At 40.7% G+C, this 144,179-nt stretch overlaps 1 protein-coding gene across 4 annotated transcripts; it reads right to left on the reverse strand.

Moving 5' to 3' along the window:
• Positions 1 to 17,884: 17,884 nt before the first annotated feature.
• On the reverse strand, positions 17,885 to 98,092 carry TMEM161B (transmembrane protein 161B). 4 transcript variants are annotated; one of them, XM_077817171.1, is made up of 13 exons: positions 97,944 to 98,092; positions 86,521 to 86,581; positions 74,628 to 74,731; positions 66,640 to 66,723; positions 56,297 to 56,394; positions 54,655 to 54,811; positions 39,209 to 39,360; positions 38,587 to 38,647; positions 36,507 to 36,647; positions 33,598 to 33,711; positions 32,077 to 32,251; positions 28,429 to 28,525; positions 17,885 to 27,723 (listed from the first exon to the last, which is right to left on the reverse strand). In XM_077817171.1, exons 3-13 carry the CDS (start codon positions 74,699 to 74,701, stop codon positions 27,446 to 27,448), a joined length of 1,431 nt encoding a protein of 476 aa, XP_077673297.1. In that variant the 5' UTR covers positions 74,702 to 74,731; positions 86,521 to 86,581; positions 97,944 to 98,092; the 3' UTR covers positions 17,885 to 27,445. The 4 variants fall into 4 exon arrangements, with proteins under 4 accessions (XP_077673297.1, XP_077673298.1, XP_077673296.1 ...); XM_077817172.1 differs by lacking the exon at positions 86,521 to 86,581 and having other exon boundaries at positions 74,628 to 74,721; XM_077817170.1 differs by lacking the exon at positions 86,521 to 86,581.
• Positions 98,093 to 144,179: the final 46,087 nt, after the last annotated feature.

Below are 144,179 nucleotides of genomic sequence, written 5' to 3' on the forward strand. Positions count from 1 at the left end.
ATGGGGATGTCCTGCAGCTCAGCTGAGGAAATAAAGTTGCCTCATAAAACAGACAGGAGAATAAGCCTGAGAGATTCCATTTGAAAGCTGCATTTGCAGAGTTCAGGAAACAGTTTGAGGATAGGCAAGTGTGGTATTGGGGACTGTGCCCTTAAGGGCTGATCTTCCCAAAACAAGAGAATGGGCAGAGCCCTCTGAAGCTCGTATGCACAATTAATTGTAACCAGACAGAATAAAGTGGATCTCTTGCAAGCTCCGTCAGTAATCACTGAGTAATCACTGTACACTATGCTGTCCAAAACTCTCTCTGCTTCAGTATCTTCCTTTCCAAGGGTCTATCATGTTTTCCCGTACTCCTCTCTAACCTTCTTGGGTTACTTATCAGGCTCAGCACACTCAGATGTGATAAGACCCTCCTTCAGGAACAACAGTACTCCCCTCAAGGAGCTAACTTTCCCCTAACCCCTTGAAATGAGCTGGGTTTGTCTTATGCAGACCCCATGCCCCTCCCACTCCCAGCAGACTCAGAGGATCCTGGTTAATTAGAGCCAGCTGCCCTGCCTACAGTTGGTTAGGGCTTTTTGTTTGTTTGGTTGGTTTTTTGAGGTGCTGGAGGAGGGGAGGAAGGAGTTCCCCAACCCATGTGACAATTCACTGTCACAGGACGTATAACTGCCATTTGTGCCTTTGAAAATCTCCCTCCTAGTCAGGGGTGAAAGTGAGCTGGTACAGCGTACCGATAAGAAGCCTTTACACTGGCCCATACACAGCCCATGTCCCTGCCCCTTTTGCCTCCCCCGTTGGCGGCCCTGCCGGTAGGGTCCGTAGCAGGGCTGCCGACAGGGGAGCAGGGAAGGGGCAGCAACGTTAAAGCTTTGCCGGGGCAGCACTTTGAGGGTCCTTAAAGTGCTGCCATGGCGAAGGACCCTCCTTAAAGTGCTGCCATGGCAAAGGACCCTCCTTAAAGTGCTGCCATGGCAAAGGACCCTCCTTAAAGTGCTGCCATGGCAAAGGACCCTCCTCAAAGTGCTGCAGTGGCTGGAGCCCTGGGTGGCAGGGGCCAGTGTGGATAGGCTGGCTAGGGGAGGATGACCCTCACAGCCCCACCCCTTCCGCCCGAAGCCCCACTCCTTCCGGGGGCCAGAGCCAGCCCCCGTACCAGTAAGAATTTATTATTACTTTCACCCCTACCCCTAGTTAGTCATTAAATGGCTCAGTTTTCAGAAGTACTTATGACTGGCCATTCCTTTTCACTTCAGTGGAAGCTGGAGATTCTCAGCATGTCTGAAAATCAGGCCATAGATGCTTTATTTCCAGTATTTTAAAACTGTATAAAAAGTACAGTATATGAAGTATGTGATAATATATTCACTTATTAAGGCATTCCTGATGAGTGCTCTGAAGAGATGACTGCATTAGACTCATAATTATGTGAAGAGCTGGGTGAATACTGATGCAAAATTTATATGAATATTGGTTCAACATTTAATGAACTTTCTTCAGCCATTTTCATGCCCTTTGGGGGAGATCCTGGCCTCACTGAAATAAATGGAGACAGGATTTCATTCCTTGTTTGCTTTCCTTGAATACCCATGCAAAGTGAATTTTAAATACTCCCGCACAAATATTCACACAAAGTGAGTTTTAATTCCACTTACCACGAAGCTTTATACCAGAAATTTGATTATAGTTTACATACATTAACTCAGACTATCATGTGATTTCAAAAAGCAGAGTAAATGATACTAATGACAAGCTGTTAAATAATTTTGAACAAATAAATCTAAGAAAATTGCAATTTGTTTGCAGAAAATAGAAAATTTAGAATAAAATATTTATTAGGAATATTTGCTCTTCTACTCATGAGTAATATATACATGAGCTGTAGTGTTTATGATATACTGTAGATAGGACATAGCTAACACTTCCTTATGGTTTTGTGGGGAGGCTCTATTTATTTTAGAATAGAAAATGTCACAATATCAGTATCCCCTTTCAACCAGTTCCTCCACATTTGGCTTAGCTTCCACTCCTTTTCTAGATGGGGAGCCATTTGCTGTCACCACCAAGTGGACTGAAGCATTTTGAGAACTATTTTCATGTCACTTACAAAAAGGCAATAGGGATGGATAGCCAGGAAAAGAGCTATACACCAAAACCAAATAACTTATGCCAAAATAACACAAGGACAAGAAAATGATGGAAGAAGGTGGTGAGAGTTTGTAAAGAACATCTAAAATAGAGGATCAGTTTAAATTCAGCAATTTATGCAATGCAGTGGTGATTTTATATAAAATATGCAAGGGCAAGTGAACTCATGCCCATGTGATTTAGCTGCTGTAAAGACTATGGATACTAAGGGGAGATAGACACTTTCAGGTGTCTTGACTCATTTTAAAAAGGCACAAATTTTTTCAACACTATCCAACAAAAGGTCTCAAAAGCCTTTAAAAACATGATAATTAGCTTTTGGAATATCAAAAGCTTTCTCCCTCTCTGAAGGAAGTGATGAATTGTTTTTAACCTGGCTAAACCCAACAACAAAATTAGGTTGACTTTATAAGGATAGAGTTGGTATTTCCCCTCCCCCTCACCCCATGTCAGAATGATACCTGTGTGTCATGTAGGGACCCTGCATAGGTGATGGTCTTGGCAAAGGAATCTTATGGGTAGGAACATTCACAGCCAGCGCATGTAGAGAAGACAAACCTGGGAAGATTATGAGAACGTTTATAGGCAGTGCATATGACTGTACTAAAAGCTCTGCTGAACTGCTACAGTGCTGCTTAAGTCAGTAACAAATTGAAGCACTTTATAAAATTTGTAGCTTTTCAATAATTTTGAATCGCTCTAAAGTGCTCGTGCTCCAACCCATATACTCTTTCTTAACCACTGCAAATATAGAAAAGGCACATCATCAAAATGACAGTAATCAGCCTGTTCACTCTCGGGTGTGAAATTGTTCTGTATTCCCCCCACACACCTTGTTTTTGTTGTTTGCCATGTGCAAAAAATGGTCATAGGGACACAAAGGAAAGAAATCTATTTTCTACATCCCCATGTAACCAAAATTCTAAGATGTTTTTATATAAAACTATTTTATGCCAGGCTGGCTAAGTGATCATCTGATGGCCTTTTAAACAGCCATCCCATGAACAAGAAGAGAAACAGGAATGGGGTTAAGTGAACCTGCAGGTATGTTCCCCTTAATAGTACAAGTGTTTTGTGTTGGTAGTGAGGGCAAGAGAAAAGGTATACACGGAACTGTAAAATGATGTTGTGTGTACTAAGACATACTAGTATATATTAAATTAATCATTTTTCATTATGCACGCCACACAGTAGGGAGCAGTATTGAATTGTCTAGTACAGGTGTTCATAACTGAAGTCCATATACATTTCTGCAGATATATCCACCTTCTTTTGCATGCATAATTACTGCGCACATATATGCAATTCTGTCCTTTGTAAATGTTTGTTTTAAATGATTTGCATGTGCAGATGTGATAATTGTGCATTACACAAAAAAGCTGGTGGACCTCAGGCCTCAGTTTATGAATATCTAATTTTAATACAACTACCTTTCTTACACTGAAAATATATTCCTTTTCAAATTCATCAAAAACACCAGGATATAGGTGGTACAGTAGGTTAACACTAGCACATTAACTTTGACACTGAAATTCAGATTTCTGTCACCAGTTGTAACAATCTATTCTCTGTAGACCTGATCCCAAAACCCATCAGTCTCTCATTGGCACACATTACAAAACCACAGCACAGTTTGGCATACAAGTTTGTCTTTGCCCAGTGGCTCTGAAATAGAGATGATACCGAGCTGCCTTGCCAGAATTGCAGAAGAAACTTCTGACATAGTTAAAGTAATCAGATAAACTAGGTCAGCAAAAATGAGCAAGGTGATCCAGTTGCAAACTAAATGGGCAAAACAGCAATAAGTAAGATAGCTTGGAGGGCATATGCTCAAGAGTTCAAATCTCTGGAGAACAGCGTCATGCAGTTCTAATCAATTTTTAAATGTGCTTACTTTCATTTTTTTGTAACCGAGTTCAAACTACGTATTTCACACTAATTTTGTAACTATTTATTTGCATCAAATGACATGATAAACCTGTCACTAAATTGCCAACACTTCAATTAAGATTTCTCTTCCTTTATTAAAATTAATCAGAATCCTTTCCTTTTGATTCAAATGGGTCTATGCAATCACGCATTGATGGGCATGCCTGAACTGCCTGGTTACATTACTGGGGTTCTGTGCACACGACAGTAAGAGAAAAAATCTCAAGTGCCAGAGAGATAGATGGAGTAAAAACTGGTTTCAGATGGGTGTTCACATTACTATAAATACAAGTTAAAATGAAAAACAGGAGGAAGCAGGACCAGAATAGGTGGTTTGGGGAAGATGCTCTTAAACATGAGGACCGGCAGCCCAATCAAATGACATTCTGCAGGCATCTCCAGACAGTTTAGCAGCATCATGAAAGAGGGGTCTTCATGTGTGCACGCTCAACCCACACTTTCCACAAGATTAAGGAATTGCAGTTCTCTCAAATCTCTATAAAGAAAATCCTAACAGCATAGGAGAGGAAATGGGCAGGAAGGCATTACTATGGTATGGAATAGCCTTGCCCTCCCAATTCCAATAAATTCTTTATCTAACTGGGACAAGTATGTGCATTGGCCCAATGGAATGCATATATATTTGGAGAATATCTGGGTGGGAGGGGGAGTCCAAGTCACTGGGGATGTGGCAAGTGAAAAAGAAAAATTTAGGAGGAAGAGGAATGTTCTCCCTTGCCTAAAATCAGTAGTTTTAATGCATTTGGAGACCGCTGTTTAGAGCGCTTCTTACCAAAGGATGCTTCTTCTGTGTTCAGCTTTAGAACATAGCGTTAATGTAAATAAATCCCACGTTTGTCCCACAGGGACACTTATCTGACTTGAGCTGCTGTTTGTGAGAACTTTTGGGATGGCGGGGGAAACAGATGTCTGGTCTGTCTCCCTCACTTTGAACTCTAACATAAGCACATAAGAACTCTATGAGAGCTGCAACTGATCAGCACCTTTGAAGTTCAGGTTACTTTTATAGATGCCCAAATATGGCTTTAAGAGGCTAACTTCAGATACCAAGGTTTGAAAACTTTGGCCTAAACCTCTCTCCACATGTTTCTCCAGCTATAAAATCAGATACTGATATTTACCCACAAACCTAATACTATTTACATTTCTGATTCAGGGTCAGTGCAATTCTGTCAGTTCAGCAGTGGAAACTTAATTTTAAACATTTTTTTTAAATTGACTGACCTGCTAGAAATACATTGAAGTGATTTCATTATTTTAAAACTTCCTGAAGAAAAATTCATTTGCATAGTGGTAACCTCTCATATACAACAGCATAGTCTATTTTCAAAGTGTTCACCTTCTACCATATTTTTTCTCCCTCATTCTCTTCCAGTTAACATTTTACACCAGGTAACAGCCAGCAATTAGCCAATTATGGCTAGTTATTGTGTGCACTTCATCCTTAAAGGGACACTGTCAACATGAAATCTAGTCAATTTGGTTGAAACAAAGGTAAAAGGTTTCAGATATTACACATGCCCATGAGTTCCACTGCCAGTCTTTGAGTTAAATAACCATTTCCTTTTCCGCCTGACATGATATGAAATAGAGAAGGTAGGTGAGGTAGTATTTTTTATTGGACCAACTCCTTTAGGTGAGAAAGACAAGCTTTTGAGATTATACAGAACTCTTCTTCAAGTCTGGGAAAGGTACTCATAGAAGGAGAAACTGAGGAATCATCTGCATCCCTCATGCTCCAGAAGAGACCACCTCCAACTAGAACTCATCACATACTTCCACACACTGGAAGGAGGGGGAAAAAAAAAAAAAAATCAGGAAACCTACGTGAAGATCATGCAAGAAACCCACAGCAACTATTAAAAACCCTAATCACAGCTATCCAACACAAAAACAAAAAGTGGAACCAACTACAACAACTCCACACCTACAGAACACCTCTGTAGAGAAACCACGACACCAGGACCCACCACATGGACACTACTTGACACCCCAACATCATCACTTTATCACGACTACTCTCCAAGAGACTGAACTTCTGCCCTATCACAGAACCATATAACATACTAACATGTGGAGAACTAGAAGAATTCTTTTGCTTACTCTGCTTCACAGAATTATTTCACAACAATGACACCATTCACAGCTACCACATCCCCACTGACAATCATAAGAAAAAAAGAATCCCCTTACTGGACACCCCAGAGTGGACAAAACCACACATTTGATCATTACATTGATTGATTCAGGAAAAAAAATTGACTGAAATCCTTAAAACACACCCACCACAGTCTCTTCCCTGCTGAGAAGACAGCTATACAGTCCCTGAAATCCAGCTACCAGCTATTGGATAAACGGGTGCCATTGTAGTCTTCAACCATGATGACTATGTCAGTGAGGCCAACCAATGAGATACCTGAGATACAAAGACAATATTTTCATTCTCTGGACATATGACCTAGACTCCCCCATAGATTTCCACAACTTCAACTACCATTCACCCAAATTCTCACTAGAACATTCCCAACTAACATCAACTTCCTGCACTGCACGGTCAGCTTCAGCAAGGGAACCCCACAGACAACTATATGCAAGAAACCCTTAGAACATCACATCTACTTTCACAAATCCAGTAACCACCCCAAACATACCAAGAAATCGGTTATCTCCAGCCAGGCACTCAAATAACACAGAATATGCTCCAAGAAGAAAGTCTGGAATATACACCTTAACACACTTAAAATCACCTTCACCAAACAAGGGCACTCCATCAGAGAAGTAGATTGCATCATGGAAGGGACCACCCCCAAATACCCTGAGAGAACCTGCTTAAATGGAGAAACCTGCCTCCTCCCCCATAGTTGTCACCTACCACTCCACACGGTACCCCTATGGGGTATCATTAAACAATTACAAGCTAGACTCAGTGGGGACTATGTCCTGAAATAATTTTTTCCTGAACCACCTCTTCTGGCCTTCAAACAACCTCCCAGCCTTGCCAAACTCATCAGCAGAAGCAAGCTCCCCACAGATGAGAACAAACCAACTCAAAGCGTCACCAGACCCTGCCCAAACAACAGATGCAAAACCTGTAGACATAGCTCCACTGCTATGATGATCAACAACCCCCCACCCTCAACAACACACCTTTTAAGATCCATGGATCTTACATGTAAACTTATTGGGATTTTTGGGCTGGCCCTTTCCCAATACCAGGAGAAAGGGGAAGGGCTGAAGAGGATCCTGAGACTGAGAGTCCTCAGGGCCTATGGAGAGAGGCCAGCAGTTCAAGTCAGTCAAATTGACAGGGCAGGCAGGCCAATGAGGGAATCAAGAGCCCATCAAGGCCCACCCTCCATGTGAGCGGTGGCTGCCAAGGCAGATTAGAGCAGAGCAAAGGAAAATGCAGCAGGCCAGAGCTAAGCGGGGGCATGGGGGAGAAGAGAACAAAGGGCCAGAACCAGAGGAGCCAAAGAAGCAGCTCCAAGGCTGAGCTGAGCTGGAGACAGAGAAGCTGCCCAGAGCCAGGGAGCTAGAGCAGTAGAGACCAGCAGCATCAATGGTGAGCCAAGACTGAGCTCTGGGGGTACCCGTGGGACCAGAGCTGGACTAGTGGAAGGCTGGCCATGCCGCAATACTGGAGCTGAGTGTGGTGAGCACCTGGGGACCCTGGGCAGAAAGGGCCCAGTACAGGGAGATGTCACCAGACAAGAAAGCCCCGAAGGCTGGACTTGGAGGGGCAGGGGTGCATGAACCTGCTGGGATGGTTGATACTGGGGAGAAGGGTCTTGCCACCTAGAACCTAAGGGTATGTAGCCACTACCAAAGCAGGTGTCTTACCCACAGTATCACTGCAACACAGCCAGGTCCTGGGAAGGAGGCCTAGGATATTTAAGGAATAGACTGTATTTTTCTTAAGTTCCAGAGACTACTATTCATGATGTTTCCCATAACCATAAGGCGGGGTTCATTCTTCTTTTAACCTTTTCCATTTTTCCTTTGTTGTGTTTGGGTTTTTACAGTTGCTGTTTGAATTTAAACTAAATACAATTTATTAATGTAGTGATCACTCGGTCAGGGAAGTGGTCAGTGAGGAATGGGGACACACTAGCCCCTGTCCTATGTAACCCATCACGAAACTAGGAATCCTGTCCCCAGCCTTATTGGGGTTATGAGGACTCTGCCACACAAGAGTGTGTGGAAGAGGAGTCCTTGAGGTGAGCCAAGCATCTGGGTAAAGGGAGTTAGGGTGGGGAGTCAAATCCTTTTGCTATCTGATTACATCAGGGTAATATAGAACTCAAGCAAATTCCCCCACAATAGTGGGACCATTCTCCCACTTACATACACATGCCTATCACAACATGCGGTATACCTCATCCAGTGTACTAAATGCCCCAACAACAACTATGTGGTTGAAACAAGACAATCATTATGCTCTTGAATGAACTCTCACAGAAAAATGATTAAAGACAAAAACACCACATCACCCATGGCTGAACACTTTTCACAAAGTGATCATTCCATATCTGATCTCTCAGTCCTTATCCACAAAGGCAATCTGCACAATACCTTCAAAAGACGAGCCTGGAAGCTTAAATTCATAACTTTCCTAGACTCTAAATATCATGGACCTAATAAAAACACTGGATTTATGGCTTCTTATAGCAATCTGTAACCTACTAACCCCTCTTTTTTGTCCTGCAGAGGTGTTAACAGGCCACCTCACTTTGAATGGTCTCTTACAATACATGTTAACTACTTATGCTAAATAATCTGTTCCACCTTGTATTCAGCTGTGACACTGGTTATCTTTCCCAGAGCTGCAAAAGAGCTCTGTGTAGCTGGAAAGCTTGTCTATTTATAGGACCAGAAGTTGGTCCTACAAAAAGATATTATTTCATCCACCTTGTCTCTCTAATGTCCTGGAACCAGCACAGCTACAAAAACACTGCAAACAACTGTGCGAAATACCCACACCAAAGCAAAAATGAATCTGACCAACTATACAGTATCAACCGACTGTACTGGGGGGAAACAGTGAAATGGACTGTACACAAATTGCTGTCAAATACACACCAAAAAAAAAATCTAACTTTGCAGTTGCAGTAATCTTAAATGTTACTTGTTATAGCAGGTGTTGCACAGAACTAATTCTTTGACTGTGTCCCTTTAAATATAACATTTGGGCTAAGAACATTATACGTCATTGTGATTTAAGGTACATCAGCTCTATATCGCTCTGAAGCTGAGTGAAGCCTAGTTAGTGCTTGGAGGGGAGTAAAAGGCCATGAAAGGCCAAGGTGCCAGAGGGAGTAGAGTGTGGTATTCAGTAGACAGCACTCTTCCCTTTGGGTTACGTTTGATGCTGGGGGAAAAGTGTTGTTGTCAGTGCAGGCTTCTAGAGGAGGTGTAAGACTGAGATCCTGTCAACTTAGTTATTAAAAAGCCTTTGTCACATCCCATAAGAATATGGGCATTCGGCTAGGATGATGGGGCTAATTCTTATTTAGGCATCTGCATTCTGTTCTAATTCTCCCTGCAGCCTTAATTACCTACGTTCTTCTTCTTTACTTCTTGCTCTTCCGGGTTGTGCTACTGTGCATTGTTCCATCCCAAAGATGTATGCATTATCTTGGCGGGGGCATGATTCATATATGCACACTCAGGTAACTGCTCTGAGACTCTTTGCGATGAAAGGCACTTTATAAATCTATACTATCAGACAGACTTATACAAGGGACAAAATACACACAGTTTGGAACCAGTTTTTCAGTGACCCAGTTTATAATAGCAGACTTATGAAGCTGCTATATGTACCCTGATGCTGTTGTATTGACTGTTGAGACTGACACTTAAGTGAAACCTTCTCCATATTATGGGGTTCTTTGTAGAAATAAAAAAAATGTACAGCTTATAGCTGGAGGTAATGTGTAATAGCCAGTTATGCTCCAGGCTCCAATTCTGCAAGATACTTGAGCACATGACTAATTTTAAGCACATCACTAATTTTAAGCATATCCTCCATCTTCTCCCACCCCCCAAATCAGTGTTCAGGTTTTTACTACATTTAGCTTACAACAATATTAGAACAATCTTGCGTGTTGCTGCCTCTCAAATTTTGAGACTGATGCTGTCGCTTGGCATTTTTATTTTTGAGTATAGAATATTAAATAAGTGAATAAGTGTTTTAAATTTCACCATTCACACTTTCATATACAGCAGAACAAGCTTTAAAATAGATAACTGGCAGACAAAATTTCTTCCAATATTTTAACAATTCTATTTTTATTAAGTATATGGTAAACCTTTCAAATACAAATGTTTCATAGTTATTTTCTCAGGATTTGATAACCCCATCACATAGAACACAGAAATAAACCTTCTGCAATTTTTTACACTGTTGATTAGAAGAATCAGAAGAAAGATGAAAATTAGGATTCTTGAAACAAACCATCTTTTGTCAAAATTTAATTCCATGTAAGCAACACACTAGCATGTCGATGTCCTGACCATTTCAATATTTTTATTTCACAACTTCAGAAGCTTGACATGAACTAATTCGGATGTGAAAAGGTAAGAAAAATAAATGAAAATGTTCAATATGAAGGAGAGGGTATGTTTCTGTAACTTTTCCAAAGTACCATTGTTCCCAAGCCACTTTCAATTTACATCTGTTACAGAATCTAGTTACTTGCAAAAAGAAAAGGAGTACTTGTGGCACCTTAGAGACTAACAAGGTGCATAAGTACTCCTTTTCTTTCTGCGAATACAGACTAACACGGCTGTTACTCTGAAACTAGTTACTTGCAGTTTGTAATAAATATTTGATATTTTTAAAGAGATGAGTAATTAAGTGAACACAATAGATTCAGAACATTGCATAAAACAATCCATGCAGGCCAAGGAAACCATCCTTACTAAACTGCAAACTCCACAATCACATTCTAAGTATGAGGGGAACATAGGGGTTGGGGATCTGATTTTGTGCACACACAAAAAAAGTCCACCTCAAGAAGTTGTAGAACATAGTAGGAATTTGGAGATTTCTGCAATAGCAATAATGCTTGATCCTACAGAATTTCATTTTTCTGCCTCCCACTCTATGTACTCATGTGTAATGAATGAAACCATAGAATTACTGCCCAATATCCTTACTCTGCTCAATGTGTAAGTTATAGGAGCAGATGATAATTAGACTGGCACCAGTAGAGGAAGGGCAGCTGGCCAAACCGGTTCGTGCTGTGATCAAATTGTAAATCTAACTTGATACAATGATGACTTCGAAATCTGCAAGATTACAGGTGCTATGTTTGCTGAGCGGCTTACAACAATGTGAATGACCATGCACTTCTACTGAAACTGGCAAGAATTTAGAGAAATAGCAACATGATCTAGGCCACCTCCCTGCTCCAGAATCACTGGGCAGAAAAGTCAATGGCATACCCAGTGGAAAAGATTGCCCCGAGGTTCAGTGCTATCACACTTGTAGTTTAATGTCTACACAAAATGACCTACTATAATTTCCTCAGAAAGATTCATTTATGCAAACGATCTTTGCATTGTCACCTAATTGGAAAGAGTTGGACACAGCTCTCTGAGTTTACCTGAAGAATACTATTGCACATGGTACCTGAATGCCAACCTTAGTAATATACAATATGCATCTTTCACCTGAAACATCAGGCTAAGCAAAAGCTCCAGATATTGTTGGATGGTATAATCCTGGAGCTCTATGAACACTGAGTGTACCATGGAGGTCAGATTCGACTGAACACGGATATTCAAAGAACACATCCAGAAGCTGAAAGAGCAAGTGAACTCCAGGAATTGTGTACTCTAGAAACTGGCCAGCACGAAATGGGGAGATGCCCCAAAACACTCCAAGCAACGAGTCTCACCCTGTGTTACTCAGCTGCAGAGTACTGTGCTCAGACTTGAGCCATGAACACAAAATTGATCCAGGGACCTGGAAACCAAATCCCACACTGTAGCTGTGGTCAGATATTGGCTACATGTGTTCATTCAATGTGCAGTCCCAGCTCTGTGCAGATAGCAGACCGTAATTAAACTGCCCAATATATCCAGACGTGGTTTTTAGTGAAGGCACCCAGCCAGGTTTATTGTTGACGAAGCTTGGCAATAGCACATGGCAGACTCTATGAGAATACTAAGACATATATACTCGTGACAATGGACGCAGCTCAGTCAGTGGCAGGGCTTTCTACCACTGCTCCCTAGGCTGGCCAAAGATACTCCCTCTGAGATATCCCGTGTGACACATAGCCAGAAAGGGATAAGCAGCTTGCAGGCTAATTGACCCAGAGTCAACCTTTGGAAACATGTTAGATAAGCTAGAACTTTGACATGCAAACCTATATTGATGGAAATTAAAGGTGATATTAATTGTATGTATTTACTTGTATCTTGTTTAATGATTAGCCATGTAAACAGACAGTTCCTGTGTCTCACTATAGCTATTAATTAAAAGATCAAAAGGACACCCTAACATTTAAATGAACGATAAACATAGGATATTGCTGTATTCATGTGTCTTTGAAATGTACAGCAAATCATCTGAGAAATGTGGAAAAACAGGCAATTGCCTTACGTTAATCTGTATAATTACCCACAATGCTTAGGAAATGGGTCCACTTCAAAGTCCCCATAAGTGCCTATTGTTCGCCAAAGGACTACAAGCTGTCACAAGAGGGCCTGAAACTGTATAAAAGACCCTTAGGCCCTGATCCTGTCATCTCAGATCTGCTTGAGACTTCATGCAGGGGAAGCCTAAGCCATGAGGACTGAGATCCCAGTCCTGACTGGATCACCCTGAATATAAACTTTGGACTACAACCTATGAACTATTCCTGAAAGAACTCTTTGCAACTACAAAGCTCACCATCTCTGATATGAATCTGAACCTCAAGAATTGTGTTCATGTCTGTTTGTATACTGATCTTTTAAACAATACTCTCTTTTCTTGAATAAATTTTAGTTTAGTTAATAAGAATTGGCTGTAAGCATGTATTTGGGTAAGATCTGAAATACAGGTGAGTTGCATCATACGTGCATTTAACTTACACTAGTTCAACTATACGCGCTTGGCAAAAAAAGAAAAACAACAAGATATCTGTAAATAGCGTGGGCGATTCTGCCCACCATTCCACTCAAAAAGTGTATGCCCTGAAGTGAGTGTGAGATGGGAGACGTGAATCTGCTGTTCCCTCAGTCGGTCTCAATTCCTGCATCTCTCTCATAGTGTGAGCATCTCGCTGTGCTGAGTGTGATTCTAGTGTTTAAAGATACTGTATGTATTTTTTGTACAACATGGCCCCTAAACGCAAGCCAACTACTTCATCTGGTGCTCAACTGAAGAAACAGCAATCTGTTCCAATGCTGGAGGAAAAACTGGCTGTGTTGGACTTATTGAGAGACAGTAAGTCAGTCTCCAACATGGCGCGTAAATATGGCCACAATGAATCTAGCATCCGTGCCATCAAGATTTGAGAGAGAGAAATTCATCAAGGCATTAAACTTATGGCTAGAAGACCTGAACTGTAAACGTGTGCCTATCGATGGCAACATGTTACGAGAAAAGGCTCTTAGCCTCTATGCGCTGTTCAAACCTCCTGCTGAAGAGGGACAGCCTTCTGATGAGAAGGAATTCAAAACCAGCCAAGGTTGGCTTAACAGTTTTAGGAACCGCTTCAACCTCAAAAACGTGCAGACTGCTGGTGAAGCTGCATTTGCCATTGAATAGGCAGCAAAAGCCTACCCCGAACAATTAAAGAAAATCATAGTAGAAAAGGCTATCTTCCAGAACAAGTTTTTAATGCTGAAGAGACTGAGGTCTTCTGGAAAAAAAATGCCCAACCGCACTTATACTTTGAAATCAGAAAGACAAGCCCCTGGCTGCAAAGCAGCTAAAGACCGTGTGACTGTGTTGTTTTGTGGCAATGTGGCTGGGCATTTAATAAATGCCGGGCTTGCTCTACAGGGCTGAAAATCCCCATGCCCTATAAGGCAAGAACAAAAATCTCCTGCCTGTGTTCTGGCAATCAAATAAAAAGGCTTGGGTGACGGCAGCATTATTTCTGGATTGGCTCCACAAGTGTTTCATTCCGGAAGAAAAGCGGTACCTCGAAGAGAAAGGACTTGACTTTAAAGTGTTCCTGATCATAGGCAATGCTCCTCGCCACCCTGCAACACTCTGGTTTGCGCATAACTACGTTGAAGTAGTCTTTCTCCCCCTCAATACCTCCTCCATCCTCTCAACCAAGGTGTGATTCACTGTTTCAAGGCCACGTACATAAGGCTTACTTTCTCACGAATACGTAGCACTATGGATGCTGATCCCAATCTTAATGTGATGGAGTGTTGGAAGTCCTTCAACATTGCCAGTTGCATCACTTATATTAAGCAGGCAATGGATGCAATCAAGCCTGAAACAGTCAATGCATGTTGGCGAAACCTATGGAAAGAATGTGTGAATGATTTTAAGGGTTTCCTGACCATTGACAAAGAAGTGAAACGCATTGTTCAGGTGGCCAGGCAAGTGGGTGGCGATGGCTTCGTCGACATCCTTGAGGAAGAAATTGAAGAATTAATTGAGAGCCATAGAGAAACATTGACTAACGAACAGTTAGAGGAACTGACAAAATAGTCTACAGAAGACGAAGATGACGACAACGAACAGGAAGAGCCAGCAAGCTGGAATCTTCATAAATTTGCAGAAGTGTCCTAAGCAGCAGAACACTTGATTTTATTTCTGAATATTATCCCTCTGTGGAACGAAGCCTCAAAAATCACACATACTAATACGGACGATTTGAGACCGTATCAAGAAATGTTCGAGCAGCTCAAGAGACAACAGTGACAGTTGCCGATCACCATGTTTTTCAAGGAAGCAGCAGATGAACATACTCAATCAACTTCTCAAGCTGAACCAAAGCCAACCACTTCGTCTACAACTTGCTCTTCGTCACCCAAGCTCTCTGTCATCTCCGTCTCCTGGATCGACATCAAGCCCTGACGACTCCCTGTAATTACCCCAGTAATTAAAAATACAGTACTGTAAAATTATATTTTGCATAGGTACTATTATATACTGTACATTACTGTATACATTATACATATTACTGTACAGGGTAGTATACACAAAACCAGGTACAGTATACTGTACTTTATGGGCGATTTAAGAGATTTTCAAGGGTAATTTTGACTATAAGCAATTTTTGCCTTACGCGCTGACTTTAGAACCTAACCCCTGCGTAAGATGAGACTCCACTGTATTCATTAACCTGAGAGGTAATGTATCCAATCCTTTGGAATTGGTAGAACTTTTTTATATGATGAATAGAATTTTCAGCAATCCTCATCACATTTGACTTAGGTGTCTGGGTGGAGACCTAAGGCTGGGTTACTTTAAGTGAGGTGTGTTGTTGGCTTCTGGGTAACCAGTGAGGTATTATAGAAGCTGTTTTGTGCTGGCTTGGTAAATCTAAGTATTGGAATATCAACCAGCTTTGGGGATTGTCTGCCCCATTCTTTGCAGTTCACCCTGAGTGACCTGATCACACCCCAATACAAACAAGTTAGTACTGCCCCTTTCACAGAGTTAGTTACTGCCTCCTAAGATCACTAGTTATCGCCCATCATTTTGTACATGTTGGTTCAATCAAAACATCTCTATCACGTACTGTCATCCTGACCTTAACTTTTAGGAATGATCAGGCTGTTATCCTTGAGGAATGTTTTTGTACCATCCTTAATATTAAAATGTTCTGGTACCACTTGATATCAGGAGGTGTTTGCGTGGACACTCTGAGAGTAGCACTTCTTAAGAATGTGCATTTTTGCAATATCAGCCCTGTTTCTTGCCAGATTCTGTGAGCCTCATATCAGGTCTCTGATACAAGGGTTTATGTCTCAGGCTCTCTTCCTACTACACAGTAGCTATACTGCTTCACAGGGACCGCACCATCAATGAGACAAGATGCCTTTAGTAAAAAGGAAATAAAAACAGGTGCATGATTTAAGATACCCATTGAAAGGACACGTTCCACCATCCAGAAGGCTGAAGCCCAGAAAGAGCTTTGCCTCTGAAAATCCCTTACTTACACTACAGTTGAGCAAAAAGAAAAGGAGTACTTGTGGCACCTTAGAGACTAACCAATTTATTTGAGCATGAGCTTTCGTGAGCTACAGTTGAGGTAAGTTACCAGATCTCTGGTGAGTTTATTAGCATGTATGTAGGCTCTTTTATTGTTTTAATGTTTTCTAACATTTTTTACTTTAACTGTGTAGTAATTTATAACTGTGTGCAACAACACTGTTAACTGATTCAGAAAAAGAAAGAAAGCAGTCCTGGTCAGGCAGACTGCCTATTGCTGGGGATAACACAGCGAAGGCAAGGAAGGAAGAGATGCATGTCTCCACCCACTAGAGTTGATGACCAGAGGAGCTTACACTTTCTTGTCAACTGTCTAAAGGGGCCATCTTGATTCTCACTACAAAAGTTTTTTCTCCTGCTGATAATAGCTCATCTTACTTAATTAGCCTCTTACAGTTTGCATGGCAACTTCCACCTTCTCTGTATCTATATTATATATTTTCTTTCTTACTATATGTTCCATTCTATGCATCCGATGAAGTGGGCTGTAGCCCACGAAAGCTTATGCTTGAATAAATTTGTTAGTCTCTAAGGTGCCACAAGTACTCCTGTTCTTTTATCTTAAAGAGAAAGTTAAGAGTGACTTAATTACAGCCTCTAAGTACCTACACAGTGAACAAATATGTAATAATGGGCTTGTCACTCTAGCAGAGAAAGGCATAAACACAATCCAATGGCTGAAAGTTGAATCTAGACAAATTCAGACTGGAAATAAGGGTGTAAATATTTAACAGTGAGACTAACCAACCAATGGAACAGTTTATCAAGGATTGTGGTTGATTCTCCATCACTGACAATTTTTAAAACAAACTTTGGTGTTTTCCTGAAAGATATATTCTAGTAATTATTTTGCGGGACTTATTGCCTGTGCTATACAGAGGTCAGACTAGATGATCACAATGATCTCCTCCAACCTTAGAATCTATGAAAAAGTCTCTCTGTGAGTCCGATGCTGCAACCGGCTCTCTGTGGGCAGATCTTTGCAATTGCACAGAGCCAGTTGTAGGACTGTTACTCACATGACTAAAGCTCATCTGCACACAAGAGTGGTACTGCTTTAGCTATACCAGCATAAAAGCACTAAAATCCCCCCAGTGTGGATGCACCTATACTGGTATCAGTGTGGTTATCCCAGGATAGCTCATTCCCAAATAGGAAGTGCAACAAGCTATGCAGGTATAAGCACATTTATTCAAGTACAACTGCACCCACACGAGGTGTTGTATCAGTTTAACTATACTGATTTAAAAAAAAATTACCCCGACAATTATACTGGAGCAAAAATTGTGCAGACAAGGCCTATGCTTACCAATCAAGTCACACAGGAGTAATTAACCTCCCTCCCACACACAAATTGAACTAACACATTACATGTCTGCTACATTTCTTCCTTTAAAGTTTCTAAAATATGTTTTCAAAACACTTTCACACAAAAATCAAGGTGTTTGTGGGATTTTTTTTTTAACAAAGCTAAATCAATTAAACATTTTGACTAGCGCTATTCAGTTAATTAGGTTGTCAAATAGTTCCTTGGAAAGTCAGTTTTGCACAAATTTGCAGAACCAGTAACTAGTATAATTTTAAGATGTATAAATATACAAAATCAAATTTAAGAATGAAACATTTATTGACCTTTGGTTTTAAAAGTTGCCTTATTTCTGATTTGGGCAGCACTGTATAAAATAATGGAAATTATACTGCAGCCCAGTATATGTTGTATAAACAAACAGTTTAAAAGGTTACAGTGCATAAAAGCAAGACATATGCTAACTAAAGATTAGAACACTTCTATTACACTTAGCAAATTCTAAACCACCAACATTGCATCAAACATTAAATCCCTCATTTGAATTAAAGCTTTAAAAAGGCAAGCAGATTAAGAACATAAGAATGACCACAGTAGGTCAAAACTAATGGTCCATCTAGCCCATCATCCTGTCTTCTAACAGGGGCCAGTGCCAGATGCTTCACAGGGAATGAACATAACGGTAATTTATTGAATGATACACCCCTCTGACATCCTGTCCCAGTTTCTGGCAGTCACACACCCAGAGCATGGGGTTTGTGTCCCTGACCATCTTGGCCATCAGCTATTGATTGACCTATCCTCTATGAATGTTACCAATTTTTTTTCAAACTCACTTACACTTTTGTCCTTCACAATACCCCTGGCAATGAAGAGCCAAACAAGATTGATTGAAGTGAGTCCACGTACAGCAGTTTATCAACAGCTTTCCCTGCAGTCACTGTGGTAACCCCACTAATACTTTAGGCAATATACGTTCTCTTTTAGCACATAATTTTATTTTATGTTTGTATAATCAACCACAATCATAAATTACAAATTTTTCACCGAATGACAACTGGGGAGCTCAAAAAGCATAATCTTTGTATTTCACAGAATTTTATTAAATTAACATCAAAACTTAGTGAGCTTTATTACTATGTTCATCAACATTAGGAAAATGCTGCCTGACACATGCTAACACTTTTCAAGCAAGATAGAAAATCATCTTAAATTCTCCAGATAAACCATTAGCAGCAATAAGCAACATAATTTCTTACACACAGTGTAAAAAAATCTAATGTATAGTAGCTTACAGGAACAAGTTTTCCCCAAACCATGTGCTATATACATTAAATATACTAATTGCTAAAGCCATTTTTTAGAGCTAAAAGCTCACACTATAACGCTTCCTTTAAGGAGTGCTTCCTTTGGTACAGACTTAATTCAATGCAAACAGTTCAAGTTACAAGCACTTTACAGGTAACATGCAGAATAATTACCTCCAGACTAGGCATCTAAAAATGTTTATTTCATCACTTTTTTTCTGCTGAATCAGACTGATCATGTTTGATAGTTTTTTAATCTTAAAATTTAAAGCATGCAAATTCTTATAAAAGATAGTTAAAAGTCAAGCTGGCAGCCCACTGTCCTAACAAAAGCATTCAACAGTACATAAGGCTGTTATTAAAAATACAAAATTTAAAAAACTGTACAACAGTTAACACTGGTCTCCTGTTTTGGATCCATTATGTTCAGCTCCATACGTCCAAGTAATTCCTGCTCTTTTGTATTCTAGGTTTGATCTCATTAATGCTCATGAATAGTCCCACTGAGATCAAGTTAAATACGTAAGTCCTTGCAGGACTGGAGCTCAAACTACAAACTTGTAGCAAAGCAGGTGTTAAACTTCTTTCAAAGTCAACCATTCCATTGCAGACAGTCCTAACGGTACAGAATTGTAATTTCTTTAATCTCAAGTATGGAAAAAGTGTGAAAGTGTAAGAGGAACTGAGGTTTTCTTACAAATACAGTAAAGGGAAGGCAGAATTCTTGGAATATTTATGCAATAAAAGCAAAAAATAAACTTATTGGAAATAAAAAGGTATATAGAGTTAAAATATTAGCCATGAGAATTTATTTTTCCACATCATCCATCTATACATATACACATACATACATACACATGTATTTCAATGAGTTAAAATTAAATTCCCATGGCAAGTTTTTACAGACTAGCTGATCTCTTTTTAAGAAAATGCAGGCTATCTTCTAGGTATGCATACCTACCAAGAGAAGCACAAAGGCATGTGCACAACTTTAGAAAATGTCTGCTTGAAAATGTCATTCCTAGTATCTGCTCTAGGATGTGCAGGTCCAGGCACTTTAGTAACACCTTGCATGTACAGAAGATGGAGTTTGTTCTTTGTGTAGACGTTGGTAATATTGTACCCTTATCCTCTGGTTTTTTTTTTTTTTTTTTTTTAAATGATGCAACTTTGCCAATACCAGTTAGGTTCCATTATGTTATCAACTTTTGGGAGCCTTCTGCAGTACAGCATAGGTGGTGTGCCTGATTTTAAAGCACCACGTCATGTAACTTTGCTCAGAGCAGCTCTAATCAATATGGTGTTTTAAAACAGTGATAACTGGTAGACAATCAAATGAAGGTGCTTAATCTTGCCAAGATGGTGGAACTCAAAGTGTAAGTGGGAAATTTTTGAAAACCTACCCTAATCTAGAGAGGGGGACTTGGAAGTTTCCCGTAAATTCTGACCTTTTCCATGGGCAAATAAAGATTTTTCATCTCTTGGTCACAGTCTGTTACAGATAATTTGCTTTGTGAGCATCAATATTGTCAATGCCAGCATAGTTCTAGGAACAGGATGTGTTGATCTATGTACCCTTTGCTAACAAAAGCTATTTCAGTAGCAACAGAGCAACAATTGTGAGGTTATACATAAAATATTAATTTTAAAGTTCCCAGTAACTATGATAGATTTAAAAAATATTTACAGTCTGGAGACATGTACAGTTTGCAATAATTTACAGTTTACAACAATTTTAACTTCAGTGAAATTCTGGGCCTAAACAATGTAACAGTATTTTTAAGTACAAATATATCCTTATATTTAAAAGGGAATGATATAGTAGGATAAAAGCGGGTTCCCCTCCCCCACATTTCTGCCACAGATAAATGTTCTCAAAAATGTTTATCTACTCATATTATGACAATGCAAGATAAATCATGCCCATATTCCACTTTAGTTAAGACAGGAAAACCAGAAACAGGAGAAATACAGTTTTTGTTGGCACACCATGTTTACACATGTAAGAATCAGATTTACAAAAAGGAATTTTTGGTATACTTTTCTTTGTTTTACCTTTTATGAAAAATATTGTAAATACCCATCTGCTTTTGAAGTACATAAGACAATAGTACATAAGAGGTAAACAAAGTTACAAAGAATACTGAAAATTAGGGCAAAGCCTGGTTTTATAAGCATAAAACAGGTTTCAAAAATACAGCAAAACTATCACACAAAGTAATTGAAAATGGCCAACCAGTAAGACTTTTCGAAAAGTTGCTTCTTTAAATGCTACAGGAGGTTTACTACTTGTGCTCCTGGAGGGATTCTGTGCCACTGTGCACGTGTACAATTCATATCCCCCGCAAAAATGTTTTGCTTTCCTGCAGAAAAATGACTTTTGACAGGGAAGCAAAGGGAAGCTGCAAGAGCAGTCACTCGCCCCTTGGGCATGTTGGCTTGGGTACCTGGAGCAGCCAGTGGAGATGTAAACCACTGTGAGGGAGTGGGGGCTGGGTGTGCAGGCATGCAAGCAAAAGAGACTTTGTACCTCTCACTCGCTATTGTGGTGCATCCTATGTGGAGGGGTAGGGCTTCTGGGTGTTTGGAGGTATGTGTGAGGTAGACTCTGTCCCCTCAGAGCAGAATGTAGCAGCCTGCCAGCTTAGTTGTTCCCATCATTGTTAGTGAACTGTTCCCATTCTTAGTGAATTCCCCTCAGGAGCATAAAACAGCCTTATCAATGCTTATGGTGCTTTAGTGATTAGAACTGCTCAAAATGTTTGGACTGAAAAATTTTCCTATCAAAATGTGCTCCAAGAACTGTTTACTGTCGGCCTTTCTGGAAATGGTCAGTAGCTAATATAAATTGTGAGTTTGAATTCCCAGCCTTCACGTGCTCTTCAGTTGCCTACAATGTAATACTGAGCATACGGATGCATATATTTGTTGACTAATAACTAGAACTAAAAAGGTCAAACCTAGCGACATATGATTAGACAAAGGGAATTTGGGGATCTCCTCCAACACTCTCTACTTCCTTTCTCCATGCATTGTATTGTAGTTTAAATAAATTACCAAAATAATTGAAACTGACATGGTCATATGGCATTATTTTGACAAAATATGCAATATTTTAAAATATTCTGCACAGAATTTTAAATTTTTTAGCACAGGATTCCCCCACGAATGTTATACCAAAGTCATGAACATACTGTGTTGTTAAGAGATATTACAGATCTCAACTTCTTCCATTTCCTGATTTTGAATAATGGGAATCTAAACCTAAAGAACTGTTTGGCATTTACAGACTGATACCGAGTTGTACTTGTTATAAATTATACTTCTTAATTAAGTATATACTTAATATATATTATTATATAAGTATATACTTATTAAGCTTATACTTGTTATAAATTTATCAATCTGGGCTTCAAGTTTAAACAAGAATCAACGTGTAGAAACAGTTGATCTAATTGGAGGCTCTGACATGAATAAACACGAGGACATGTTCCATGGCATCAGGATTACAAATAAACTTAATTTGCATTAAAAACACTGTTACAACAAAGGTATAAAAATACATATATACTGGTTCTCAAAACAATGGCCAGTACATCATTATTCACCTGACAACCAATAACGGGAGATTTCAAAAAAGACTTGGTTTGTGGTTTACTTTTCTCTGGGCTTCAGCAAATCGCCTCAAAAGTTAGAGACTTTGTGGAAAAGCGAAATTTAAACTTCCTTGTAAAAAATTTGAGCAGACTGCAGCAAGGAAGCCTTAGAGCAAAATCCTGACTGGTGCAATGTGGGCATGCTAGTGAGTAAGAACCACTTCGGGAGGCTTTTCCCATCCATCCCTCCCTACCGCAGCAGGAGGGCATTCCAACCTCACGCTGGGAATGACAACTAGGTGGCAACACTGTGTGGTGCTGTACTACTGGTGGGCATGCTGATGCTTTTCAAAGGGAGAAGCAACCTGCATGTCACTGTACAGCGTGACTGGCTGTCCTAAGCCATCTTGCCCAACAACAGGACAGTGTATCCAATATTTCTGTAACACTTGTACTCTCCGGAGAGTACGCCTTTATCAGAGAGCCCAAGATTTTGCCCTTAATACTTCTTTGGGGGGATTTAAGCTGTAGATTAAAACAACAATTTATTTGTTATTTTACAGTAAATGTTCATCCTAAAATTCAGAACACTAGTAATCTGCTCTCTTCCTTTTATTAAGATCCCACTCTGACTTAGGAACATTTCCTTAAGATAAAACACTTCAGCTCCTTTGGCCTTTGAGTATTTTCATTCATTATTTCTATTTTTACTATGGACATTGTTCTTCAAGCATGAGTAAAATGTTTAGGAGCTTTGTGGGGGGAAAAAAGCAATGGCAATAGACTATGTGCAGTACTAAATTTGGGGGATATTGGTTCACATAACACAAAGTTCCTCTATGGAAAGTGAGCTAATGCTTAAAATGGAAAAGTATAACAATAAGGGTCTTTGAGAATAAAAAGGTGTAAGGGCTTCCATTTTATGGCACCACTAACTTCACAATATTGTTATCTATGAGGACAATTTTCATAGTCATAAGTTTATTTAAAAATATTAAACCTAAGACCTCAATTAGCAATGGTGAATTCTGCGCCCATGGGTGGCTGACGTAAAGAGAGACAGACAGGTGTTTGGATGAGATTAGCTAGGATTTTCTGTATTCAATAACCATACTACATACTCAGAAGTTGAGCGTTGTGGTTTAGACAGCTAACACGTATCTTCATGGCACACTGCTTGCTTCTAGGTAAGTTTGACTTTATAATTAGGGCATAAATGGCTTCCTATTCACAAGTTCTCCATCTCCTTTGAATAAAGGATTGATGTTATGTAACATTGGGTTTAAGCAATGAATCTTCTAAGGCAGCTCTTCTTCCATATAATGCTGTTCATTCTCTCTCACTGATACCAAATGCCCTTTTCCTTTGTTGTACCAATTGATTCTTATGTAAGAAAGAGGTTTAAAAAAAAAAAAAAGAAAAGAAGAGAGGACACAGAATTTGTGGTTGCAAACAACTGCAAACTTTTGGGCAGCTGGGAAATCCCAAAGACCTCTTCAATTACTGAAATATACACATGATGATAGTACAGCCCAAAAGGCACTCCAAGGTACCCTGCAAAGTGAAAAATGCTGGTTTATGACTTTTTCTCCTTTCCTATGATGTATAAAAAACATTTCTAAGCTTAAAAAGAGTTCCTATCAGGAATGTCACAGCTGATCTTCCCTACTTTTTGATGAGAACTCAGAGGTCTCAAGCCTGGTCTAGACACACCCATTTAACTAAAAAGATATTATTTTAACCAATTTAGTTAAACTTGTGCAAGTTTGTGGTTTGCTATTCTTATTTCAGTTTAGTTTAATCTTGTAAAAAATAAACAGATCAAGTTAAACTGAAATAAGCCACAAACTCAATTAAGACACAAACTTCAATTTAGTTAAAATAGTGGGTTTAAAAAAATCACACTCTCTAGTCAAGTCCTTAGGCTCACAAGCCACAACTTCTTAACTGAATGGACAGGGCTGTTGAATCTTTACCAAAGACATCTTATCTCCCAGTTCTTTTTCTCAGAAAGAGGTAATTTGTGAAGAAAGCCACACAACATTTTAAGCAGCCTGACTAAAAACTGCTTTCTCTCAGTCAGGGAATTACTTGCTTTGTATTTCTGAAAGCAATTAGTTTTCTGCAGCTATCCATATAATCCTCCAAGAGAAACGAAGAAAACCTTATTTTTTTTTAATGTAAAGAAGGAGAACTCCTGCCAAAGTCCATACCCCATAAGCCTTCTTTATACATAATAAAGATGCAACAACAACAACAAAGAGCACAAACCTACTTTTTCCTTTACAGGTTACTGTTGAGAATGGCAGACAGATACACAAGGGTAAAAGATAACTAGAAATGACTTAATATGAAGCACAAAACAGGTTATTCATTTGCTCATGAAGATGCCATTCAACTATAGGTCAACAGACCTATTTTATACCATACTCATCACTATAGTAATGTCCTTTTTTACTTTTTTGTCCATTTCCCCCATGTCAGAAAGATTTTCTGATCTAGATAGGTTTTGTAGAAGAAGTCCCATGGATTATGCAAGATTCTAAGTCAATGAAAGTCACTGAAGAGAGAATATCTTCCACCCATAGCCAACCGGAAACCTGCAGGACCACAGGGTTGGATGCAACATTCAAGAAGCAATGGCTAGAAATGGTAATCAGAACAAAGATAGAAAGACAATCAAGCTGTTTCTTGATTTATCAAAGTCAGTTCTCCAGGTATATCAGTTTGATCAGTCAGTAAGACAAACTGACTGATTTTTAAAATCCTATAACCCTGATATTGACCAAAATGCACCATGAATTTGGTAGGGCCCTAAGAATAAGGCTACCTTATTCTTTCATTGCTAATCATATACAACACACACCCAGCAAATGGGCCTGTCCAGTATTGCTGGACCTATCTGTCAATCATCTGAAAGAGCATTTTTCATAGGAATGTTTCAAGTTTTGAATCTATGAAGTCAAATATTCTTTAGGCCATTCAGATAGTGGTTGCCACTATCACCTATTAAAAATTAGGGTATAAGCGAAGTTTACAGCACTGTTAGCTATGAAGTACTATACTCCTACGGTAACTAGCAGGATCTAAGAGGTTTGTCAGGATATTTAAGAGGGCGTGTGCGTGCAGTGGGGGATGCAGGTGAGAAGCAGTGGTATACAAACCTTATTATGGTAACAGAAAATGAGCTAAAATATTTTTGAATGCTTTCAAAACTATTTGATGGAGAGAGAAGAATGGATAATTATCTAAAATCCTTAATTTTCAGTATTCTTTGATGCTTTGTTTTCCCATACCACAGATTTAGAACATTTAAATTAAGCATTTTGTAACAGTCTTTCCATTTGTTTACTATATTCCAAGTTTTACACAAATAATTCAAAGAAACCCAAAACCATTACCCATATTTTCTATGTATGGCTAATATTACTTTCTCATACTAAACACTGAGATATCTTTCTGCAGTGCACTTTTTTTTTTAAAGTAAAATTTTAAAAAAAAGTTACCCCACATTAATTCCCAATCCTGCATTTCTGATTACAGTATACACAAAGCAACTGAAAAAAAAAAGCTGTCCTTCTAATTTGTTCTCAAATACTCCACTTAGGAACTGCTATTCAAACTGAACAAAACTTGTCAAATTAATACTTTACTCCTCCTTACTATAAGTTTTAAAACTTATGTACAGAAAATATATTTGAGACTAAAAGATGTTCAATATTTCTACATCAGCGGGGTAACCTCACATTAGACTAACAAACAAAGATCACACAGAGCAGGAAAGATAAGATTCTGGGTCAATCTCTTTCAATAAAATTCAAAGGTTCTTTATTAAAGTTAAATACCTTTGTAGAGGCACCAAAAAATAGCCCTTCCAGCTGAACTTTCAAAAAAAATTTAATTTTCATTCAAAAAGAGAACTTGAACTTATTAGGTACATATATGTCCCTGTCCCACTGCCCTGTAACATACATTCAGCAAACTTAAAGATTCAATATTTATTTTTATAGACTCCATATATATTATATATTTAATATATAATATATATTTAATATATACTTACAGATACATACACACTCAGCAGGATTATAGTTATTCTTTTTAAACAGTTTGATCAGTGTTGATAATCTATTCCAAATATTTTGTGAATTCAATGGAATTTATCTATTACCTGGAAAAATGAAATTTAAAAGACCCAAATGGAATCTGTGGATCAACAGTAGCACCAATACTGTACTTGCAAGGGTTTATATGGCCATTCATTATTTTAAAATGACTGCAGGGATTGAAACAATATATATATTTTATAATATTCTTCTTACACATCAGCATTCCTGCATTTCTTCAGCAGCAATACTTGCAGAGTCCATGCATTTGTTCCTACCCTAAATTCAAATATTACATAGCTTTCTTCACTGTAATATACAGTATTTCTTTTGTCCTGTTGGATTTTTTTTGCTTTTCAAACAGAAAAGTGATCAATATCGTTCCAACAGAAATTATTTTCTCTCCTCATTGTATGGCTCAGTTTCAAGATTGTTTAACTAGGCAGCCACCATGAGTGTTACCTGTACCTCAATACCACTAAGAGTCATCAGTCAACGACTGAAGCAGTGTACAAAGTTTTGAGGGTGGCTTAGTGTTAATGGAAAGCAAGGTACCCACAGGCGCTACTCTTTTAACTAGCCCTCCAATATCAGCCACTCAAAAAAGTTAGTCACAGTTCCAATATCATAATTCAGCAGTTAGTTACCTACCATTCGGTAACAAAAGTTAAACCCACTTGTGATTTTAAACATAATATTCACCCTGAGAATACAGAGGAAGCATTTAAGAATAAAACTTGATATGTGTTTTTAATTCACGTGTGCATTCTTCCATTTTTTTCTTCAGCCCCTCTGGGGTACATGGGTTTGAACTGAGAAGTTAATTTCATACATTTCCTTTGTGAGCTGATTATTCATGCCACAGTCAGATACTGGTGATAGAAAAGCCCAAAAAGGCTTGTGGAGAAGAGGCAAGCAGCAATCCACCAAGTGAGAAAAGACAGGAGTCCTCGGAATAGGAGAGGAGTGAAAATGTTCTTTAGGCTGCCCAATGCCATTGTTATTTGTACTACAGTTACCTTCATCTTTCCATCAGCAGATGGAGAGTCAGAGTAAACTGAACTGGGAAGTGGTCTGTTCTCCACTGGAAAGTCAGAGCTAGATTCTGGATAGATGCCCCAGGAATAATTACCTGTTAAAAGTAAGATAATAAATGAAGCAACTAGATTCCAACTCCTTTTACTTTAGTCAAATCTATAAATGTAGCAGCAGTATCCTTGACATATTAGAAATAGAAAATTATTTCTAAATAACTTTCTAAATATGAAATTGCAACATGCCTGATATCAACTCCCTAATTTCACTACAGTAGATCTGGTAAGACAGTGAAAGACATATCCTTCATGATGTCTGGTTTTGCTCTAGTCTTTTATTAATACTAGAACAAAACCCATGCCTCATTTACAAATAGTGTTCAAGAAGTCCATGCAGTTTTAAGGATGCTTTAAGACTTAATGAAATCTTCTAAAATGAATGTAACAGATTTCCATAAAATGATATATAAAGCATAATTGTTTATAAAATGTAAAAAGCTAACAAAAAATCCATGTTTCAATATACATAAAACATCTCAATTTGTTATACTAAATAGTTGCCTGTTGGAATATCAATCACAAATAGCAATTAACATCTGGTTAACAGGTGTCTTAAAATCAGAAAGAAGACAGAGTTGTCTTAAAGCTACTGTTTTAAATGACCAGAAAACATCTCTGTATATTATTGGTTACACAAGCTTTCTTTTAATGGACAGATATAAAATGATAAAAGCCTTTCATAATAGGACTAGAAATTTTTTTGTAAACATATGCACTGTTTTCATTTATCAAATTTTGCTTACCTAATGTTTTCAAAAGCAGAGTTGTATGAAGGAGCATTACCAGAGGTGCCACATACTGCAATGCAATTACACAAAGGTAATAAAATACTCGGGCCACCTGAAACCAACAAAATCCTTATGAGTGACTTAGTGTGCAAAAATTCTCAACATAGCTGACATGTTATGAATGATCATAGCAAACATTTAAATACAATGGTCAGTAAAACAGAGCAGCTTAAAGAAATGTGATCTTTATGAGAGAAGCTTCATTCTAAAGATTTTTCCCACCAGATTTTTAGTGTCTAAAGTACTGTCTTCAAAAAGACTTCATGAAGAATTTCAGACTTAATAAAAATTTCATAATATTTAAAGAGCACATTACTAGTTATTTCCTTGCAAAAGGCAAAGTTAAAAAAACCCATTCATCTCACTTTTTCTAAAAAAAATTGCTATAATTCAATTATCTGCATTTCTATACACTAGAAGTTTGTTAAAAAGTAGTCTCAAAACTAATGTACTTTGGATAAAAATTTTCAAAAGTGCTGGAGTGACTCAGAAGCCTACGTCTCATTTTCAAAAGTGACTTAGGCAAATGCTTAAGTCCCACTGTCTTTCAATAAGACTTTGGCTCCTAAGGGTCTAAGTCAGGGTGGGCACACTTTATGGCCCGAGGGCCACATCTGGGTATGGAAATTGTATGGCGGGCCATGAACACATGGTGGAGGAGGGGAACTCTTTGGGGTGTAGCATGGATGGGCTCTATAAAGGATGTTACCAAGGGGGGGAGGGAGGAGGCACTCATGGGGTGTGGCGCGGAGCGGGGGGGCTCTACATGGGTGGTACTGGGGACTCCTAGTGGCTCTGCTGGCAGTGACACCAAGGTGGCCATACCAGGCACCGCCACAGGCAGAAGTACCCTAGCTGGGATGGGTGTGGTCCCTGAGTGGTTTCGAGGCTCTCAAGGGTGGGGCCACAGGAGACTGGGAGGGGATTGGGTGTGCTGCTGCATAGAGGCGGGGTGAAGATGTGCCTGCGCAGTGTGGCTCTGTGTGCCGGAGGATGGTGCTCATCAAGGGAATTTTGAATCAGCGGCTGGAGAGCACCGGGCAGGCGGAGCAGGGCAAGCCCCCGACCCTGCTCCCTTGGAAGGGGCTCGAGAGCCAGATAAAAACGTCTGATGGGCCATAGTTTGCCCACCCCGGTCTAAGTCCCTTTTGGGAAATGGGATTTAGGTGCTTTTGTTTAACAATGTGAGATATTAGTAAATGAAAATGGTCAGAAAAATGAGAAATACGAATAGAAGCTCCGTGGTTAATTTAACTGGTTAACAGAATTCACGTAAAGAATCTTCACTTCAGATTATGTTTTATTGGACTCCACTTTTAAATTTTATTTCTTCACAGGGAGTGGGTCCTCCTCTCTTAATCACTACTGTTACATTACATATAACTGTTGACTTATTTTAGGGGAAAAATAAGAGGACGAAGTCAAAAAAACAAAATCAGCAATGAAAAAGTCAACTATACGTCTTAAGTGAGAACAAAATATTGGCCTTGCCTAGAGGATGAAAAGGCATGGAATTCTTTAAAATAGCACTGAAAAGAGGGAAGGGTTTTGAGATGAAAAAATGTCAAAAAGACAGTATGGGGAAGAGAGTTCCAAAACACTGGATACCAAAGAGGAAGTATGATGACCACGAAACCAAAGCATAATAAGATGACTGCTCCCCCTTTGATAGAATATGATCAAACAGAAAAGTAGCAACCTATAAAGGAAAAGGATTTGAAGGATCATTTCCTGGTCACAGCAACAGAAGACCAAAAAGAGAGGAGGTGATACACAAATAGTCAGATAAAACAAAAACTGATTTTATTCAGTGGCTTTGAACTGACTGAAAAGGAGGATTTTGGAAGACTGAAATAGAGGGCATTGTATGGAATAGGCTTTTGCAATATGAAAATTACAAAACTTATAGTTAACTGAGATATTTAGAAGATGTTGCATTTTCCAGATAACACGAGAAACATGGGTGCAGAAAGATGCTGATTAAAGAGAACATCAAGGTTCCTAACAGCAACAACTGGACTCATTCTGGTATTGACTGTGAGAAGAGCCCTGTGAATAAATCCACCTTAATCCTGAAGCCCCACATTAGTCACCATGTTTCTGACTAAAAAATATGGGCTAGAAATCCCCTTCGAAGCTCCTTAATATTTCACTGGTGACACAGATACTACACTAATGGTCATTGTGATAAGTACTATTACTGAAAAACCTAAAATAGACAAGTGCATTTTTGTGATATATGACACTTTCCATATCACATCTCCCATGAAACTGACTAACATGTTACACTCCGTACTTCTCTGCAAAATGAGCCTGTTAGGGAAAAAGGTTTCCCCTCCCATCTAGGGTTAGGAGGGTAGCCTTCCCTGGACTTCTGTATTAGCCAAACAAAACACAGAGTTTTGGCTCTTTGATAAAGTGAGGCACTTTAATGCTAGCAAGTACGACAGCTGAAGGGCTCACCAATTCCTTTACAGAGGAAAATGGTGAAGCCCCGAACAAAGAACAGAGATGGGCTTTTATAGCCTGGTTCAACATACAGTGTGATATCTCTTCCAGTTCAAGCCGGTTAACCCAGTCTGTTTGAAGTTCTGGGGTAGGTATAAACATGGAGGCTTATCTGTATAAGGAATTCTTTCCCCAAAGTGGGGAGTACAGGTTACACACAGTTCACATTCCTTCTACCCATAACCTTAGAGAGAAGACAGATAAGTATAGAAAAAAGACAGAGGCCTAGCTTTACATGATTATAGGGTTGTTTTCTGGTTCTTTTCTTTATCATATCCCTCCCAAATAGTTACACAGTGGCCTTACACATTTCTATCCACTTATTTGGCCACAGTAATTTGACTGCTAAAAAGAAATAATTATTCAGTTGTATCATAGTAACAAGATGGACAAGTACTTGTACATGCAGGCGAGTACATTTTTTGAGACACTTACAAAACTGCCATATCGTTCAGCTCTTTAAAATGGAAGAGATTTTTTTTTTTTTAATTTATACTATTTTGTATATAGTTCCTTTCACAGTTCAAGGATCTAGCACACATTTAGCACAGTATACAGTCATACAACCTTACCTTTGCCTCTGTGGAAGTGGGACTATAACAGCACCCTTGCTTCTCCTAACAAAGCCACCCATTTCCTCTGTGCCCACCATAAGTCCAAATCACTACTTATTAATACTCTCCACAGACCTTTGCAGAAGTCTGTGTCGCACCATTCATCTTGGAAATACAGTAGCTGATTGCCAGAGATTATGCCGGACAAAGAGGTTGAGATAGGTATAGTACTGTGATTGCCTGTAGGGACTCCTTAGGACATGGAGCAAAGGAAGCACAGTTTAGTTTGTGTGGCTGTGGTGTGTGGAAAATATCAGTTCAACTCTGCATATTCTGAATTTGAGGGTTTTTCCCCTTGCAATGGGAGTCTTCTTGTAAAAGAACATACTAAGGAAACCTCTCAATTTATGATTTTTGGATGTGAATTCTGAGCCTGTGGAAAGGTACAAGGCCTGGGCAATGTGTTGTGCCCAACAAGCTATGTTAAAATTCGTGTGCGAATCACTTCATACATTTACCATTTTTCTTCCATTCTACTTACCATTTTCTGCAGATCAACTGTACTTATTCTGCCAGCCTCCTTTTTCATCTGATCCACACATTTCTGTGCTAAATTAAGGTAGGCTTGCAGGTGTTGGCGCATCATGGCCAACCGTAAAGCGCACAATAGGATAATTATCCACAGTCGTACCGTATCAAATGTTGCTTCTGACATTCTGTGGATCAAAACAGTATAGTAATAGTCTCCAAAAGTCATCTTATACTTAATGCTATATATCTGTTTACATTATATTATCTGTACAAAAAACTTGACATGTCTTGAAGGAAATATTTAATACAATTATTTATAGCGCTCATGTGCAAGCAATATACAATTTTCCTTTCTCCCTTAGTTCCTTACACTTCCTACTCATGCCATAGCATTAGGCCTATATAAACACCCAAGTGGTTGCAACAGGAAAAACTGGGAAGTTCTGTCAATATTGACTATTTCAAGCAATCTAGAATAATAAATAAGAACTATGCATTCCAAATGCTTTAAGATTTGGAATCCTCATTATACAGCTGTAAAATATCAACTGAAGTATAGCCTAATTACATCTTTGGCCCTCTAGCCAGGTTAAATGCCACGTCACCGCAATAATTTATTTCTAAATTTAAAAAAACCACTAAAGATTTAAGTACAAAAACTCAAATTGTAATTAAATTATTGAGTTCACTCCCAATGCAACTTTCTTTGGCATACAAAGTGGTCACAGCTATTAGACAGCTTTTATTTCTAGAAACGAAACAGTAAAAAAAATTCAAACTTATTTTTACCGAGTTAGTTGTTTTTATTATTTATTATTATTATTATTTTTGAAAAAAATTAAAGGAATTACTTAGCTTCAATAAATAAAGTGACTGTGCAGACTCTCTCCAATACACAAATCAGGAAACATGTAGGGTATGTCTACCACAGAGACACAGCATAACCCCATAGCGTACATGCAGCCTACACTGAGGAAGGGGTTTTCCTGTCAGTGTAGGAACACCTCCTCCCCAAAGGAAGTTAGCTACTCTACTGACCACACTGCAAGACAACACCCCAGCTACAGAGAGTTATTTGATTAGCAGCACAGCAATTCTGTTAGAGTGATTGGATTAGTGTTTGATGAATTATGCTAACTCAGCTGCTGCATCACCACTACATTACTAGCTCTCAGGTGTCAGCAGCACTTGACCTTCAACCCATACCCTGTAATAGGCCAGCTTGTTCAAGCTTAAAGCACCACTTATCACTCAAGCTAGACACTTGTGTGTGCACAGAGTTCGGACAACACTAGTTATAGCTTGACAAATACTGCAGTGAAAAACAAGCCCAGCCTATGCCATACCAGCTTCCTAGGGCTATGTTGGAATCTCTGCAGGGCCTAAGCCAAGGATTCCTTCCATGGCCAGAACCAGGGATTTTAAGGCCCCTTTACGCCACTTCAGCCCTTTTACATGGCATAAATGGAACAGAGTGGAGGTGAGAGTCTGATCCTAAGACTTCAGAACAAATGTTAAAAAGGAACCTTACAAAGGCACGCTCTCTTTGCCCAGAGGTGGGTTCATAATGTAGTCCTTGGTGATTGGTTTTACCCACAATAAGACCATAAGTAAAGGTGCCAAGAAGTTTATATGCAGCAATGTTCTGAAAGGAAAGAGAAAAGGAAAAACATATTTAATACATACAATCATTACACTGGTAATCCAGGTTTTCCTACCTCTAAATTGTTGAAAATAATGAGGCTTGGCAGAATTTGTTTTTTTAATATATTTTTGACTGATAATATACTTGTTTAATTTTAAGCATTCTTAATTTTTATAGATTTAAATTTTCACAGTGGCAGGAAATTATTTAATGCCAGTAGACGTTGAGAGTCAAAAAGTTAAAGCTTGACAACTGTAAAATACGAAGTTGTCAACATCACATGTAAAAATATACAAAGTAAATATCCTTAAATAAAACTCAAACTCAGGAAGCACTTTTCTGACTTTGCCTATCTGTAAATTTCAAACAATCATTGATGGAAACATCTTTTTTTCAGTTTGTATGTATGCTGAAATAAATGTTTACTGACATACACCAATAAAAATCAAATCCTTCCAAGCCTAAAAATAATATGGGAGTTTCTCAATAACTATGAGAAAGTAGTGGAAATAGGGATTTTTTTTCTTTTTCTTCAGCATGCTTATGGGATTTTAACAACAAAAGAATTAGCCAGTGCAATTTCATGATAATTATTAGATACTGTGGTGAAAGGTGCACAACTTTGAATAAACTCCTATTTCAGTGTATTCTAATGAACCATAAGGAAACACGTTACACAGCAACATGGTAAGTGACAACTGTTGTAAATATCTACATTGGTATAATGTATGTTTAATCGAGGAACTCAGTATCTCAAACTGATAATTATGGAAAATATTCAATTCCATTAGTGGAAAGTGAAATAAGGAATGTATCTGAATATTTTTGTACTATTGAAAAGATAAGCTTTTGTTATCCACACAAAATCAGGGAAACATTTATCATTCTTGGCAAGTCAAATTTCCCAATTTTGTATAGATTTTCTTAATTGGGAACCTTAACTAACTCAAAGTGAAATTTGGTACTTGCATCCAATTATAGACGCTCGGAGAGAAAACGTTAAAAGAAATATAGTAGATCATTTCTAGAATAGTTACTTTTAAAGGTATTGGATTCACAGCAAATTAAACTGTATGGTTAAAATAAAAACCAAGTTGTGGGAGTGCAAAACAAGAATGAACTTTTTTTTGTTTTTTTAAATGAAGCTGTGTTCTGTGAAGATAAAACCCATTCTCAGTTCCTCTCATAAAGTTAATATCAGTACAACCTCAAAAGGGCTTGATTGTGCACCCACTGAAGTACAATGGAAATATTTCCATCGACTTCAGTGGGTATAGGATTAAGTGTTGGTGCCAGTGCACCAATGCAATATTAGCTGAGCCAGACTGCCCATACTCCCATATCTAAAGGAAGTGCTACAATACTATAGGGGAGACAACCAGGTGAATAAAAACTTATCCTAAAAATATCAGATGTCACTCAGTAAAAACTGCTAATAAGACTCTTAAAACCATCTGTATTTGTATTTTCAGAAGCATCTCATCATGCAGTCTGAGTAAATCACTGGTTCAGAAATAAAAAAGCAGTGCTAGCTATGCAGTGTTGCTAGGGAACACTACAGCATCAAGGAGCAGCTCAAAGCAGTTCAGTAGCTTGTGAAAGGCTTTTACCTGCTCTTCTGCTTATTTAAGTCACATCATTAGGTTAGTGGACTAGAATGTGTAAAGGGGTGGCAAGAATCCATTTTTGTCCATTGGAGTAGTGTGAGAAAGGCTGAAAGCACTCAAAGCAACTCGTGGAAAAGGGGTGGATGGGTAACTACAGAAAATACACACACACACACAAATGGTGCTGCTGAAAGAAAATTAAAAGGACTATCAAAATTAAACATTAAAAATAGCCACACAACAAGATTTTTTATTCTATACGTCACCAAGAACAAGTATAATTAAATATTAGGATATTACAGTCCAGGATTGTCAGTGGGGATTAGGTACTCAGAAAACCTGAAGGGACTTTTAAAGTGTATTAAATAAAATATTTCTGAATTTGGGCCTCTATCTAGGTAAGAAGCTAGATTTGAAAATGTGGCTTTAATCTGGTGTCAACTCCCTCTCCCCAATTAAATACCTGTGAATATATAAATAGCGTCACAAGTAATAGCCACTTACCTATTCAACCTTATTGAAAATGACACTTGGATTTTATTCTTTTATCATTTTAAAAGATGCTTCTCCATGCCTGCTGCAGTTTGAACTTGCTCTTCCTACATGGTTTCCTAATTACAATGTATTTAAGGTGCAACAAATATAAAATGAAATTGCAGTTTCAGTCAGAGGTTTAAAAGAGACTGAAAATTAGGGGTTAGTTTTTTCTGCTTGATTTTGTTTTGCTTTCTTTATTGCCCTCCTGAAAACACTTCTCTCCACACTATTCTCTTTCTGTACTCTGCCCCTAATCTTCCAAGCACTCAGGGAACGGAGCACATCTGAAACTGGCAGCTGTGCCTTTTTTCATCACTATTTCCTAATCTGCCAAAAATGTGACCAAAGTGGAGAAGGAGAGCCAATCAGTGTGAAGCTCCTATACAAGAAGGGGAGAAAAGAACGTTCCTTTATTGGCTCTCCAGTCATCTAGTGACGGACAGTACAGGTTGAGTAGGAAGGTATGGGTGGTGCAAAGGAAGCTGGCAGGCCTATTGGAAGACTAGAGAAAGCAGTTTGGAAATGGGGGGAGGAAGTCCTAGCGAATCACTAGTTTCTCATTGGAAATGAATTGTATTACTTCTTTGTACATAAAAAAAGATATTCAAAAGACTTAACAGCATGTATCTATGTATATATATTTTCTCTTACTGTGTTATTTTTCCTGTTGCTAAATTCAGAGCATCCAGATGCATTTGAGCCAGTCGTAAGCCAGGGAATGTCAAAAAAGCACCAATAAGTGAACAAAGAACAGCCAGGAACAATTTGAAGGTTAGTTTAGACACAGGACCCCTAAAAAAAGGGAAATTATTTTTTTTTTAAATTTTAAAGGTTTTTTCTCAACACTTCATCCCATCCCCCCAACAATTAACTATTTTTTAAAAAAATAACAGCAAAAAGGCATTCATTCAAGATTTTGAAGAAAGCAGTTTAACTCCATCTTGCTAGGATGCCAAGACTGGCTGAGCCTAGAATTACTAGCAATAGATTCAGCAACTTAGAATAAAAACCTAGTAAGCCCATGCAGACTGTACATTTAAAAAAAAGGCCAGAAAAAGCTTCTATGCAGAAAAATACAAACAATCTTCCAAGAAATATATTTTGTAAATTTGGTACTATGCAGAAAATAAACTGTAAAAAAGAGACATCATTAACTGTAAAACACACAAAAAATAATCCTGCATACTGAAGTCTATGTGAAGGTCAAGGAATAAAAACAGTTAGCAGAAATAGTTAACAAACAAACAAACAAACAACGTTGAGAGAGAGAGAGAGAGACCTGTAAGATCAAACTGATCAACAGAGAAAAGCTAAAGTACATTAGCCACTGTTTTAAGTTATGCTATTTTGCTTGCATTCAACCTTTACTCACTAAGTAGCACTCAAATATATTAAACTACTGTTACTCTAGTTACCTATTACCATTAGATAAATGGATAATTTTAATTCACTTATCTCCCAAGAGGACCACTTTTTTTATTACTGAACCATGCAATATTTTCATAAATGTATAATGGACTTAAACAAAATCTAGAATCAAGTATTTGAACTTTTTGCACCCCCGTCTTCAGGATTATGCGAGAATCAAAGATCTAAATGATGCAATACAAATAGAGATTACTATTAATAGGGGGCAACAAATTATAATAGAGTCTAGGGGACCCATACAAGAGAATTTCAGTAGATGCATTCATAATCCATCTCATTCAACTCCCAAGAGATGTCATGACCATGCAATCGCTGCCTGTAAATTGCCAAGACACTGCAGTGCAGTTCAAAAGGGAATGAGGACAGACAGGCACTAACTGGAAAATTAATTAAAAAGTTAGCAAACCACAATCAGAATAATTTACAAGGAGGATAGACCACAGGTTAGGAAATGCAAAACGTTCAGTAGGTTATTTTAAAGGTTGATTTAGTTAAGACCCAGAGTCCTCAGATACCCCTTCCCAAAAATATTATATTAATATGGCAGTTTAGAATTAATACCCAAAAGAAATTCAAAGTCATGTTCCCACAACCATCACAATTCACTTCATATAAGGGTAAGTGTGACTGACATCCTCTAAATATTTTAAAACACAGATTAAAATATTACTTGCAAAAGGGACTATTTATAGTTATTGTGATAGAGTATGTAAGCAACATCACTTTGATTATAGGATATGCCTTTGTCAGTCACATAAAACCTGGGGGTCCTGAGGCAGATGGATCATATTTGCACAAGAGGCAGTATGAAACAACAGCTTGAACTCAGAACTAGGAGCCAAAACTGACTTCTACTGTCAACTTTGCCACAGGCTCCATCTGTAACCTTTGGCAAAGCATTTCACCTCTCAGTCCCCTTATCTATACAGTGAGGACAATACTTATCCTCAGAGGTGTGTCGAAGTTTACATAATATTAAGATGAAGTGGTTGTATAAGAAGTAGTTGGAGAAAAATGCTTGTAATTTTGAACTATATTTAATAGTTTAACCTAAGACTGATTTGAATTTAAAAAAAAAAAAGAAAACTAACAAAAAGCATTAGACCAAGACATGTCAAGTAATTTGAATGTAGAGCTGGATTAGTCGTATTGATCCAGTTCTTTCACATTAATAAACACAGTAGAAGACCAAAGCACACAAGTGAATAATCAAGAGACAAACGCTCGCTACCAAAAAACAAGTGGTATGGTAAAAAAAATTACATTAATGTAAAGCACACAGGTGTACTTTTCAGAAACTTACTGGGATTCCAAACCTTGCTTTTCAAGAAACTGCACAGCACTTTCTGAAAAATTTGAAAACCCTGCAGAGAGAAACAGACATTTTTTTTTTTAAATCATGGTGCAAACATGGAATATCTCCTGAAAGAAAATGCTAGAAAACAGAACATCTTTTAAATAAGTTTTCATAAGTCTGGTTTAGCTCTTTCATGTGCTAATTAGCATGCCACAATGCAATAAAACTTGGTTATTAGCAGGAGTAGTCTTTGAAAACATCCCTTTGATATTTGTGCACTCCATGAACATGAATAAAATTTACATTAATTCTTTAAGAATATAAGTAATTTTTCAGCATCAGAGGAACCTCACTTAACCATGTGAGGTTAAAAGGGGTTCAAAATAAAAAAGGTAAACAAATAGTTAACAAAAACAAATAGCCTACACAGAAAAATACTCTAAAGGAAAGCAAGGCAATTACACAAGATGTACTTTTAATAAAAGATATTTGGGGATGCAGATTCAAAAGTGTATCTAAAATAGAATTTGTTTTAAAACAGATACTCTTAAAAAAAGATATCTGAAGGTATAGTATTGATACATGACATGAAAGTAAACAGAGCTCATAAATATTGTCATAAAATTACCCGATTCAAGTCCAAATTCTAGATAATTTTCAGTTACAATAAGGATTGCCATGGCTTTGACAAAGAAAAAAAAGCCAAAGGTGACACAGAGAGATCTTTCACCACCATCTTCTACTTTGAAGTAGTGAGTAGTCAATGAGAACAGTATTTTGCTACATAAGAAAAGTCAAGGAAAAGGAATTCTGTAGAATAAAAAGAATTATACCTTAAGTTGGCTAAGAAGTTATTACATACACTTTAGGAACCCATACTGTGGCTTTGTTTGAGATGTGCAATTGCAAACAATACAATATTTTTATCAGACCAGATACAACCAGAATTATGCTTCATAATGTTGGAACATTTAGTATGCAACTGACATTTTTTGACAAAATGGGATTTTGGAAAGATGCCATTTGATAATTTTTTTGTTTTGATTTATGGCCATAAATATCCAAAATAATATTCAATCTTTTTACAAAAATTAAAATATTGTTCTATATTAAAGAACTTGTTACAAATTAATACTTCCGGGAAAAATGGAAGCTTACAAGCCAATACACATTTTACAAAAAAATAATTGCAAAATATTTATCAAATGCTATAATTCAAGATTTAATATATGTCATGCTAATATTCAAAATAGCCAAGATTATGTCTATAAAGCAGCAAATGAATACATGCAATTCTAACCCCTAGTGGTAGTTGCACATCCCAGTCTCTGGCTTAAAGTTTAACTAAGAAAATCTTAAATGGCAAAATTCTGACTACTGAAGTCAACGACAAACTCCGATTGACTTCAACAGGGTCAAGATTTAATGATTTGTGGGAAGGAAATGATTTGTGCCCACTTTTTGCTGCTTCTTTATATAGGAAAAAGCTCAAAAGTTTTATTCATCCCTTGCATGTTTTTTACTTCGGAGAAATCAAGATGTCTAGTTTAGTCATGCCTCTTTTCCTGGGGGTCTTTTTTTGGAGGACTCAGAGGTATGGATTGGGAGCTTTCTCTATCCTTAACTGAAAAGAGGAAGTTGAATATTTAGCACAAAAGCTTTTCCGCAGATGTTTGTTAAGCCTTTGAGTTACACAAGTGTTAAAGTTCAAGTAGTCGTAGTGGAAAAAAAAAAAAAAAAATCATGTCCCCTCTCAATCAGGCTTCACTTTCTTAGTACTTATGAGGACAAACCCTACTTATTTCCAATAATTTACTTTACTCACTGAATAAAAATGGAAATTCTATAAAAATGCAGTGACCTATATATAGTTTTCTTGAAAAAAAATCAGGGTAAACAAGACAAATATTCCTTGAGAAAACTTTTTGGTATTTTTAAAAAAAATGCTGACCACCTGGACAGTACAGAACAGCATTCAATTAACAATAAGTTTATACATAAGGAGTAAGCATTTTTATTACTATGCAGTTTATCATGATGTGTTTGGGAGTTATCAACTATAGAAGTTAATTATTAGCAAACTAGAAACAAAGTCAGTAATACCTAGAAGAGAATTTCAAAAGGGAGAGGTAGAGATTCTAGGTACCTTATGCATTCTGGTAAAGTTCTTTCATATAACCAACTCGCCACAAATATGAACATCTGAGAGGTCACCTGACCTTTTATCAAGCGGCTTTTAAACTTTCATTGACTACTACTCCTTTTAAATGCATTTCTAAATATAATTAGATACATAACTGCACAATAGATTAAGATTAATATTTCACGATATACCTCTTATTACTACAAGCTGCAGTCCACTATAATTGAATTTATTTTTAAAGTGCAGGAGATATCAAATCCATATTCAAACAAATACTTGTGTCAATGACTCCACACTATCAATTTAGAACAGAAAAAGGCCACAGACAAAACATGAAATAACTGTAAGCCATAACCCATTTTTCCATTACACAACACCATAACCATTTATATTAGTACAATATTTTTAAGGTTATAAAAGCATTTTTAAGAACAATCTATTTTATTTAATTCATTTTAGTGAAACCTTTTGAATAGCATATGTGCTTCTGGGTGAAGACACACTTTTTCATAACAGAATATGGAGGGTTCAGTGAGGTGTTGCACTTCACTACTTTTATGTCAATGCATGTTTCACTGCATTTCACTAACACGTATATAACTAGAACAATATACCCTTTAACAAGTGGCTTTCTAAGGGATCTTAAAATTTCACCAATAAACAAACGTTTGGTGAAATTTTAAGATCACTTGTATGTGTGTGCGTGTAAATACCTTATATGAGAAAAAAAATTCTCTTGAAATTTTAAATTTAAAAGTCACACTTACTGGATTATTATAACACACTTAATACCAGTACATTGGTATTTACCTACATATTTTGAAGTGCCTTATGTAAACAGGCAAGTGTCATTGACTTTTATAGACTGGAAAACTGAGGCATAGTGTGATGAAGTAGTAAATGGCAGACTCATGAATCAAACCCAGACCTCCTGACTCCCACTTCCATACTCAAGTCACTGAATGACAAATGGTGATATCCCACACTCACTTGACTTGTAACAGTCACTTGTGGTAATTTGTATTTTCTTCATTTTATGCAGTTTTGATAAGATTTTTTTAATTACTTAGTCACATAGGGTATTAAAAACGTGTAAAATCTGTGCAATATACTCTATTAAAGTAGAGCTGAAGGGGCTTAAGTAAATAGCAATTCGGGAATTCCTTCACACTAACTTATTACATTGCTATGATACCAAAGTTAATCAATACCTTACACAGAACACAAAAATACATTTATTTTGCTGAAATGTCTGCACATGTACTCTAAAAAAAGAAAAGTAGAAGAGCAAACTAGTCACTGCATCCTATTTCTATCCGGAAATAGCTTCTTGCTCAGAGTGTAAATTTGATGCCAGTCAACTCTCAGACCTTAATTATGTCTTAACTAAAGTTCACCCATTTCACCACCCAGTCAAGTTAAGGAGACAAGAGAAGAGAAAAAACATGTGAAAAGTAACGAGTCACCTGTCTCGCTCCTGAGTTCTCATAACATGATAGGCTGCCCCCAACAATATACAAAGACATTTTTGGAAGGGAAATGATTTTTCTTAAAGGATTAGGAAACTTAAGTTACTTAAAAGGCCATCTTTTATGGTTGTACAGATGAAGACAAGCTGCTTCCAAAATGCAAAATAGCGATTTTTGACCACACAGTTAACTACCATTGCAACCGTCATGATTACGTGTGGGACCCCATTTAAAAGCATGTTGCCCAGGGAAAAACAAAAAACATGCAAAAGTAAATTGTGTATTGTAAAAAACTTATTTGTCTTAAGATGTCCCAATCAATCAGATTTTTTTAGGGAATTTCCTTAGTAATTTTAAATTGAGACACATTCACTGTCCTAATAGATGCTATTGCTGAAAGATCAGTTCCCCAGTTTTTTCCCCTCTCTTGGGCCACCCCCCGAGCCCACTGCTAGGGATTTAGTTTTAAGTTTGTAGGATCTGTAAGGGTGTTGGCTATAAATTGCTACATCTAAATTGTCATCAAGTGTCTAGCCTTGGGGTGTGGTTTTTTTGTTTGTTTTTTAAAAAAGACAGTATGAACAGCAGTCTTCAGAATCATGAAATACATCACTCTACAAGTAACTGATTATCCTCACCTACAACTAGTGGTATGCCAAGATTTGAAACACAATACAGGAACAATTTGAGCAGGGGATTGGACTAGATGACCTCCTCAGGTCTCTTCCAACCCTAAGATTCTATGAACAAAAACATACTACTCAAAACATATTGAGTTTTGACAAAGATGAAAATGTTACTGCTTACAGTGAATCCCGCATCCTCTCAAAAATATTAAATACTAGTGTGATAAGGGCCAGGTGGTTCAGCAGGCCTTCTGACTGCTGCCTCCGAGGTATAGACTGTCAGTGAATCTTCCTCAGTCTATCTGGCGATTAAAAGCTTCATTTTTCTCTTCGGCTAACAGGCAATAAAAGATCTTCCTGAACTGAAACTCAATCTCGGTTGCCAACTGTGTGATAACTTACTGGGGATGTCTATCATTATACTTTAAACTCTTGAAATTTATTGTTCATTCAAGACTAAGTTTCTGTTGAGAAACCAAAAAGTACACATGGAATGGTTTTCTGTTCAGAAGTTTATGCTATACATCTATTAGAGTGTACAGTATAGATATAGTGTATCTATACTATATGGGGGGAGGGATGGCTCAGTGGTTTGAGCACTGGCCTGCTAAACCCAGGGTTTAGCCTTGAGGAGGCCATTAAGGGAGCTGAGGCAAAAATTGGGGATTGGCCCTGCTTTGAGCAGGGGGTTGGACTAGATGACCTCCTGAGGTCCCTTCCAACCCTGATATTCTAGGATTCTATTACACCACTATATAAAAAGCTACTATTTGCTTGTTGCACTGAATCACAACTCCTATAACAAATAACTGGAAACCTTTCAGATCAGTCATCACATCCAATTTCCATAGGATTCGGCTGGCATCTTTGACTGCCTAATCCTTAGTAAAACCCAACATTCAACATCAAAACAGGAAAAAAAAAGCACCTATCATCAAAACAAAATAAGCTGTTCTGGAATTAACCCCTTATTGGCCATGTTGCCTTCTGTTGATTTTATGTACTTCAGAATATAAATTTTGTGGGCATATTTATAAAACCTGACAATTTAACTCTTTGGGTGAGAGCTGTTGGAGCAATTGATGGTGTGTTCCCTGGTCATAGGGCCATTCTGTGCTTGCACTGGCCCCTCATGTAAACTGGAGTGGAACTATACTATAATCTGGCTGCCAGAGGCCACCATGGGCCCTGCTGGCAAGCAGGGATCACTGCTGCAATCTGGCCATGCACCCTCCAGATACAGGAAGCAGTGGCGGTGCTGATGTGGGAACCTACAGCTCCACCCCACTTCGTGAATACTCCCGATGCATGGGGAACCCTCTAGCTTCAATTAAATCAGATTTAAATTTTCTTTGTGCTACAGCATAGTTAAGGTGGGGTAAAAGATTTTAGGGGGGGGTCTAAGGAACCTTGATTTAACTGCTTGTTTCCTTTGTGCGAAAAACTATACAGTTATTAAATGAAGCACCAACACCCAGTTCTAGGTGCCCAGTATGGTTACTCATTATTTCTTCTTGCCACAAGACATCAGACTACACTCAATAACTCCATTTGTGCGACTTTTAAAAAAATTACTATTCATTTTAACAAAATCAGAATTTAGAATTAATCAAGAACTTGGGCTAACTGTAAAAGTTTAGATATTTGCTATTATTGGGAATTACAGAATTTAACAACTTCAATTTCATTTGTGAAGCGTTAGTCTAACACGAAAGGCCACAGTATCATGGTTTTCAGGTAAAAATTAGAGCTGTTTTTTAGTTCTACACACTATTAATTTCACTAGTCTCATTCTGCAAATTACACTCTAATGAAGAGAATCTTATTAATAGATTTTCATAAACGCAAATACAGAAAAGTTCTGATGCAAACAATCATTTTTTCCTCCTCTAATGGGATTTTCCCCCTTCTCTTAACCTGCAGTAGCAGTCAATGCAGACCTCCTGCCGTAAGTGCTAATTCATTTTGTCTTACAGAGCAAACTTCCTAACTCCTAGAACCAAGAAAATATGAGGTCTTTTAAAAATCCTTTCTGGGGCAGGATTTGTTATTATTCTAATTCACTATTGCTATTTTTGGCAATGAACTCCCACATATAAATCTGCTAATTACAAGAGAAGAAACCTAAAGTCAGATTTTAGTGGGCATTTATCTATATAAGTATTTCTGTAGAAATCTTAGCTATCTATGTGATTAAATCTTTTCACTTGGTCAGTAGTTGGTATTTACATGTAGCAATGTCCATGTCGGGGAGTGGAGGGAGAGGTGGGAGACCAGTGAGCTCTGGAAATTAACCTATACCTGTTGTATACATTATAATATACAGTACTCCAATTTGATTTAATATAGCAGCAGGAAGGTCCAATAGCAGACAATTTTGGGTATGAACAGATGGTTATTAAGTCCATTTGTGGTGAACCTCTGAGAGCTCTAAGGTCTCTCTCACACACTAGTTTATGTAAGGTTGCATGCTGGTATTACAAAGCTTTACTCCCGAGGGAATTCTGCACCACTGCGCATGCACAGAATTTATGTCCACTGCAGATTTCTTATTTTTCTGCAGGGAAGCAGACTGACAGGGAAGCAAAGGGAAGCCACAAAAGCAGTAATGCGACCTTCCCCAGCAGTATGTTTCAGGTGCCCCTGGCAGTCGGCAGAGAGGTATATCACTGTAGGCCAGGTGGCGGGACTCGTGGCTGCTACTCTGCGCCAGGCTCAGATGCTAGTCCCGGCTGGGCTGGGAAGGATGGGACTTCCTCTTCCCCTGCACAGCATCTGGGGCTGGGTCTGACCCACCCCCAGATTCCTCCTTCAGCTGCAGGAAGCTCTGCAAACTCACCCCCCCCCCCCAGCTTCCTGCACCCATCGCTCCTCAGCTGCAGGGGGAGGGATCTATGTACAAGAAGCTGCTTCCCCATCCACCCAACCCCTGTGTATCCAGACCCCCTCATTCCCAGACCCTCCCACAGAGCCTCACCCCCCCCGCACCCAGAACCCTCAATCCCCCTGCACCTGGACCACCTCACCGAGCCCCAACTAGCTGCACCTGGATTGTCCCCTTCCCCCAGCATATGAATCCCCTGCCGAACTCTATCCCCCCACACCCAGACCCCTCCCACTGAGCCTCCCACACCCAGACCCCCCATGCCGAGGTCTATCCTACTCCACACCCAGCCCCAATCACCTTTACCTGGACCCCTCTGAAGCGTCCTATTAGTGTTGCATCCAGAACCCCCTAACAAGCCCCTGTGCATCCAGATCCGTCCCCGCACCTGGATCCCCCAGAGCCACCTGCACCCAGATAGCCCCACACAGAACCCTCTCAACCCACACCTGGATCCCCCCCACACACATTAAGCTCCTTCACACTTGGATCCTGCTGGGCTGAGCCTGCCTGCCCACACCTGGTGCACCTGACATGGAGGGGCAGAGCACTGGGGTGTTTCTGGGGCAGGCCTGGTCCTTGCACTGTGTCAGGGTTGGGTGAAACCTCACCACTAGATCCGTGTCCTGGGAGGGGAGCGGGGGCTGCAGAGTGATCTCCCACCTCTGGGAAGCCAGTGGCCTGTGCTCCCCAATGCCATGCTGGAGCCTCCACTTTTATTTAACAAATAAAATTCACAGAATTTTTATTTTTTGGGCGCGGAATGCCCTCAGGAGTAAAAGCCTGAACACATTCATTTCAAAACTCTGGTAGAAAACAAGAGGATAGATGAGGCAGAATACTGACACAGGTAGTACTCAAGTCCTAAAGCCCTTTATGGGAACATGTTTTTTGGTTTAGGGTCAGAGTTTAAAGCCAGAAAGAATAATCAGATCATCTAGTGTGACCTCCTGTATATCACAAGCCACCAACATCACCCAGCACTTGCACACTAAACCCAACAACTGAACATTACATTAATATTTCACAGCTGTCGAGGCACATACATTCCATCTCAGGAAATCAGTAATATATAGACTATCACAGGAGTCTCTTAATATATAAAAAAATCTCCAAAAGTTATGTGACAGGGTCGGGCCAGATGGCTACAAGAGAGTGATAGAAGGGAGATATATTAGCCCCAAGTTAAGTAGGTCCCTTTTCCATGGGTAAGGTAACAGAGAAGGTTCCAGAACAATTAGGAACTTTCTGGAAACAATTAAGGCAGACAGGCTGATTAGAACACCTGCAGCCAATCAAAGAGCTGCTAGAATCAATTAAGGCAGGCTAATCAGGGCACCTGGGTTTTAAAAAGGAGCTCACTTCAGTTTGTGGTGTGTCTGCGAGGAGCTGGGAGCAAGAAGCCGAGTGTGACAAGGCATACTACTGGAAGACTGAGAAGTACAAGCATTACCAGACATCAGGAGGAAGGTCCTGTGATAAGAATAAACAAGGTGTTGGGAGGAGGCCATGGGGAAGTAGCTGAGGGAGTTGTAGCTGTAGACAGCTGCAATCCACAGGAACCTGGGCTGGAACCTGGAGTAGAGGGCGGGCCTGGATACCCTCATCCCTCCATCCACCCAACTCCCTACTTGATACTGGAGGAGTTGACCTGGACTGTGGGTTCCACCGGATGGGAAAGTCTCTGGCCTGTTCCCTGATCCACTAGGTGGATCAGCAGAGACTGCAGGGATTGTTCTTCTTCCTTTTCCCCATGCTGGCCAGTGATGAGGCTAACTTAGTGAACGGCAGATTTGAGCCACGAAAGTGGCCAAACTGAGGGCTGCCGTGAACCTCTCAGGCGAGCAAAACTGCCAATAAGCGCAGGACCCACCAAGACAGAGGAGGAACTTTGTCACAGTAAGAAAACATCAAGACAAAAAATGCTGTAAACTGAAACTAAGGCTGGAATTACACATCAGGAACTTAAAGAAAAAAATCTTAGAAAAAAAGTTGTGGTTTTTTTCCAGTGATAAAACAGGATTTTTTTAAGATAAGGGATACATTAGACAGACACACAATCTTTGGAAAACAGAAAAATGAAGAGTTAAGACAGCAGTTCTCAACTTGTGAATCGCCTGCGGCCCAATCAGCACATATCTGCTTCCCATGTGACATCCTCATAGCCAACCAGGTAGTATATATATTGTGTGGGTGCAGCCCACAACATACAGGCAACTGCATATGCGACTCACAAACGTAAATAGGTTGAGAAATACAGAGTAAAGGTACAAACTGTTTCTCATCCCACACCATCCATTACTGTCCATCCAAAATTATCAGACAGCCTTACTTTGAACACTACTTCAGCAGTGGCAGTGAGCCCTCACTAAAATGTCTACGCAATATATGTACAATCGTATAAGATATACACACTGCTCTCCCAATTCCTCCTAGTTAGAGGCAAGATGTTGGTGTTTGGTGTGCAAATGAATTCTAAGACAAGAAAGCAACACCTACGCAAAACTCAATCCACCTTCTCAACACAGTTCCCTTATTACTGGTTCTCATACTTAATTTGAATGGGCTCCATTTCTTTGTGTCTGTAGTCATTTACGTCCCTACAAGTACATATGCTGCTACCCAGCTCTGAAGGCAGCGCTGCACAAGCAGCATCACAGAAGTAAGGGTGGCAATGTGAAAAGTGATATTCGTCAATATCACTTTTCACAGCAGACTTAGTGCCCCATTGGCACCCTCACTTCTGCGCTGCTGCTGCCACCCGAGGGCTGACACCCGGAGCACCACCACCTCCAGGTGAGGGACTGGGATGGGGGAGCCTCCCAGTGAGGGAATGGGGGCAAGGGAGGGAAGAGAGCCTAAGTGCGGGCTGCCTCCTGGTGAGGGATTGGGGAGTTCGAGGGAGAAGGAACCTGAGCCGTGGGGCTATGGCTGTCCCCTTTATCCCTGCCGCCCAGGTGTTTATGGTCTGCACGAGCCCTAGCCACCCAGGGCTGAGGGCCGGAGCTCTTAAAAAAACCAAAACACAAAACAAAAAACCCCACACAGCTCACACCTCCCTTGGGAGGCTCACTCTATAGTTTGTGAAGTGTTGCCTTACATCATATAAACCAGTTACCTTTACTATCCCTAGGGGTCAGATTTCCTGTAGCTACAGACATTAATCCTTGTAATACACTTGTGCACTGGATATATACCATGTTACATAAATTGCAGTGGCCATATTTATATGTCTGCAAGCCGCTGCAGATTTCTTAAGGTATATACAAACTTCCAGAATATATGGGATTTAACATGTTTCTACATACAAAAATGTATGGATAAACTGCCAAAAATACTGGCTTAAGAGGGACACTTGTTAATACTTTGCACACATAGGCATGCCATACATGATGGAATACATGTTCATTGGTAGGTCAAAAGTAAAATGCCACCCCAAGTAACCTTAATGCTGTTTCTACCATTTCCAGTATTTCAACTTTTCCCCATCCCATTCAGGATTTGCTTTGGTTTTAAAAAAGTTTTACCTTAACGAAGAAGAAGAAAAAGTCATGAAGTTCTAAGACTACAACATTAAAAAATTTCTAATCTTAAGTGAGATACTATCTGAAACCAAAAAAATCATAAAATCCATGTTATATAAGAAACTGATGAATACGCAAGACCATGCACGAAGTATTGACATGTGCAACTATCCAATGCTGAACAACTATCTGCTCACATTTTGTTAAATCCGAGTATGGCTTTATGTATGTTGAACATCTGCTTCAATGCTATCCTATCTGGTCTTACTCCTTCAGAGTTTGTGGATGTTTACTTTATAGCCAATACACAACCACTGAAGAAGTGGGCAAATGATAATTTAGGACCATCTATACAATTATTACAGAAAGCAATCAGCAATTTTACATTTTTTTCCATCCACTAGTCCAAATAAAAAGCATTTTCCAGATTCTCTTTCTGAAGGCAAACTCTGCAGATAAGCAGAGCCATGCACATGCTAAGATCTTTTAAAAAGGAAGAGAAGCAGAGTACTGTATATAGTCTACTCCTCAACTGTAATGGTTGACTGCAGATGTACAATTTTAACAGTTGACATGAGAGCTCCATTTAATGGACTCCAGTCATATGCTGCTTTCTACATTACATTAGAATGTGTAGAGACTTATTGCATTCAAAAATATTTATTGTACATAATTTTCTTATGTATTAAAACAACAGTTCCTTAAAGTATGTATTGCAGTATGTTAAGATATGATCTATCACATGTTGATGTGTGCTATTAAAAAAACTAGATAAAGGGGGAAAGAATAGCTCAATTAAAAAAAATCTCAATACCATACTCACTACAAACCAAACCCCCTACAGTCAGCAGTTTTGTTTTACAATCTTCCTAAAGCACAGCTTGCTTGCATATAACAATGTGGCTTATAAGCAGAATATTATCAGCTTAGGAATCTGATATAGTAAGACAGCCATATATTAAATATTTTAAAACTTCATTTTTGTCTTGGAGTTTCATGCAACTGTGGTATAATTATTTCCACCAAATATTCTCTTTTGAAAGCTTGTCACAATATTTTAAAACATCTCACATGGTCAGAAAGGGACTAGAATTTGGCTCTCTTGCCTGGTTAGGTTACTTTTAATAGTTCAGCAGCATGGCACTGAGTTATTGCTGGCAATAATGTCTTCCAGAGTGATGGGGGTGCTTTTCACTGGGTCTGGATATCTGTGATCAGGAAAAAGCAAGAGCATTAGGAAATGTCGTATTTCCCTAAACTCTGATGGAGGGTCAGGTGGGATTCAGCGTGACAATGTCATGGGGAGGATAGTAAAATAATTATGACAACGACTTTATCCTGGCCAGGGAGATTTTTTTTTAAATGTGGATTTCATCAGGAATTAGACTCATAGCTTTAAAAAGGCTTTCAACAGGGTGGGTTTCTGGGGTCAATCTGGGGGTGAGATTATTTGGTTGACTCTGTTCAGGGTTCAACACAGGATGGTGATCACGCCCAACAGCCTTTGTACTCTGCCTCAGAGGTGTTTAGCTGTCCCTAAACCTCTAACTAGCAGAAGCTGGGACTGGACAGTGAGGGATGGATCACTCAAAATTGCTCTTTTCTGTTTATTCCCTCTGAAGCAATTGGCACTGGCCACTGTCAGAGTCAGGACAGTGGTTTAGATGGACCATTGGTCTAACCCAGAATGGCCGTTCTTATATGCTGGTGTCCAGCAGCATTCCTTCACTGACCACCATAGACAAGCCAAGAGGGTGGCAATGCTGTCAGATGCTGAGAGATATGGAAGTTTGTAGAAATGGAATTTAATTACAAGGCCTTTAAATCCTTGGTCCCTTTGTTTGTGAGTAAAGGAAAACAAGGCAGGAAAAGATTTAAATCTGCTAGAAATCTAGATTGAAATATCTAACCTTAGTGCCATTTGTTTTGCTTTTTATCACTTGGGCGGATTTAATGAAAGATAAAGACTGCATTCAATAATATGAAACAAAGAATGCTAAGTCAGTGGCTAACTACGCATTGAAAAACCATAATATTTTAAGAAGAACACAGTGTCTTCATGTATAACAAACTCAGCTAGATGACAAATGCTGGCCAATCCTGACACAGCTAGCTTCTGCTGGCTAGTCAGTGCAGCATGATCTGAAGGTGGACAGTTGAGGAGGTTGCGCAGCTCTGCTTTTTACATCCAACCTAAAAATCTAGGGATTCGCCTATTCTAGAGCTAGATCTGATAGACATACTATTTAGTATGAGAGCTGAGGTGGTAAGTTTAAGTTGGCCTAGTTGGGTAGTCCAACTATCCTAGCAGTGCAAATTCCCTGAGAGGATGTGTGTCAATCTTGATTTGGTTATGGCAAAGAGTATGATCAACACAGAAGGACCAATGATCTCCCCTGGGAAGTGGATGAAGACTAGGTGTCCATGCTGATATTAGATTTATCATCATCTGCAATTCCACTAACCCTGAAGTTATCAAATCACTTGCAGATCTTCATGGGACTGGAAGGTGCTTCCTACTACTGGCTTCACTCTTTCCTCTTAAAGAGAACCCAGAGGGTAATAGCTCTTCTGCCTCATGAGCTTTAATGTACAGGTCCTGGAAACTTTCTTCTATGCCACACCTCTTGTTCAGTGTTTGAGGTCTTTTAGGAAGCCTACAGAGGAAATTTGGACTAAGGGGCTTAATATGCTGATGATGCCTGCTCTTTGTTTCCATCTCATCCAATCTGGAGTGCAATTAGAGAACCTCTCTCAGTGCTTGGGTGAGTCTGGGGCAAGGAGGAAAAGTTGGCTGAGGCTCAATCCAGATAAACCTGAGAAATGTTGGGGTAAATATCCAACAGATACAGTAATGGCTGTGTCTGCACCTTTGAGACTGAAAATATGCATGTCCATCATCTGTTTCCCATAAATGCAACTTAGGGATTTTGTTGGCTTTACACTTGTTCATAGAGGGAATGGAAGTTGCAACCAGGTCTGTGTTTTATCACCTGCATCTGAACAGAAGGTTGCAACCATTTCTCTCAAATGCTATCATAATCCACACCTGTCACCTATGACTTCTGCAATATATATACACATGGGCTATTCCTTAAAACTATTTGGAAAATGAATCTAGTCCAGAATGCAGCCACCCAAATGTTCAGGGGTGTATCTTTGCCCAAGCACCTGAATTATTTTTACACTAACTACATTAGCTGCCTATTGGCTTCCACATAGAGTTTAAGGTGTTGATTTTGACTTAAGGCCCTAAATGGGGAAGGCAGAAAGGGATAGGTAGGCCATATAATACTTCCACAATTATGATCAGCAGAAAAGTATGAACTGGTACTCCCTTTGAAAGACTGGGAGCTTGTGATAGGACATTCTATGTGAAAGCTCCTCAAGTTTTGAAATCCACTCCCCCCTTCAACTTACAATAGCTCAAATATAGCCTATGGGGGTGCTGTAAAACCTGTGTTTTTGGTTGAGGTACTGAGAAGGATGAGGTCTATGGAGCAAAGAGGTTCTTGCAGAATTAGGGACATGATTAGTTTTGTTACCTTCACTGGAGAAGGGTTGGGTTACATGTGTAGTGACGTTATTTTCTATCATGGATTGTATTTTTTTTTAAATACTCTCAGGGCACCTACAGCCTGGGATAGGTATCTTCTGTAGACTTTAAACTGAATCAATATAACTGTTATTTATATTAATAAGATTTATATCCAAATCATTTATAACAATAAATAAAGACTACTTGATATACTAGCTACAGCATCATTTAAGTTGCATGAGGACTAGACACTAATTTCCAGTTACTTTCTAGTAAGACAGTACCATGCCTTGAACAAGGTCTCCCTTAGTGTGTGAAAGCCAGTGGAGAAATACGGTGTCTTTGAAGTGGACTGCTGCCAAACTTTCCATTCTTTCATAATGTGATTTAACCACCTGCACAAACGTACATTATTCTTCCTTACCTCTGCTCTCCCAGTTGAGGTAAGGTATGTACACAACTAGTTTCCCTCTTCTTCCTTCCCTAAAAACCAGGGAAATGGTTTCATACTTCTAGAGCACATGTTGCCAAGAAAGAAGCAAGGTAATTTTGCCTATTTTAAAACCTGCATGAATATGCATTAGACCTAAATTAGATAAGTCAAATATTGGTATTTTAGGGTACAACAAAATGAGATTACATCATTTTTACATTAGTTGAATCCCTGCTTTTCAAGTACCATGCTACCAAAGCCAAGTATGACAATCCAACTAGTAACTTACTGCAAACGTTTTCTGGATCTCACCTTTTTTCAGGCTATTTCAGGTACCTTATCAGTACAATCAAGGCATACATTCTATTAACAGATATAGATGAGCAGGACGTACAGATGCAAAAGTTGTGCTAGCTCATTAACTCAATATCAGGGCTCCAAAGTTTTACCTGATACCAAGGATGGGTCACAACAGGAACTCTCATGGGGTATCCATCTTTGGTATTAATTCTACCAGAGCAGCTTTCGATATTTGGCTAGTAGATGTTGGAACAGCAAGGAAGTCATTCAGTCTGCCTTCTAACTCACCTCTGGGGCTGCTCCCTTCACAATCAGGTTCTCACGTAAACCAGGTGTTTCATCACCTCATATCTCTAAAGTCAACTGTTACCTCTCCATTCCCTAAAAGTAGAAACTTGGTCATTTCTCATTGACTATTGCAACTACCTACCTCATGCATTCCTGTCTCCTACATATCCAGCTAAAGAGGCAGCTAACTGTTTGTTCTGATGTTATATGCCTCTGCATAGTTTTCACTATACTTCCACATTATGTTCAATTCTTTATCTTGGAGGTTCTGTCCAATACCACTCCCACTTAGTTCTCTGCTCTCATCTGTCTACACCCCTTCTCACTTCCTAATCTGTTACCTTTCAAATGACTCCGTGTCTCCTCCTATTCCTATTCTCAATGTCACATTCCCCTTCAGACCTGCCTCAGGCAACAATTAGTATATTTGTCTATATGGCAGCTGGACATTGTTCTGTACTGTACTTTACTGCTCATATTAACACAAAAGATTTCTGCTACCACCTTTTAATCCTTTTTGTACCTTTTCTCCTTGATTGTATAGTTCAGCAAAACAAAGTTAGTTCAGAAATACAACAACATTGTGAGGAGGCTGATATTGCAGACTTATAAATCAGTATTAACATTTCCCTTTTATAGAAAAAAATGAAGTAAAATTCACGCACTCAAACACAATCTGGTATTAAGATTAACAAACTATTGAACATAGAATACACAGCTAGACTGATAATGCCACTGACATCCAGGATCCTTTTCCAAATGTTAATTCTGCAATAAACAATCCATTGTTACCATCTGCAAATTACAGGGGGATACAAGTTATCATTTGAAAAATAAATAAAATGATTTAAGAACACAGCAAAGGATACATGGCAAAAGCCAAAACAAGCAGACACCAGACTATGCTGATATTCATTTCCTGTGAGGGCTTCATCAAACTGTAGTAGGCTTCAGTTACCAAGTACACCACTGTAGCTGCAACTGTGAAATCCACCAACCACTGATATTCAGGAAAATAATGCAATGCTGAAAAATAAAGGTTTTCAGGAACCAAAAGCTTAAGTAAACTTTTTTAAGGCAAGCAATGACAAAATGAAAGAGGACCACATGATTAAAAGAAAATATACTTAAAGTCCTTACAACTGCTGCTTCTTGATGTCCAGGCAGATCTAAGATATCCAAGTAGCAGCAGTGGCAAAACAGTGTTTTTGCTCTTCTGTACTTAATAATTTATCCAGGCCTTTTTCACTTCTGGACCGGATTATTGTAACACAAAGTACACAGGGCTAACACATGAATTCCATTCAGAGACCTCATCTAATGCACAAAGTTGAAGTATTATTTAGTATTCAGGTTTTATGCACTACTTGCTTAGTGATGCTTTATGAAAGGAGAGTCCTGCACTTAAATTCCAAAATATGAAATGATTTCCAATTTATTTCCAGCTGTAATTCAAGACAAAGCGCCAAATAGTTTGGGTTATACCTACATTAAATTTTAAATCTGAGTGCTTAACAATTTAACCTGTAATGTATGCTTAACATTTTGTGCGGAATTGCTCCCCCTAACTTCTAAAAAAAAAATCAAAAGATTTTTCTTCTTCAGGATTTTATAGTTTCTGCTGGCTTGCAAAATAATCTGAAATTATTTGGCTAGAAATCACTGGTATGCCATGCTTCCTGCATACTAGGTGGTTTGCATGGAGAAAACTTCTCTCCTGTGAACTTTAGCAACTGCATCAAAGTGAAGCGCCTAACTCTAAAATATAAAAAACACACACCAACCTTCCCTAACCCTTTCACACCTTACAACTTCAGAGACTAAATCAAAGGCTTCTGGCATTTTAATCACTGTAATGGCCAATTTAAGCTCAGTGGGGGTCCTCCTTCTCAACACAACATATGCCTATTAACAGCTATATGTCATGGTCCTGATATTTTAGGGACACAGCCTCCATCCCAGAAACGTAAGTTATTTTCATCTGCTTGTTTCTCTAGCATCTCCTTGTAGTTTCTAAATATTTTACTTTAGAATGTCATATCTGAGATGTTTAGGTTTCCGCACGACCACAGTGCCCATGTACTTCTAGTGGTTTTATCTGTAAAGTTTATTTTTCACATCCACCAATCATCTCTCTTCCTACAGTAGCATACAACTATATTTTGTCACGTTTTCAAGTACATTGTGTATGATCTGATCCTTTCCAGTGTCCTCTTACATTGCTAGAGAGGTCTGTTGTAGCAATATATATCTGTTATGCTGGATTCCTCTCAGCCATTCTTCTCTTTTATGCAGATATTGAGATATCAAGCAAGGAACGAGAGAAGAGTTTTACTTCTTGCTTTTCAGCTAATTTCCTTCCTTGTAATGAGTTGCATTTTTACATTCTCATTAGCCATAAAAATATTCCAGTATATATCACAAATTATATGTACTTGATAGAAAAGAACATATTGTAATCACAGAATATATCTGGGATAACATTCAACCAATTACAATAATTTATCTTACCTAAAGTGTCCACTTCAGTAACTGACTTTGTTTCCAGATGAAGATCAATATCCTTAGGAATGGTTAGGGGTTTATTTTCAATATGACCATTATATTTTCTGTAAAAGCCATGCACACAACTAATCAAAAATCTATTCACTATTAAAACATTACCTTGTTTTACATAGTAATCGCTTTAAAAGTTGTTATATGAACATTTTTCATATTTGAAGTTTTTATATATAAAAATGTAACTGGAGTTAAATTCTACACACCATTATAATAATTGAGATGAGCGTGTTTATTAGCTTTACCATGTCAAAGTTTGAAATACTATTCTGATTGTGTATGCACGTCTAAATTATCAAGCAATGCCAATCTGAGGCTTTGAAGCGGAGGCTCAGGCATCTCAGCTGGAGACTGACAGAAAGCAATGTTGAAGTCGTGCTGGGAGAATACCACCTGTCATCAGCTGGAGTTTGTAAGTTGCTGAGAAATATTTACTGGAATTAATGATCAGTTATCCAGCTTTGAAGATAACTGGTGTTGTTGGAAGAGAGGGTGGATCAGCAGCCCAGGACATAAGTGGTCTAGCTGAATAAGAAAAGAGGAAACATTTGGTTTCAACAGTCTATTAATATCTGAACAAATACATACAAACACTGACTGGGACCACAGCTCTCTGCAGTCTTGAAGCCTGAGAGCTTACATCTACACTGCAAAAAAAAAAAAAAAATAATAAAAAAACCTTGCAGCACCAAATCTCAGAGCCTGGGTCTACAGCACTAAAAACAGCAGCAGAGATGTTCCCGCTCAAGCCAGAGATCAGGCTCTGATATCCAGCAAGCAGGCTGGGCTTCAGAGCTTAAGTGGGAATGTCTGCACTGCTATTTTTAGCGCCATAACACAAGCTTGAGTCTGTAGACCCAGGTTCTGAGACTCGCTGCCCTAGGTTTTATTCCCCCCCACCACCCCAACATACACATACACTGCAATGTTTGGCAAGTACAATCCAGCTCATCAGATGACGTAGATCCCTGCCACACCAGTTCTCCTGTTAACTACCAAATAAAAACAAGTTTAAGACATTTTTCTACTCCTCTAAACAACTGTTCTACACTCAGTCATACCTGCTTATTTTAGTAAAACCTTACTCTGCTTATTATCCTTATAACTGCAGACACAGCATAGCTATATCAGTGTCATATTCTTTCCTGGCTTGTGTATCAGCAGCAAGATTAACTAACCTCCAATTGCAAGGCCAACCGTGTCCAAGTTTTGCCCTCATTCAAAATTCTGCCTACCTGTGAAACAGGTGCAAATGAGGACATAATGTGTCCTGTACAAACTGTATGCACAGGCCAGACTTTCAGATACCTGGTTGAGTTTGCAGATCAGGCTCTTTGAAAAGTAATTGGCAATGTGTAAATTTTATTAACTTAAAGTAAAAAATATTTTCTGTGTAGATCTACACTTAAAATCTAGGACAGTGGTCCCCAACCTTTCTGTGGGAATAGCTTATTGCTATTCCCAGAAGACTGTGGCAGGCACCGGACACCACGCCACCAAAATGCCACTGCCGAGCGCGGCCGCCAGAGAACCAGCCGCCAAAGTACTGCCAAGAAGCGGCAGCAGCAACAAACGCCGCTGCCAAAATGCTGCCGAGAAACGGCAATGCTTCTCGGCAGCATTTCGGCGGGCAGTTCTCCAGTGGCCGTGCTCGGTGGCAGCATGTCGGCGGTGCGGTGTCCTGCGGGCGCACAAAAGTGTCTCAGTGGACGCCATGGTGCCCACAGGCACCGTGTTGGGGACCACAGGTCTAGGAGAAAGGATCTGTGGGATGTAAACAGCCTCAACTGGGAGGCCAGTTGACTATGGGACAGAGCTACACAGGAGACGGATCCGAGAATACATTTTTTGTAAGGTGGAGGCTTCAGGGAAAGGAAAAGGAATTACTGTGTTAACCTCTTCCCTGGACTCCTACCAGCTGATGCCATTTCATCTTGTTCCTACACAGGAGGTCCCTAACTAGCTGCAACAGAAAGAAACAAAGGCAGAGGTGAAAGTAAGCCGGTACGGTCTGGTACAGCCAACCAGTAAGAGCCGGTACACAGCCAACCATACCAGCAGGACCACTGATGAGGGGGGCCAAAAGGCGCAGCTTCCCCAGGGCCCCGCAATTTAAAAGGACCCGGGGCTCCTGGCTGCCACTGCTGCTACCACTACCATGGAGCTCTGGCGATGATTTAAAGGGCCCAGGGCTCCCGGCCGCCACTACTGCAGCTGGAGCCCCTGGCCCTTTAAATCGCCGCCAGAGCCCTGGGATAGTGGTAGCAGTGGCCAGGAGCCACGGGGCTCCGGCAGTGATTTAAAGGGCCCGGAGCTCCAGCCCTTTAAATCACTGCTGGAGCCCTAGGGTAGCTCTGGCGGCAGCAGCCTGGAACCCCGGGTCCTTTAAATCACAGCCTGGCCACGCTGAAGGGCTGGCCTGGGGAGTCTGGCCCCAGCCCTGCCCCTTCTGCCTGAGACCTCACCCCTTCCAGTTGAGCCCCCACTCAGAACCCCAGCTGCCCTGCGTACTGATAAGTCCCTTAAGTTACTTTCACCCCTGAACAAAGGGTTGTCCAATACACTTTGCTGGTGAGGACATACTGGCCAAGAAAACTGTTTCCTTACCCCAGCAAGATTTAAAAAATTCCTCCTGCATCCTATTTCTTCAAGCTTTGTCTAGATTTTAAGCATAATTTCTGTAGTTTCCCTTACAACAAAAAGGACACACATGCATATATATACTGAATACTTCCACTTCTGTAGGGGCTTAGCTCCAAGTTTTAAAGATCATGCTCATCACAGAGTAAGAACTGAGGCTTTCAAATCATGCTAGCATAAGAGCATTTTGTTTTTTAAAGGGAGACAGTAGTTTGGGGGTAACATCTACTAAACACCGTAAGATCATCAAAACAGAAGAATTTGGAGACTCTGAAAAAAACTAAAAGGAGTAAGCGAGCTGTAGCTCACAAAAGCTTATGCTCAAATAAATTTGTTAGTCTCTAAGGTGCCCCAAGTACTCCTTTTCTTTTTGCGGATACAAACTAACACGGCTGCTACTCTGAAACCTGAAAAAACCTGTTACCTACCTTTCGTAACTATTGTTCTTCGAGATGTGTTTTTCATGTCCCTTTCAACAGGTGCGTGCGCGCACCACGTGCATGACTGTCGGAAGGTTTTTCCCTTAGTGGTACGCGTCGGGTGAGCTATGAAGTGTATGTAGGTCCCTGCCGACTTGTCGCCTGCTCAGTTCCTTCTTGCTGGAATACTCCAACAGAGGGGAGGTGGGCGGGATTTGGAATGGACCTGAGCAACACATCTCAAAGAACAATAGTTACGAGAGGTAGGTAACCGTTTTTTCTTCTGAGTGGTTGTTCATGTGCATTCCAATAGGTGAGTTCCAAGCAGTTTCCCTGGGGGAGGGGTCGGAGTTCACCTGCTTGCTGAGTGCAGGACTACCCTGCCAAAGGCTGCATCATCCCTCACTTGCTGGGTAATGGCGTAGTGTGACGTGAAGGTGTGGATGGTGTTGGTGCCTTGCATAAGTCCTGGATAGGGACCTGCGCCAGGAATGCTACGGAGGACGCCTGTGCTCTCGTGGAGTGCGCCGTAATTGAAGGGGCTGGAATTTTTGCCAGGTCATAGCAAGTCCTGATATAGAACGTGAGCAGGGGGTTGGACTAGATGACCTCCTGAGGTCCCTTCCAACCCTGATATTCTAATCTATGATCCATGATGAAATGTGCTGGGATGAGATGGGGGGGCCCCCCCTCATCCTTTCTGCGATTGCAATAAAGAGCTGTGGTGATTTATGAAATGGCTTCGTGAGCTCACTGTAGAATGCTACGGCACGCCTAACATCCAGGGAATAGAACATGCACTCCCTGCTACTGGCATGGGGTTTAGGGAAGAACACAGGTAAAAACAGGTCTTGGTTCACATGAAACTGGGAGACTACCTTTGGCAGAAACGCGGGGTGAGGGCACAGCTGCACTTTGTCTTTATAAAAGACTGAATAGGGTGGTTTGGAAGTCAGAGCTCTGAGCTCTGATACCCTTCTGGCCAAAGTTATGGCCACCAGAAAGGCCACCTTCCAGGAGAGATAGGACGGAGGGCAGGTTGCCATGGGCTCGAATGGGGCCCCCATGAGTGTGGACAGGACCAGGTTGAGGTCCCACTGGGGAACAGGCCGTCGTACCTAGGGATAAAGCCTGTCTAAGCCCCTAAGGAACCTGCCCACCATGGGATTACCGAACACTGACCCACCTGTTGCCCCTGGTTGAAAGGCCAAAAAGGCAGCAAGGTGTACCCTGAGAGATGATACTGCTAACCCCTGCTGCTTGAGGCATAACAGGTAGTCCAAAGTAAGCGAAGTTGGAGCTAGCTGTGGTTCGGTTCCCCTTTGCCAAAACCAAATGGAAAAACGCTTCCACTTTGACAGGTACGTGGCACGAGTGGAGGGTTTCCTACTTTCCAGAAGGACCTCTCTCACTGGGTCCAAACACTGAAGTTCAAGAGGGGTCAGCCATGGAGTTTCCACGCCATGAGGTGGAGGGACCCCAGACTGGGGTGTTGCAGACGGCCGTGATCCTGTGTGATTAGGGTCGGACATACAGGAAGTGCCACTAGTCTGTCAACTGAGAGGTTCAACAGCATTGTGAAGCAGTGCTGGTGGGGCCATGCTGGAGCTAGGATGATCTAGGAAGCACTATCTCAGCGAGTCTTGAGGAAGACTCTGTGTATGAGACGGAAGGGAGGGAATGCGTAAAGCAGGTGACTCGTCCATGAAAGACGTCCGCGATGGAGTCTACGCTGTGGTTCAGGAAGGAGCAGAACTACTGGCACTCCCTGTTGCTCCACTTCGCAAACAGGTCTATGTGGGGAGAGCCCCACTTCTGGAAAATCAAGTGTGCAATGTCTGGCCAGAGGACCCATTCGTGGCTGTGAAACGAGCGGCTGAAGCTCCTTTTGCATTCCTAGTGTGACACCTCTAGGTGCATCGACTGGGTGATGCAAAAATCCCACAGTTCAAGGGCTTCCTGGCACAGAGGAGAGGAGCGAGCATCACCCTATTTATATAGAATATTGCTGCAGTGTTGTCCATCAGCACCGACACAATTGTGCCCTGCAGGCAGGCCTGGAATGCTTGGCATGCCAGATGAACCGCCCTTAGCTCCCTTACATTGATATGCAGTTCTGTGTGGGACCATAGGCTTGGGTTCTGAGACTGCCCAGGCGTGCTCCCCAACTGACTTCCGAGGCATTTATGATGTAGGATGGGGTTTGGCAAAGGGTACTCCCGCACAAACAACTTGTGGTTGTGGCCACCAGTGGTGAGACTTGAGGATGCAATGGGGGAGAGTAACTATCATGTCCAGCGGGTCCCTGCCCAGACTGTGCACCCATGCCAACCATGACTGGCGGGGCCAAAAGCGTAACCTGGTATGCTGGACCACATATGTGCAGGCTGCCATATGTCCCAATAGTTTCATGCAATTTCTGGCTGTGGTTGTGGGAAATGGGTGAAGGTTCTCAATAATGTCAGTGAGTGCTTGGAAGCGCAGCTCCAGCAGGAATGCTCTGGCCTGGGTGGAGTCCAAGAGAGCCCCTATGAATTCTATTCTCTGCGTCGGGGCCCGCGTGGATTTGGGCATGTTCAGTATGAGACCCAGCCTGTGGAATGTGGCCCAGCCCAAGGACATATGCTCTGCAGCCCATGCTTGGGACTCGGCCTTGATGAGCCAGTTGGCTAGGTATCGGAATACTCACACCTGACGTTTGCGGAGGAAGGCTGCCATGACTGCCATACACTTGGTGACTACCCCTGAGGAACCTCCTCTATTGCCCCTAGAGCGAGGAGCGATTGCACCTCCTGCAAGAGGAGTTGCTTGTGAGCATGGTCTCTGACGGAGGGTGGGAGGGAACAGAATTGGATAGAATATCCCACCCCGACCGTGCTGAAGACCCAACAATCTGACATGATCTGGGACCAAGTACGGTAGAAGCAGAAGAGTTGATTCACAAAGGGAGGGGGTAAGGATCCGAGACAGAAACTGATGCGCTGTCTGCGGGTGCATCTTCAAAAGTTTGGCTTTGGGCCCGGGGGCTGTTTGACCAAATCCTGGTCTTGGCCCGAGGAGGACTGTGGCGGGCACCTCCTATTATTTCTGCCCCATCTCCTTGACAAGTCTCATCTAGGAGGCCCAGAGTAGAAGCAGGATGGGGGCTGAGGCTTAAAAGGCTTTCTTGGGGGATCCACACCCTTGCACCTCAAAGACTCCAAAGTCGCCTGCGAGTCCTTAAGGCTGTGCAGGCAAGAGTCCATATTTTGGGCGAACAGGCCCACACAGTCAAAGGGGAGGTCCTGTATTGTGTTCTGGACCTCAGGGGTATCCCCGAGACCTAGAGCCATGCACTGCACCTCATTGTGATGGCGGTGGCCAGGGTGGATGACGCCGAATCCGCTGTGTCTAATAGGACCTGGAGGGAGGTTCTGGAGACGACCCTGCTCTCCTCGCAGAGCATGCTAAACTCCTTGCACGAGTCAGCCGGGAGTAACTCCTGGAACTTTGCCAACAATCTCCAAGAGTTGAAAGCATACCGCTTGAGTACCACCTACTAGTTGGCCACTCGAAGCTGGAGGCCCCCAGTCAAATAGACATTCCGGCTGAAAAGATCCAGCTTCTTAGCGTCCCGTGACTTAGGTGCGGGACCCAGCTGTCCTTGCCGCTCTCTGTGGTTGGCCACATCAACCACCAGAGTCCCCGGTTGAGACAGAAGACTTGGTGTCTGACTCAGACCAGTAGTCTGTGCCCCACCATGGGGAGGGGCGGAGGCGGACGGTGCCAGGGAGCAGTACCAGGGAGATGGTGAGCAGCACCGTAACATCATAGGCTTGCCACGATGACGAACCAGAGGCGGTGCTGCCATTGGTGCCACAAAGGGTGCTGGAGCCACATGCGGTGCCAGGCTAGACGCTGTAGCTGGTGCCGCTGACGGTGCCTGGGCTTGTGGTGCCGGGCTCCGTGCCATCATGGCAATGAGGTCTCATGCTGCCTAGCAGATGTCCAGCATGGAGGGAAGGTCGAGCTCTTCCTCCAAATCCTCCCAAGACAGGGAGTCAATCAGCACCAGACTCGACAGGCCTCCCATGGGGGCCAGAGTCAACAGTGCAGGGTCTTGAGGCCCAGACCGTGGGTGTCCCGCCAGGGGACACACCCCGCTGGAGTCCCCTTGCAGCTTTTTGACAGGGGAACAACCCCTGTCTGTGTTCTTTTTCTTATGCAACACTGGGGACTGCAAATGGTGCCGCTTGGTGGCGCTGGCCTTACGGGTTGGGAAACGGCACTGGTGCTCCTTGGAGGAGTCCTTCCTTGGTGCCGGGACATCATGCACCGAGGCTGGGGCGCTGCGCACCGATGATGCTGGTGCCGCTTCCGGTGCCAGCTGCAGGCAGAGGGCCGACTCCATCAGGAGGAGCTTCAAACGATAGTCCACTCTCTTAGTCCAGGTCTGAAGCTCCCGCAAATTGGGCACTTATCTGCCTGATGGCCCTCTCCTAAACAATTGAAACAGGCAGCGTGTGGATCACCTGTGGGTATAGGTTTCACACACGTCTCGCACACCTTAAACCCGAGACCGGGGCATGCCCCGGTGCCTGGGGAAACTAGGCCAGGGGTGGGGGGGAAGAAGCCCCCCGAAGTAAGTCCAACTAATATATAATGAACAACTATACACACAACTAAGAAAAGTGAACCACTAGGTAGGCACTTGAGAATGCAAGAGACTGAGCTGCTCTAACGACTGTCACTGGCAGTAAGAAGGAATTGAGCAGGTAGTGGGTCAGCAGGGATGTATTTACACTGCCATAAAGGCGCCACTCCAGGAGTCCACAGCTGATCCGACGAATACCGCGAGGGGAAAAGCCTTCTGACGATCGTGCATGCGGCGTGTGTACACACCTATTGGAATGCACATGAGCAATCAATCGAAGAAGAAGATTAGGTTTCTAAAAAAAACCCATTAAACATCAGAATGAAGCAAAAAAACAATTAACACATTATAGAAAGGTATAAGCACCGAAGACGACTTTTTTTAAAAGTGTAATAAAAAGGGAAACCTTTCACTATGCTATACATTACAAAACAATATTGAATTCAACAGATTTCACTTGAACAGGAAAAATAATGCCTTCGAAAATATTTTCTATTCATGTCTCTTCAATTATTCCTATGCTTTTTGGGGTTTCTCAAGTGGAAAGAGCCAGTTAGCTCTATATTCACTATACTCAAGTATTTTATTATAGAATAAGTTATTCAGAAACAGAAGAACTTTACAGCAATACTTATAGATCATAATCTAGTGCATCAGATACTAAATTGCAGCATAGGCTAAAACAGACCAGTCAGTTAAAAGTTTGACCTAAATCTGTTTTCAAGGAACACTTCCTCAAGACAGGAAGTCCTGAACCCCTCCTTCCTGTCCTACTTTTAAACATCTTCCTGAATTTGCCCTACTATATTTGAAATGTGCAGTTGCTACATTTTGCAACATTCTGGGGTTCTCTGGAGCAGAGTCCTTAACTTCAAGGGACACTGGAAAGGCCCAGAAGATTTAGCTTCCTTTCAGTTCGTCACCACCAGTTCCACATTTCACTTATTCAAATAAGGCAGCGCCCTCTGGCATGAAGAACACGTAAGCACTTAAGCAGTCTAGCAACCATATTCATATAAATTCAACGGCACTACCCCTTCCTACCCTTAAGCTGTGGTGGGGGGGGGGGGTGTGGGTGTGGGTGTGGGTGTTCTTAAAACAAAAAAGGAACTATAGCACCTCTGAAGAAATGATTGGTATATTCCATTTCAAAAAAGACTTAACTTTGAATTAAAGGTTGCTAAATTACATTTCTCACCAACAAACCATAAAAAGCAAAGAAAGAAGCACTAAAGCCATTGAATACCCCTTCTACACTACTACTGTCAGCTTCTCTTAAGTTCCGCCACCCACAGCTCACATCACTCCCTTCATCCTAGAGAAAACATGCAGCCACATTTATTGGTTATATATTCATATGTTCTGATGATTATTATAAGGTTGGTGTGACTTTCATAAGTTATACAGTATGTCAATTTTATTAGTGTAAATACGATAGACACTGTCAAATTTCAAATGGTGACTGCAAGATATTTTTTCCATGTTTCAAGAAAGTTTTGTGACTAGGTGAACTATATTACTGATTGCTACTAAATTTAGTAGCAATTTTTATATAGAAAATAAAACAAGCTTGTAGCATATGCACATACTGGTGTATTATATTTCCTGTCAGAGCTGAAACTGCATGACGACTTCTAAATGAGAGTGTAAATATGCAGGCTGTGGAAGGTCTTCAGGTTGAGAAAGACTACTGATGATTGGACACTAGATGGGTATTGAGTCACTTAGCTGCTTCTTGTCTTGCTTTTTATGGTTTGCATTGGTGGGATATACAGTTCAGCAATATTAACTCAAACCTTGAAAGTTTTGGTGTAAGAATTTTTCAGATTACTAGTAAGTCTGAATCAATGATTGATAGCTATTCATATGAATACTTATCAATATTGATATATTACTAGTTTATACCTTTAGTTATTTTTGCTCTAATTTGTTGAAATAAAATCAAGAAATGAGAGAAGGGCTTATTGATGACAGAAGTTTAAACATTAGAGCTGTAAAAGTTGGAGGAAATATTGCATAAATTGTTAATCTTTATTTTCAAACTTCTGCGTGAACAGATTGTCAAGCTGAATGTCAACACAAGTCAGAAGGTTAAGCTAAGCAATAAAACAGACAGACTGCTTTCACATCTGGTGAATAGATCAGAGATGTAGTTTGTGAATGATAAGATAATAGCTCTGGTAACGAAACATTAAAACGAGTTTCCTTTTAGTTACTAGAGAATATCTGAAACTCCAAATTCAATGCATATTTGCAGCAAAGTAAATGGTATGCTGAAATGCAACAACAAATTTGAGACGGATACTATGAGGAAAGGCTGTGTTGACAGAATTCTTTTTAAAAAAGAATTCACATTTGAGCTTTTTTTAAACTAAAGACTGAACCAAACACTTTCAAAGCTCATTAAAAATACATTTCAAGTAGGTTAAAAACAGAAGTAGAAGGCAAATGGCAGCACACCTTGCACTCAAGCAGTGCCCTACACATTATATTACAAAATTATATCCTGGCATTGAAAAGAATGTCTTGGCAAAAATCCGGTGGGAAATAAGTCATTGCATGTAGTGTGTTAAAGTGCTTAAGATTAGTAAATAAAAATTTACCTATCTTTTTTGCTTTTCCCCCTTTGTTGCTTCCCTGCAAGAATTCGTAATTCTTCTTCAGTGGGATGTTGATACCATCGTAAACTAAAAGAGAAATTTTAAGTTAAAAAACAAAACAAAAAAGAGCAATTAAACTCTCATATTTAAGTGAGAGTTAGAAGTTACATATTAAAGCATCTGCTACTTGCTGCTTCTCAAGCAAATACTTTATCTCTGTGTTTGGGAGCGGGGGAGTGGCAGGAAACTGAACCCTGAAACGTTTACAGCTAAGCCTTCATTTCTTTTTGAGGTGAACAGAAAAAACTTTCCAAACACACACAAGTACTTATGTTGCTCAGATCCTAAATTCGTAAGAGAATGCATTGACAGTCTTAAATTTTACAAGAAAAGCTCCCTTACACATTAAAACACTGAACTGGTTTAAATTGACATTACAAATACAGCAATTAAGGCCTCGTCTAAATGGAAGAAATTGGAATAGCTATGACAGTCATTACTCTGGAATAACTCCCCTATGTGGACACTATTTTGAAAATGATTACTCCTCTCAGAAAATGAGTAATTATTCCAGAATGAAGTCACTTTTACTCCAGACTAAATTGTCTACATGTGGGAGTTACTCTGGAAGAGCTATTGCAGAAAGTATGGAGAAGATGGAACTGGCCAACTCCTCAGGTGGCCCTATCTTCTATGCCAGATAGGATGTAACTGACTATAACCCTAGGTCCTTCAGTTCCAAAAACAAGAGAGTTTACACAAGAGTTCCTTCTCAGTCAGGTGGTGAGCTGATACATCAGTCACATTTTCATTCTGAAATGTTGAGGCTGGTAGGTAGGAGAGCCTAGGTATTAAAGAAAACACCACAATGGGAAAATATATCTGCACTTACCTTAAAGTTTCTTTTCTTAAAGTAATAAGGTCCACAGATCTGTTACAACAGGTATTTCAGCCTGCTTGTAATTAGGGGCCAGAATCAGATTGGTTGGTCACTGACAGCAAGGGAATGGCCTGCCCCCTGAAGTTCCCCTTAGTTGAGGCAACTTCCAGTCAGAATAATTTAAGTCTACTTTCCTAAATTACGGATTGTGTTAAAAATACGAGGTAAAGACAACAATTTCTCCTACTGCTGGGCATGGGAAATTCCCCGAATGAAAACAATGCCATATCACTGCATGTCAATTTCCATCTCTATTCTGGATGATGCAATTTGTCTACAGAGCAGGCCGGATCTGTGGACCTCATTACTTGAAGAAAAAAAAAAAAAAAGAAAAAAAATATGGACAATTTTTCCTATTCTTTATTGTGCTCAGGTCTGCAGATCCATTACAATGGGATTTTCATAGCTATGTGCCTCTAGGGTGGGAAGCAGTATGGACATCTAAAACGAAGTATATTATATATACTCTATCTTTCCTGGGGCACTACAGTATTGACTTCTGCCAAAAAAAATGGCCACGGTTAAAATACTGGATTAACCAATATATAAAATATGGATGAACGAATATACCAGTGCTCATGCAGCTGCCTAGCAAATCTCAATACAAGAAACATGACTTCTCTTCCTTAAGACTGTCAGTGCTCCTAAGGACTGGACTTTACTGCTTGACAGAAGGAAGAATATTTCTTGAATTTACTTTGGGAATGAATACTATGACAATAAATTGCAGTGTTGTTGTAGCCGTGTTGTTCCCAGGATATTAGAGAAATGAAGTAGGTAAGGTAATATCTTTTATTTGATGAAAGAGACAAGCTTTCATACTACACAGAACTCTTCTTCAGGTCTGTGAAAGGTACTCATTGTCACAACTAAATACAAGGTGGAACAGATTGTTTAGCATAAGGAGCTAATGTTGTAGAGGACCATTCAAGATGAAATGGGCAGTTAACACTCGTGCAATCATAGGAAAAAGGAAGGTTAGTAAGTTCTAGATTGTTGTATTGAACCATAAATCCAGTGAGTCTATTGAGTTCATGATTTTTGGTATCTAGCAGTTATTAATTTAAGTTCCCAGGCTCATCTTTTGAAGGTGTTGTTCAGGTTTCCTTTGAGGATGAAAACTGAGAAGTCAGATAAAAAGTGTGATCATTTTGTGAAAAGTATTCACCCACAGGTGATAAGGTTTTTTTTGTTTTGTTTTTGTCTTTTATCATTTTTCTGTAGGAGTTAATTCAAGAGTGTAGTGACTGTCTGGTTTCACCCATATAGTTGTTATTGGGGCATTTAGTGCACTGGATGGACATACACCCCACAACTCAAAGCGGCACCAGACTCTGTCATAACAGACCCAAAAGCTGCGCACACATCTCCACTGTGACAATTATCAATACCCTCCACTACACACCTCTCAAGATCCATGTGTCCTATACATGCCTATCACAGCAGGGCTTCACAACTATATGTTGCCCTTGGAATTCCACATGGGATTTTTATGACAGTAATTAACGAAGAAAACTGCGAAAATCAATTCCTGTTCAAATATTAATATACTTGTAGATCTAATTTATTTAAGCACACAGTTAAGCTTAACTATCTTTTAGTCAGAAAGGTTTTTCTGATATTAACCTAAAGCACACTTGCTGCAAGCTAAGCCAAATCACTTCTTGTCCTGCCCGCAGACATGGAGAACAACTGACCACCATTCTCTTTATGACGACCTTTCACATATTTGAAGACTTACGTCCTGTCCCCCACCCCCCAAAATATTTTCTTCTCTAGACTACATGTATCCAACTTTTTTCAACCTTTCCTCACAGATCAGGTTCTCTAAACCTCTTATTTTTGTTGCTCTCCTCTGGACTCTCTCCAATTTTTCCATTTCTTTCTTTTGGTTTGGTACCCAATACTGAACACACACACACACACCCCATTTGAGGCCTCCCAGCATTCAAGAGAGAGGAATGGTTATCTCCCAGTTAATATACCGCAGGAATGACATTTGCTTTATTTGCAACAGCATCATATTGAGGACTCATTCTCTTTGTGATCCACTATAAATGCCCAGATCCTTTTCTGCAGTACTACTGCCTAGCCAACTATTGCCCATTTTGTACTTGTGCATCTGATTTTTCCTTCCTAAGTGCAGTACTTTACACTTATCACTAATTTCATCACATCCCTTTCAGACCAACTCTCCAACTTATCAAGATTATTTTGTATTCTAATCCTGTCCTTCAAGGTGCTTGTAACCCATCCCAGCTTCATGCCATTCACAAATTTAATAAGTGTATTCTCCACTGTGCACTTCAAGTCATTAATGTTAGCAACAAGAAGAAAGTCAAAGAAAGTGTGGGCCCCTTACTGAATGAGGGAGGCAACCTAGTAACAGAGGATGTGGACAAAGCTAATTTACTCAATGCTTTTTTTGTCTCTGTCTTCACGAACAAGGTCAGCTCCCAGACTGCTGCACTGAGCAGCAAAGCATGGGGAGAAGGTGATCAGCCCTCTGTGGAGAAAGAAGTGGTTCAGGACCATTTAGAAAAACTGGACGAGAACAAGTCCATGGGGCCGGATGCACTGCACCCAAGAGTGCTAAAGGAGTTGGCGGATGTGATTGAAGAGCCATTGGCCATTATCTTTGAAAACTCATGGCGATCGGGGGAGGTCCCGGATGACTGGAAAAAGGCTAATGTAGTGCCCATCTTTAAAAAAAGGGAAGAAGGAGGATCTTGGGAACTACAGACCAGTCAGCCTCTGAAACCTGGAAAAATCATGGAGCAGGTCCTCAAGGAATCAATTCTGAAGCACATAGAGGAGAGGAAAGTGATCAGGAACAGTCAGCATGGATTCACCAAGGGCAAGTCATGCCTGACTAATCTAATTGCCTTCTATGACGAGATAACTGGCTCTGTGGAGGAGGGGAAAGCAGTGGACATGTTATTCCTTGACTTTAGCAAAGCTTTTGACACGGTCTCCCACAGTATTCTTGCCAGTAAGTTAAAGAAGTATGGACTACATGAATGGACTATAAGGTGGATAGAAAGTTGGCTAGACTGTCGAGCTCCAAGTCTAGTTGGCAGCTGGTATCAAGCGGAGTGCTCCAAGGGTCGGACCTCGGGCCAGTTTTGTTCAATATCTTCATTAATGATCTGGAGGATGGTGTGGATTGAACCCTCAGCAAGTTTGCAGATGACACTGAATTAGGAGGAGAAGTAGATACGCTGGAGGGTAGGGATAGGATACAGAGGGCTGTAGACAAATTAGAAGATTGGGCCAAAAGAAATCTGATGAGGTTCAACAAGGACAAGTACAGAGTCCTGCACTTAGGACGGAAGAATCCCATGCACCGCTACAGACTAGGGACCGAATGGCTAGGCAGCAGTTCTGCAGAAAAGGACCTAGGGGTTACAGTGGATGAGAAGCTGGATATGAGTCAACAGTGTGCCCTTGTTGCCAAGAAGGACAATGGCATTTTGGGATGTATAAGTAGGGGCATTGCCAGCAGATCGAGGGACGTGATTGTTCCCCTCTATTCAACATTGGTGAGGCCTTATCTGGAGTACTGTGTCCAGTTTTGGGCCTCACACTACAAGAAGGATGTGGAAAAACTGGAAAAAGTCCAGCGGAGGGCAACAAAAACGATTAGGGGACTGGAACACAACTTATGAGGAGAGGCTGAGGGAACTGGGATTGTTTAGTCTACAGAAGAGAAGAATGAGGGGGGATTTGATAGCTGCTTTCAACTACCTGAAAGGGGGTTCCAAAGAGGATGGATCTAGACTGCTCTCAGTGGTAGCAGATGACAGAACAAGGAGTTATGGTCTCAAGCTGCAGTGGGGGAGGTTTAGGCTGGATATTAAGAAAAACTATTTCAGTAGGAGGGTGGTGAAGCACTGGAATGCATTACCTAGGGAGGTGGTGGAATCTCCTTCCTTAGAAGTTTTTAAGGTCAGGCTTGACAAAGCCCTGGCTGGGGTGATTTAGTTGGGGATCGGTCCTGCTTTGAGCAGGGGGTTGGACTAGATGACCTCCTGAGGTCCCTTCCAACCCTGATATTCTATGATTAATAAAAATACTGAATAGTACCAGACAAAGGGCAGTTTTCTGTGGGACCCCCACTAAAAGTGTCCTCCCAGTTTGAAATGAATCACTGACAACTATTCTGTGAGAATGGTTTTTCAACAGTTGTACATCCATCTTATAGCAATTTCATCTAGACCACATTTCCCTAGTTTGCTTATGGGAACGTCATGTGCGACTGCATCAAAAGCCTTCCTAAAATCAACATATATCATATCTACAGCTTCCCCCTTATCCAATAGGCCAGTAACCCTGTGAAAGAAGAAAACTAGGTTGTTTTGGCTTGATTTGTTCTTGACAAATCCATGTGGTCTAGTAATTATCACTCAATTATCTTCTAGGTACTTACTAATTGATTTTTTAATAATTTGTTCTGGTATCTTTATGGGTATCTGGTTGACTGGTCTATAATTTACAAGGTCCTCCTCTTTCCCCTTTTTAAAGATAAGTACTATGTTTGCCCTTCTCCAATCCTCTGGGACCTCACCCATCTTTCATGAGCTCTTAAAAATCATCACTAATGATTCTTAGATTGCTTATTGTCCTTAAGTACTCTAGGGTGAATTTTGTCAAGTGCTGCTGATCTGAATACATTAATTTATTTAAATATTCTTTAACATGTTCCTTCCCTAATTTGGCCTATGTTCCTTCCCCTTGGTTAATATTAATTGTGTTAAGCATCTGGTCACAGTTAACCTTTTCAGTGAAGACTGACTCAAAATAGGCATTTAACACTTCAACCTTCTTTGCATCATCCGTTATTAGTCTCTTTTCCCATTAATTAATGGACCTAGACCATCCTTTGCCTTTCCCTTATCTCTAATGTATTTATAGAGCATCTTCTTATTTCCATTTATATCCCTTACTAGTTGAACTCTTTGTCCCTTAGCCTTTCTGATTTTGTCCCTACATGATATAGCTATTCTTTTATTCTCATCCTTACCAATTTGTCCTTGTTGCCACTTCTTGATTTTCTGGTCATGAAAGAGCTACAGATACAGCTATATTGGTCTCTTACTGTTCTTCCTGTCTTTTCTCTGCATTGGTATAGTTTGCTATTGTGCCTTTAATACTGTCTCTCAGAAACTGTCATCTCTCCTGAACTCCCTTCCTCCTTAGGTTTCCTTCCTATGGGACCCATGTCAAAGTCTGCTTTTCTGAAGTCCACTGTCCTTATTCTGCTGCTCTCACTCCTTCCTTTATTTAGAATCATGAACTATCATTTTGACATCACTTTCACCCAAGTAGCCTTCCACCCTCAGATTCTCAACCAATTCCTCCCCATTAGTCAGAATCGTCTCATAAAGCTGACCTCCTGTTATTTTTCCCCACCTTCTTAAATAAAATGTCCCAAACACATTCCAAGTTCTTTTTGGACTGTGTGTTTTGCACATTACTTTCCAACTGATGTGTGTGTATTTAAAGATCCCCCATTACTACCAGGTCTTGTGTTTTGGACACTTATTTGTTCTAGAAACTCCCCCACCCTTCTCCTCCTGTGTTTGTATTTTGTTTTTTAAGGGAACATAGGAAAGGGAAGAAAAGAATGCCATTTGAACATCTTAAAACTCAAAAAACTCAACACACACCTGTTAGAGATAAATGGTGTTGGCAATTCCTTTTTCAAGTGAAGATGAAAGAGTTCATTAATTATTTTTAGAGCACTCAAACCTGTGCTTCTCTGATGCTTAATATGCTGCAGATAATGCCCAGCAATGAGAGACCTTGCACAGACAAAAGTTTAGCAGTTCCATTTAAATTTAGGTTATCATTCCCCTCTCTTCCTTGAAACTCAACAGCTCCCAATATGCATACAAGCTAAACAGGCCATTCTCAAATATCAATATATAAATATGTACACTTTGGGACCTCCAGTTATTTTTCAAGGACAGGAGTTGGCACCATCTTATACTCAAACAACTCCTAACCTAATCAATTCCCACAACCCCACCTTGTAACAGGATGGAAATGGGTTTCTTTTTAAAGGGGAGGTAACCCTAAACTGCAAAGAAAATGGTAGTGGAAAATCATGTAGAAATACTGGTAAGATGCCTGGAGAATGTACACATAATCCAAGTGTACTTCTTCAGAAATCATTGAAAAAAAGTGATGATTTGGGACTTTACTAATAACTTAGAAGGTTATTGTTAAAATCTGGAAAATGCCCTCTATGAGAAACAATATAGCATTTTCTAATGATGTAGAGTTTCTTTGGAAGAATAAACCAACTACAGTTTTCTAAAATGTAAGAAAGATTTATATTCACAGTAGCTGCTGTTTTTAGTTAGTTATGGAAAATCATTCTGGGAATGCTCCCTTTGCAACACATTATGTCTGTTTGATCTATTGTTGTGAGGGAGCAGTATATTGAAATTTACACAAATCTTGCCCTATGAAGTAGTCAGAAAATAGGATTTTCGGTAAAATTTCTAAATACTGCTTATATGCAAGGTAAAACAAGAGTGGAACCACTAGGTACACAGAGTCATTGCAGAGAAAAGTTGATCACTATGGGAGAGCAAGAACTAAGCTGTATCTTAATATTAGAAAGTGCTGTACAGCTCATCTCTCTTAAAAAAGAAAAAAATGTCAGCCAACCAACAGCATGCTTAACTATATAACAACCGTAACTGTATAATAACCTTAACACTGAATGCGTCCGATGAAGTGAGCTGTAGCTCACGAAAGCTTATGCTCAAATAAATTTGTTAATCTCTAAGGTGCCACAAGTACTCCTTTTCTTTTTGCGAACCTTAACATAGTTCCTTTACAATGAGAATTTCATTATATTTTTAGTCTGATGTCACAATATTATAATTTTCTACATATGGTGCAAACGATGCAAGTAGTTGCATTCTGCTGGAAATGGTTGAAACCTTTCCTGATTAGTTTAATTTTCCGATTTCTAGACTCTATACCAAGTGTCACCACATCCATATATACTGTAGCAATTCATTGTTTCTTATCTTACCTGCCACTACAGAGAAGCCAACGAGCTAGAGAATAGTGAGGTATGATCTTCTGTATGACACTAGCCATCACCATGGTAACCACGAGCTGTACACCTATCACACCCTGTGGAGGAATAAGTTAAGTCAGTATATGTAAAAACCCTAAAGTACAGACCTTTTATATTTTAAAAGCAACCTTTCATAAGAAGTCTAATGAAGGTTTGTTTTTGTTGTTGTTTTTTAAACGAGAGGCTTACTACATCAGTTTTATTAAATGATCTGAGACTTGCTACATTCAATCCTAGACCTGTTCTAAAAAAGGCACTGTTAGGCCATGGGACCAGTAATAAGTGTCCTGTCTGACAGCTCATGAGTCCTTAGCAGTGGCGGACTTAGGGTTAGCGGGCCCTGTGCGCAGCTTCATTTTCATACACACCCCTCCCCCACTCGGGATCCAGCCAAGCAAAGGAACACTCTCTCTTATCTCCCCCACCCCCCGTTTTTCATTTTTTTTTCTTCATCCTCCTCCTATATTATAAATAATAGGAAGTAAATGACAGTACAGTGAGGTACCTTGATTGGGGCAGAATCTTGGAGGAAGTTTGGGTGTGGGGTGTGGGCTCTGGGCTGGGGTGCAGAAGGGGTCATGGGATGGCACTTACCTTGGGTGGCACAGCTCCCAAAGCAATCGGCACACCCCTCGGGGGGTGGGGGGGGGTGGATCTCTGCAAGCCACTGCCCGCAGGCACCAGTCACACAGCTCCCATTGGCTGCAGCTCCCAGCAAATGGGAGTTGCGGAGTCAGTGCTCAGGGAGGGGGCAACACACAGACACAACCCCCCCCCAGGGACTGCAGGGACATGCCGGCCGCTTCCACAAGCGGTGTGGAGGAAGGGAGGCAACGCAGGCAGGGAGCTGCCTTAGTCCTGCTGCTGGCACATCTCTGCACGCCCCTTCGGGTGTGGCGGGCAGGGCAGCGGGTCTCATGCACTGCCTGGGGTGGGGGCAGCACGTGGAGCCACCTCCCCCCACCCAGCCAGGGGCATGCAGAGATGTGCCAGCAGCCGTCGGCTTCCGGGAGCAGCGTGGGGCCACTGGCCACGGTATGCAAGCAGCTTGCCTGCCTGAGCCCTGCTGCAGGGACTCAAGGGCAAGTTGTCAGATGAGATTTGTCCTGCATTTTGAGGGTCCCCGTCATTAGGGGCCTAGTGCCACCGCACTCTTTGTTTCATGGTAAATCCACCTCTGATCCTTAGTGCTAGAAATGTATCCAAGAAAGCAGGGATTTCTCCGCTTTCTAGTGGTACAAGCAATTTATTTCTGGCTGTGACATTTCACAAAATATCAGACCTCAAAATTATGTCACAGATTACCATCTTGCTTTTTGTGCTTTCTTCAATTCTGACATGATTTTAACAGCTGATACTTTACAAACCTTCTAGAGCTAACGATCTATAATATTTTTAAGAAAGCTGGAACTTCAGCTTTCAAGCAGCATAAAGCGGTTGTTCCCAACTTCAATGATTCAAGGGATAAATTAAAATCATGATGGAATTTTGACAATTTATGGTATAGGTGGAGAAAGGAAAGAAAAAAGCAAGATTGTAATGGGGGGGGTCGCACAACTTAAAGTCTAAAACTCTGACCACACAGCCCGTAACTCTTTGGCAAGATTAATAATGTCTTCTTATCCCTTGTCCTTGACCAAATTTTGCTCACTTGCTATCTGAACAAAAATTCAAATAAGATCACAAAAGTTTTTTTTTTATTATTAAATTTCACTCGATGCAACTTTCATGCGATACAACTCTTTTCCTTAAAGTTCATCTACACTAAAAATTGAAATGCTTTACAAATTGTAATTCCAGTTCTGTTCTTGAACACCCTACAGCACGCTCCAAAGCTTGTAAAATCAAATATTAATGAGTTCAATATTATGATACGAGTATACACCAGACCTTTGCTGTAGCCCAGGGTTCGGGATCCATGCACAGTCCCGCTTTAACGTGGGGGACGCGTTGCCATGGATCCCAATTTAAATATTTAAATTTGGGATCCATCACCACAACCGCGCTATACGCGAATCTGTGCTATAGCGACGCGAGCTAAAGCGAGGGTCTGGTGTATCAACTTGCTTATTTAGCATTTGCATATTTGCTGAGCCAAGCAACAGCGTTCTTAGTGGCCAAATGTAGCCCTCAGAGACCACTGCTGAATTTGATTAGCCGGCACCCCTTGACAACGTGTATCATGGTTTGATCTACACCGCTCAGATTGCCTCAAAGACCCCAAAGGTGCTCGCTGACGCACAGAGGCCTTGCCCAGTTCAGAATTGGCTAAAAAGGGGCCACTAATGATGTGGCAGGTCAAAACTGGGCAGGTGAGCATTAGGGTCTGTGATGAGGAACTGATTGGCGGATAATGTTAACCATCAGTCTTCCTGCCACAAGGACTCTGTTAGATCGTGGCGTGGCAGCCTCAACCATAGTAGGTGTTGTGATGAAAGACGTGCAGATGATGGACTTAAAAGGTCACTGAACAAGGGCAAACTTGGGTTGGCACATACCTTCTCAAGCAGTTTGCCAACTGCAATCTCCCTTGTGATGTAAAGGGGAGCAATGTGGCTCAGAACTAGAAGCCATGAAAGATGAGTTGGTCAGAGAGTTCCTGTGATGATGCACATTGTTGAGTCGAGTTGCACGTCAACAAGTTTGATGTGTGCTGACCGACTCCATACTGGCGCATAGTACTCTGCTATTGAATTTGACATGCCAAGGACTGAGGTCCATAGGGCTGGTGCATCTGCTCCCCATGAAGAACCTGCCAGTTTGCTGTGAAGGTTGTTGCATGTATTGACCTTTGCTGCTGCCTTGTTCAGGTGACTTTTGCATGTCAGCATTCAGTCAAGAGTCACGCCTCAGTAAACAGGGTTCACTTCATGCTTCAGCTTCCGGCCATTCGTTATGACGTTAGTTCCCTTTTAGCAGCGGCTTGGTGGAGACAGAATGTGCTAGAGACTGTCTTGCTGGTGCTTGGCAGAAGGTGCCATGTCTTGCTATAGTTGGCCAGCTTGGCAACATCGTCTGTCGGGTTTTCTCCAGTGCAGAGAAAGTCTGAGCCTGGTAGCCCGCACCATATGTTGTCTGCATAGATGAGCTCCCACAATTGGGTTGGTGGCAGGTCATTAATGTATAGACTAAAAAGGTCGGGGCTAGAACAGACCCCTAGCATAACCTGTTCATTTGTTTTCTTCCAAGCACTTGGTTTCTCACCCACATGCATCCTGAACCATCTGTCTCAGAGGAGCAGTTCAATGGCATCAGTAACCCAGGGTGGGAGGACTCTTGATATTTTAAGAAGTAGACTCGTGTGCCACACCATATCATACGCTGCAGGGAGGTCAAGGAAAATAGCACCTGTTTTCAGATTTCTTTGAAAACCGTTTTTGATTAATGTGGTTAGAGCAAGTACTTGATTGCATGTGCTTAGACCACACTGAATGACTGCTTGATCGCCCTTCAAAATGTTCTCCACCTCTGGTGTTATTCACTGTAACATTAGGCTCTCTAGAACCTTGAGAGACAGAGAAAGCGGCAATATCAGGAGATAGCTTGATGCTACGTTTGGGTCTTTACCAGGTTTCGGGAGGCCAATAACTTTTAACATGCGCCAGATTTTCGGCAGTCTTCCTTCATTGGTGACCCTTGTGAAGAATTGAGCCAGCCAAGAGCGGACACATGGGCCAAGATGTTTCAGGAACTCTGGAAGGATGTTATCATACCAAACAGTGGTACCAGACTTGATGTTATATAGCGCTCTGGAACTGCGAAAAGTTCAGAGCAAGCTCTGGATTTGTACTGCTGGATTTGACCTTCCCACTCACTCTGGACTCAACTATTCATTTCTTTTTCCAGGTGTGTCTTTCTCCATGCGAAGCAGGTGAATGGCTACTCTCAGATGATTGGCTTGGTTTTGGTGGTTGCTGGGCTATTCCAAGGCAACAAAGTAAAACTCCAGCATTTCTGGCTGGAACAAGTAAAGTCCAGGTACTTGGTCATTTCCTTTCGTCTGGCTCAGCGAGCACAAAGCTTCAAATAAGTGGTCAGCCTTGTCCAGGTCATCAGTTGAGTCGTACTGCTTGAGTAGAGTGGCAATGGATCAGTGTTCTCGTCATGCCACCTATCAGTACCTGGCACAGTCCGGGAAAGCTAAGGATCATCCTAGCAAACCAAATTCTGCAAGCTTATACTTGAAGAACCCTGGTATTGCCACATTCTGCTAACCCTAAGAACGTGCAATCCCGTAGCTTCCAGACCAGGGGGTCGGCAACCTACGACACACGAGCCAATTTTTAATGGCACGCTGCTACCTGCCAAGTCCCAGCCGCCGGCCCCGCTCAGCCCGCTGCCGAACCCAGGCCAGCAGCGGGCTGAGTGAGGCCGGCAGCTGGGACTCCAACAAGCAGCAGTGTGCCATTAAAAATCCTGCCCGCCCCAGCCCGCTCTTCTCTGCCACCCCGCCCCGCAAGGGGCAGGGTGAAGAAGCTTGGTCCTGCCAGCTGCTGCTGCAGGGCAGGCAAGTTCCCCCCTCCCCTGCCGTGCTGGGTTCCTGCCCCTCCTCCTCTCCCTCCCGCTGATCAGCTGATGGCCCTTACGGGGAAGCGGGAGAGAAGCCGAGCCACAGCGCACTCGCTGCTCCGGGGAGGAGGTGGAGAAGAGGTGGAGGCGGGGCCTTGGGGAAGGGGGGTGAAATCAGGGCATATCCCCTACAGCCCCCTGCCATGAGCTGCTCTCGGCAGTGGGCTGCAAGCAATCCCAGGACCATAGCTCAAACCCCCAACCCTCTGGCCTTACTCCTGCACCCTCCTCACACACCCCAGCGCCCCCACACCCCATGCCCTGACTCTTGCACCCCCCACATTCCCAACCCCACCCTGAGCACCAAATGGGAGCTCCTGCACCCCCCACCCCACATTCCCAACTGCACCCCTCGCACCAAATGGGAGGTGCCCAGGTAAGCGCTCCACACCCAAACCTCCTGCCCCAACCCTGAGCCCCCTCCCTCATTCTAGCTCCTGGCCAGACCCTACACCCCAACCCCCAGCCTGCTCCTTCACCCCCAGCCCTGTGCTCAGTGCACTCCCACCCTCAGCTCAGTGCAAAGAGAGGGTAAGAGAATGGGCTAGAACCAAGGAGAAGGTAGGTACCCACTCTACGTGGGCAGGGCCGGGATCCCAGACCGGCAGCGGGCTGAGCGGGGCCGGCAGCCGGGACCCTGGCTGGCAGGAGCCGGCAGATGGAACCCCAAACCGGCAGTGGGCTAAGCGGCAGTCTTCTCCCTCACCCCTGCACCCATTGCCTTTGAGGCCTTTTCCTTACTGGGAAAAAAAAGTATGTTTTCAGCCCAAGTTAGCTAACACAAGCTAACTAATACGAGGTAAAATCCTCATGAAAACAAGGCAGTCTGTAGTTTTCACATAACATACAGGTCCAGTGGGTGGTCTTAGGTGCTTAGAAGGTATCAGTATATTTGGGTGTCGGTTCTCACATCCACACAAACTCATCTCCTTAGTCAAGTTATTGTTATGAGACATCACCAAACCTACTAAGGTTATTTGAGTCCATTATGTACATGATCAGGAATTATTGTCATTGACTGTGCAAATGGAGTTCCTCTTTCCCCAGAACTCACCAAAACACCTTCCATACCAGTTGAATGCTTTATTTCTCAAATGGAAAAAAACTACAAAGAAACATCCTATATCAAGCCTCATCATTGCATGGTATGTTTTGGGGCATTAAAAGTAACTATATGGTTCACTCCAAACTCACAAACTCCAAATTTAAATTTTCTTTTGTATTCTGAATATCTTTCTGGATTATGTGTGTAAAATACAGTAAAGCAAAGGCTTACATAATACCCTCACACAACATGGCTAGCAAATAGTTCCTGTGTGTGTCGCTATTCAGCATGGTGTAACATGACTGTCTTGATCTAATTTGTGAACAGTTCACCTAACTATTTTATAAAGCCCCGTGGTATGGTTTGAGAGCCTCCCAAAATTATGTGTACGCATAAAGGTATATTTGTTTGTCTCTGTTCCAGATATTTCTAGAGAAAGAAGCATATTTTATTTATTTTGAAAAAAGCTTTGCAGGCAACCTTTATACATCACAAAACCCAAAAAGGATACACATCCTATTTAAAAACAAATCCTTTACCAGTCACCTTTTAAAGCTTAAATAGATTGAGAACAGTCATGGGTTATGGCCTTTCAAGTTCTACTTTCGCCAGTTTGGGGTAAGATTTTATATAAATAACTAAAACTTGTATAATTTATTCTTCACTCAGGTTGTTGTATTTGAGCTATGCTTTTTCACAATTGTAATCTTGGTAAAGATCTGTAACACAGAAAGGCTTTCAGCAATGAGAGAGTGATTTTCAATCTCGGGCACCATATCATGCCAGACATTTTTCCACGATTTATTATGGGCAAGATGTTATTACTTGCAACCATTTTTTTAAATCTTAAGATTTCACTCAGCAGTACCCAAAAATACAAAGTTTGTGACTTTAATGTCATGCTGCCACACAGATTGCAGTTTACTTCTCACCATTTCACAATACCACTACTAGTGACACTGCATTCAGTGGTTTAACTTAGAGGATCATGTTTCAATATGTTGAAAAAAATCCTGGTATTTCAATAAAGAAGCCATGAGGCCCTTGACAATTACTTGAAAGGCGTTCCCCCTTAAATCTGTGAAACAGCATAACAAGCACATCATCAGGGGAGAACTTATATAGAACATTGTATATCTTACCATTCTACTTTTGCCCATATTAATTGGTAATTGAAAGTGTTAAAGCAAGCACACAGTGAAATATCCTGAGTAAAAATCCTTTCCTCTCAATTGTTTCTTTCACTGACTTGGGATGTTGTTTTACTAGTTCTCCATTCATCACAGGATTTATCTTCTAAACCAACAAAATTTGCAAGTCTCTCTTTGCAGGTAAAAGCTATACTGTAGTAAGAATGCCAGCATTTTTAAGCACTGATACAGAAGGAGAAAAAAAAAAGGTACATTTTCTCAGAAAAGATGTTCCCTAAAGTCTCCTGGGGCAGACAAGATCTGAATTTCTAATATAAAAAGAAGCTAAGAAAAATAAAAAACATTCCCAGTCCCATTTACGGACAAAGAATATTTTTCCCTTTAAGTCCAATGTGGAAGCTAGCACAACCATTATGCAGCACTTCATTCTAATCTTTGTGACCTTTTTGCAATATAACTGTGGTACATTTTACATACAAGCCAACCACTCAATAGTTGAAAGACACGCTGTGAAGTTATTTACATTTTATTCCATAAATATACATAACCCCCCAATAAACTGAATGTGTGCCATACAAGCAAACAAATACTATAAACAAAAATGCTCAAAATTCAGAAGCAGTATCAATTTCTAAAAGGTAAGAACATTTGGAAAATAAAATTCTATACAAAGAGAGACCTTATAGGGAGGAGACCTTACACTGTAATAACCCGTTCAGAAAACTACATGTAGATTCAGAATTGGTCAACAAAAACCACTGCTTCAATACTAATTTATATCTGAGCTGTTCTCTCTCTCTCTCTCTCCTCACTACCCTTTAAAAAATAATTTCAACTCTGTACTCCAAGTGACAGCACGATTTTTCAGGAATTTGATCATCGTGCCTACAGAGCCTTTCAGCTTCAGATCACTGATACAAACCCAGACCAGGTCAATGGTGACAGAAAGTTGTTAACATCTTACAGCTGCTCAGAGGCATATGTGAAATGAGTCTGAATCAGATATCCAGCAAACAGAACCCAAATCACAAAACTGCCACTACAATTGACAGGCAGCAGAGACACCAAAAACTGAATAGGAATGGAAACTAAACTATTTTTTGAGCCATAGAAATGGTCCTTTCAAAAATCAGATTTAAGGCACCATGGCAGGATAGAGTGGGAAAGTTTATAGTCCCACTATAAGTATTGCACCTGTTCTCTAGATCAATCTAGTTTCAGATATTTGAACTATTTCTCATACAAATCATACACCACTTTTCACCTCACTAAATCTGTATTGCTCCCTATTCCCGACTTAGAAAGCAAATATTCTAAAATTAAATGTCATCGACCATTGTGAGCCGTGTAGCTAGGAACAATAAAGTCTCTTTTGCTTGCACAGGATATAGCACACCTTTCATTAACAGTCCCTTTAATGGAATTCAGCTGGGAAAATGTGTATGTGTTTTTCAGTGCTAGTGCTGTCACCTATGTTAAGTAGCAGGGTAGACAGGGCATGGGAATTTTTACCACATTGTCTTAAACGTTTAAAATGCTAGTAGTTGCCAGTGCATCATTTACACAAGCGCTCTTAACAATGAAGCTGAACTCATGTGGGCAAGAGTGGGAAGTTTTAGTAAAACAAAGTCCTAGCACAGACAAGATGCTTCAAGGTTCCTGATGCGGCCTCCTATTCTTGAAGGACCTCAAAGGTTGAGGGGAAAAAAAAAAAGGGGGGGGGGGAGGTAGAACAAAGTGTATTCTAGAGATCATGACTTTCACATCCTTACCATTGCAAAAGGTACATAAAACTTTGATAAGTTAAAAACAAAGTGAACAGAAGTAAAGAATGAATAATTCAGATAAAGTTGCAAAACACCTACATCACTTATCTCAGACAGATAATTGTGCTATGTTTACAAATGAAATGAAATAAAATAAAACGTTATAGATAAATACTTACCTAACACATGAGTTCTCGAACTACTCTCAAAAAGACATTTCTATATCCTTACTTTATAGAGTGCGGTTGGATTAAATAAGTATTAGATAAGAATCAAATGAAAGCATATTAAGTAAAGATCACCAAAGTTAATAGTTGTATGCCAAGGCTCCATTTCAACATCTCTGTATTGACTTTGTCCAAGGTCATTTTCAGACAAGAACAATGTAGGATTTTTTCCTTTTGATCTCAAACATACATGTTTGGGTTTGTACCTGAAGACCAGATCCTGCAAACACTTAACTTTAAACATAGGCAATTCCACTGAAGTCAGTGAACTACTTACATGCTTAAAATTAAGCTCATAAAATAATTGTTTGCAAGATCAGGACCTTGACTGAGAATTAACACGGATACCCACAGACTGCCAAACATGAAGACCACTATATTCCTGAGAAACTGGCTAGTGGGATCCATAGCAAACTTAGTCTCATCCCTAGAAATACAAATTCAATAAGAAACTCTTTGTAAATCCACAAGTCTCAGAAATAAGATTCTGAAGCAAATGCACAAAAGTCTTCTTTGAAGTTTAATTCAGAACATACATTTACTTTAACTATACTTGCAAACCCACAAAAAAAAAAAAAGCTGAAAAACTTTCAAGTGAGTTGTAAAAAACACAAGCATTGTGCTGCATTTTCAAAGCCACCAAGGCTCTTAGTAGAATGTAGTGCAACACCCTATATCTTTTCCAGTCCCAATGATGCAACAATATTTAGGGCAGCCGAAAGTCAGATGTGATGGGGGAGAGGACGGGGACTGAAATGCCATCTGACAAGGGATAGGACATTTCCAAATTAAAAATTACTTCCCTTCTGTTCAGTTCAAGGTGGGGAGGAAACAGTGGCAATATATGGTCATATGTAATACTGACTCAGAAGCATCACATTTTATTTTGAATGGGATGTACTAGCATTTAACATTTATATTCCAGTAGCACTTAGAGGCCAACCATGTTGGGACCCTAGTGTGCTAGGTGTTCTACAAACAGAGAAAATGCCAGACCCTTTTGCAAAGAACTAAAAAGGAGAATATATTCCATGGATGAGACAAAAATAAGACCTGATCTACACTAGGAACTTACATTGGTATAGCTATTTCTCTCAGGGCTGTGAATTCTTCTGTTGACCTAGCTACTGCCTCTTAGGGAAGTAGATTCCCTAAGCTGATAGGGGAACCCTTCCCACCAGCATAGGTCACGTTTACACTGTTGCGCCTTAAGTGTAGAAATGGCCTAAGATGTGTGCAATTCTTGGTCAATCTGGAACAGTAATCACAACTACCCATGTGCCTACTGTTATAAAGTTGTACTTTTCTGCATGTACAGTACAACATTAATATGTACACGTTTATGCTGGAGCTTGCATCTTAGAAAAGCTCAGAGGGTCTTTTCTTATATTAAAGTACAAATCAAATATTACTCAGTGTGTAATAGCAACCCAAAATTAATGTGTGCATAGGTCACTGAGCACCAGGTAGGAAGGACAAGGAAGACAGAGACAGTGATAATTAGAGAAAATATAATGCCTTAGAGGGGACACTTTCATGTAGGCATTAACCTCACAGAACATCTGCAAGTCGAAGTCATATGATTTATATCTGGCAAGTAGGTTTAGTAAGACTGTCTTTAAAGGAAATTTAATTTCTGTATATATTAACTGTTAATAAATCTAATTTTGAGAAAGGTAACTGCCACTTAGGGCCCCTGAACATTCCCTTTTAACAACCAAGTTTTCCTGGTTTTTGTTGCTTTCTTGTCTCTACTGTTGCGTAAGACAAAGAACCTGGGAGCATGAACAGAATCTGTAAGGGATCTGCAAGCTCAGAGTTCTCTGATGCGTATGCATATACCACCAACAGGCTCAGACATTTGAAAATGTTTGCAGCCACTTCCTATCTGAAGTCTGCCACCCCTCTAGACCCACAGAATAGTGCTCCCTGCTTCCCACTGATCTCATCACCACCACCACCTGCTCCTCCTCCTCACACCACTGTGGAAGCTTTCCATAGAGAGAGTTGGGGAAGAAAGGGATTCTGCTGTCCTCTTGCATCTCGTGCAGACACCTTTGTAAACTATTTAATACACTGTATCACCAAAGTAAAAGAGCACCACCTTGCTCCCTCTCCAAAGTCCTGGGGCTCTGGGCACGGGTGTGGATAAAAATAGGATGATTTTTTATTTAAATTAAATACAGATTTCAGAAAATGTACCTATTTAAAATTACATTTGAAATTATGACAACCTATGTTGAGGCCTAAATTTACAATAATCTATTAAAATCATTTAAATTATTTTTTAAAAAAAATTCTATTAAGCAGTACATGTTTGCTGCCAAAGTTTTAATAAGTAAAACTACTCATCTGATGTAAGTCACTGGCTAAGCACCTGGAACCAGAATCTGATGAAGCTTGGGACAGCAGTAGCCTCTTCTGCATATTCTTTTCATTTCAGTTTATTCAACTAGTTCATTTCAATGATGAGTTCATTCAAAATTAAGAAACCAACTGGGAGTTGAAAGAGCAGAAAAGCTTGTTTGCTTCCAATCTATGATAAGAAGTAGGTGTGAGAAGATGAGATCTACTACTTCTAAAGTCCTGAAGGACATGGTGACTAGAAACCATCAGTTCAATTCACTAACTATAGCTAAAGCTTCCTTCATTTAATAAATCAGTTTTAAAGGAAAAGCAAGTTTTTATAAACTTTTTGATCAACTTTTCTCTTATGTATCCAGGCATTTAAGGTAGTTTTATTTAACTAATAAAGCAATTTTAAATTGATGTTTTTGTGCATTTTTAATTGTATTCAGTTTTCATCTGGATAAAGCTGAACACAAATCACAAGTTAAGAATTAATCATCCAGTAAATAAGAAATGCATCATTCATCATTTTCTAACATAATAAAAAATGCAAGATTTAAGAAGCTAAATAAATGTAAGTTAAGCTATAATTGCTTATATAAATGTGTATAAGTATAGTGCATGCACCTGGTTAGCAAAAAGAAGCCACAGATTTAGTGTAAAAGCTAAACCGAGTTGCAAATCAACATGTTTTAATGTTACCAGCAAATAAAAATTAGATGTCAAAAATGGTATTACCTGTTTCCAAGTCACTGATAACTCGGAAGAAAATTATCTTGAATGCTTATGGATCAATGTCCTAACAGATAAAGCACAAGATGAGATATTAAATGGTGTCTGCTACTGACCACCAAATCACAACAGGGAACAGAATGACTGCCTCCTTACAAATCTATCTACAATGCATAGGAAAAAAACTGCATAATCATGGGGGACTTCAATTGGCGTGACATATGCTGGAAGTCTCGTTACCAACAGTAAAACATCCTTGGACTTTCTAAACGTTATAGAGGACAATTTCCTAATTCAGTAAGTGCAGTAGACAACACAGGAGAATTCTTTATTAGAGTGTGTCCTAACATATAAAGGAAAACTGAACACAGAACTAATGGTAGCTTAGATATAAGCGAGCATGACTTGATCACATTTATAATGTGCAAGCATAATAAAGTCTAGACCAGTAGTATATATACTTGGTGCTTTAATAGGGTCAATTTCACAAAGCTGAAAACAACTATAAGTAAAACCAGCTGGATGAAAATTTGCATCAGAACAGTCAGAATGATAATTGGAAATCATTTAAGAACACTTCACTAAGTGCCCAAAGAGTCAATCCCACATTTCAGAAAGAAGGCTTTGCTGCTTAACCGGACAGACAGGAAGAAAGCTGAACTAGTTTAGAGGGGAAGTGACAGCAGCTATAAAAAATAAAAATATATAACAAATGTGGAAGAAAGAAAAAGTAGACAGTAATGTTTATAAATCAGAAGTTAGGAATGACAGAAAATTGGGAAGGGAAGCCCAAAGACACAAGGAGAAGTCTACAGCCAACACAGTTAAAGACAATAGTTTTTAAAATATATTGAGAACAAAAAGAATACTAAACAATGGTATTCCATTACTAGATGGAAATGGTAGAATTATCAATGAACTCTTCATTATTAATAAATATTTCAGTTCTGTATTTGAGGAAAAATAAATTAGATAATCTAATCCTATGGTGATAACACACTTTCTATTCCCCTAGTAACTTTGGAGGACGTTAAACAGAAGTTACTAAAATTAGACATTTTTAAATCAGCAAGTCCAGATAATCTGCATCCAAGAGTTTTTTGTTTTTTTTTTAAGAAGGAGCTGAGGAGCTTGCTGGACAATTAATGTTGATTTTCAATAAGTCCTGGAACACAGGTGAAGTTCCACATGATGGGAAGAAAGACTGTTGTGCCAAGTTTTAAAAAGAGTAAACAGGATGACCTGGGTAATTATAGGCCTGACAGCAATCCCGGGAAAGATAATGGAGCATCTGATATGGGACTTGATTAATAAGGAATTAAAGGAGGCTCATATAATCAACATGGGTATATGGAAAATAGAGTCTCTCAAACTAACTTGTTAGTCTCTAAGGTGCCACAAGTACTCCTTTTCTTTTTGCGGATACAGACTAACACGGCTGCTACTCTGAAATCAAACTAACTTAATACCTTTTTTAGATGAGATTATAAATTTGGTTGATAAAGGTAACCGTATTGATGTAATATACCTAGCTTTCTGTAAGGTGTTTTGACTTGGTACCATGCAACATTTGATGAAAAACAAAATATAAAATTAACATGGCAAACATTAAACAGAATAAAAACTGGCTAACTGGTAGGTCTTAAAATATCACTGTAAACAAACAATGACCATCAAGAGGATGTGTTTCCAACAAGGATTGATTCTTGGCCCTATGCTATTTAACATTTTTATCAATGACCTGGAAGAAAACATATCTTCACTGATACAGTCTACAGATGACACCAAAATTGGGGGAGTGGTAAACAATGAAGAGCGGACCGGTCACTGATTCAGAGCCATCTGTACTACTTTGTCAACTGCGCACAAGCAAACAATATGCATTTTAATAGGACTAAATGGAAACATGTACATGTAGGAACAAATGATGGAGGACTCTATCCTGGAAAGCAGTGACTGAAAAAGATTTGGGGGTCATGGTGGATAATCAGATGAACATGGGCTCCCAGAGTGTGATGCGGTAGCCAAATGAGCTAAAGCGATCCTGAGATACATGAGGAGGGGAAGCCACAGTGGGAGCAGAGAGGCTATTTTACCTCTATATGTGACACTGGTGCAATCACTGCTTGAGTACTGTGTCCAGTTCTGGTAGCCACAATTAAATAAAGATGTTGATAATTGCAGATGATTTAGCGAAGAGCCATGAGAATGATCAAACGGTTAGAAAACATGCCTTACAGTGATAGACTAAAAGAGCTCAATATGTTTAGCTTAACAAAGAGAAGATTAAGGGGTGACAAGTACAGTGTATAAGTATCTACAGGAGGAACAAATATTTAATAATGGGTCTTCATTCTATCAGAGAAAGCTATACTATGATCCACAGGCTGGGAGTTGAATCTAGACAAATTCAGACTGGAAATAAGGCATATGTAAGGAAATAAGTGAAGGTAATTAACCACTGGAATATTTTCTCAAGGGTTATGGTGGACTCTCCATCATTAAATTTTGAAAACAAGGTTGAATGTTTTTGAAAGATATGCTCTAGGAATTATTTTGGGGAAGTTCTTTGGCCTGTATTATACAGGAGTTCAGATTAGATGATCACAATCTCTTCCAGCCTTGGAATCTCTGAAAAACTTTTCTTTAGGAAAATAACTAAAAAGTACAAATGCAAAACAAGATTAAAATTGTTAATTTACAACAATCAACCTGAGTATCAATTCCATTTTAGCCAATATTGGAGTTTTCCAGGGACTGATGAACCCCATGCATTCCCCCATTTTTGCCAGATACACACTCCATTGATGGCCATGAGCTCCTCTGAGTATCTGGGGGACGGAGAACAGTTTAGTATTCAACCCCAAGGCCTGGTTTACACTAGAAAATTAAGTTGACTTAACTACTTTGCTCAAGGTTATGAAAAATCCATACCCTTGAGCGATGTAGTTAAGTCAACCTAACCCCCAGGGTAGACAGCATAGGGTTGATGGAAGAATTCTTCCATTCACCTAGCTACCGCCTCCCAGCGAGGTGGATTACCTATGCCAATGGAAGAACTCTTTCTGTTGGCGTAGGTAGTGTCTACAGTGAAGCACACACCAGTGGCGCTGTAGCATTTTATTAAGCGTAGATATGCCCCAAGTTTATCATACAAATGGCAAGCGATCCTCCCCCACCCACCAAAAGAGGTTATTGTTCTGGACTTTTGTATCAGGTCTTGAATGCTTTTATATTCTCCTAGACTCGCAGGTGATTCATAATTTACTAAGTTTTTCCCCAATTCTATTTATAAATTGGCTGTTTGTATTATAAGAAATAGAGTTTTGCTCTAGATGTTCACTCAAGGCCATCTGAGCGTACAGGCAACCTATGTTGTGAAATGAAAGCTCTCTTGCAAAAGCGGATGCTAGCAATTAAGTGGACTCTACGGTTATCCTCCGGCCAAAGCCGAAGTACTTTCTATTATACATGTTACATCATCACTGAAGCAACTAACCCAGTGAGCACTGGAAGGACCCTCATAATCACTAACACATAGTACAATGCATTTTGGAATCACCTGCCACAGGGAGAACTAGTCCAGAAAGCCTAACCCAGCTATAATGGAAAGAAACCAGATTAAGTTTTGACATTTAGTAATTAAATCTAAAGTGCCCACTCAGTCATGCTAAATGAAAGCAAAAAACCATCCCTAGTGAACATGTAGATGGGGATGGCTGAAGCTATCGATTTCTAAAGTATTTAAAGCTTTCATTTTATTAAAAAGTTAAATTTCTAGTCTTTGTGATTACAAAGATCTCTTTCAAAAACATGGATGGGGCACTATCTTCCCACTTCTGTGAGCAAATCTCTAGTACCTTTTTATACAGCTCTCAACACTCAGACTTTGTCTACACTAGTACTTTTGCGCAGGCTGTTAAGCACTAGTAGAGGTATTATTAGCTAGTCTGTCTCTACACCAGTGCTTTCCACTGCTGCAGCTGCATTGATACTAAACTAGACAAACTATACAAAGAGTTCTTGGGTGGACACACCCTAGAAAAGCAAAGCTAGCAAAAAACTGTTTCACCAATGCTATTCAGAGCCCTAAGAGCAAACAGGAAACTGGCAAGCATCAAGTAAACTTAACTCTCCTCCTAGACACTGAATCTGGAAAGTACAACCCAAAAAAAACAGAGGAAAAAGGTATCATAGCTGAGAAACCCCTCAGGCAGGTGGCTTTGAGGTGCTGGGAAAGTGAGAAAAAGTTGCTCTCCTCCTCCATTTCAGCAGCTGCAAGAGGAAGTGGTTCCCAATCTCCCAAATTACTCAGACATTGACCAGCTTGGATGATGATATGAAACACTAAGTTTCCAAGCAGAGTCCAAGGAGAGCATCCTTGACCCTTTGCAGCTGCTAGGTGTGAAAAATGGGACATACTGGGCTTTCCACAACTACACTGGACTTCACAGCCATACCTCCTTCCCCTGCATCTTTCATAGTGGCCTCTGGCTAATAGCTTTAGTTTACTGTTTAACAGACACCTGGTAAAAGTTTTTCAGACTCTGGATTGGGTAACAACCACATAATATACACTAGAACCTAGGCAGAAAGAGAAAAAGACTACTATGAAAAGGAACCATGTTAAATGGACACAAGCTATTATTTCCCTGCCCCAATATTCTGCATCTATTTCAAATACAGTTCCAAACTACAGCCTCGATAAGCCCTTAAGAGTGGTGCAAGCATTTTACAACCTTCTGAAGCAGCATTCAATTCTCATCCCTTTAGAAAAGCCAAGCTCAAAAAAGAGGAAAGCATAAGCAAAAAATGGTAAAGCTTCATTTACTGCTTTAAGTGACAACTTTCATGTTTCTGTAATCCTATATGAATAAAGCTACCCAGCAATAATCTCAACTCAATATTATGCAAATCAATAAGCACTGCAAGTGTCATCTGAATTTGTAAACACTGTAAAGGCAACGTGTTTTACAAGACCTATTGTACAAATTAACATCTTTCCTAATACAAAGTAAATCAAAGTTTAATTCTTATTCAATTAAGAATAGAATATGTGAAAATGTTTGCAAGAAAAATTGCTAAAATTTAAACTGTTTTTTTTTTTCTATATGCAGTAGATACTCAGTTTCTGGCACTGTCAAAAGTTGCCCGCAGTGTCCTATTTTAAAAGTGATTTTAAATTATTTAACATGTCAAAATATTTTAATCCAAATATTTACACCAAACAACTATAGTAACTGGCTATTCTATGTGAAGTCATATTTTCTAGTTTTGAGCCTGAAGTTTTTAACAGTCCCAACTAGGCTCAAGACTTAACATATTAAAATGTATATCTTTTTAACCACTTCTGTTCAAAAAAAATCTCACTTTATTTAAACCAGTACAACTCTGAGGACTAATCCGCACAAAAAGTTTACTGCTTTACCTATAATTACAGCAGAACAATGCCCTACAGCTGATGCAATTATACAGCTATAAATCTGCTCATATCAGTATAACTTATTCCCGTAAAAGAAGAGGAATAATATATACACCACTATAAGTTGCTGTACATCAGTGTAACTACATCCACACTAGGAATTGTAACAGTACAGCTATTTAAAAGAATAAAGAAATCACACTCCTAAGAGTTATACAGGTACAAAATGTGCGTGTACACCACGCCTGAATATAGACAACACCTCACGTTAACTTCTCATTGACATGAATTGGTATCAAGTGGCGGAGTTCCGCAGATGACTGTCAAAAATGGAATGAGGGAGGAAAAAACTCACACCTCTGCTATTTTTTTAGCTACAATTTTCAGCAAGTCTAGGTGACTGATCAGCAATCACGCCACTTAAGACTCTCTTCCTCCCTCTGCCCACATGACAAGAATAATTTCATTTAAAAATATAGTTATGTAAGGTGGGCCATATCTACACAATGAAATTTTACCAAAAAATTCTCTGTAGTTGGACCTAGCATAAACAAAGAATTTTTCCAAAACCCAAAGCTTTGCCTATGCTAGAGTTTTCAGCAGTACTCACACCAGTACAGCTGAACCAGTAATAGTAGTTAGCAATTTTAAGTAAAATTCTCTAGACATAGCCAGTGTTATAAAACCAACTCATTCTTCTTGCCTGTAAAAAAAAAAAACAACTATATTGGATTCCCTACCAAGTTTCTCTAACATGACTATGGCTATGTCTTTGTGCATTTTTACATCGATAATTAACTCATTTGTGATTAATTTGAACAAAGGATCAATCTAAAGACGATCATGATTATGGCACAATGTGTGTTGACTGCACCAGAGGTTTTACTAACTAGCAGCACCAGAGTAAAATTCATGCTCAAGTTCTACTATCTAGGATCTGTTGTACTGGATAACGTATCTAGATGACGCATTTAATTCTTGCATCAAAAAGGCAGCCACCACTTTCGACCAACTTATCCAGTGTATGTGGGATAAAAGAAAACCAACATTGAGCATCAAGATATGGGTGTACCAGACATTCATTTTGAGCATGCTGTTGTATAGTGGAGAGACTTGGACCACCTATGGTAGAGGTAAGAAAAGGCTAGCCACCTTCCATCCTGCATTCCTGTATTCCAAATATCGTGTGGGAAACCAAAGTTTCTAACACTGAAGTACCTGAGAAAGCAAAATTACCAAGTCTCAGACACAGACATGTCCTTGGCTTGATCATCTGTGCGCGGTGGACACGATGGACACATTCCAAAGGTCTCCTGTATGGAGAACTTGCAGATGCTCCAACATCATTAGGCCACCCTAGGTTCAATGTCAAGGATGGCTGCAAGAGAAATTTGAATACTTTCAGTGTCAACACTGCAAGCTGGGAAGATTACTCCTAGGGAAATTCTGCGCTACTGTAGTGCAGTAGAAAAATGCACCCCCTGAAGATTTTCTTTGCTTCCTTGCAGAAAATGGTTTCTATGGGGAAGCAAAGAGAAGCTGCACCAGTACTCACTCACCCCTCCCTGGCAGCTCAGCCATGTCTGTTCCGACAGCCAGGGGGAGAGGTAAAACACTGGAGGAAGGGGAATCTGGGGATGCCCCAGCCACCTAGGAACGTTAGTCCCAGCTGTGGCGGGGCACCCCCCGCCACGGAGGGGAGGACAGAGACCGAGTTCCCTCTTCCCTGTACACAGAGCAGCCAGGGCTAAGTCAGATCAAGCCCCAGAAACTTCCCCTGGCTGCAGGAAGCTCTTCACCATGGAGAGGGGGTCCAGATGCACTGGGGTTGGGCAGACAGGGGGAGCAGCTTCCTGTACAATTACCCCACCTCCCACCCATGTACCCAGAACTCCCCACACCAAGCTCTTTCTGCTTAAGGAGCACCCCCCACATCCAGAATCCCCTCACAAGTCCCCCAAATCTCTACCCCACTGAGCCTCACCCCCTGCATCAGGAGCCCCCCACCCCACTGAGCCCCAGCTAGCTGCATCCTGACCCCGCCACCCCAAGCTCCAGTCTCCCAGCCCACCTCCCCCACTGAGCCCTATCACCTTCACCTGGACTCCCCTATTGAGTCTCATTCCCCCTGCACCCAGAACCCCGCACCAAGCTCCCACATAGAATCCTGGTACACTTGAGGGGATTCTGCAACAAAAAATTTAAAAATTTTAAATTCTGGAAAGTTCTGCATATTTTAATTGTCAAAATAACAAACACTATAACAATATAGTCACACCATATTCAATTATTTTGGTAACGTATTTCGTCAGCAAATAATTGAAAATGGTGTGATTATATTGTTATAGTATTTGTCAAGGTTCCTTCCCCACTCTGAACTCTACAGCCATTTAAACAAAACAGAATCTAACGCATATCTAACTAGACTGCTTACTAACTTTTTACAGGAGTTCTGACCTGCATTCCTGCTCTGGTCCCAGCAAAAGCATCACACAGACAGACAAGACCTTTGTCCCCCCCAGCTTTCAAAGTATCTTGTCTCCTCATTGGTCATTTTGGTCAGGTGCCAGCGAGGTTATCCTAGCTTCTTAACCCTTTACAGGTGAAAGGGTTTTTCCTCTGGCCAGAAGGGATTGAAAGGTGTTTACCCTTCCCTTTATATTTATGACAGCGTTATACGGATAATTAAAATATGCAGAATCTTACAGGATTTTAGAATATTGTGCGCAGAATTTTTAATTTTGGGGGGCAGAATTACCTCAGAAATAGAAGATGCAGATAAGCAACAGGCTACAATGGAGGGCTGTACTGCACCAGAGAGTCAAAAATGCTGAAGATAGGTAGTTGACAGAGAGGAAAGTGGAGAGATGAAAAACGTAGCAGGCTTCGAGCACTAATAGCATACCAGCTTCTTCTTCTGGCCCTGGCCTTATGCCTGCATTATCTGTGGCAAGCTACTATGACTTCAGAATTGGACTTTTTAAGTGTTTACAATGCTTACGCCATTGTTTTTTAAGAGGGACAGTTGCCATTCCATCACACAGCTAAATCAATGTAAAATCTTAGGGGAGACAAGACTGTACTTTTTAACCTCAGTGTAACTAGTCAAAGTTAACCCTACGCACTCCCATCTGGGGTTGATCCTGCCTACCTATATCAACGTAAAAGTACAGAGCCTTTTCTCTACCACAGGGGTGGGCAAACTTTTTGGGCCAAATGCCACATCTGGGTGGGGAAATTGTATGCAGGGTCGGGGCAGTGGATTGGGGTGCAGGAGGGAGTATGGGAGGGGGTGCAGTTTGCAGGAACGGGCCCAAGGCAAGGGACTGGGGCAGAGAAGGGGTGCAGACTGCGGAGGGGGCTCAGGGCAGGGATTTGGGGTGCAGGAGGGGTGCGAGGTGCAGGCAGGGAGCTGGGGTATGGAGTGCAGGAGCGGTTCGGTCTCCGGCTCGGCACCACTTACCTAAAGCGGCTCTGGGATGGCAGCGGCACACACCGGGGCCAGGGCAGGCTCTCTGCATACCTGCCCTGGCCCCAAGCCGCACCGCTCTGGGAAGCGGTCGGAACCACAGCCCTGCGCAGCCCCTGAGGGAGGGAGGGCGGGCACAGGGCTCCGCGCGCTGCCCTTGCCACGCCTCCAGGTACCTCCCCCAAAGCTCCCATTGGCCACGGTTCCCTGTTTCCAGACACTAGAAGCTGCAGGGGGCGGTGCCGGGAGGCAAGGGCAACGCAGAGTCCTCTGCTCCCCCACAGCCCGGGTGCCAGCCAATTCTGAGAGCGGCGCGGGGCCTGCAGCACCACGGGGGGCAATCCCATGGGCAGGATCCAAAGCCCTGAGGTGCCCGATCCAGCCAGCAGTTTGCCCACCCCTGCTCTACCAGGATTTTATAACGAGATAGCTAACATTCATTATCTCACTGTAAACACACACTTTCAGCAAGAAAGGCATAGCCATAGCCTTACATTAAGAGCCTGTCTTCACCAGACTTTTCACTGACAATTAACTCAGGGTACTTAATGTTTGTGAAGGCTTGCATGGACATATCCCCCATATGTGAACGAAGTGATCAAGTCACTCAAAGCACAAAAGTCTAGCGTAAACATACCTTAAGGGTCTCTATACAACGAAAACACTACGGTTTTAGGGGTGTTTTGGAAGGGAAGAGGATTAAATTTACCTTGGAATACCAGAGTGATGATTTGAGAGCCTAAATTATACAAACTAAACTGCAATACGCTCCAACAATGATAGTCAACCAGTTACTAACTCATGATCCATTTGGCTCTCTTAGCTGCAGCTCTCTTTTTGGACTATGAAAATTTTTCAAACTATATCAGATGTTTGAGCTGCTAAAACTAGAATGTTGAATATGCATAAAAATCTATTATAAGTTGTTACTCCTCTCTTGGCAATATCAAGATGTCTGCTACCAATCGTGATTCAAAGATCTGAATTCTCAAAACAAGTATTCCAGAATTATTTCAGAAGTCTCATTTTTAGTATGTTAACAAGCCCACAGGTTTTTATAAGCTATTTCTTGTGACCCACAGAACAATGAAAATAATAAAAATAAAGTAAAGATGTTCTTCTGCACGTCATTTACCAGAATACTCTACTGCAGGGGTTCTCAATCTTTTTCTTTCTAAGCCACCCTCCCCCGCCCCAATATGCTATAAAAACTCCACAGCCCTCCTGTTCCATAACAACTTTTTCTGCATATAAATGCTAGAGCCTGCATTAGGGGATAGCAAGCAAGGCAACTGCATGGAGCCCCACAAAGCTAAGCTTTGGCTTCAGCCCTGGATAGCAGGGCTCAAGGCAGTATGGCTTTGGCTTTTTGCCCTAGGCCCCGATAAGTCTAATGCCAGCCCTGCTTGGCAGACCCCCTGAAATCTGCTCCCAGCACCCCAGGAGGCCTTGGACCCCTGGTTGAGAACTGCTGCTTTACAGCTCAAAACCATTTAATAGAAATCCTTGTGCCTGGGCTCTGTAAACTGAACTGTTTGAGTCATGCTTACATACCATTGTTTTTTCCTTGAATCTTTACAAATAAAAAAATCAGTTTCTGTATAAAAGATGCTTTAGATTCCTCTCTCTAAACAAATATCAAAATATTTACTGCATTCCTTTTCAGTCCTGGTCTTTACAAGAAAAGTTGCATTTGTGTAACTCAATTGATCTTAAATGTCACTAGTTACACAGGTGCAAACACCTAGCACATTCCTTGTTTACAGTTAAAAAAAGCTTAGCTCAGTTTAAGTTTACTTCTGGGAGTGCACTACCAAAACTAGATCAATTCTGAATCAATTTAGTTTGTTTTCAAGCCCCCATGCCTATCCATTTTTTTTCCTTGGCCACGCCTGCTATTACTTTTAAGTCTAAGAAACAAAACCAAATGCATTACATTTAAGTTCAATAACCTTGGGTGCCCCATTAGTTACTTACAGTGGGTGGATGAAGAAACGCCACCGAGAACATACACCAGCTCCCAGCAGTTCATTAGCATGTTGGGGTCAATCCTGGCCACCAAGAGTTAACCTGATGCTCCCCCCACGCCGAAGAGTTGCAGGCACAGCTGGCGAGATCATGTCCGGGATAACACCCTCAAACCCCAGGAGAAATGCGCCGCGGTAGTGAAGAAAATCACTTCTCCCTTGGCTCGGAGACGGAATACGCAGCTACCTACCCGACCATGTCTGCCCCACGCTCGGGAACTAGGCTGAGGGGGACCCCGCCAAACCCAGCAGGAAACACAGACCGAGGAACCTCTCACCCCAACCCTTCCCACCGGCAGGCTGCGGCACCCGCAGCGGACACTAGCCTCCTTCCCCGCGCACGCCACGAGCCCACACGCAGCTGGGACCCCGCGCGAGACACTAAGGCCCCCACAGGAGTCACCAGCCGAACCCCCGGGCCAGGCGCCGCTAGCCCATTGCGCTACCTGAACGCAGCCCCCGTGTTCCCGGGGCGCCCAGCGGGGCCCCCAGTGCCCTCCCCGTCGCTCACCATGTTGCTGCCGCCTCCCGCTGCCACTCCAGCCGCCCAGCCTCTCCCCGCTCCGAGCACATAAATCCGCGTGTGCCCCGCACAGGCAGCTGCCGACGGTTAGGTGGGGGGTCTCGGCACGCAGCAAGCCAGGCACCCCGGCAGACACCAGCCCCACACCAGCTTCTGCCCGGCTCACACCTCACAAAGGTCACGCCAGGACCCCACTGCCCAAGGACCCTTAGAGCGGCTAAGCCAATTGCCTGCACAAACTGGAGCCCGCACTCCACCCCGCGCCAGCTCTACAGACACTCTCGTCTCGCCCGGGCGGCGGACAACACGCAGGCAGGCTGCACAGCCGCCTGCCCCGGACAACAGCAGCAGCTCTGCCTGCTTCTTTCCGTCAGGCGCGGCCGGGCCAGCCTACGCCGCAGACAGCTCAGGGCGGCGGTGGCGGCGGGACCCCATTCACGTGACACGGGAGGTCAGCACCAGAGACCCCACGCCGCAAGGGACGGAATGATTTAGGGCGCCCACCCGAGCTCCCAACACCTTTTACCCCGCTACCCTCCCACCCGTGCCCGGCGGGCCCGCGTGAGGGCGGGCGGGCTGCAGAGGAGGGTCTGGGGCAGTGAGCGCAGGTGGCTAAGCGGAGCCGGCCGGCTCTGGGAGGCCGGATCGGGAGAAGAGGTGTCGGGGCTGGAGCTGGGCCGCCTGTTCGGATCGTTCTCCGGCGGGAGGGTCAGGGGCGAGGCTAGGGCAGCCGAGCCTGAGGCACTGAGGTCACTGCCACAAGCCGCGACTCGGAGAACAGGGGAGGGCACGGTGGGGGGGGATGGGAGGTGCCGCTTGTGCGCCTGCGCCGCCGTGAAGCCCACCGGCCTTCTCTTAAGCATGCGCGCTAAGAACGGCAGACATCTTGTGAAAGCTGCTGAACCCGGAAGTGGCGCGGGTGTTTTCGGGTGACAAAAGCCGCTTGTGTGGTCCCCTGTGGGGCGGGGCTCGGCGCGGCAGGGACCCGAAGTTGGTGGACCCAGCGGCTCTTCCCTGCCTTTCGCCGGGGCGGCGGCTCTCGCGGCTGCAGTTCTCTGCTTGTGGCACAGGGGCGGCCGGTGAGCCCTGCTCGGGGCGGGGGGAGGAGGCAGCTGCATGTTGTTCGTTGGGAGCCGGGGAGCCCAGTACAACCGCCCTGCACGTGCACCGGTTCCTGTGGCGCCACGCTGTGCATACGTCACGCCGCCCGCCGCCCTCCCAACCAACCCGTCTGCTCCCCACGCCAGCCCCAGAGGGACCTGCTGCCCGCCCCTCAGGCCATACAGAAGGGCGCGCGGGCTTAGTCCCTCTGCATTTCGCTTGCACCTCCGTAGCGATCTGCTCCGATCTGTGCTAACGTGAGGTGATCCAGCGTCATGCCCCCACCGCAGGCAATCACCCAGCACCTAGTAATTCTGTCCCTCAGCATGATCGCCCTCACACCTGCTACAGTCACGTTCTTCGTCTCCCCGGCACATAGCCACCTCTGTATGTTTTTGCCCCCAAGAATCCGTGCCCGTCGCCTTGAAGTCCGTCTACTCACCGCAAGCGCACACTGCTGTAGGGATGTGCATTACCCACAGGGTGTGGTCTCGGCCACCGTGTACTAGGACAATCCCCTTGTTCGTCATTGCAGGTGATGCTTCAGAACCAGGAGTTTTTATATCTGTTTACTGGAAGAGAGAGTTTTGGGAGCAGAATATTTTGTGCTGGTTGGAAATTGGAGTTAGTATATAATACTTTTCCCCAACGGAACTGTGAGAACTATAGCTTCTCACACTCATCCAGCCTGGAAGCAGGCCTGTCTCACACACAAGAGAACATGCACTATCTGCCATCCAGTCTGGAAGCAATTGTATAGTGCACATGAGAGAATGAACTCACCAACCACCTTCCAGTCTAGAAACAACCCTACTACACAGAAACAAGAGTGCATGAGATGTCTAGACCCATTTCCACACACACAAGAAAAAAATGTGTCCACCATCACCTGGCCTGGAAATGTCACCCTGACACACATACAAGGCAGCTCACTCCTCCTTGGCCTGAAAGTAGTCCTTTCCCCATATTCCCAATACAGAGTGTTCATGGCCACCACCCTCTGGTCTGGAAATAGCTGCACCACCACCCCCCAGGCTGAAAGCTTCCCACAAATACCTGAGAAAGAGAACATGTGCCCATTGTATTGGTATCCTGGAGTTTCCTCATCCCACCCGTACACACAGAAGAGAATACATGCACTCTGCTATCTGCCCTGAAGGCAGCCTACATGCACCAACCTCACTCCTATCTTAAACTAGTCCTAGAAGACAGCATGGGTTCACTTTGTTCTTGTTCATTCAGCTTAGCCCACCAAATCAATGTGTGCTCCCTTTGCTTCCATGCTGTCCCAACAGAACATGCCTTCACACCTACACCTGGCCCCAAGAAACCCTTCCCAGGAGAGCACACCCACATTGACAAACTGTAATTGAAATAATAAAGGGGAAATAATTGCTAGTAACTCTGCTTCTTTGATACCATGACACAGGATTCCCACTCTTGAAGCTGAGAATCCAGAATGTGAATTCTGCATGAATGGTGTCTTTAAAGAAAACATTTTCTGTTTATGTACATCTGTCTGTATAAAGATTAACGTAAATTGCCTGCAGAGACTCCCAAAAAGTGGGGAACAACAGCAAGATATTTCAAAAACTCAAATTCTCACATATATCAGAAAATTTAGTGACATTCTAGCAATCATCATGGAGACTCAAACGGACATTCTGATTTTTTTTTTTAAACACACAGCAACCAAAAAACCCAACTCAACATTATGAAAAAAGATTTCATTGGAACTTCATTCAGATGTAAAATCAGGGGCTAAGCCAAGATAGTTCTGGCATATTTAAATTTTAAGTTCGTAACTTTTGGATAACAAATTTGTTAAAAGTTACTTAAATTATGTATTGCAACAGACTTAAAATGGTAAAACCACTGACAGTTTTAGAGGTTGTAACATTTTAAAATAATTTATCTCAAGGCATTAATCAAAAAGGGAAGAAGGAAAAAGACCTCAAGTTACCAAAATACAAAAGGTATGTACTAACTGAAAAGATGTGACTCTCATTCATAATATAAAAACAATTAAATTGAAAAGCAACATATTTTAAACTGCTAAAATATTTTTTAACAAAATGCATAATTAATTTAAGGAACTCTCTGCCACAAGATCCTGCTGGTAAGAGCTTATGACGATTTAAGAAATGATTAGGCATTGATAATGAGACCATCCATAGTTACATTAAACAGAATGAAAAATATCTTGGAGGTTGGTTTATACTCTAAAACATGAAGCTTTATATTCCTTCTAAAATATTTTTATTCCAATTAATGGTGATTAAAGGATGTAGAATAACAGGCAACACACAGACACACAAGTCAACTATATGCAATGTAAGCACCATGTAGAAGTAATCTTTAAGAGGGACTTAAATATGGCCTGAGTAGGAACTTTGCAAGTGAGCTCAGGAAGATTGTACCATGGACTATTAAATTACACTGGTAAAAGCACCTGTGTTCTGTCTATACTAGTGTTTTTTCTAGAACCTGTAGAGTTGTCTCAGTGGGAAATTTTCAGACTCATGCTAGGGTTGACAAGGCCTAATTGCCTAGGATTAGGAAATAACATCCTTTACGGTCACTTATCTTGCACTTTTTTCTGAAACAGCTGGTATCAGTCATTACTGGACACCATCATAGGGCCTAATCACATCAGCCACACTATCAGAGGCTTGTTCACCTGCGCGTCTACCAATGTGATATATGCCATCATGTGCCAGCAATGCCCCTCTGTACATGTACATCAAACTGGACAGTCTCTACGTAAAAGAATAAAGGGACACAAATCAGTCGTCAAGAATTATAACATTCAAAAACCAGTCGGAGAACACTTCAGTCTCTTTGGTCACTCAATTACAGACCTAAAAGTTGCAATTCTTCAACAAAAAAACTTCAAAACAAGAGACTGCTGAATTGGAATTAATTTCCAAACTGGATACAATTAACTTAGGCTTGAATAAAGACTGGGAGTGGATGTATCATTACACAAAGTAAAAATATTTCCCCATGTTTATTCCCTCCCCCCCCCCCCACCGCCCACCACTGTTCCTCAGATGTTCTTGTCAACTGCTGGAAATGGCCCACCTTGATTATGACTACAAAAGGTCCTTCCCCCCCCCCCCCGCCCCCCGGCTGGTAATAGCTCACCTTACCTGATCACTCTCATTACAGTGTGTATGGTAACACCCATAGTTTCATGTTCTCTATGTATATAAATCTCCCTACTGTATTTTCCACTGAATGCATCCGATGAAGTGAGCTATAGCTCACGAAAGCTTATGCTCAAATAAATTTGTTAGTCTCTAAGGTGTCACAAGTACTCCCTTTGTTTTTGCTACAAACTGAAGCTCTGAACAAAGGACTGAATGACCCATCCAAGCTGTGGATGTATTCCAGAGACTTGACTTAAGCCAGCACTTTATTCCATCATTATTACAAGCCTGAACCAAGAACTTTGCCATTACCATATGTAATTAATTCCTTTAAACAATTTTAACTCTTTATAAATAACCTTTAGATTTTAGATACTAAAAGCTTGGCATCAGCGTGATTTTTGGGTAAGATCAAAGTTATATATTGACCTGGGTGTGTGGCTGGTCCTTTGGGATCAGAAGAACTTTTTATTTGATGAGACTGGTTGTAAAGAACCACTCATCTCTGAATCCAGTGGTTTTGGTGGTGATATAGGAACTGGAATGCCTGAGGAAACTGCCTTTATGTTTTCTTGTTAGCCAGTGTGGTGAAACAGGAGTTTAATTTTGTGGCTGGTTTGGTATACCTTATAAAAGAATAACCACCAGTTTTCGGTTGTGTTTGCCCTATTTCTCAGCAGTTCATCCTGAATATGGCATTCTCAGTTGTGACCCACTAAGGCATGGTTACACATGGTTAGCACATATCCATTTTGTAACTGGGTAGTCTAACATGTTTGCTGTGTAGATAGAGTATCAATGGTACAGAAAGGAAGGAAACTGCTTCTAGTAAGAAAAATATTGTTGCAGCAGTTAGCTGCTATGGAAGACAAAATCTCAGCAATATTACAATATTCTTTCTAGAAGCAGTTGGCAGATTTTGGCACATTCCACTCCACTTTCTACCTGACACCTTTTATAACCTTATTTGGAAGATCCTGCTTATGTTGCCTCCGATATAGCATCAAAATCTCCCAGAAATTTTCTAATGGAAATTTGTATGGATGACAGTTTGAGAAATCCAAAGAAGACAACCACAATATAAGGTTAATATAAGGCAATTGAAGTCATTGGAGTAGTGATAGAAAATATGCATTCTATGACAAACCGTCCTGTGCTGCTTAGAGCACATGATTGACAAAAGATGTGAGGCAGATCCAGCAGAAGTCAAGGCTATACTTAAAATGCCACCACCTAAAAATAATGTAGTTCCTTGGTATGATAAAACGTTGGGGGGAAATTGCAGGATGACATATTGGAGAGAATCAGAGATCCCAAGTCTTTCAAAATGCTGGGTGTGATCCTGGATGTTGATGTAGTAGTCTAGGCTAGGATAAGACCTATCACACAATGTGAGATCATGCAAGTCTTGCAGAATACACAGAAGGACAACTTAAAGACCCTCTCATCATGCCCACAGCTATGTTCATTATGCCTGTGAAAAGATAGTACTAGATTTGTGTGAAGAAAAGGAACATACCTCTCTAGTAGTTATTATTTTTCCAAATTTGTAGAAATCCTAAGTCTTGCTGCCATTATCAGGTCATAGAAATTTTTAAAAGATATATTTTCTTGTTTGGGCATTATAGAAGAAATAATTACTGGCAGTAGACTACAGTTTCCCATCTCTAACTCCCAAGCTTTTGCTATAGAGTATCACTTCACGTACATCAATTCCAATCTATCCATGGTACCGATTTAGCCCCTATTACCATAGAATCTGTGCATCTCACAGTCTTTAATGTATTTGTCATCACAACACCCATCTAAGGTAAGGCACTATTCTTACCTACCTGAGGCACAGAGAGTCTCTGTAACTTACCCAAAGTTAAACAAGAAGTCTAGTGAAGTGGAACATTGGACAAATGACCAGGGAAGAGTATAAAAATATTGCTCAGGCATACAGGAGTGAAATCAGGAAGGCCAAATCACACTTGGAGTTGCAGCCAGCAAGAGATGCTAAGAGTAACAAGAAGGGTTTCTTCGGGTATGTTAGCAATAAGAAGAAAGTCAAGGAAAGTGTGGGCCCCTTACTAATGAGGGAGGCAACCTAGTGACAGAGGATGTGGAAAAAGCTATTGTACTCAATGCTGTTTTTTGCCTCTGTCTTCACGAACAAGGTCAGCTTCCAGACTACTGCGCTGGGCAGCACAGCATGGAGAGGAGGTGACCAGCCCTCTATGGAAAAAGAAGTGGTTTGGAACTATTTAGAAAAGCTGGATGAGCACAAGTCCATGGGGCCGGATGCACTGCATCCGAGAGTGCTAAAGGAGTTGGCAGATGTGAATGCAGAGCCATTGGCCATTATCTTTGAAAACTCCTGGCAATCGGGGGAGGTCCCAGACGACTGGAAAAAGGCTAATGTAGTGCCCACCTTTAAAAAAGGGAAGGAGGAGGATCCAGGGAACTACAGGCCAATCAGCCTCACCTCAGTCCTTGGAAAAATCATGGAGCAGATCCTCAAGGAATCAATTCTGAAGCACTTAGAGGAGAGGAAAGTGATCAAGAACAGTCAGCATAGATTCACCAAGGGCAAGTCATGCCTGACTAATCTAATTGTCTTCTATGACAAGATAATTGGCTCTGTGAATGAGGGGAAAGCAGTGGACATGTTATTCCTTGACTTTAGAAAAGCTTTTGACACGGTCTCCCACAGCATTCTTGCCAGTTAAAGAAGTATGGGCTGGATGAATGGACTATAAGGTGGATAGAAAGCTGTTTAGATCGTCGGGCTCAACGGGTAGTGATCAATGGCTCCATGTCTAGTTGGCAGCCGGTATCAAGTGGAGTGACCCAAGGGTCAGTACTGAGGCCGGTTTTGTTCAATATCTTCATTAATGATCTGGAGGATGGCGTGGACTGCACCCTCAGCAAGTTTGCAGATGACACTAAACTGGGAGGAGTAGGGTAGGAATAGGATACGTTGGAGGGTAAGGATAGGATACAGAGGGACCTAGACCAATTAGAGGATTGGGCCAAAAGAAATCTGATGAGGTTCAACAAGGACAAGTGCAGAGTCCTGCTCTTAGGACGGAAGAATCCCATGCACCGCTACAGGCTAAGGACCGAATGGCTAGGCAGCAGTTCTGCAGAAAAGGACCTAGAGGTTACAGTGGACGAGAAACTGGATATGATTTAACAGTGTGCCCTTGTTGCCAAGAAAGCTAACAGGATTTTGGGCTGTATAAGTGGGGGCATTGTCAGCAGATCAAGGGATGTGATCTTTCCCCTTTATTCGACATTGGTGAGGCCTCATCTGGAGTACTGTGTCCAGTTTTGGGCCCCTCACTACAGGAAGGATGTGGACAAATTGGAAAGTGTCCAGTGGAGGGCAACAAAATGATCAGGGGCCTGGAACACATGACTTATGAGGAGAGGCTGAGGGAACTGTGATTGTTTAGTCTGCAGAAGAGACGAATGAGGGGGGATTTGATAGCTGCTTTCAACTACCTGAAAGGGGGTTCCAAAGAGGATAGATCTAGACTGTTCTCAGTGGTAGCAGATGACAGGACAAGGAGTAATGGTCTGAAGTTGCAGTGGGGGAGGTTTAGGTTGGATATTAGGAAAAACTTTTTCACTAGGAGGGTGGTGAAGAACTGGAATGCGTTATCTAGGGAGGTGGTGGAATCTCCTTCCTTTGAGGTTTTTAAGGTCAGGCTTGACAAAGCCCTGGCTGGGATGATTTAGTTGGGGATTGGTCCTGCTTTGAGCAGGGGGTTGGACTAGATGACCTCCTCAGGTCCCTTCCAAGCCTGATATTCTATGATTCTATGAAGCAGGGTCTGGAACCCAGGTTTCCCAAATCCTACAGTAGTACCTGAACCAGTGGGTAACCCTTTCCCACTATCCATAATGGAATGGCTGCACAAACCAAACACTGAAAAAATTATTAACATTTATGAAAATTTCTGTGCATATATATAATTTATTTTTCTGTGAAAGTTCATTTAATTTTATGTTTACATATAAAACAATGAAAAACAAGTTTCTCCTATTTTTCTTTGTACATATTTAAAAGTAAATCTGTATCATGATCATATTTATGTGAAAATATATATTGTTTACAGCAAGATTAGTTATCACCAGTGGAAATATTTCACTTTTGATACTCTAGTCAAACTGGGGAGTTTCTTCTCACTTTTGCTCTTTTCCTTCTTAGTGTAGGCATCACATGTATGGGGTCATACATCATTAATAAAGGATACTTATCTGACAGCATCAAAATATGTATGTTGTCTATGTATTAGATTTAGCACACAAATTAATGGAAATATTTGCATATATAGCCTTTACAGGATCAGGGCGTAAATTAATAGCAGAATCAAGATAAAAGCCTGAAATCCATATTTCCATTCTTCTGCTTTAGGAGAATAACTAGAACAAGTTCCATTCCCATATGTGATATCTCTTCATTTTGTTGGCAGGTTTCCAACCTAACAGCTGGAGAACATAAGAATATTGCTTAAAAGGTGATTGGACATTCAAGAAAACATGAAACAAAATGGTTTAAAAACTATTAAGATTTATTCTGTTAAATTATTAAAAGGTGTTGGTTGGTTGTTCATTTTTTTGGTAGGTGGGGTGAGTTTCGGGGTCAGAAGTTTTGAATTTCTTCTCTTTCAGTGAACCATTTTGAATCCACTGTGTAAACCAGACATTTTTCCAACATACTTACATGAAAAATCACATGTACTTGGGCTTGGAGAGTTTACTTATTTTAAAACACTGCTTCATTATGTTGTGTTAAAGAACATAAATAATTTATTTTTACTTAGGAAGGTAAGACTTTTTGTTTTGTTTACCTAACTGAGACTATATGCAAAAGTACACTTGTTTTTTGGTTACCTTGTACTCCCCTCACTGTTCTCCCACCAGTTTGCCTCTTTCATCCATCTGTTTCATCATGTCATAAAGCCAGGATTGTACGATTGCAAACCCGCTGGATTCTTTTTCCTGCATGTTTGTGTAACACCTAGCAGAATGGTATCCAGATTCCTGACTGGCCCTCTTGGATGCTATTGTAAAATAATAATTTTCTATTCTGTCTACTTCCAGAGAAAAACAACCTAGTAATTTTGTTAAATCCACATTGGAATTATACGTTAATATAATGAATCATCTATGAAAATAGCCTCTCTCATATATTAGTTCCTACACGTATGACACACACAAAAATATTACACACTAAGTATATAAAACATATTCTTTCCACATGAGAGGACAATGGACACATGATCAAACTGTGGACTCCAAGTTTGCTACTTAAAACAGGGCAGGTAACAGTCCTAACTGTACCCATTGTATGTCCCTTTTCAAATGGCTACTGTTATTTTGTACAAAGAAGCTAACTTGAAATTTACCTCTGATGGTGAAAACGTATTTCCTTTGTGCTCTAAGAATCAAGTTGTTCAGCAGAAAGTGCATTCTTGCTGAGCAGTGTAGGTAGAACTGAAAGGCCTGTGGTGTGTTATGATTTGGCTTAACCACTAAAAACTAAAATGAATTTTAGCAATAAATCTTGTTTTATGCATCTTTTTAAATAAAACTGCACGGTTTTGATATTTTCTTCAGTTTTCACTTACTTTGTTTTAAGATACATTAAAGTGCTTTAAAGCTGGTGTTGAAGGAACAATCAGAATTTAATTATATTAGCCACAGGCGAGTATAGGCTGCAGTTTTCCAGTGTGCTATTCCTATGTGAAGATCTTATCATGAGTGAGAAGACTACAAATTGGCAAAGTGTTCCAGATACATATAGCACAAAATGTAAAGTTCTTTGCTCTTTCAGTGTTAGAGCTAATAGCATATGGTGAACAATGAACTCATATCTGCAGTGCAAGTGGGGAAAAGAGCTTATGTAGGTTTGCAGGAGCTGGACCATTGAAGGTCTTATAGGTCAGAAACAGAATTTTAAAATCAATCCGCTGCTTCACAGGGAACTAGTGTAATGAACAAAGAAACTACAGTGCGTTCTGAGGCTTGGGAGCAAGTTAACAACCTGACAGCAGCATTCTTCAAAAGCTCTGCAAAAGTGCCATAGGCCTAGTCAGTGTTTGCATTCCTGAGGCATCCAAAAATATGTATTCCAAGCACTTGGACATATTATTACTTACCTTCTACTGATTCTCTCTATACAACAAAAACAGCAGCAACAACAAAGCTTTACTGCCCAAGAATATTCTGTCCCTTCACGTTTATGAATATCCTTAAGTAAACTCTACAGTAAAGAAATTACATTAAAACCTATTATAATACTAGTAAATAGGAAATCTCTTTCCCATATTTGTAATCCATGCACATGCTTCTGCATTCCACACCAGAATGTGGATTTGTGGTGCTCCCAGGATGAATAACTGTGAGTGGGTGGGGATCAGGCAGTGACTTTCCTCTTGTTCAAGTCCAACAGTGCCAGAGGGGAAGCCTAGGGTCAGGAGAAAAGTTTCCACCCACTCTAGTATCTCTGTCGGAGGGGGAGATCAAGATCCGGTGGTGAATTTCCTATGCCTCTCTCTCTCCCATCTGAGGGAGAGATAGGGCTGGCTCATGAACAAGAGCACAGAAATGCAGGTGACACCCGAACATGTGGAATCCCAAGCAGTCACTTATTTTTCTTTTGCCTAGGCTGCCCCCAAGCCCAATTCAATAGCTTTACCACACCCCATTACTCATGCATGTTCATCACTGGGCATGTAAATCACTGTGACCCAGGGACCCTTTGGTGCCAGTTGGCAGATGGAATAAGGGGTGCATAGGGGTTTGATGTCTACATAATAGTTAGCCAAAGGCTAGCATGTGAAATCTCTACTGAGAACCCATAGCCTGCTGGTCATCATTATCATTGCAAAATGTATGTAAGGATATTATGAAAAAAATTATGTATCTATACTGAAAACTGTGTTCTTAAGGTATAGAAGTATAGGCTGGTCACCAGAAGGTGGTAAACAGATTCTAGTCAGGCAAGAGGTAGGAGACACAGTCTACACAATAGCATAATTTGCCCATCCCAAAGCGAGTGCACATAACCCACGGGATCCCCCAAATGGTGACTAAGCACAGGGTCAAGCGTGACTGATTGTTTCACGGCTGTACTGTCCTCTGGGTTTCTGTGCCTTGCGGATAGCCAACAGCATCAGGGAGCCCCTATACTGAACACTGTCCCCACATTTTCCACAGGAGTTCATCCTGGAAGATATCTCGCTGCTGAGGGTGACCTGGGAAGCAAGGGAGGTCTTCTACTGCAATGCAGCTTCTGCCCTGGCCCATATGCAGCTTGCCTGTGTGCAGCAATGGTCCGCCTGCCCCTCACGGCACCATGGCACAGACAAGTTAGCTTTACTGGGGCAAGGACCACAGTGGCTCTCCTGAGAAACCTGTGCAAGCTCATTTCCCAAGTTCTGGATGAGACCTTTGAAGAGATCACTAAGGCTTATTAGTGCGATGTGAGAAAGCACATCAATGACCTATTCCGCATCTAGACATGCATGCAGCCCTAACCCTCCTCGCCCCAAGAGCCCACACCGAATAACTTCCTTCCCAAAATAAAAGCTGCTTACTGGGAACCTCCTCTGGTGTTTGTCCTTCCCCAAGCACCAGCCACTGCAACTGGCTTACCTTCCTCCTGGCTTGAGAACAGCTCCTGGCTGCATGCATCTAGGGATTCTGGGGTGTCTTCCTCTGCCTCAGCACCCTCGCTCCTGCTTTGCTCCTCCTCCTCCTCCTCCTACCTTGATGAACTGGGCTCTGAAGTGTCCATGGTGGTACTTGGAGTGGAGGTGGGGTCACCCCCAAGAATCGCATCCAGCTCTTTGTAGAAATGGCAAGTCGCAGGGGCAGCACCGGAGTGGCTGTTTGCCTCACGGGCTTTGCTGTAGGCATTCTGCAGCTCCTTCACTTTAACCCTGTACTGCAGAGCATCCCGGTCATGGCCCCTTTCCATCATGTCCCTTCATATCTGCCCCAAGGTATCGTAATTCCTACAGCTGGAGCGCAGCTGGGACTGGACAGCTTCCTCCCCCCAAACACTGATGAGGTCCAGCACCTCACCATTGCTCCATACTGGGGATCGCTTGGCGTGTGGAGGCATGGTCACCTGGAAAGATTTGCTGAGAGCACTCCACGCCTGGCTGAGCAAACAGGAAGGGGATTTTCAAAATTCCCAGAGAATTTAAAGGGCAGGTCTGACAGTTGGTCACCTGAGGGCAGGGCAGTAGAATTCAAAGTGATGACCAGAGTGGCTAGAACAGGACTTGTGGGACACTTCTGGAGGCCAATCAGAGTGCGCTAACAGACCAGGGCATCCACACTGGTGCCGCAGCACTCCAGCGGGGGCGCATCAAACATTATTCCACTCGCTGAGGTGGAGTACCAGGAGTGCTCTAGCCGCAGAATCAGAGAGCTCTATGTGCCTTGCCAGTGTGGACGGGTCATGAGTTAGAGCGTACTGGGCTGCTTTAATGCGCTCTAACTCGCAAGTGTAGCCATGCCCTTAGTCTGGTATATCAGGAGAATGCAAAAAGTTGCACTGTAAGCTTCATCTAGTGGACAAGCCATGAGTATGCTTGTCTTAGGAACAGAGGATTAGAACTGGCCTGGTTGTTAAGTGCTGGGAGAAAGACATTAGGTGAGCTAATCTTCATGAGACAAGGAGCGTGCCTTGCTTCTCAACCCAAGGCTCTGGAAGGTTTGTTATGATTTTATTGTATATGTCACCAATTGTTTCCAATATTTCTACTTACGTGCTATTACATGAATCTCTGTTCTTTGATAAATAAGCTTAATGCTGATTTCACTATAAACAAATGTAAGCACTGTGAGTTGAGCAGAGCAATGGTCTTGAGGTAAAACTGGTAAGCTGTGTTGTACTGTTCCTTTGGGAACAGCGGATATGTGAATTCAGTGTGTGTCCAGTGGAACAGGAGTGGGCACTCCAGGGGGATGCTTGGACAGTTTGGGGGTTGGAGTGTGCCTATTGCCTACCTGAAGAGGTGCAGTGGAGCATAAATAGGCCGAAAGGGGAGTGCTTGTGTTGCCTGTGGCTGGTGGAGTCAGTGAGGTTGTCCTTGCAGGCACAACCAAAGCTTCGTCACGCTAAGGGCTGGTAGTAATCAGGTGCTTTACAACCCTGGGTATCCCCAGGAAGCATCACAATCATATGTGAAATCCTCCCCTCAGAAAAATCCCCTTTTGCTTTGGAATCTAAAAAAGTTAACAATTGTTGCAGCGGAGGATACAGTTGCTATCTAATGAGTAAGAGTTAATAAACTGAAGTGGTAAACCAACATGTGAATTATGAAGGTCTTCCCTCACTAATGGGAATTATTCAGTGTCCCTCAGATGCTCATTATGTATTGTTTATACCCAGCAGTAAAGTCTGTCATTGCTTCAGTGGCATTAGCTGTAAATGATATTCTGTGATCATACAATAAAAGCTATTGAGGAGTTTTGTTCTTTGTACTTATTAATCAATCTCTCTATATGTGCATGTGCGCGCACCTGCTATTTATATGAGTAACTATTCACCCTATTTAAAGTAGTGAAAACCTTGAAAACATCTTGATGCAAATTGATTATGAAGAAATCGGAATGTTGACACAAAGGACCAAATTTTGCCCCTGATGTTAATCCACTGACTTCAACAGAGTTACTTTAGAGATGAATGTGGGTCAAAAGTGTCTAAAATAAATGTAGTCAAGGTTCAAATTAAAAAGTCGAGCATAACAAGGCATCTGTTGAGTGCTTTTAACGATGCCTTGGTGTGCCTTATTGTGATGCCAGAGTAGCCCTAAGATAAAAATATGAAGAACTATACCATCCTAATATAATAAGAAGTGTCATAGAGGCAGAGTTAGCATTAGTTTTTCTGGTATGCAAAGAAGAGATCAATTAATCTGATAATCTGGCTTCTGGTAAACGATGCAAAAACAGTCATTGTTTTGGTGTTAACTAGGAATACACAATGCGGGATAACAGGACCCTTACATTTTGAATGCAACCCTCTTGTCTCATTGAGATTTAAAGGAACTCTAATGTAAAATTTAAGGAAATATACTTGACAGATTTTTAAAAATATTCCTGATAGTATATTTTCCACCATACAAACAGTTCTTCTAAGTTCATTTGAGCATTAGGTTTTAATATACAGAGCATACAAATGATTAGTATATATTGTAAATAGCATTTTTTTCTTAAACATTTTTATCAAATATATTTTAAACCTATTAAATAGTACACTGATAAATTAACACTGTTCTACTTAATCTTGTAAGAATAATCATAAATCGTTAGAAATTACATAGCACCTTCCATCCAATAGTCTTAATATGCTTTGCAAATGGTAAGGGCAAGTCCATGTCTGGTCTTACACAGATTTGCAACTGGGTAAGAAGGTACAAAGAACTTTCCCCCTCCTCCTCCTGTGCACGGACTGAGCAAGTTGCAGTCCTTGAATGCCTGGCCAAAAATTTCAAAAATGGGCGCCTAAAGTTACGCTCCTATGTCCATATTTAGACATCAAATTAATGCAGCAGGGTGCTCAGCACTTTTGAAAATCTGGCCACTTATTTAGGTGCCTAAATATGGATTTAGCAGCATGACATTAGGCACCTGTTTTGGTCCCTGAGTAAAAGAGATGTGCCAAGCTAGCACCACTACAGACACCAGCCTCTCCAAAAGGATCAAACCTTTGCCTTGTACCCTGTACCAGCAAGCTGAGCTGGCTCTATGGAGAAGACAGAAAACATGTTATACCTGTTCAAAGGGTGACACAGCAACCTACACAAAGGGCCACTGTTTAAGGCAGGAGTTCCTCCACCTAGCTATGGTTGTGACTTAAAGCCATGGTTAAGCCAAGGTATAAAAATATTATTTTATCCATTGTACAGATTGGACAACTGAGGCACAGAGTTATTAAGTGACTTGTTCCAAGTCATACGGGAAGCCAGTGTTAGAGCCAGAACCCCAAATCACTAGTCACTTCTGAAACTCTTGGCCTAAATACGTGGGTTTTTTCCCCCCCTTTCTTAACTATAATATTAATTTTATAAATAAATCAGACCTATTATTCTGAGTTGTTTGAAATAAATGTAGATCGTTGTGGGGTTTTTTGTTTTTTTGTTTTTTTTTTGTAAACATCATATGTTTCCCCAGAATGATAGTTAAAAACTCACTTTCTTAAAGGTGCAGTTGTTAGGAAAGTGACTGTAAAAATGGCATTGTGGGGACCCATATTTGTTGTCTCTTACTGATTTCTATATTAATTGTGCAGGGAGCATCTTTTTGGTCTGTGTTTGTACAGCACCAAGTACAATGGGGTCCTAGACCATTAATGGGGCTCCTACCTGTTACCATAAATAATTAGTAAATAAATAATAATAAAATAATAATAATATAATATATTATATTGTTTTTCTCTACTTCCTAACCCCGCATACCCGGCCTCTAAGAATCAAGCTGGGTTCTTTCCTTCACCAATAATAAAGGATTTGCTGCTCATGTTATGCCCTCAACTATATCTGTGCCACCCCCTCTCTTCCAATTATGTCCTGATTGACATCTATTCAGTCTCATTATCTTCAGTGGGTTTGCACAAGTGTAACTCATAGCAATTTAGTAAACAATTCTGTTGCTATATGAGAAGGAATAGAATCCAGTTTATTCTCCCACAATTATGTTGGCTCAGTCATGCTGCTGTGTTAAAACCCCAACATATTTTAAGATTTCAACAAAAGTTTATTTTAATCTATAAACATGGGACATTGTGTCCTCTGCTTTTTACACAACTTACTTTATATGAAGAAACCACAGGGGTACAGGGTGTCCAAATTACCGTGTTTAACAAATATATATAACATGTAAGGTCTAACTACATATATACAGTGCTGCTCTGGCATGCTTCTGGAGGCTTCTGAAACACAGAACACAGGGAGGACCACTAGATGACTCATAGGTTATTAAAGGGATACTATACACTACAGTACATAATTTTTTTTATTAAAGAAGGGTAAGATGGAGTTAAATAAATGTGTGATTATGTATGTTTAGACCTAGAAACTGGCTTATTTGGAAATTTTCTAGGATCCTGATCAAATCGGTAACTGTTATACAACCTGTTTGGAAGGTTCTTTAGAATTCTCACAAAGACATTATCTGCATTTATAGTAATCATAAATTTACTTTGGTTGGATATTTTTGGTTAAACAAGGCACTGTTGTTTGAACTTTGGGATTTGAGCAGAACAGACTTTCAGTGAAAAAGGATGCCTTTCAGCACTGGGGTGAAAAAGACTTTTCCGGACTGTGACTCACCAGGCTAAAGAAAGAAAGACTAGGATTAGCCAACCAGTTTGTCCCATGGTACCTCAGTAATAGCACCTGTTCCTGTCTCCTGTAAAAGTCCAACCCTATTCACAGAATCATAGAATATCAGGGTTGGAAGAGACCTCAGGAGGTCATCTAGTCCAACCCCATGCTCAAAGCAGGACCAATCCCCAACTAAATCAGGGGATTCTGCTGTGCATCCCTCTTTCTTTTCTTTTTACCATTTATGTCCTATCATTTTTACTTTTTCAGGACTTCAAGTTTGATCGACTATTCCAAATGACTAGAGGGCTGTATTCTGGCTGTAAGAAATGAACCCAACCTGATCGTAGTATAGGAAAACTGGTGAGGGAAAGGAGAAAAGACTGGTTTCACAGCTGCAACCCAAACAATATGACCAGTCATGCCAATTGCAGACCTGGTGAGAAGAGAAAGAGAGCAGCTAAGTCTCAGACTGCAGAATCCTGAGCCTTCTGCTGTCAAAAAGCTGAAAGGGATTTTTTCTTCCTACTTTTCTGTTCTCCCAGGTGTATGTATGTCTAATTGTAACTGGATCCACCCTTTTGTAAATGTTTAATAAATATTTCAAGAATGGATACAGAAAAAGAGAAAACCAAGTCCCTTGTGCAAACCTATGTACCCAAGTTAGCTGCCAATTGTGGAATATGAGTTCAAAATAGCCTTGAAAATCCTGGTACTAGTTAAATACAACAATGCGAACAGGAACAAAAAGTAATAAAAACTTATTTTAATCACTAATGAAAGCAGATATAATTGTGAACACATAGGTTGTAGTAAAATCTACCCACATAAAGTCTAAGGAATTGGGCTGTAGGCTGAAGAACTGGGGAAATTAAATCCATTCCCCAGCTGACAACCAGGGAGTGGGGTTAATGTGCAGAACTCCCAGGTGGCTATTCCAGCCTCTGGATGGGAATAGTAGCCACCAGCACCTTCACATCACATACCCAGTGGTTTGTGTCCACTGCCCATTTTCCTGCATGCAGCTCCTGTTGGGGTCTTAAAGGATGTACAGGCCCTCTCTACTGATTTAACTGATTTAACTGATGATTTAACTGGGAATTGGTCCTGCTTCGAGCAGGGGGTTGGACTAGATGACCTTCAGGGGTCCCTTCCAACCCTGATATTCTATGATTCTATGATTCTATGATTCTATGATACTGAAGTGGAATTTCATCCAGGGAGCAGACCTGTGGTTACAGTGATGCCATTTTTATACAATGTTGCCACTTTTATAAACGTTGTAAATCATATTGGGTGCCCTGGTAAATGGTATCTGATTTACATACCTCAGGCTCAGTATAACAAACTTACAGGAGTGAGGAGATGTTTTGTTTGAAAACAACTGGACGCACACAGCTGAGACAGTTATCACACAGCATTTTAAAATTCTGTTTTCTTCTTTTTGTCCACCTCTCCTGAGTATTTTTGATCTTTACATCTGCATGAATGCTTATATAACACTTATTAATAGTGCATCACTTAAAAAACTCATGTAAGTTTTTCAGCAACAGCACTTTCCTGATGCTTCCATTATGCTCTAAGATCATTATAGCACTAGACCTCATTCCTCCATTTATCTTTCGTTCTAATGGCCTGAAAAAAGCAAGAAGAGACCTAATAACTAAGCACTAATTATTGTAACAAATCAAACAGTAGTCCTGGGAATTCAGTCACAATCTCTTATGGGCACGGAGCTCTTAAAACTCTCTCTTTCTCTCTTCCTCTGTCATGTTCAATCATCATTGCAGTATACTTTTTAAAAATTAATTTTCTATAAGAAAATGAATCTAAACAGAGCAAACAATGGCCTTCTTCTGAATGTCAGACTTAACATGGGAGTAAAATGACATGTTGCCTTTTGATATGTCTGATCCATATTTACTGTCAACTTCAACTCACATTTATATAATATGAATATTTTAAAACAGTCATTACTATAGCTGAGTGCTTACTTGAGTAAATATTTTACAACCATCTCCCCCACCATATTCTTTTAAATGTATATGTTTGCTGATTAGCCATCTGCCTATACAGTGGATGAGCAGAAAATCAGATAACAATGGGAAACTAAAGTGATTAGATGGCTTTGTTTTGGATATTACCTATTGGGTAGCAAGAAAGATTCTTCTGAATTTACTAGTGTAGTATTGGTAAGAGTTGTTGTTTTAAAAATGGGATGATCACCTTCCCATTTTTACATTAACGTCAGCCAAGGTGTCTTTTGCCTTACAATTGGGTTAAGTACAAGACAAAATATATCTTGTTATAGAACAAGGGAAAGGTCTGGGGAAATGCTGAAACTTATCAGGTCATTTTTGGAGCTCTAAAATGAAGTTAGATATACAAATGAAAGCAACAATTACAAATGTTAGAATAAAATTGATGGTTCACACTTAAAATTACCTCATATTTATAGGTTTCAGAGTAGCAGCCGTGTTAGTCTGTATTCACAAAAAGAAGAGGAGGACTTGTGGCACCTTAGAGACTAACAAACTTATTTGAGCATAAGCTTTCGTGAGCTACAGCTCACTTCATCGGATGCATCCGATGCATATTTTCTAAATGGACAACCAACCTAATTCTCAATTACTGAGAGACAATCTCCACTCATTGATATATTTTGCTTTCCACAGCCAAATCTCTGTACAACTGTTCATGAATGATGTATCCGAGTATTTGGATTCTAATATCTAAACTGTATTGTTAAATCTATTCACCTAAATTTGGGTTATTGCTGATTATGTACTCTATGTATCCTATGACTTTTAAAAACTAACTTTCTATTTGTGGATAATCTAAGCACTATACCCAGATGTACATACACTCTTTCACCAACACACATATATATATATATATATATATATATATATATATATATATATATAAAAACATTAGCTTTAATAAAAATGTTAAATATGTCACTGAGTTTGCACCATTTCACCATTATGTTGTCATTTTATATTTATTTATTAGCACACTTTGTTTCTTCTGTTTATTTACCATTGTGTGCTGGATTATTGTTCATCTGTTCTTGGATCTTGGAATGCTAAATTAATACGGTCCCTGGAATCCAAGAGCAGCCACAGTGGCTTTCTGTTCTGAGCACAGTTTGGCTGGACTGGAGAATCTGGGCTTTAAGGCTGAGCCTGGGTAAGAACTGCAGTATTTAGCCTGACATCTCTATAGAGAGAAAATGTTTCTTTGTGAAATGTTTACCATTCCAGTCCAGAGAATAACACTAATGTTTGATGAAACTCTGATCCAGCTAAGAGCCTCTGCTGCTGACATCATAAACTGTTTTCCCAAGAAAAAAGAAGCGTGAGAGCTTCAATGGAATAATGCAATGGCAGTGGAATTCTGAGAGCCATTTACTTCTTGGGTGTTTAATCTTAGATTAACTATCAGTGCTTGGAAGATCGTCCGCAGCTGTACAGTAAGAATGGCAGACTCATGAAACCACTGGGGAAGAACAGTTTTCCTTGTAGGTGCTAAGGCAGGAGAAGAAAGCTTATTGAAACATCACATGAAGGCTAGAGGAGGGTTTGGTGGAGGAGTTTTTCTTACTAACGGTAAAGGCTGTGCCTCAGGGAGGGGGGCAGGGATGAGTTATTGAACCTGGAGGGAACGGCTATTGAATTTACTACTCAAAAAAATCCTGTTGCCTATGTAGGGGAGAGGCGATTACAGAGCACCTGACGCAGGGGGAGTAGGAGGAGGATTTACTTTGGATATGACGTACCAAAAGGATTATTGGACCTGTGACATAGTAGAAAGCAGATTACAAGGAACATTAAGAAGCCTTTCATGGCAGTAATACAGTATAGGCATTGCATCATCAAGATCCTGGAGACCTTAGGTCTCTAGTGATCTCAGTCTGCCAAGAGGTGTTTTAAAGAAATATAAAGAATTAAGGAGAGTGACAGTGCTTTAACAAGACAAATGTTTGCCTCGCACATGCCCCGCATCAGCCAAGATTAAACAGTGTGAGGATGGTGCTGTGTCAGTACCAGAAGAATGTGGAGATGAGCAAATCGACTGTCACAGATGATTTGACAAATTCTGATTTGCTTGTAGGAAAATGTCTGTTAATCCTATTAGGGAGGGAGAGACAGAGCAAGTGAAAGTCAGTTACTTGGAGCAGCTAGAAAAGTTCGGATCACAGGTGGATCTGATTTATTTTCACCCGTGTGTTTGTTTTTTGTTTTTTGGTTGGTTGGTTGGTTTTTTTGGTCTTCCGATGCTATTAGTCAAAGTCCCTGTAATTTCAGGTGTCCGATCAAAGAATCGGTTCCTCTGAACTTCTCCAGCGGGTGCAGGAGTTGTGTACAGCCAGCCACTCACGCAGGAGATGTCCGCTCTAGCTGAAGAGAAACAGCATTCTTCACCTTCTCAGCCTAGAGGAGAGGGAAAGAGGACCTCTTTCCCTTTGCGCGCCTGGGAAACGTCTGTTGTAACCCTTCTTCCCCAGTGTACGGCTGTTCCACCGGCAAGGACTGACTTAGAGCCCCTGCTATGACCTGAGATGGAGACACATTAGTTCTAATGTACATGTTTATTTCTATAGGCGCAGGGGGATGGGATGCATTTTACCCAACTTAAGGCCAGTTTTCAGCATCAGATGTTATCTACAGCTGACTTTCAACGTGGAGTCAACAGCGCTGGGGTTGCAGGCTGGAGCTTTGCCCTGGCTATGATGATTTATAGGATCTTACTGGGGAGGCTAATACTTCCCTTGCATTAGCCTGTTTGGTATTTATGTGTGTTGATTCTGATAGAGCAGCGTGGCCTTTAGGTTTTTACATGTCTCCTGACCCCTTAATGCCTTAGCCAAAGAGTTGTTTGTCTTTGGGGCTTTGTCGGGACATGCTTAAGGCCAATTCTCAAAGTTGTTGTTGTGTTTTGTGTTGTTTTGCACTATTGGACTAAATAATAAAAGGAGCAAAACAGCCGGATATTTCTTTTCAAACGTCCCGATATCGGCTCGATGTTTAAAGAGCGGTCAGATACATGCCCCCAGCCTGCCATTCCAACGTGGACTGTACTGTTCAAACGCTGTACATTTACAGATAAAAGCCAGGCCAATAGGGACAATGTAGACTCCTCCAGTGTGTAATATACAAATTAGTGCACCATTAGGTAGCCTCACACACAGCTCTTCGAAGTGGTGCGATAACTCATTTATGAGGTTAAGGCAAAGAGAGAAAAGGAGAGAGGGACCAGGGGTGTTTAATTTTAAAACCCAATCCGCTGATCTTTTTGGAAATTGAAATTAGAGATTAAGGACCCGAGCCCCCTCCCTCACCCCATATTTGCCCAATTGTTCCGATGCCATCAGTGTGGTTATTTGCAGAGTAAAGCTCTACTGGGGGAGTCAACGTGGCAGAATCTGCCCTTACATTTTCGCACAAGAACGCGTACCAGCGTTCGCTATTTGGGGACTGAGTGGCTAGTTTGTGTGCGTTTGGGTTTTTATTGTTTTTCTTCCCTTTGGGTCTGACTGGCATTTTGCCTGTTATGGAGCAGGGTAATCCCATAACTTTTAAAGTTGTGTATTCAGAGTCTAGACCAAAGAGAAACCGCCCCTTAAAGTGCAGTCGTTTATTGCACTCTTTCACTCTGCCTGTGTATTTACACCTACAGATATGTATGGATATGGACCCACACTTTGAACTAGTCCCTAAGAAAATTCCCTGGAAAAAGTGGGAAGCAACTATTCTGTTTATAACCTTTTGCTGCCTGTTCTCTTGCTAGGCATTCAAATATTACATTAATTCTTGCTAATGCCTGTAACAAAGTGGACTTCATTATAGTTCAGGGGATTTTTACCCACCTTCAGCTAACATCCATAGAAAATCTAGCCGCATTTTGTACACACATAAATTGATGGATCTCTTTTTTGTTTTGTTTGATAAAGGCTGATTTTGAACGGGAGGGACATTACAGTTGTCTTGTCAGTTCAGTATGATTCGAAAGTGAGCCTGTGTAGTGCTTTAGCCTGCCCTCAGCAATCAGGCTTTAGACTCACGAGGCTTTGATTGTAGGAGTTGCCTTATTTGCATTGATGAGGATGAGCCAGCTGCTGGAGCATACAGAACTGCACCTGACACAATCACTGAGTTCAGGATTAGCACAGGGAATCAGGAATCCACTACGCTATATGGCAATCTCAGCCCTACATTAGAGTCACTCATGCAAAATGACCCAAATTTGCAATGAACACAATTAGCAATCCAAAAATGCATGTTAATTTAGGGGCTGACATTTTATTGCGTTTACTTATTAAATATAACGATTATATACAGTTTAGTATGCAAGGCTGAGAAAGAATATTAAGCTCTCCTCCACCCCCCCAACCCCAATAAACATTTGAACTGTTAGATTCCCCCTTATATTTGGGAAGGCACTAAATTTTGTATTTTGCAATACAAAGGCTCTTTTTCTGCTATTTGCTTGCAATAATAAAATATGGAGCAACCGTTTTTTAAAGGATCATTTCAGATTTATAAGATAAAAATCCTTTTGTACAGTTTTCCTTATGTGTTCAAAACCTACACACACTTAAATCACTCATTACTCTTCTTCATAACAGGAAGATGTTTCATCAAAGTTAAACTGGATGTTTTAGATTCTAACAAAGTAGGGTTTTCTTCCCCACAAGATTGTTGAGTGTATATTATAAAGAAAAAACTGAGGTATGTTTCCCCAGGAATTTAGTGTATGTAGGTATTGAAATTCTCACCTATGCTTTGAAAAAACATTTTGCAAAAACTGAATAAGTGATAATTCGGAGCAAAAGCTTGCAGTTCAAAAGCTAAAGCTCCCATTGGAGAACAGAAAATTTAATGAGCTTTTAATGGAATGCAATGCTCAGAGTAGTAAATTATTTGTTAGTTGACGATGCAATCAGCATGCTGATTAAGGTTGCTTGGTTTTTTACTAAACATTAACTGAATGAAAACGGTTAGTCCTTGTTGTTCTGCTTGGGGGGCTTTGGTGAAGCAAATGGACTTTCAGAACAGAGATTGTCAATAAAGGTGAGTGCTCTCCAGGTGTCATTTGAATATGGTGATAAAATACTTCTGATAAATATTTAAAAGCATTTTAAATCCACAATGTTCGCCTAGTGTATTGTGATCTCTGTTTAAAGAAACAGTGGGCCTAGAAAGGCCTCAGGACAGATCCTGTTTCTTTCTCTAGATATATAGATAGATTTTATATTTCATTGCTAATTTTAAAAAAATGTTACCTTCAAAATGCAAGTTTAAACATAAATGTATGTAAATTATAGATTTTGGGGAATTGAGCCTGCAATAGGAAACAAAAATAACTAGGACACTAAAGAAAGAATGACTATTCCCTGGTTAGATTAGAAGAAAACGTATAAATAAGCCATTTTAAATCTAGCTGAATTTTATATGTAATAAAATAATAACTGTAAAAAAAATTTTTTTTTTTTTGCTAAAAAGATGTTATTCTGAAAGAAACCCCATTTTTATATTTCAATTATGTCTTCTTCTTTTAGTGAACTGGGTGGGGGGGGGGGGAGAACAGTGGCATTAACACCACAATAGAGAGGCTGTTTATTGTTCTCTTATGTCTGTTGACTGTAAATATTTAGTCCATTGAATCTTTAGACAAGTCTTGGATTGACTGTGCTTCTGTTTTGAAACAATGTTTATCCTTTTGGTCATCTGTTTGCTTTGATCTATAGATTTATGAGAGACAAAGGGGAATTAAAAAAAAAAAGAATGATAGACGAGGGGCTTTCCATTTTATGTTAACGATTGCAAAGTTCTTCTATAAATCCCAATTAGCTTAATCATCGCGTTGTCCACTAATAATGATCAGGTACCCTTAAAATCCAATAAATAACTATCTATGTGTTTTAACTATTCCTGTTTATGACCCAAGAGGTTAAAAGCCTTTGACTGGCATTTGACTTCTGACCTCATATAAATGTTATCTTATCAGTTCCTGCTTGTTAGCTTGTATTGAGTGCTTGTCCCTGATGGCTTTTAGATAAAGGGGGTTTTATTATATTTCCTATTGAAACTGAACCATTTGCTTTGTTCTTAGTCTGTAGTTTCAGCCCACATAGTAACCTTGTAACCTAACAGTTTTGCTGAATGGGCTGAAACCCAAACTATTTACATTTTATAGTCAGTCTTCTTTTTATCTTAGCTCGCTGGGCAGAATCTGATGATATTGTCATGTTTTGTTTTTATTAATAATCATAAATGTAGATCATACCTACAAACTAAGCTCTGAATATCAGAGAATTTTTTTTTATAGACAATTTAAAATAATTGTAGGTTTGGTCAAGGCGAGACGAGTTAATCAGATCATGTCTGGAATCCCAAATCTCAGCAATCTTAATGAAAGAGCCATTCGATACATATTTTTAAATTCTCAGATATATTATTTTAACAATCTATTTTATAAGCTTTTAAAAGAAAAGAATGGTGTAATGTTGCCCACGTCTTTCCTTGTGCACTGCAAAATGAAGTCAGGATCTCTTCTTGGCGTGTTTTTCTGTTGAACTGTGTGTCATACGTACACACGTATAGACTCGTATATATCGGTATGATGACTGACAGGTACAGTAGGCATTGCTACTGTCATATACATATGTAATGTGCACTTGTATTTATATATACCTAAATGTATTTAATAATTTTTATCATTACTTGCAGGGATTTGGGGGGGAAGGGGAACAGCTCTATTCCTCTATCTGATTTGCAAAAGAATAATGTATTCCTAAAGAATAGTTTAGATTGATTTTCCTGTAGAAATTGGACTATAATCATAGGGAAAGAATGAAAAGGCAGCCATCTTGTGGGTGTCATCTTGTACTTTTTATCCTTAGTTCTTTTCCAGTCAGCCTTTCTTTGGCTATGATATTGCCTTTCACCTTAATTAGTCTTGAAGATAATACATGATATATAAAAATATATTTACATCATTCCTTATGCTAGAGGAAAAGTTGCATTCCCCTTTGGTACTTCAAGCAATCACTGTCTAGTGGTTACAAGAAAACTACGTCTGTCTTGATATTTACTCATACATATGAATGAAACATCATTTTTGCATTGTAAGGATCTGTGTTGTAACGGATTTACAAAAAGCAAAAATGTAAGCAAAATTTTATTCTTAGGAACAAGATTAATTTGTCTGCAAACTAATATGCAGATATACCACTCAATAAATAGGAAATCTGCTGCATGCTCCCATTTCCAAATTAACTTTGGGGTTTCTGATTTTATGATACCTATTGCTGGATTAATTAGTTATTGTTTTGATTGTTAATACATCCGGCGTTGGCACTGATCAGCATGAGTGCTATGAATATAGACTTTATTGAGATCATATTTTAGTAAAAAGTATACTTACTTCCAATTCCAACTTTATATTTCAACTATTATATTTTTAATTTTGGACATAGCTTAAAGATATCAACTGCAAAAAGAAAAATATTCTAAAAGAATACTGGTTCCTATGTAAATTAAGATATGATCAAGTGTTACCTTCTGCCTTCATAAACAAAAATTCTCAATTCACTGATATCTTTTTGTTAAAGACGAAAACCAGAAATACTACCTCAAAGTTATACCAGTAAACGTGTGAGAAATACCAGGTGGACATATTCATCAATGGAAAAAATGTAGTCAGTGCTACAGTCATTTAACATGCAGACACGTTGGTTCAGTATAAATAGCCATAGAGCGTATTGATTATTGGCAATCTACAAATAAACTGTAAGAAGTAGCATGAAAAGTAGCGGGGGGTTGTTTGGAGACCTGCAAAAATATATTGGAAATTAATTTTTCATTCTTCTTTCTAAAAACTAGGTTTGAAAAGCAAAACAAAATAGCAGCACTAATTAGTGTTTGTTTGTTCAGCCCTTTGTAAATGCAAAGCTCTGTCGAAGTGCTAAGTGTTATTAATAACTCTGAGAACCCAGATAATTCGTGACTTTGGAGTTTTCAGACTAATAATATGCACACAAAGTCTACTTTCCATCCTCCGGGGAACATAAACCAAACTTTTGTTCCTTCTATTTCGGGGGGATTTTTAGAAAGCTTTTGCAGATGGTAATTGCAGAGATCTATTTCCAGGAGGAAAAATAAATGAGGATTAGGAGGGAAACAACGATACTTCCCCCAAGAAACCACTTTCTAGTGTGTATTAATAGTGTAATAGACAAAAGTGATTTTTTACACTCTTTTACTTATCAGATAGTCCCTCTGAGTCTGCTTTGATATGGACCATACTCTAATGTCACTTAACCAGGGGGAAATGTTTTGTTTAATTTCTAGTGAATGTGGAATTAGAATAAATACGTTTCACATCTATATTTCATCTTATTTCGTTATGGCACGAAAAAGTCACTCTACTTCAACAGTACCAGACACTGAGGGAGTATGGATCTAGACAAAACTCTTTAATTACTACTCTTACTGTGTTCTATTACATCCTCTAACACAGTATGAATATACAAAGAGAAATCCTTCAACTTTTTTTGTCTCCAAACACTAATTTTACTGTTGTTCTAGAGATTGTTGTGCAGTGTTCTTGTAAACGTATCAAACTTTGTAGTACCTTATGAGCTTGCTTTTTATTCATCAGCGATGGTATTAATTCATGTGGCAGGCTCTCCTCCTTTCTTTCTTGAATAGGAACAGAACACCCTACAACGGATTAATTTCCTTGTATGTATAAGGATAATTAACTCATTCTCTTCCTTTTAATGGTATTAGTATTAACGTTCTGTAGAATGGATATGCATATTTCTCCGAATCTGTTCATATTCCGACTCCACGCCCCAAATAGTCTCAACTAAATTCAGATCGCTTATCTGATTGTCTCACCACTTACAAAAAAAAAGACACAGGTCTTTTCAGGTGATGCACCTTCCCCACCAAAGAGCCCCAGTTGCAAAGCAGAGAGCTAACAAAACAAGTTTGTTTGTAAGATGATCGTGCTGAACTCTCGAAAGCTGTAAAAAAGCCGTTTGGCATAAAGTCCCCTAAATCAGACCTAAATCATTTTTTCCGGCTAAGAGAGAGGAAAATAGCTAGAGAGTCTGGGGAGACACGTAAATCTTGTCCTGGGCTTTGTTCGGGCTAGGGCTGAGGGGTTGATTCTCAGTAACTCCCAGCGTATATAGCCTGTTATTTATGTCCTGGGCCCCCTGCAGTGGGTGCTACCTTGTTGTGTATGCGAATTGCTGCCACCCTTCCAAAACACCGCGCAACTCGGGAAAAGTCAAGCACGGAAAAGTCCTGATTTTCATTTAAATAGTCAAAACCATGATGCATTTGGGCTATTATGATAGGACAGCTCCCATGAAAAGATTATTTGAACTACAAAGGCATTCATTTAGGGCTGGCGATGCTGCAAAAGGGCCTGCTAGAAATTAGCAGCCTGTCCTGGTATTTGGAGAGCAAGAGTGACAACTTATTGGAAGTTCTCAAGGAATCATTTATATTTCACACTCCACTAGGCAGCTGATTTGAGATTGTCTGTTAGCATAACAAAGGCTCTGAGCCTGTGAACTTCAGAAACCTTTCGACCTCTTAGCTACTGGCATGAATAGCCCCCAGCCCTGCCTATAGAGATCTCCCAAAGCTCCCCTGTTCGTGGCTAAATTGTTAATCAGGGTAATTTAATATAGTTTTCAATATGCCTCATCTCTTATTGGGCAAGGTATTCACAGATTTCCCCCCTCCCGAAAAAAGCTCTCTTTCATTCAAGTGTGTGAGGGGCAGCTGCAGAGAGAACCCCCCCCCCCACACACACACACTCCTTTCGAGTCCCCCTTGAACTGCGATGTAGCCACCACTGTGGAGATCAGAAAGGGAAATTCACAAGCAGCAGCAATCCCTTTCTCTGGACTCCAACCTGAACCTGAAATTCCCGACTGTTTACACCAGCCTCCCCAGCCCTCCCAAACAGACACAACAAAAAACTCGGGTCCAGCCATAACTGAAGCAATTACACCGCCACAAAGTTCCCATATGCCACACCTCCCCTTTTGCCCACACAAGGAACCCCATCACACACAACAGCAGTCATATAGCCACCTGGCCATTTACCACTCTTTATACATACATACATAGACACACACACTCCCTCTCTCTCTTCCAAAGTAAATTTGTTTGCTGAAAAAAGACCTATCACACATACACTCATTTTAAGCCAATTAAAATTAAAACCTAAGAGGCCTTGTAGGACTTTATTCAATAGTATGAAAAACATGTATGAAATTCAGATTTTGCAATACTGATTGATCTCAAAGGAGACAAGAAATGCCTTTCCTTCAGTTTTCACCACTGCAGCTCCGAAGGAGTAAACCCAGCTACACAGATACATTAATATAGGACTCTTATTGCAAATCATGCTTCTATTTCATATAAAGCTAAATTAAAAGAGCTATTTCAGAGGGGAAAAAATACTGAAATCACTATTTACATTTTCCCCACCTCCTCCCCTCAAATTTAAACAGGCTAATCCATGGCTTCCAACTGGGCTAGTGACTTCAAAATTAAAATCTACACTTGATTTTTGTCCTTTCAGATATCTCCCTTTAGTCTGTGTGGTTCTTTATGCGTAATTTTTGTTCTTCCCTTGTATTGTCTGAGTTGGGGATCAGTATATTGCTTACAGTGCATCCTTGATAATCCTGGGGCAAATTCCTTTCTCCTTCTCACACCCCAAATCTGGTTATTTTAGTTTTCATCTGTGTTTTTGACTCATTGTGTTGACTAAGGTTACTGAGCCCAAAGTTTCCCTAGTTCAAACTTTACAGAGTGTTAGAGGTATTGATTTTGGATCCCCATCCTTTGGTTTTCTGACACACACCCGATTGCTGGCTACACTGATCAGAGCCGCTGAAAGATGCGGGGACAGTGGTAGATTATTTGCTTACAACATTAGTGAAATGATCATGGGGACACAGGGTCTATTGAAGTCAACTGGAAATTTACCATTTACCTCAACTGCAGCATGTTCAGACCTTAGATATGCAATATTAATGGATATCTTTATGTTTTTAACATCACATACTTCTTGTACACAGTCTAATATTTATTTTAAAGCCCTAAAATCATGTCCCAGTCACATTAATATCAAACTAGTAAAGGCAGCTTTGAGTAAAGAGCAAAGAAAACACAGCTGTGAATATAACATGTTGAAATCTCAAAAATATTCAGTATTTTTTCTTTCCAAGAAATAAAGCTTCCCTCTCCCCCCCACCCCCCACCCTTTGCTTTTTAGATTTTAAGTGCTTTTGCATCTGGTGTGTATAGTAATCATACAATGTTCTTCTTAATTTTGAATTTCCTTATTTAAAGTCTACAGTTCCCTTGATGTAATACTACTGTCTACCACTAATTTCCAGATTTTGGCAAAATATGTGCATAAATGTTTCCAATAAATAGACATAACTTTTACTTTCCAAAAAATGTATCTTGAAGATTTAAAAATGAAATAAATAAGATTGTGTCTTTTTATAGCAATTCGGGGGGAACCTCTTGTTTCTTTTAACTATGAGGTGGTGAAATGACATCATTTACATTTTTTCCATGCTTTTGCTTATTATCACTTTTCTTTTTTCATTAGATTTTTTCCCTTCATTAGAATTTATGATCCATAGCCATCATTACACTTTCACATCTCTGAGTTTCTGTTGAATTTTCTTTGAGAGGTTAACAAACGTAAAAAAGGAGAAAGGATGTCTTTGCTCTATAGCATGCAAAGGTACATTGTATTAAGAATGTTTGTTTTTTATTTTTATTTCAAATTAGTTCCAGAGTCTTAATCAAAATAGTTATAAATTGAGTTGGAAATCAAGTTCATTTGGGATTAAGGAATAATGTGAGCTTCCTCCCAGAAAATAAAGAACTGTTTTACTGCATATCAGGCTATATTTTCTTTTGGTAGTTTCAAAGCTGCTTCCATATAGTGGTACAATTTGGGCCTGTTGTATTTGAAAATAAAGGATGTATATTTGGGATGGTGTTTGACAGGGGGAATGAACACAGACACCAGAACAATTATATTACAATCCCATTGGGAATGCCAGCACCAAATTTAGCCAGACTGATGGGGCACTGTCTAGACGGTCCCTTTTGTGTATCAGCTGTTTTTTCCCTGCTTTATTGTCCTCTCTGAATGTATGACTTGAAGCTGCATATGGATCCCACACATAACCATTCCTGCAACCCTACTTTGCTATAAAAACCTCTTATCAGCATCAGGATAATAATCAAATGCTTTGTGTATCTAATACACACACACACAATTATACAAATAAATAATAGTACTTTATATGTAGACACAATTATACTATTTATTAGTGTAAGTGCATGTGCAAAAGTGCACTCATACTAATAAATAGTATAATATATATGCACACTTATTGTACTAATATATAACACACACACACACACACGTCTTATAATTAAAATGCAGTTTGGTAGAATTAGCAGTTAAGGTCGTAAGGCTGATGAATAAGAACCCTGTGTAGTGGCTGTGGTTCTGGTGTACGTCTTTCTTATTAGAGAAATGTAGATTAGGGTAGAAATGTTGCTCTCTTTTCATATACTCCACCTCTTCCCAAAAGAAGATAGGAAATAAATAAAACAAGCAGGTTTTGTGAAGAGGCAATTAGGAACTATCTTACATGTAGATTACAACCTTTCATTTTTGAAAAGGGCAAAGGATAAAAAGCAGGAATATTTATGAAATGTTTACACTGTAATTAACAGCACAGACTGCTCAGTTTTTCACTTACTAAACCTAATATAGATCTGAAATTAGGCATGTTCTAATAACCCTGAGCACTGGGGGCCACTTGCTTGAATTTTGTTTAGAAAAAAAAAAGGTGCAGACAGGGCTAATATCTGAAGGGAAGTGACTACTGTATAGTTTAATATGTACTTAATCATGATGGGGAAAACATTTCTAATAATCTGAAGTCATCATGGCTAGAAACATCCAATGAAGAGGTTCTTTTTTAAAACCTCCTCGATAGCATGAGCAGGTTAGGAGACTCTACTGCACACAGTCTGGAAAAATCTGTAGTAGCGGGCCCCAGCATATGGAAATCTGCAGTGAACTTTCCAACCCCATACCCTTCACCATTTGCAAATAGCCCTGTTTTTTCTTAGGTACACCCTGAAACTATTTTCTTTGGTCACTGAGATGCCACGTTTTGCTTGTATCAAGTTAATAGCCGTATTAACTTAGTATCTGTTTTCTATCTTTGATTATCGAGGACAGTGACCATAGCATTTGGGCTTTGCTCTGGCTCCTTGCACCTTTCATTAGGCCACACCCTTTTTGACTTTACCAGTTCATTACAGGAATGGCAGTGCAATTTATGAAGTAGCATGTGGAGTCGCATATTGTAGTAGTTAGCGAGGCTCTTCAGCATGCCTGCCAAGAGAACATCTCATTCTTGGGTACAAAACTTCTAGACATACCTGTGGCTTCAGTATTTTTGTTTCACCTATGTTCCCCCTTGCACTGCATGGCACCAAAGCAAGCCAAAGAGCAGAAATTCATGCCAACAGAAGACCTAATTCACAGAATTGAGGAGTGGTAACTCTGCAACATGGTTCTCCCTTTCTCTGTGTTTGCAAAAGCCCTCCCTGATACACACTGTGACCGGGGCGACACAGGGGTTTGGGGGCCATGTCAGACAATATGGAAGCAGAGCTAGGGCAGCACCATGCTATACAAGTAGATTTCTGTGCAGAAATTATTACTGCTTCTTGCATGCCTCAGTGTTCCAACTGGATAAAATCAGGAGTACAGCTTAGGCGCCAGTGTTGAGCACCATTAGTTTAAAACAAGAACTTAACTGAAATGAACCCAGTGGACTCAGATTAGTTCTTAGCGAGCCACAAAGTGTATTCTAGCGAGCATAAGTTTATGGCCACCTTCACCCAATTCCACACTTAATCTAACAATAGTTCTACTTGCGGCATTAAAGCATAACAACTGTACTTTTACGTATTTACTTTTTTAGTCTAAGGAAGAGTCTCTTGTAGGTTGCAGCTGAAATTAGCAGAAGAAAAGGAAACTCATCAGTATAAAGGAACTTGCATTTTGGCTGTATGCACTGTACTTCACCTGTGGATAAATACAGGACTCGAGATTTCAAAGTCATGATGCTCCCTGCTCCCTCATAGTCTAGCACAAAATCTCCTGCTCTGGACAATTCAGACCTGATCCATATTTGTTGCGGGCTGGGGGAGGGAGGAAGAATGTTTGTTTCCTGATTTCAGTGAATAGGGAAGGATACACAAACCTACTCAGTGATTTACTGTATACTCTGGCATGTCATGTGCATTAAACGGTTGTAGAATTATGATTGTGATGATAGGACTTGGTGCCTGAAAATCAAAATCGAAGTACAGAAGTGGTACGGTCCACAATGACTGATAACTTCACTGTGGGCACTGGTGGAAGGAGGTGCTGAGTACTACTGACACAGGGCCAAACAGGTATAGAGGAGATTCTGGAAACAGCTGCTCCACACTGCTCACACCATTCAGAATATCAGGGTAAGTCAGATTCCATAATTCATAGGGAAGTCCCGGTCACCTATACAGCTGTTTCACTCATGGTGGGGGCCGTCGGGGCATCAGTGGAAGAGTCCAGCTGCTGAAGGGTAGTGACCAACTCCTGTAGCATATGAGGAATAGACAGTCACCTGTGGGAGAGTAAAGGTTCACAGGTTAGCAACTGCCCCCAGTGTAAACCATTGCCAGTTACAATGACATATGGTGCACGGCCAGAGGCACAAGCCAATGGTTTTTCAGAACTGCATTGACAGGAAATGTGGGCAAACTAGTAGACTCAGTTGTCCCCTCACTTGCCCATTTTATATGTAAATGCAGCTGTCAATTGCTATCAGGTCCCATTACATGTATGGTATCAATTTGTTGAAGTACAACCAGCTGTTATGGTTCCCAATACAATGTAAATTGCATTATGCTGGTGTCATTGGCAAGCTTTTCCTGTGTGCAGTGCACTGTAGGCAGCAACTCTGGTAATCTGGGAACAGTAATTTCCTTCCATTGCATAACTTGTGTGTAATAGAGACCTCTTCTGGGGGCATAGCACAATGCTGGGCGTAAAGCAAGTATGCGATGATCCATCTGTGATGGTCCAGATGAGAAGTGAATGCCATACAGTCAGATCACTTGCTGCACAAACACATTTTAGGGGATGGGGAGCTAGAATATGTATACCCTCCATTCAGGCCTGTCCACTTGCCACCTCACATAATCCAAAGCACTTGCTCTTGTGGAGCATTTTCTCCGGCAAGGGGTGCAGAGGTAGCTGTGCAGGCTGTTACTGAATGCAATGGGCTTCACACCTCCACACATTCCAGCTGATTAGCTACAAGAAGTACAGCAGTTTACAAGTAATGGTCTCCATTGCTATATAATCAAGTATCCAGTTGAGGCTATAACTGGGAAAATATAACAGGGATACCAAGTGCTCAGATATCATGGCAATGAGCGTAGAATAAATGCCTAGAAAGATAAACTATATTATCAAACATTGTTTTAATAAAATACTCAGAAGTCTTCCAGAGAATCAGTCTAAGCTGAGTTGAGGAGTATGTATAATATGCACCCTTTTCATACAGTAATGCTTAAATATGACAATGCTGAAGTTACAAGAGTAGGCATGATGCACAGCCCCTCTCTCCATCTTTGTTTCTCCACTCCCAGACAGAGCAACAATCTTCTTTTCTTTCTCTTTTCCCTTCTTCTTCTTCTTCTTCTTCTTTCCAAAAGAATCCTTTCAAATCGACACAGCTAATAGAGCTTTTATGGAGGTAGAGCCTACCCTGCCATAATTCTGTTTTCCAATAGCCATGTTTATTTAAGTTAGAATAAACCCATTGAAATCAGGTTGAGGACAGTTTCTTGTAATCTTGAGTTATTTATAGATAAAATGATTTACATATTTGTGAACTATCTGCTGTGAGCACAGTATTACTGCAGGTTTTTCTTTGGGGATTACAACACCATTTAAGTTTATTTTCTTGTTTTCTACATCATGTTGTGATCTCCTAAAGGAAATAATTTATTCTCTTTTTCTTTCTCCTTGAGGTAAAATGCAACTTTTTCTACGTGTTTTCAATAGAGTAATATAGTTTATCAAATAGCTTTGTTTGAGCTAGGATTAGAGTTGTATATGGAGAGTATATGCTAAAGAAAATCACACATACACGCACGCACACAAAAGGCTCAGGAACTTTTCCTCTTGTGGTATGAGAAATCCAGAATATCTTTATATGAAAATGTTGGTATTCATCTAGCACTGAATCTTCACACTCTGGGCTGGATTCTGATCTCACACTACCATAAATCAGGATGAACTCTACGGAAGTCAACTGAATTACACAGGTGAATAAAATGGTGTGAGATCAGAATCCGGCACATATATTACAATACAAAATTGGTATGCAAAAATACTCTGCTTAAGTAAAATGGTTACAACACAAGCCACCCGTGCTAGGAAATTATCAGCTCAGAATATAGTTCTAGGTCATCATTTAATATAATTGAGAATAGGCATTGCCACACACATAGGTGGGAATTTACACTGGAAATCACAAGATAAGCTCTGGGGCCTATCTTCTATAATCAAGAATTGTGCCTCTAAATAGCCTCTAACAGCCAAAGAAGTTTGTTAGAAAATAGGTTTTGAAAAGTGATAAGTAACATTACTGGGTGAAATGTTAAACCCTAGAGCAACTGCCAGTCAGCAGAGAACTTCATAACCTCCGGAATACAGGAAAGGGAAGTACCACCCAAGATCAAAATGGACCAGGCTCAAGATACAGCTGCAGCTGCACCACAGGAGTGCTTCAGTAGACATTACCTACGTTGACAGAAAGGGTTCTCCCATCCGCATAGGTAATCCACCTCCCTGACAGGTGGCAGCTAAGTTGATGGCAGAATTCTTCTGTCAACCTAGCGCTGTCTACACCAGGGGTAAGGTCAGCTTAACAACACCGCTCAGAGGTGTGGATTCTTCACAGCCGTGAGAGGCATAGCTAAGCTGATGTAAGCTCCCAGTGTAGACCAGCTCTCAGGGTAGAGTTGAAGGCTGCTTAAAAGCAGGAACAGTAGGCCAGAGACAGCAGTCCGGAAACTGATTTCAGAAAGAAAGCAGGTCAGCTGAAGAGCTGGGATTGAGGGCATGTCTACACTGCAACTAGGAGCAAGACTCCCAGCTAGTGCATTAAAATAGCAGTGTGGACGTTGCGGCACTGGCAGAGGCTTGGACTCGCCACCCGAGCTTGGACCCACCCAGTGCTCTGGGTCTGAGCTCGGGTAGCTAGCCTGAGCCTCCACCAGTGCCACAATATCCACTCCAGGCTGCCTTTTTTTCAGTGCTGTACTTTGAGCCCTGCTAGTGTGAGTGTGTCTGGGAGGCTCACTCCTAGCTGCAGTGAAGACATACTCTGAAAGGCTGAAAGCCAGGCCTAGAAGCAGCCTGTTGCTGTGGAGGGGTTCAGGGGTAACCATGGAAAGGTGGGTATTTGGAAGCAGCCTGCAAACAAGAGGGCTGTGTGCATGGGTCCAAACAAGATGGACAAAGGGAATGAACTCTGGCTGGTGAGGGCCTGGGGTGTGTGTCCCTGGCACTAGGCCGGAGGAGTCCCACCTTACAACTCCTGGACTAACCTACCCTTAGGTGCTGAATTAGGAGCTGATAGTTACAAACAAAATATAAATCTACAGCAATGTGCCTAGAGTAACTGCAGTATTTATAGGTTTCAGAGTAGCAGCCGTGTTAGTCTGTATCCGCAAAAAGAAAAGGAGTACTTGTGGCACCTTAGAGACTAGCAAATTTATTTGAGCATAAGCTTTTGTGAGCTCACGAAAGTTTATGCTCAAATAAATTTGCTAGTCTCTAAGGTGCCACAAGTACTCCTTTTCTTTTTGCAGTATTTATACAACACCTTCACCGCAAGCCTGGGAATTTAAGTTCCTACCTCTGCTAGACAACAAAAACCATGGACAGGGACACTTTGAACAGTTTGAACAGTTTGTAATACACCAGGCTGCCTGTTACCCTTAACTGTCCACTTTAAACCCTTTATGCATAACAATCTAACCCCCAATTGCCCACTTCATTTCAAGTGACCACCTCCAACATGCATTACCCTTTATGTTTAACAATCTGTCCTAACTCCTATTCAGCTAAGGCTTGATCTACACTAGTAATGTATGTTAGTATAACTACATTGCCCCCTTGAGTGATGTAGCTATATTGACCTAAGCCCCGGTGCAGACAACACTATGTCAACGGTGCTAATAAGTGATGGTCACATAAACACCACCTTATACCGGAAACCTACTGACCCACTATGCTTACTTACAAGCCTCCAGCTTTCATCCAGACCACACCACACGATCCATTGTCTACAGCCAAGCTCTACAATACAACCGCATTTGCTCCAACCCCTCAGACAGAGACAAACACCTACAAGATCTCTATTAAGCATTCTTACAACTACAATGCCCACCTGTTGAAGTGAAGAAACAGATTGACAGAGCCAGAAGAGTACCCAGAAGTTACCTACTACAGGACAGACCCAACAGAGAAAACAGAACGCCACTAGCCATCACCTTCAGCCCACAACTAAAACCTCTCCAGCACATCATCAAGGATCTACAACCTATCCTGAAGGACGACCCATCACTCTCACAGATCTTGGGAGACAGGCCAGTCCTGGCTTACAGACAGCCTCCCACCCTGAAGCAAATACTCACCAGCAACCACACACCACACAACAAACACACTAACCCAGGAACCTATCCTTGCAACAAAGCCCATTGCCAACTGTGTCCACATATCTATTCAGGGGACACCATCCTAGGGCCTAATCACATCAGCCACACTATCAGAGGCTCGTTCACCTGCACATCTACCAATGTGATATATGCCATCATGTGCCAGCAATGCCCCTCTGCCATGTACATTGGCCAAACTGGACAGTCTCTACGTAAAAGAACAAATGGACACAAATCAGACATCAAGAATTATAACATTCAAAAACCAGTCGGAGAACACTTCAGTTTCTTTGGTCACTCGACTACAGACCTAAAAGTGGCAATTCTTCAACCAAAAAACTTCAAAAACAGACTCCAACGAGAGACTACTGAATTGGAATTAATTTTCAAACTGGATACAATTAACTTAGGCTTGAATAAAGACTGGGAGTGGATGTGTCATTACACAAAGTAAAGCTATTTCCCCATGTTTATTTCCCCCCCTCCACACCCCACTGTTCGTCAGACTTTCTTGTTAACTGCTAGAAATGGCCCACCTTGATTATCACTACAAAAGGTCCCCCCTGCCCTCTTGCTGCTAATAGCTCCCCTTACCTGATCACTCTTGTTATGGTGTGTATGGTAACACCCATTGTTTCATGTTCTCTGTGTATATAAAATCTCCCCACTGTATTTTCCACTACATGCATCCAATGAAGTGAGCTGTAGCTCATGAAAGCTTATGCTCAAATAAATTTGTTAGTCTCTAAGATGCCACGTGTACTCCTTTTCTTGTTGTTGGTAAAGGCAGTTTTAAGTGTGTTAAAGTGTATATCCCAGGCTTTCTCCTCATAACATATTATGTGGTATGTAAGGGCTTGGCTATAGATAACATTTCTTGATGTGTTTAGGGTGGTTACTAAATCTATGAAAGTAGGTGTGGTGATTTGTGGGTTTTTTTGTACATAGCTGTCTGAAGGGCTCCATTGTTGAAGCTGACTTGGTGGTGAGGAAGTTGATGCTCACATGGGAATGTTCCAGAGAGAGCTTACTGCATAGGTGCTGGTTGTTGAAGTTGTGTCCAGAGAATGAAAATGTCATTGACACATCTCAGGTATCTCATTGGTTTCATGGTGCATTTAGGGTGACCAGATGTCCTGATTTTACAGGAACAGTCCCGATTTTGGGGGGCTTTTTTGTATATAGGCACCTATTACCCCTCCCCCATCCTGATGTTTTACACTTGCTATCTAGTCACCCTAGGTGCATTTGTCCAGAAATTCTTCAAGGTGGCCCATGAAGAGATTGGCATATTGGGGAGCCATCCTAGTATCCCTAGCTCCCCTTGGGTTTGGAATGGGCCATTCTACCTTGAATGGGCCCTTACAATATGTGCTAACTACTTATGCTAAACAGTCTGTTCCACCTTGCATTTTTCTGTGAAGCTGGGAGTATCTGTCCCAGACCTGAAGAAGAGCTCTGTGTTTGGCTCGACACATTGTCTCCCTCACCAACATAAGTTGGTCCAAAAAAAGATATTACCTCACCCACCTTGTCTCTTTAATATCCTGGGACTGACACTGCTACCACTACATTGCATATAAGTGCCAGATTCTCATTAACACATCACTTTGATAGTGTAAGAATAGTTTCTTCATACTCTAGGGCTCTTTTACACTACCGACGTCAGTGATGTAAAAGGGCCTGAGTGTTTATGAGAATCTGGACCAATATATCTATGGATAGAGATACATATCATTATATAACTATATTATATTTTTGGAACTTAATATTATATTCATACAATATATAGGCTCATAAGAATGAGGCAAGGATTGTGTATCAACCATAATTTTGAACTGCTTAACTCTTGATGGATTATGTCACAACTTTACTGACATCTGAACTTAGTTTTAATGACCTTTCATAGTACTTTTTCCAAAAGGGAGAAAAATCCTTACTCAAAATGTATAAGTGTTGTCACAATACAAGATAATAATGGCTCTTCAGGAAACCAGGGCAGTTGCAAGCAAATCTACACTTTTTGAAATCCATATGACTAGGGCTAGGTACTTCCTTTAGGCCTACCCTTCAGCATTTGGACTGACTATATGGTTATTTCCCCAATCACAGATCCTTCCATAGCTATTTCAGCCAATACTGTTTGGATCTGATAAAATTCATATGGAAATATTTATACAGATTGAATGTATCATCCATGTCTTAGATAAATAAAAAAAGATTGCAACAAAAATGAATTAAAAAAGTGTGTTTTGAAGACCTTTATTAGGGAGTTTTTAAATCGTGTTTTGTTAGATCTCCCACAGTCTAAAAACTGAAGACCTTTCTATGCTGGGTGGGCATTCAAGATGGTATAGACATTTGTAAGATAAAGTGTTTGCTCCTATATCCTTTGCCCAAATGCCCTCCTCTGGCCACTGTAGTACAGTGTGTTGTTTGCTTGTAGACTGTCATCATCTGCACCACAGGTGTGTTTTATTGATCTTGTGTCTGTGTGGTTTTTTTTTTTAACCCCCCCCACACACACAGTTTCTCTGGCATTCTGTCAGTATAAAATATATCACTATTACACCTACATTGGAGATGTTTTTGGGTGGTAGGGCACTGTGTAATAGGGGCCTTTTGGCTCACTTTAGTATTATGTTGTTACTTTTTTAAAATGCAAAAATCAGTTAGATGACAATGCACAGAAATATTTTCCAGTCTTCTTTTAAAAATATTGTAGCACCTTTTAACTTATAGGAACCAAAATGTTATCTTACATCAGAAAAAAATGTTACATTTACTCACTTTATTACAATTTGAGATAACTGGAAGCTTTGAGAGAAGATCATTCCCTGGCATCCAGAGTTTCAGCTAGGAGCACATTTTGTTGTCCTGAAAAATGTTAAAAAGAAAGTAATTTTTCTTATTTATAAATTCTACAATGCAAAATTAACTCCATTTTTAAAAGCAAGGTGCAAAATAAATGGAAGTTGGTTATTACATTTTAAAAGCTTTTATGGTACTTTACACAAAAACTGCAGGTCCTCAAACAAAAATGTTCGAGAGAAAACAATCCTACATTATTTGAGAGATGAACTGTAAGACGTCTTTTCTATCTCTAACATAAGTTTCCTGCACATGATACGTGGAAAGACCTTCATAATTCAAGACAACATGGACAACTAAGTCCCATATCTAAACAATTTACAGCTATGAAATTATGAGGCTGCGGTTTGGCCTACCTGATTTGGATATTTTGAGAAAATGAAGCAACCCATTAATATGTTAAGCTTAGAAAAACAGTAACTACTTTTAAAACACTACACATGTCCTTCCACATGCACATCTGCCCAATGGCATGAACGTCCATTTGAAGATAACATGCTTTTAGTAGTTTTTAAGGCTCCAATTCAGGAAAGCATCCCTATTCCAAAAGAGCACTTAACTTTAACCAGGTTTTTAACTCCCTTCCAAGTCACTGAGACTAACCAGATGCGTAAAGTGTACTTAAGAGACTTTCTAATTTGGTACCTAAAAATGTAGGGCCTGACTCTGCAGGGTGTTGAGTACTTCATGGGAGTTGTTGGGAGCTGAGCACTCTCACTGACTTCAATGGGTGTTAAACCCCTCGCTCCTTGCGGATTAGGGATATAAAATGATAGACAATAGAGTAACAACAATTAATTGGTACCCAGCTCTTATAGTATTTTTCATCCTTAAATGTCAGAGCATTTTAGACAAGTAGTAAGTATTGTTACCCCCATTTTACAGATGAGAAAACTGAATCCCATCCTAAAGTCACTTGGGTGGTGAGACAATCAGGGTGCAGATATCCCAAGGGGAGAACAGGGGGTCAAATAATAAACAATTAAATGAACGGATTGTATACAAAGTGATTGTATTATAAATGTGTATCAAGTAAGGTAGTTTATGAAAGCTTGTCTGACTGCCTCTCCCCTCCCAGAACACTCAAAAGCAGGCAACTCTCACCTGTTCCTTGCTTCATTAAGGACAAGGGAGAACCTGTAGGTCCCAGCTGAGATGGAGTGTTAGGCGGAAATCCTCTAGTCACCCCTCTGCAATAGTCCCCTGACTTTAGTGTGGGTGGTGCCTCCACCTGGACAGGCACTGTATACACCTCCTGTACCTCAGTTGCTTCCAGGAACAAAAATATAAATATTGGATCTTACATATGCAAAAACCACCCGGACCAGAACCAAACACAATTTTCCTTAAAAGTTATTCTAGCACCAGACAATAGAAAATGCGACAGATTAATATAGGTTAAGTTGTTATAACTGTACCAGTTCAGTAGGGTGGTGCTACAATAGTTCAGTTAATGGCTGCAGCTTTCACTGGCGACATAAACCTAACCAACACTCCTAGCATTATACACACATCCACCCCATCACAGAGAGCACACGGTCTCTTAAGTGTATCGTCCTGGGCCCTCTCTTGCATTGGCGCACTGAGTGAGCAAGAGTTCAGGCCAGCATTTTAAGTCTGGCAAAGGCAGGGCAGGTGAAAGGAGGAGGAGTGAGACAACTTTGTATTATGACCAGCTTACTTTGCACAATATTAGCTGGCAGTAATGACTGTTATATTAGACAGCAGAAGCCCCTAAGTTCACCCTTTTTTCTTAGACTGAACGTAGCCACACTGAGTCTAAACACTGTCTCTTCCACCCAGCAAGCATTGCCCAGGGGTAACTCACTCTTCCCTCAGTCATCTGAGCCAAATTCAAACCTGTTGCACAACTGTCTCTGGCTTCCGCTTTCAAGGGCTAGTTGTGGAGAAGGAACCCATGAGCTAGGGATCAGCACTGACAAGATGTCATTTGCAGTGTAATTTTAACCCTGGTTATAAGAACATAAAGAAAGGCCATGCTGGGTCAGACTAATGGTCCATCTGGCCCAGTATCCTGTCTTCCAACAGTGGCCAATGCATGTGCTTCAGAGGGAATGAACAGAACAAGGCAATTAACCAATGATCATCCCCTGTTGTCCAGTCACAGCTTCTAGCAGTCAGAAGCTTAGGGATATGTACACAGACTGTACATGTATGAATTCATGTATTTGTGTAGATCTAAAACCATGCTCATAATTTGTACTGCAACATTTAGCTTCACCTCACAACAGGGAGGTGTGCAGCTCCAAGCACCTAGCATTGTACAGCTAGGAAAACACAGGTAATGAGCCATTAAATGGGAAAACATTGAAGCAACTTGAAACCAAAAAGAAACCCCCTGTCTAGGAAAACTAAGGGCTTGTAGTGCTGTAGCACTTCAGTGTAGACACTACCTATGCCCATGGGATGGATTCTTCCATTGGTGCAGGTAAGCCACCCTCCCAAGAGGTGATAGCTAGGTTGGAATTCTTCTGTTGACCTAGTGCTGTCTACACAAGGACTTAGGTTGGCTGAACTACACCACTCAGGGCTATGGATTTTTCACTCCTGACCAATGTAATTATGCCAAACTAATTTTCTAGTGTAGGCCAGGCCTAAGAAAAGAGGAAATTTCCCCCAACCTGAACCACCAAAGTTGGAGAGAAAGAAAAAAGGAAAGTGGTTTGAAGTGAAAGGTGTCCAGAACAGAGGGATAGTCTCGAAGGCCAGGGCTGGGAGCTGCTGTCTTTGAACACTGGATCCCCTGGTACAGCTAGGAGACATGCTGGGAGACTGAGCAAAGGCAATAGGTAACTTGTATTAGAAAAGGGATTTTTATCTAATGTGTAAATGACTGGAGGTTGCATCTTTATGTTTATTTCCCGTGTAACTTGTGTTTGCTTCCTGGTGCTATTTCATCTTTGAATCTGTGATTCTTCTATTAAATAAACCGTTGTTTATTTTATGGCAAACAGGTCTCTCTTGTGCAAACTGTATGGAGTTTGTGTCCCAAAGTGAACTGATAGCGGGGGACAGATTTCACTCCTTTGCGGGGGACGAACCAGAGGGGAAAGGTCTGAGTGTCTCACAGTTAAGAACTTAGGGTAGATAAATTTGGAAAGACACAGGACTGGAAGAGTTGTTGAGGTCACCTTTCAAGAAATAACTAGGCTGGTGGAAGTCACTTGTAGGGTGGTTACTGGTGTCAGGGCTCTGAGCCATAGCAGCATAGCTGTCAGGGTTCCTTCCCCACTTTGAACTCTAGGGTACAGATGAGGGGACCCGCATGAAAGACCCCCTAAGCTTATTCTCACCAGCTTAGGTTAAAATCTCCCCAAGGTACAAACTTTGCCTTGTCCTTGAACAGTATGCTGCCACCACCAAGCATTTTAAACAAAGAACAGGAAAAGAGACCACTTGGAGACTTCTTCCCCCAAAATATGCCCCCCAAGCCCTACACACCCCCTTTCCTGGGGAGGCTTGAGAATAATATCCTAACCAATTGGTTACAAAATCAAAGACCCAAACCCCTGGATCTTGGAACAATGGAAAAATCAATCAGGTTCTTAAAAGAAGGATTTTATTTAAACAAACAAACGATAAAAATCATCTCTCTAAAATCGGGATGGAAAATACTTTACAGGGTATTCAGATTCAAAACACAGAGGATTCCCCCTCTGGGCAAAATCTTAAAGTTACAGAAAACAGGAATAAACCTCCCTCTTAAAACAGGGAAAATTCACATAAAACAAAAGATAAACTAAGCCGCCTTGCCTGGCTTACCTATGCTGGTTGCAATATTGGAGACTTGGATTAGGAATGGTTGGAGCAGATGGATTTCTGTCTGGCCTCTCTCAGTCCCAAGAGAGAACAACCCCGTAAACAAAGAGCACAAACAAAAGCCCCCACCCCCCAAGATTTGAAAGTATCTCGTCCCCTTATTAGTCTTTTGGGTCAGGTGCCAGCCAGGTTAGCTGAGCTTCTTAAGCCTTTACAGGTAACAGGATGTTGCCTCTGGCCAGGAGGGATTTTATAGCACTGTATACAGAAAGGTGGTTACCTTTTGTGTCTTAATGTTATTCTCATAAATATAAAGGGAAGGGTAACAGGTCAGACAGTGACAGAACCCATTACTCGTCCAAGTGACCTCCATAACATCACAGCTAGTCAGTGACAGAGCCAGGAATAAACCCAGGTCTCCTCAATCTCCAAAATATGTACATAAATTGTTTCTTTATGGGGAAGCTCCAGAATTTCTCAGAAGTTCTTCAGAAAGAGTGTTCATGTATGTGTGTCTGTGTTTATCTATACATATATAATGTTGCCTGTCTATTAATTGTGTATTAATTATTTTGATTACTTAAGAATTCCCCATTAACACTTTGATGTTCAGTAGGTTCTCATCCCAAGATCAAGCCCAGTATTATTAAAATTACTGTTCTCTTTGGAACCCTAATATGCACAGTTGCAACACTCACACTTAGGAAAACACTTTGTTTTTGTGATAGTTTTGTTAACTCAGTTAGCAAAGTTACAACCCAGCAAGGTAGATAGAGATAACACAGAATGAGTGTGAGCATTTATATACTCACACCATCCCCTGAACAACCAGAAGTGTTAGTCATTATCTTCCACTTCCTCCTCATCTTCCTTATCACCATCACCAGTGGTCATCATCCTGGTCCTTCCAACAGTTGCATCTTCCAAGGCACAAAGGCTGGGATACAACTTTTATAATGTGTTCTACTGATACTGAATATGCATTAGGTATAGTGGGTATTTTCCTTATTTGTATTTTCTGACCTTACTAATGTTGGGATGCCCTTCTCCCATAGATTACTAGTCAATTTACCTCAAGGTCATTAGCATATAGTTCATTGATGACCATGGCATTCTTGGGAACAGACATCTGCTTATTTTCCTAACTTAAAAATATCTAAAGCTGGTGTAAACTAGCATCTGTGGTTACCAGTCAGCAGTTTAGTCAGTACAGTCTATTTTGGGATAACTTATGATCTAGGGTTATTCCTGGTTAACTGCTTATCCCTGTTTAGCTAAGCTATTATTTTACAAGCCTCAGGCCTGTAGACTCATTGCTTTATTGCCTATGCCTGACCTAGTAAATACCTATATGCCACAATAACCATGTGATAAATTAATTTAATATGCCCTTTTGATCACCCCACCTTCATTCTGCCCACTGATCTATCTCCTCTAGGACCTTTTCTAACAATCCAAACAGACATCTGCTAGAGAAACGTTTCCTCCTCCTTCCCCTGCAGATTTACACCTTCCCAAAAGGATGCATCTGGGAGACTGTAACATTTTCTTTTATGAACAATATTATGAATGTAATGTTGGATATCTTAGCACATGGCTGTTTCTACCAAACAGGAGTTATATATCATTGAAAAATATGGATTCCCAATGGGAGCTGGCACATGCTTTGAGTCCTGGAAAAGCTTAAGGTAAGACTTTCTAGTCATCATCAAACTTCTGGATCCAGAAAAGTTACCTTACATCATTTTTAGAAGCTTTCCTGGCTGTTTCTGAGCCTGCTATAGTTGGACTGATGGTCATCTAACAAACTTGGCTTTGTAGGTATAAAAATGTTAATTGGGTCTATTTTTGTAGTACAAATATATCTGTAAAACATTCCTAAAATAGGTTTTTTATAATAGTTGATTGAATATACAGAATACCAGATGGTGTGGTGCAGTGTAAAGATTTCAGTAGCACTCATACACAGTGCCCTATATAAGTCACTCATGGCTTTGTCATTCATGTGTAATGTGGCTAGCTCAAACTTAAGTGAATTAAATCTTTATACAAGACTACATCATGTGTCCTGTGTGTCTGTTTCAGGAAATATATAAGGTCCTTCTGTCACTT

The sequence above is a fragment of the Eretmochelys imbricata genome, chromosome 5 (genome assembly GCF_965152235.1).
Source record: "Eretmochelys imbricata isolate rEreImb1 chromosome 5, rEreImb1.hap1, whole genome shotgun sequence".
NCBI lineage: Eukaryota > Metazoa > Chordata > Testudines > Cheloniidae > Eretmochelys > Eretmochelys imbricata.

Coding starts and splice junctions, on each gene's coding strand:
- TMEM161B (XM_077817169.1), bottom strand. CDS start 97,415: ATGTTCTCGGTGGCGTTTCTTCATCCACCCACT. Junction 36,648..38,586: donor AAGCAAGGTTTGGAATCCCA/GTAAGTTTCTGA, acceptor CCCTTTTTTTAG/GGGTCCTGTGTCTAAACTAA. Junction 28,526..32,076: donor CAGTTGATCTGCAGAAAATG/GTAAGTAGAATG, acceptor TGTTGGTTTCAG/GTGGCCCGAGTATTTTATTA.